This window comes from Manihot esculenta, chromosome 17 (assembly GCF_001659605.2).
Source record: "Manihot esculenta cultivar AM560-2 chromosome 17, M.esculenta_v8, whole genome shotgun sequence".
NCBI classification, from domain to species: domain Eukaryota; kingdom Viridiplantae; phylum Streptophyta; class Magnoliopsida; order Malpighiales; family Euphorbiaceae; genus Manihot; species Manihot esculenta.
The window spans coordinates 22,527,033-22,656,266 of record NC_035177.2 but is presented as its reverse complement, the minus strand read 5'-3'; the positions used below and the strand labels follow the sequence as shown (position 1 = coordinate 22,656,266).

Below are 129,234 nucleotides of genomic sequence, written 5' to 3'. Positions count from 1 at the left end.
TCCTCAGCCAGAACTCACACTTGGAGAACTTGGCATACAAGCCATGTTCCCTCAAGGTCTGCAGAACCAACCTCAGATGATGGGCATGCTCCTCTGCATTCCTGGAATACACTAAGATATCATCTATGAAGACAATAACGAAGTGATCCAGGTATTGACTAAACACTCTGTTCATGAGATCCATGAATGCTGCAGGGGCGTTGGTTAACCCGAACGGCATTACAAGGAACTCAAAATGCCCATATCTGGTCCTGAAAGCTGTCTTTGGCACATCCTCTTCCCTGATCCTCAACTGATAGTACCCCGATCTCAGATCTATTTTGGAGAAACAACCCGCTCCGGCTAGCTGGTCAAATAGATCGTCGATCCTAGGCAACGGGTACTTGTTCTTGGTAGTGACTTTGTTCAACTGCCTGTAGTCGATACAAAGTCTAAGGGATCCATCCTTCTTTCTCACAAACAAGACTGGAGCACCCCAGGGTGAGGTACTCGGTCGGATGAAGCCCTTGTCTACCAGCTCTTGCAACTGTTCTTTCAATTCTTTCAACTCGGCTGGAGCCATCCTGTAGGGAGGGATAGAGATCGGTCGGGTTCCATGCATCAATTCTATCTCGAACTCTATCTCCCTAGCAGGTGGTAAACCTGGCAGCTCGTCTGGGAAGACATCTAGAAACTCTCTAACCACTGGCACCGAGGCGGGCTCTCTAACCTGACTGCTAAGCTCTCTCACATGAGCCAAATACCCCTGACATCCCTTCCTAAGCAACCTACGAGCCTGAAGAGCTGATATCAGACCTCTAGGTGTACCCCTCCTGTCTCCTCTGAAGACAACCTCTGACCCATCCTGACCTCTGAACCTGACTACTTTGTCCCTGCAGTCCAAGGTAGCACCATGGGTATATAACCAATCCATCCCTAGAATGACGTCAAAATCTGTCAAATCTAGAACCACAAGGTCGACGGAAAGGCATCTTCCCTCAACAAAGACTGGACTGCACTGGCAGACTAACTCTGCCACTGATGGATCACACTTGGGTCCACTGACCCAGAGAGGACACTCTAACTCAGAGATCATCAACCCCAACCTCTGAACGGCTCTCGGAGCAATAAAAGAATGAGATGCACCAGGGTCCATCAAGGCATACACATCTGAACAACCAATGACTAAGTTACCTGCCACCACGGTGTTAGATGCATCTGCCTCCTGCTGAGTCATTGTGAAGATCCGTGCTGGAGCTGATGGACCTTCACCTCTGAAACCCGCTGAAGAAGAGGCTGCCCCTCTCCCTCTACCTCTGCCATTGGCCTGAGTCATGGCTGGAGCTGCTGGCTGAGCCACACTACCAGAAACTGTCTGCTGAGACTGTACTCCAAAAGCTGCCCTAGGACACTCCCGAGCCATGTGTCCCTCTTGCCCGCATCTGAAGCAGGCTGCTGTCCCAGCCCGACAAACTCCCCTGTGTAGCCTACCACACTTTGCACAAACTGCATTATCAGCACCAGAGCTTGAGCCGCCCCCTAATCCCAGACTGGACTTAACCTTGTTCCAAAACTTGTTCTTCTTCTGCTTCTTAGTGGTACTGCTCCACCTCTTGCTGCCTGAAGCTGCTGCACTAAAAGAAGAAGAGCCTGGGGTCTTAGAACCAGAAGGCTGTGCCACTGACTGTTTAACTGTTCCCTGAACGATGGCACTGGCCTCCATTTTCCGGGCCATATCCACTATGGCATGGAAGCTCTCCCTATCTGCTGACTGGATCAAGGAGGAATATCTGGAGTGGAGTTTCATGATCTACCTCCTTGACTTCTTCTGATCCGTGTCAAGGTTTTTCCCTGCAAATGGCAACAGCTCCAAGAATTTGTCTGTGAACTCTTCTACACTCATCTCATCGGTCTGCCTCAACTGCTCAAACTCTATCATCTTCAGCTCCCTTGAACTATCTGGGAAGGCCCAACCGGCAAACTCGTTTGCAAACTCTTCCCAAGACATGCTGTCTACTCTGGGGTTCACATAATTCTTAAACCACTCACGGGCCTTCTTGCATTTGAGTGTGAACCCGGCCATCTGAATGGCTCTACTATCATCTGCCCCAATCTCATCAGTGATCACTTTCACCCTCTCAAGGTACACAAACGGGTCATCTCCTTTTTCATACTGAGGAGCACCCAACTTCATGTAGTCAGTCATTTTGACCTTGCTCCCACTGGCTGAGCTAGGTCTAGAAGGTTGAGTAACTGGGGCTGCTGGTTCTGTAGGTGGTGGAGGTGGGGCAACATTTTCTGTGGTAGGGTTTTCTGGATTTGGATAGTAAGGTGGGGGTGAATACATTGGGTACTGTGAGTATGGTGGGTAGTAGGGTGGGTATGGCATCTGTGTGGGATAAGGGCTGAAGCTATGGTAATCCGATGTGCCTCCCATCGAATACCCGGGGTGTTGTGAGAAGTGCGGGTAGTGGGGTGGCTGAACAAATCCCGAGGCCTGAGTGCCTCCTTGGGACTCTCCCATTCCCTCTTCTGACATACTGACTCCCAAACTGCCATCCCTCCTCTGCTCTACATCCATATCATCTCCCATATCCTCTGACACTCCTCCTTGAACTGTTCCTCTGACTGATCTGCTTCTACCTAGATCCAGAGACCTTCTAGGGTCTCTCACTGCCCTATCTCTGTTGGACCTACTAGACATTGCCCTAGGCAATGCTGGAGGACGGGCGCTCGTGCCCTCATCCTCAGGTGGTACTCCAGTCAATCTTGCTGATCGACGAGTTCCTCTCATCCTGTTTTCTGAAAAACAGCACACATCAAGCAAGCATTAGCATCATATGGTTCATGTGGGCACACATGAACCCTCATCACAAACATCACATAGCATAGCATATCATTAATGCACATGCATAAAGTCATGGCATTTCACATCATCATGCAAGACAGGACTCCACATCCTATCCTAGTGGACATGATCTTCCTATTGTGCTTGACCTTCTATAACATCTATGAGCCTGACACTCTAGGTCCGACCATATGAACCTAGGGCTCTGATACCATTCTTTAACGACCCGAAAATCGGACCGCTACCGGCGCTAGGATCCAGATCGGCTTAAGGCCGCCGGGACCCGTAGCAAGCCTGACACAGAACCTGTAAACCTGTTCAATCCCATACATGATCAACAATCATACATAAAAATTAAAACTTTTCTTTCATTCATTCCTCATACACCAAACTTAACCTGTGCATGCACTAACATAATCATAAACTTGACCCCTCAGTGGGATCTCATCAATGCCCCAATGGGCGATACATCATAAGTTGAGTTGGTTAAACATAAACATCAATAGACATTAAGATCATGTATCAACAAGGGATTACAATACTCATAGGGTCAAGCACAACTATAACCTCAATATACCTCATTACATAACATACTGTAATCTCTTACATTACATCATAGTACAATTGTCATGTCCACAATCTAACTATTACATAAACATACTTCAAAACTCTGGCTAACCTCCTGGTCTACCCTGTACCTGCACATCTGGGGTTAGGGGAGAGGGGTGAGCTACAAAGCCCAGTGAGCAGAATAATAAAACAATTTAAAACATATGATAACATGGAATGCATCACAACACAGCTAATCACATCAAGGATGAATTTGTCACCAATAGTCCCCTACATGGACCAACTGTGCCAGGGGCGTAGAATGGGCCTCACTGGTCTTTCTCTTACATAACATAACATAACATGGTCCAACTGTGCCAGGGGCGTAGAATAGGCCTCACTGGTGTTCCGTACCGTATCATCATCATCATAGCATAGGGGGACTAATGGATCATTCAACATCCATCCGCATCATCAAACATAGTATGCAATGCAACATATTCGTGAGTCTAATGCAACACCCTATTATCTCATGGCATTCATGATGCGTGAATCATGCTAAAACTGATTTATTTATTTAAAAGCATAAGAGTTATTCCACTCACCTCTGGCTGAAGCTCTACTGACTCTGAAGTGACTGACTCACTGTTGGGGTCCTCGGTTCCTCGGGTCCGAACCTACACAGGTGGACTCAAATGAGGGACCAAACATTCATGAACATAACTCTAAAACATCCCCCAAAAACTCCCTAAAATACCTCAAAACAATCATGCAAAAACATGCAAAGGAAGGCTGGACAGGGCAGGTTCGGCGGCGCCTTCGGCGGCCGAAAGTCCCTCCAGAGCCGAAAGTCAGGCACTTTCGGCGGCACCTTCGGCGGCCGAAAGTCCCAGACAGAGACGAAAGTCTCTTTTCAGGGGCAAGCTTCGGCAGCCGAATGCTGCCTCCACAAGGGGGTTCAGCGGCCGAAAGTTCCTTCGGCTGCCGAACCTGGTTTCTCCCAAATGGGCAGAAACTTGGTTCAAATGAACCTCTTGCCTCCCAAAACCTCAAATCATGCATAAAGTTGTTCTAAAACATGCATACATATCATACATCACACCTAGGGGTCTCAAACTATCAAATATCCCAACTACAACACTTCAAACATGCCACATTGCTAAAAAACATAACATTTGCTCAAAAACTCATACAACCCTAAACATGCCATTCTACCCCATAAAACAACTTAAAACTTACTTAAAACATACAATGAGCTTAAGATCGGCTCTTACCTCTTGATGATCGAGAGAGAGGCGACCTAAACTCGGAGATCCAAACAAATGAGCTCCTGAGTTCCCAAAGCTCCAAAACTTGTCTTAAATGCTCAAAACTTGCAATGTGAGGTGAAAACTCAAGAAAAATGGAGGAGATTTGGAAAAAGAACACAAGATCTGGGGAGAGGGAGGTCGGAAGCTAGCTGTGGCCGAAAATGGGAGAAAGCTCGCCCATTTCGGCTAAGTGACCCTTTTATAGGTGGCTGGCCAGGCCACGTTCGGGGGCCGAAAGTGCTTCCGCATGCATGCCATGTTCGGCGGCCGAACTTGAGTTTCGGCGGCCGAACCTGGACTTCCCTCACTCATGCTTTCGGGGGCCTAACGTGCCTCCAAAACGCATGCATGTTCGGCGGCCAAACTTGACTTTCGGCTGCCGAACCTGGGTTTTCCTCCAAGGACTTTTCATGCAAAAACTCATTTAATTTTTATACTTAAAACATTAAAATTCATGAAAACATTTTATAAAAACATGTTTTTACCCTTCTAGAGGTTCCCGACATCCGAAATTCCACTGGACGGTAGGAATTTCGATACCGGAGTCTATCCGGGTATTACAGATTTCCTATTCCACGACTGGATGACATGCTGGATCAACTATCCGAGTCTAAAGTCTTCTCTAAGATCGACCTTAAAAGCAGCTATCATCAAGTTCGGATTAAGGAGGAAGATGAATGGAAGACAACTTTCAAGACTAAGGAAGGCTTGTATGAGTGGCTGGTTATGCCCTTTGGCTTGACGAATGCACCTAGCACTTTTATGCGACTTATGAATCAGGTTTTGCGTCCTTTCTTACGCAAATTTGTAGTTGTTTATTTTGATGACATCTTGATTTTTAGTCACAGCGAAGAAGAACATTTGCAGCATCTCCGTCAAGTCATGATAGTTTTGCAAGAAAGTGAGTTGTTATTAATATTAAAAAGTGCATTTATATGATGGAGTGCGTTTTGTTCATGGGATTCATTGTTAGTGCAGAAGGGATATATGTTGATGAGAAAAAAGTAAAAGCAATACGGAATTGGCCCATCTCCAAAACTATTTCTGAAGTTCGCAGCTTTCATAGCCTTGCTACTTTCTATCGACGGTTTATCAAAAATTTCAGCAGCATCATTGCCCTTATCACAGATTGCTTGAAGAAAGAGATAGTGCAAAAATTTACTTGGACTGACACTGCCAACAAGAGCTTTGAAGAGATTAAAGATAAGCTTATTTTTGCCCTTATTCTTGCTCTACTCGATTTTGATAAACTGTTTGAGGTTGAATGTGATGCTTGTGGAGTTGGGATTAGTGGAGTGTTGTCACAGTATAAAAGGCCTATTGCCTTCTTTAGTGAGAAACTGAATGAAGCTAGGAAGAAGTGGTCTACTTATGAGCAGGAGTTATATGCAGTATTTCAGACTTTTAAAACTTGAAAACAGTATCTGATGGGGCGAGAGTTTATTATTCATACAGATCATCAATCTTTGATCCACTTTAAAACTAAAAAACATGTGAATAAAATGCATGCTCAATGGGCAGTTTATTTTCGAGCCTTTCATTATGTCATAAAATATATGGCTGGCCATAGTAATAAGGTGGCAGATGTTTTGAGTAGGAGACTTGCTTTGTTGATTACAGTTAACCAGGAGATTGTAGGTTTTGAATTTCTGAAGGGTTTGTATGCTAGAGATAATGGCTTTGCTGATATATGGGCTAGAGTCCAGGCTCACCAGCCTACCGATGGGTTCTTAATACATGATGACTTTCTTTTTAAGGAGAATAAGTTATGAATTCCTCGATTTTCTTTGCGAGAAAAGCTTATTCCGGAGGTCCATGGAGGAGGTTTGAGTGGTCATTTGGGGCGTGATAAGACTATTGCTGGGTTGGAGGAGCATTTTTACTGGCCACAATTAAAAAGGGATACAGGTCGGATGGCCCAGAAGTGTCAGTTTGTCAAACTCAGAAGGGACATTCGCAGAATACAGGCTTATACACTCCACTGCCTATTCCAGCACATCCTTAGGAGGACTTGTCTATGGATTTTATTCTTGGTCTTCCACGTACTCAACGTGGCTCTGATTCTATTTTTGTTGTTGTTGACAGGTTCTCCAAAATAGCGTATTTCATTCCTTGCAAAAAAACTAATGATGCTTCTCATGTAGCAAAATTGTTTTTCCAGGAGGTTGTTCGCTTACATGGTTTCCCTAAGACCATTACTTCTGATAGAGATGTGAAGTTTCTAACTCATTTCTAGGTAATTTTATGAAAATGTTTTGGAACTAAACTTCGATACTGTAACAACCGGCACTAGGATCCAGATCGGCTTAAGGCCGCCGAGACCCGTAGCAAGCCTGCTGTGAACTCTGTGTACCTGTGAAATCCCATACATGATCATACATTTTCGGTAAACATTAAAACTTTTCTCTGTTTCAAGGCTTAACCTGAGCATACACTATCTCTGTACTGTAAAACCCCTGCTAGAGCTCTCATCTTTGCTCTAGGCAGGTCAACTCATATAACCTTAGGCCTAGTTTTTCATGCATATACCATAAAATCATTTTCATAACAGACCATGTATATACAAAAGGGATTACAACTCATAGGGTCAAGCATCATCTATACATCTATACAACATAAACTATCTTTTCCAATTACATGTCCACACTAGCTATTACATAACTCTTCTCTTCATTTGTACCCTGCTGACACCTCTGGACTCTGAACCTGCAAGACTGGGGTTAAGGGAGAGGGTGAGCTATACTAGCCCAGTGAGTAGAACTTATGAAACATATTATAAAACATGATCTCATGAAATGCATCACAACACAAGGAAATCACATCATCTTAGACAGACTAATTCAAAATTCCCCCACATTGCCCGGCCCGCGAAGGAGCTCCTCAGGTCTTCATTCAGCACCCTATGGTACCGTGTGCCCGGCCCTTTCAGGGCTCCTCAGGTCTTCATTTAGGGGGCTAATGAATCCAAGCTACGCCTGATCTGTACATGCACTGATTAATGCAACATCTTCGTGCTCATTAATGCAAAACTAGACACATGGCAAACATGATGTATGAAACATGCTAAAACTGTTTGAGTGCTCATATTAAAAGATTTAGTTCAGTTCCACTCACCTCTGACTGACTTTGTACTGACTCTGCAGGTTCTGAAGCAGTGCTCACTGCTGAACTCCTTGGTTCCTCTGGTCCGTTCCTACACAGGTGGACTGAAATGAGGGACCAAACTAACTCAAGAACATCTCTAAGAAACTCCCCAAAAACCCTCTAAAGCATCCTCGAACAATCACATAAAACATGCAAAAGAAAGCTGGACAGGGCACTTTCGGCGGCAGGTTCGACGGCCGAAACTCCCCTCCAGAGACGAAACTCATGCATGTTCGGCAGCACCTTCGGCAGCCGAAAGTCTCGTCAAGAGACGAAACTCAACCTTCGGCGGCACTTTCAGCGGCCGAACCTTGCCTCCAGAAACGAAAGTCCAAATGTTCGGGGGCAAGCTTTGGCAGCCGAAACTGCCTCCACAAGGGGTTCGGCGGCCGAACCTGGTTTTGCCCGTTGGGCAGAAACCTGCTCTGTTTCATGCAAACTTTACCCAAAACCTATCCAACATGCATAGCAACTACTCCCAACTAGCATATACCATATAACATGCATAAAGAGGTTTAAGCCTATCCTAACACCTCCAACAAACATATCAAACAACACTTAACCATGCTAATACACCAAAAATCCTCAAAAACCTCCCTTAACCTAAACATGCATAACTACCCATACAACTCCCATAAAACCTTCAAAATCAAGCAAGGAAGTTCAGGATCTTCACTTACCTCTTTCAAACAAGAGATTGAACGATCCCTACGTGGAGATATGGAGAAATCCTCTCTTAAACTCTCCAAGCTTTCAACCTTGCTCTTTGTCTCAAAAACTTCAAAACCACATGAAAATCCATCAAAACCATGAAAGATTTGAGAAAACACATAAATCACCCAAGGAAGATCAAGTCTCACCTCAGCTCGTGCAAATGGAAAGACAATCTTATCCATTTGACCGACCTAGGGCCTTTTATAGTTGGCTGGCCAGACCAATTACGGCGGCCGAATGAGAACCCGAATGCCATGCACGTTAGGCGGCTGAAAGTCACTTTCGGCGGCCGAACCTTGGCTTTTTTGCCTTGGTGCTTTTCTTGCATAACCTTACTTCTTTAATCACTTTAACACATGAAAACGCTTTCAAAACTTAAAAAAACATAATCCGTACCCTTCCAGAGGATTCCGACATCAGAAAGTCCACCGGACTACAGGACTTCCGACGCCGGACTCTAGTCGGGTATTACAGATACAGCAGTGCTGCCCATCCCTAAACTAATGGATAAACTGAAGTGGTGAACTGCACACTTGGCAATCTTTTGCGCTGCATCTGCAGTAATAAGAAAACTGTTTGGGATTTTGTTCTTGCCCAAGCAGAATTTGGTTACAACAGTGCTGTCTACAACTCCACAAAGATGTCACTTTGCAGTTGTGTACAGGAAAGTCCTAGCACATACTGTTGATCTTATTGCCCTTCCTACAGGTTCTCACAATAGTATTGCAGAAGCAACTTGGTAAAGCAGCACGTGGATATTTTCAAACAGGTACAACAATGTCTTACAGAAGTCAATGACAAATATAAAGCTACAGCTGATAAAATAGGCGCTTCAAGTCACAAGGAGTGTGGTGGAGGACAGAAAAAGCTTGACGCCAATAAGATTAGTCCATTTCGAATCATTCAAAATATTAATGACAATGCCTATGTTTTTTACCTCCCCAATGAGATGAAAATTTTCAAGATGTTTAATGTGGCAGATCTATTTCAGTATTATCCTGCTGATAATAACTCGAGGTCGAGTTCTTTACAAGTGGAAGTAAATGACACGGAGCAATTAGGCTTGGATTTTATAGCAGACTTGGATCAGACCTAACTTTTGCTGTCTATGTCTGATAGAGATCCACGATAACTTTTTGAAAATGAAATTTCGAGATACACGACCTTCAAAAGTGTGACGAAAGCTGTAAATCTATTATAAAGTTCGATATGAAAATTTTATCGTTTAAAAGCTTAATTTTATATTTTAATTATTTTTTGAATATTTTTATAATTTTATATATTAGAATTTTTTTTAATTATAAATAATCTTTTTAACTATTAAATATTCACTTTTTAATTTTTTAAAAATTTTAATAATTATTTGTTTTATATGATTTTAATCGAATTATATTAATTAAAATTTCGGATGAGTGTAACCGGCATTTATCAATTAACCATGAACAACGCAATCACAGATGGCAACTTTCTAATCTCTCAAAATAACACTTTCGCTCTGGGTTTTTTCAGCCCCGGTAGAATAATCCCATCAATGGCTCCTCTGGGGTTCTCTCCATCAACCATTATGGAAACCTCCTTCTCTATGCTAATCGTCACAAAAAATCTCCGGTATGGTCTCCCAATATTTCAGTGGAAGCAACAGATGATTGTGAGGCTCAGTTGCTGGATTCAGGAAATTTTGTTTTGGTCCGAGGAGGCACCAGCAAAACAATTGCATGGCAAAGCTTCGATTATCCCACAAGTACAATGCTGCGAGGAATGAAACTTGGGTGGGATAAAAAAACAGGTTTAAACAGGTTCCTAACATCATGGAGATCAGCAGATGATCCAGGAAGTGGGGAATTCTCGATTAGAGTGAACACATATGGCTCCCCGCAGTTCTTTCAATACAGGGGTGCGAATCATTACTGGCGCAGCTGTCCATGGCCATGGAGAACAATAGCAAATGTTTACAACTACAGTTTTTTAAACACAGAAGATGAAATATACTTCAGATATAGTTATAGTGATCCGTCTGTTATAATAAGAATGTTTGTGGATGAAGCAGGATTTGTGAAATGGCTAACATGGCATGAAACGGAAGCTCGATGGAAGGAGTTCTGGTCGTCTCCAAAGTACCGGTGTGACTGGTATGGAGTTTGTGGTGCTAATACTTAGTGTGAACCCAAAAATGTTAATACATTTGAATGTAGTTGTTTACCTGGTTATGAACCCAAGTTTCCCAGGGACTGGAATCTAAAAGATGGGTCAGGTGGGCGTGTAAGGAAGCATCTCCAATCTTCGTCTGTGTGTGGGCATGGACAATGGTTTTGAAAGTGGAAGATGTCAAAATTCCTGATACTACAGCAGCGATTTGGGAGGAAATGAGCATGAGTCAATTAGACTGTGAACATGAATGCAAGATGAATTGTTCATGCTCTGCATAAGCAAGCATACCCATTGCAGGGAAAGGCACTGGTTGTTTGGCTTGGCATGGAGAATTAATGGACATAGTAGATTTCTCTGATAAGAGTGGCTATAAATGCACTTGAATCAGGTACTTTCCTGCTTGCACTAACTTTTGGGAGATTCAATTTTGTATTGTCATGATTTCCCCACTTGACTCTAAACAGTGAGAAATTTTACAACACAAACTATTTATTCTTGTCCCACTCTTGCAGCTGAGGATGGAAAGAAATCCAACGGTTTTCTTCAAATTTAGGGAATGTTGATAGCTGTGATACTATCTTCCAGTTCAGTATGGCTTGTCATCATTATATTCATTTATTTTTGATTCTGCAGCCGAGGAAATACATATATTAAATATTTTATAAAAAAAGTTTTTATAAAAGGCGTCAGAGAGCCTAGTGCCATTATTTTTTTTCTTAAAAGAATTATTATTATTTTTTTAAGAATGGCTTAGCGCAACTGACAGTTGCGTCAAGCATGATTTAATTTTTATTTTTATTTTTTTAATTATTAATATTATAATTATATTAATTAATTAATATATTATTTTTATATTATATTAATTTAATAATTTTATTTATATTATATTTTTTATCATAATAAATTTTTTATAATATATTTTATTAATTTTAATATATTATTATAATAATATTATAATTAAATAATATTAATTATAAATTTCTTTACCAGTTATAGATTTATTGATATGTAATTATTATATTTATATATTTTATTATTTTTAATATATAAAAATATTATAAAAATTGATAAAAAGGAAAATTATAAAAAAAATATTCAAAAATATAATATTATTTTATTATTAAATGTATGTAAAAAATACTGAATTAAATAATTAATAAAAAAATTTATTAATTAATATAAATATTTAAAATTATAAAAATTAAATTTACTTTTTATTAGACTACTATTATACAGTAGTATATAATTATAAAATAATATTAATTTTATATAACAATACATAATTATAGAATAATATTTATGATAGAGTCAATAATATTTTTTAATTTAAATATTAATAATAAAATATATTAAATATTAATAATAAAATATATTAAATATTAATATATAAAATATATTAATATTTAAAATTATGAAATATAATTATGGTGTGATACAATCAGCCGATTTTATATAATTTATCCAAAATAATATATTTAATTAATTTATTATAAAATTAGATTAATTTATTTATTTATCTTTAATAAATTATAAACAATTCAGTATTTTTGTATAATATGAGTAAAATAATATAATAATTTTAAATATTATATGCAACTACTAAATTATTTATTATTTATAAAAAAATAAATAAATTAAAGAATTAATTCAGTGAAGTGATTTTGTATACATTTAATAGGAGAATAATGTTATAATGTTATAATTTTAAATGTTTTTGTGTGCAGTTTCTTGTATCAATTTTTATTAGTACTTTTACATAATAAAAATATTTTTATAAAATATAATAACTACAAATCAATACATTTCAGTATTTTATAAAATTATAAAATAATATTATTATTATGTGATTAAATATATATCAGATTTCTAGTATTATTTAATTATAATATTATTATATTAATTTATTAAAAGTAATAAAAAATTTTATCACTATTAAATTATTTTTATATATCTAAGAGAAATTAAATTATTTTTATACATCTTATCATAATATAATATTAATTTTATGATTATAAAATTATATAATATCGGTAATTTTTTATTTAAATATTAATAATAAAATTTATTAAATATTAATATATTAAAAGTATAAAAAATATTTATTATTATAAAAATATAATATAAATAATATTATTAAATTAATATAATATAAATATATTATTATAATATATTAATAATTAAAAAAATAAAATTGATCTCGCGTCACTTTAAGCGGCGCCACCAATATTTAAAAAGCCGTGGTTATATATCACCGGAGTATACTGTATCCGGAAAATTTTCAATAAAAGCTGATGCTGATGTGTTCAGCTTTGGGGTGATATTATTAGTGATTGTAAGCCGAAGGAAGAGCAATGGCTTTAACCAGCAGGATGCTTCTTTGAGCTTGATAGGATGTGTAGGCTACAGACTTGGTTTCCATGGCTTGAAGCCATACAATTAATACTGAAATTTATTTCTACTGTACTGATGCTCTGAACCACACAGGTTTGGGAGTTATGGAGAGAAGGCAGAGCATCAGAGATAGTTGATTCATCGTTGGAGGAGTCATATAATCCGTATGAAGTATTAAGATGCATTCAAATCGGACTCTTATGCGTGCAAGAAGATGCAGTGGACCGACCTACAACGTCAGGAGTTGTTTTGATGTTAAGTAGTGAAACAACTCTTCCTTCTAAACAATCTGCTTTTGTTTTCAGTGAAGAACCAAATCAGCAGTTGAAGTGGTTCACACTACCACACAGATACTTTGGAACTGAATGCGCTCCAGGCAAGCAGGAGTCATAACAGAGTAGGCATTTTTCAATCTATAGCACCAATAATTGCTGCCACTGAGAAATTTTCTTAAGCTAACAAGATTGGACAAAGTGGTCTTGGTCATGTTTATAAGGTAGTAACTAACTCTGCAATATTCTCAAAATTGAATGTCTTTTCAGTGTGATTAGTTTTTCTCTTTTTTACTGTGAAATTCTGTATGAATAAATTTAGACAAAGTTTACTCTTTTAAACATGATCTTATAGGGTCCGCTATCTAATGGAAAAGAGATTGCTACAAAAAGGCTATCAAAAAATTTCAGGGAAAGGAATAGAAGAATTTAAAAATCAGGCTTTGTTGATTGCCAAGCTATATATATATATATATATATTCTTTTTTGCAGTTATACATGAGCAGAATATGTAGTGCTTGGAAAATTTTCAATAAAGTCCAAGTTCTTTAGCTTTAGAATAATATTATTGGAGATAGTAGTAAGTGGCATGAAAACAATGACTTCATCAAGAAAACTCCTCCCTAAGCTTGAAAGGGCATGTGAGTGACAGAAATTTTAAATTTGTTAAATCCTGAACTATATTGTTTATAATGATATTTCATGTCATATATGCTAACTCTATGAACACAGATGTGGGAGCTACGGAAAGAAGACAAAGCAAAAACATGGGAGATATTGTGTTAGAGTGTAAACATAATCTATACATAATTATAGGAGATCACATAATTACATGCTAATTGATTAATAAAGGATTCTTTGGAGTTATCTTAACAAGACCTTATAATCTGTATATATATACACTTACTTCAATAGAGAAATATACTGAAATTGCTCAATTATTCCTTATCTTATTACATGGTATTAGAGCCATCCCCATAGATATTTTATTTTTTTTTCTCTCCCATTGAGTTTTAAATTTTTGGAGACTTAGGGCTCCTGTTCTTTTGGGTTACCCATCTAGGGTAATATTTGTCTCTCACTGTCCACTTAGGGAGAACGCTGAAGTCGACTTGTAGCCCCCTTGTCAGATTTGTGGTTTGTTTGTCATTTGAGTGTTGGGTGACTGATTACGTCGAGTACTGTTCACGCCGGGTACTGTTCACGACGGTTACTGTTCACTGGGTTAGGTTTTATTATATTCCTTTAATTCGTTTGAAGGTATAGGAGTATAGAATTTTGGTTGAAATGGTTTCTGACAGTAAGACTCATATTATTAAAATTATCCCAACGTCTTCAATAGTGGCTGAGACAGGTAAAACGCGTCTTATTTACTCAATCTTCATATAAATGGGTCATTGATGGTATCACAGATTACATGACAGGTAATCCTCATATTTTTACTAGTTTTCGATCTCATAAAACCCCTTCTTCTATTATTATAACTGATGAATCAACCTATAATGTTGAGGATTCTGGGACTGTTAAACCTACTCCTTCTATTACCTTATCATCTGTGCAAGTTTACCTAATCTTGCATTTAATTTAATCTCTGTGAGTAAACTTACCAAAGACCTAAATTATTGTGTTTTCTTTTTTTCCTGATCATTGTCTCATTCAGTATCTTGTGACGAAGTGGATTATTGGTAAAGAACATGTATCTAGGGGTCTCTACATTTTGGATGCATGGGTGCCTCAGTCTGTTGCCTGCTCCAATATCGTGTCTCCGTTTGAAGCCTTTAATTTAATCTCTGTGAGTCTGCTTTTGAATTAGTTCATTCAGATGTTTAGAGCCCATGTCTGGTTGGATCTAAGGCTGGATTCAGATATTTTATCACTTTTGTAGATGATTACTCTAGAATGACTTGGATTTATTTTATGAAGCAACGTTCGGAAGTGTTTTTCTCATTTTTTCACCTTCTGTGCTAAAATCAGGACTCAATTTAATATTTATGTATAAATTTTGCAAAGCGACAATGCTAAAGAATATATGTCAGAATCATTCCAGGCTTATATGACCCAATATGGTATTCTTCACCAATTATCATGTGTTGATACACCCGCTCAAAATGGGGTAGCTGAAAGGAAGAATCGATATCTCCTTGAGACTGCTCGAGCTCTGTTGTTACAAATGCAAGTTCCTAAGTAATTTTGAGCCGATGCTGTCTCTACTGCATGCTTTCTTATTAATCGCATGCCCTCCACAGTACTAAACGATAATACTCCTTATAGTGTCCTCTTTCCTAAGAAGCTATTATTGCTTCTCGAACCATGACTGTTTGACAGTACTTGCTATGTTCGGGATGTAAGACCTTGTAATATCCGGCTAGAGTCCGGCATCAGAATTCTACTTTCCGGTGGCATCTCGGATGTCGAAACCCTCTAGAAGGGTAGTCGATATGTTTTTCCAAAGAATTTTAGTATGTTTAAGGTTTTAAGGGTAAAAGGAAATGAGTTTTTAAAAGAAAAGCACCAAGGAGGAAATACCAGGTTCGGCCACCGAAGGTGAAAGTTCGACCGCCGAACATGCATGGCTTTTGATCTCACATTAGGCCGCCGAAGGTGGTCTGGCCAGCCACCTATAAAAGGCCCGAGGTTGGTGAATGGATAAGATTTCTTCCATTTTCACAGACAGAGGTGAGACCATGCTCTTTCTTGGGTGATTTTCATGTTTTCTTCAAATCTTTCAAAGTTTTGATGAGTTTTATGTTGTTTTGAAGCTTTTGAGCAAATCAACCAAAACTTTTGAAGTTGGAGACTTTGAGGGAGAGTTTCTCCATATCTCCACGTTGGGATCGTTTATCTTCTTGTTTGTAAGAGGTAAGTGAAGATCCTGAACTTCTTTTCATGTTTTATGCAAGTTTTATGGAGGTTTATGGGTAGAGATGCATGTTTAGGTTAAGTTGATTTTTTGGTGGATTTGTGGTCAAAACATGCTTATGTGTTTATTTGTTGGGGTTTTAAGTTAGTTTTGGACCCCTTTGTGCCTATACTTGAATATATGCAGGTTGTGGAAGTTTGGGTTGCATGTGTGTGTAAAGTTGGGTGAGTTTGGCTTGAAGCAGGGCAGGGTTCTGCCTTATTGGCAAACCCAGTTTCGGCCGCCGAAGGAAGGTTCGGCTGCCGAACGTGCTAAGGAGGTGGTTTCGGCTGCCTAAGCTTGCCCCCGAAAGTTTGAACTTTCGGCTCTGGAGGGAGATTTCGGCCGCCGAAGGTGCCGCCGAAGGTTGGGGACTTTCGTCTCTGGAGAGGACTTTCGGCAGCCGAAGTGCCGCCGAAAGTGCTTGAGTTTCGGCTCTGGAAGGGACTTTCGGCCGCCGAACTTGCCGCCGAAAGTGCCCTGTCCAGCCTTCTTTTGCATGTTTTACTTGATTGTTTTAGGATGTTTTACGGGGGTTTTAGGGAGTGGTTTAGAGATGTTGTAGAGTTAGTTTGGTCCCTCATTTTAAGTCCACCTGTGTAGGAACGGACCAGAAGAACCGAAGAGAGCAGCAGTGAGCACTGCTTCAGAATAGTTAGAGTCAGTTCAGAGTCAGTCAGAGGTGAGTGGAACTAAACTAATGGTTTAACTTGAGACATTAAATGCTTTTAGCATGTTCCATGCATCATGATATGTACTAGGTTGTGTGCACTAGACTACACTAATGTGACGCATTGCATTATTCTATGCTTGTACGGATCGGACATAGTTTGGATTCATTAGCCCTCCGATAAAGACCTGAGGAGCCCTGAGAGGGCCGGGCACAGAGCACCATAGGGTGTATAATCAAGTCCTGAGGAGCTCCTTCGCAGGCCGGGCACAGAACAGAGGGAGTTTTGAATCTGTCCGTCTGAGATGGGTGATTTACTTGTAATGTGATGCATTCCATATGAGCATGTTTATAACATGTTTTTACTGTTCTACTCACTGGGCTAGTATAGCTCATCCCTCTCCTTTAACCCAGTCTTGCAGGATCAGAGTTAAGGGGAAGTTCAGCAGGGTACAGGAAGAGTAAAGAGATGTGGAATAGCTAGTGTGGACATGTAATAGTGTAAAGAAATGTATTAGTCTTTTATGGTGTAGAGTATGTGCTTGACCCATGTTGTAAATCCTTTTTATATACATGGTCTGTTTATTTTATGTAAATGTTTTGATGAGTATGTGAAAAACCAGGCTTAACATAGTATGAGTTGAACCTGTCTAGAGCATTGATGAGAGCTCTAGTAAGGGGGTTCTGTAGTACAGAGATAGTGCATGTACAGGTTGAGCCTTGGTACAGAGTACCATTTTATGTTTTTACAGAAAATGTATGATCATGTATGGGATTTTACAGGTACACAGAGAGTATAGCAGGCTTGCTACGGGTCCCAGCGACCTTAAGTCGACCTGGATCCTAACGCCGGTAGCGGTCTGATTTTCGGGTCGTTACAGATTGGTATCAGAGCCCTAGGTTCATATGGTCGGACCTATAGAGAGAGTGTCGGGCTCATAGAGGTTCTAGTAGGTCAAGCACAATAGGGAATCATGTCCACTAGGATAGGATGTTGAGTCCTGTCTATATGATGATGTGAAATGCCATGATTTATGCATGTGCCTTGTGGTATATGCTCGTGATATGCTGATGTATGTTGTTCTGTGTTGTTTTCCAGATAGTTCAGATGCGAGGAACTCATCGATCTGCACGATTGACTGGAGTCCCACTAGAAAGTGAGGGTACAGCTGCTCGTCCTCCTGCGTTGCCAAGGGCAAGGTCTCAGAGATCAAGTAGGGAGGGTACGTCAAGGGACCCTAGAAGGTCTTTTGACGAGAGCAGAAGAGGAGCAGATAGAGGAGGGAGCTCAGAGGAAGTGAGGGAGGCTATGGATGTGGATCAGCAACGGGAGGAAAGTATGGGTATGGGCAGGTCGGAAGAGGGTATGGGAGAGTCTCAGGGAGGCGCTCAGGCCTCGGGGTTTGGTTATCCACCCCATTATCCGCCCTTTCCACAGGGCCCGAGGTATCCGATGGGAGGTACGTCGGATTACTCGAGTTTTACCCCATATCCTACCTACATGCCTTATATGCCTTATCCTCCTTTTTACCCACCATATGACATGTATCCACCCACACCTTTCCATCCCAGTACAGCATACCCAGAACCAAGTGAGACAGCACCTTCTGCACCACCAGAACCAGTAGCACCAGTTGTCCAAGTACCTCAACCTAGCTCAGCTGAGGGAAGTAAAGTAAAAATGACAGAGTATCTGAAGTTGGATGCTCCCAAATTCAATACGGGAGATGATCCATTTGAGTACCTCAGGACGGTTAAGATGATAACCAATGAGTTAGGAGCTGATGATAGCAGAGCCATTGAGATGGCAGGGTTCACGTTGAAATGCAAGAAAGCTCGAGAGTGGTTCAAGAATTATGTGGACCCTAGGTTGGACAGTATGTCATGGGGAGCGTTCGCCAATGAGTTTGCAGGGTGGGCTTTTCCTGACAGTTCCAGAGAGATGAAAGTGGATAATTTGAGCAGTTGAGGCAGACCGAGGAGATGAGTGTAGATGAATATACAGATAAGTTCCTGGATCTGCTTCAGTATGTGGGTCAGGCTTATAACACTGATCAGAAGAAGGCAAGGAGATATACCATGAGACTGCATCCCAGGTATTCCTCCTTGATTCTTCCAGCAGAGAAAGAGAGTTTCCACTCTATAGTGGATGCCGCTAGGAAGATGGAGGCGAGTGCCATTATTCAAGGAATAGTAAAGCAGCAAGTGGCACAGTCTTCGGGTTCTAAGACCCCCAGTGCAGCAGCTTCTGGCAGCAGGAAGGGAGAAAAGTTTAAGGCTAAGAAAGGCAAGTTCTGGAATAAGATTAAATCTAGTCTGGGAATGGGTAGTGGCTCAAGCTCTGGCACAGGCAGTACAGTATGAATGAGATGTGGAAGACAACACAGAGGAGTTTGTCGGTTGGGATCTTCAGCCTGTTTTAAATGTGGGCAGGAGGGACATTTTGCTCGGGAATGTCCTTAAGTGACCTTTATGGCACCATCCCAGCAGATGAGCTCAGGCAGTGTAGCTCAGCCAGCAGCTCCAGCTATACCTCAGAGCAGTGGCAGAGGCAGAGGGAGAGGGTCAGCCTCTTCTTCAGCAGCAGGTTCCCGAGGTGAAGGTCCGATAGCCCCAGCACGGATCTTCACTGTGACTCAAGAGGAGGCAAACACGTCGAACACAGTGGTGTCAGGTAATCTCTTTATGGGGTGTTCTGATGTGTATGCTTTGATGGACCCCGGTGCTTCTCACTCTTTTATTGCTTCGAGAGCCGTGGAGAGATTGGGTCTGATCATTTCTGAGTTAGAGTATCCTCTCTGGGTCAGTGGACCCAAATGTGACCCATCAGTGACAGAGTCAGTCTGTCGTTTCTGTCCAGTGTTCATAGAGGGTAGATGCCTTCCAGCTGACCTAGTGGTTCTAGATTTGACGGATTTTGATGTCATTCTAGGGATGGATTGGCTATCTACACATGGAGCTACCTTGGACTGTAGAGACAAGGTAGTTAGGCTCAGAGACCAGGATGGGTCAGCGTGTGTCTTCAGAGGAGATAGGAGGGGGACACCTAGAGGTTTGATCTCAGCCCTTCAGGCTCGTCGTTTGCTTAGGAGGGGTTGTCAAGGGTTTCTAGCTCATGTGAGAGAGCTAGATAGACAGGTTCGGGAACCAGCCTCAGTACCAGTAGTCCGAGAATTTCTAGACGTCTTCCCAGATGAGCTTCCAGGACTACCACCTGATAGGGAGATAGAGTTTGAAATAGAATTGCTGCCTGGTACCAGACCTATCTCTATTTCTCCCTACAGGATGGAGCCAGCAGAGTTAAAAGAGTTAAAAGAGCAGTTGCAGGACTTGGTAGAGAAGGGTTTCATCTGCCATAGTACCTCACCTTGGGGTGCTCCAGTGCTCTTTGTCAGAAAGAAGGATGGATCCCTCAGACTTTGTATCGACTATAGGTAGTTGAACAAGGTCACTACCAAGAATAAGTATCCCCTACCTAGGATCGACGATCTATTTGACCAGCTAGCTGGAGCAGGTTGTTTTTCTAAAATAGATCTAAGATCCGGGTATCATCAGTTGAGAGTCAGAGAAGCAGATGTGCCAAAGACAGCTTTCAGGACCAGATATGGGCATTATGAGTTCTTAGTAATACCGTTCGGGTTGACTAACGCCCCTGCAGCATTCATGGATCTCATGAATAGAGTTTTCAGTGAGTATCTGGATCACTTTGTTATTGTCTTTATTGATGATATATTAGTGTATTCCAGAGATGCAGAGGAGCATGCCCAGCATCTGAGGACAGTTCTGCAGACTCTGAGAGAGCATGGGTTGTATGCCAAGTTCTCTAAGAGTGAGTTTTGGTTGAGGAGCATTTCATTCTTGGGGCATGTTGTATCAGCAGAAGGTATTGAGGTAGACCCCAAGAAGATAGAGGCTGTAGCTAACTGGCCTAGACCCACCACAGTAACTGAGATTAAAAGCTTTCTGGGTTTGGCAGGTTACTACAGGAGGTTCGTTCAGGACTTCTCAAAGATTGCTTCTCCTATGACCAAATTGACACAGAAAAACCAAAAGTTCGTGTGGTCAGACCAGTGTGAAGAGAGCTTTGACAAGCTAAAGAGAAGATTAACATCAGCACCGGTGTTATCTCTGCCTGTCAGTAATGAGGACTTCACAGTGTTCTGTAATGCGTCCAGAGTGGGATTGGGTTGTGTTCTGATGCAGAATGACAGGGTGATTGCCTATGCTTCTATACAGCTTAAGAAGCATGAGTTGAATTACCCCACCCATGACCTGGAGATGGCAGCAGTTATCTTTGCACTCAAGATGTGGAGGCATTACCTTTATGGAGTTAAATGCGAGATCTTCACAGATCATAAGAGTTTACAGTACATCTTGAGTCAGAAAGAGCTGAATTTGAGGCAAAGAAGATGGGTGGAACTGCTCAGTGACTATGATTGCAGAATCCAGTACCATCCGGGTAAGGTGAATGTTATGGCAGACGCCCTAAGTCGGAAATCACTTGGCAGTTTGTCCCATATAGCAGCAGAGAGAAGACCAGTGGTGATGGAGTTTTACAAGCTCATCGACGAAGGGCTACAGCTAGAGTTGTCTGGTACGGGTGCGTTGATAGCACAAATGAGAGTGACTCCTGTGTTTCTGGAGCAGGTGGCTCAGAAACAGCATGAGGACCTTGAGTTAGTGAAAATTAGTGGGCTTACCGGCAGCGTCCAATAGGTTAGACTCCATATGGGTGATTGTGGACAGACTGACGAAATCTGCTCATTTCATCCCTGTAAGGAGTACTTACTCTGTAGATAAGTTGGCACAGGTTTATTTGGAGGAGATAGTAAGGTTGCATGGAGTTCCAGTGTCTATAGTGTCAGATAGAGGACCTCAGTTCACCTCCAGATTTTGGCGGAGTCTGCAGAGTGCTATGGGTACAAGGTTGGATTTCAGCACTGCTTTCCATCCACTGACTGACAGACAGTCAGAGAGGACCATCCAGACCATAGAGGATATGCTCAGAATGTGTGTGTTAGACTTTGGCGGTTCTTGGAGGCAGCATCTACCTTTGGTGGAGTTTGCCTACAACAACAGCCATCATGCTAGCATTGGGATGGCCCCTTATGCAGCTTTGTATGGGAGGAAGTGCAGATCACCTGTTTGCTGGGAAGAAGTAGGAGAGGCAGCTCTTGCAGGGCCGGAGCTAGTAGAGATCACCAGCAGAGTGGTGCCCATGATCAGAGAGAGGATCAAGACTGCTCAGAGCATACATAAAAGCTATGCAGATATCCGCAGGAAGCAGATAGAGTTTCAGGAAGGTAATATGGTATTGTTGAAGGTGTCTCCAATGAAGGGAGTGGTTCGCTTTGGGAAGAAGGGTAAGCTAGCTCCACGATACATTGGACCCTTTGAGATCTTGCAGAAGATCGGGAATGTGTCGTATAAGCTGGATTTACCTGCTTCTATGGAAAGAATTCACCCGGTTTTTCATGTTTCTATGCTACGGAAGTTTGTGTCAGATCCAAGTAAGGTTTTTAGTGAGCCTGAAGTGGAGATCCTTGGAGATCTCACCTATGAAGAGCAGCCAATGAGGATCCTAGACACGCAGATCAGAAAGCTAAGGAACAAGGAAATTCCAATGGTGAAAGTCCTGTGGAACCACCACAATTTAGAAGAGTGCACCTGGGAGACACGAGAGTCTATGCTCCAGCAGTATCCATATCTGTTTTAAGGTTAGTTTTCTCTTTTTTTATGTGTTTCATTCTTTGTGGAACATTCGGGGACGAATGTTCTTAAGGGGAGAAGAATGTAATACCCGGCTAGAGTTCGGCATCAGAATTCTACTTTCCGGTGGCATCTCGGATGTCGGAACCCTCTAGAAGGATAGTCGATATGTTTTTCCAAAGAATTTTAGTATGTTTAAGGTTTTAAGGGTAAAAGGAAATGAGTTTTTAAAAGAAAAGCACCAAGGAGGAAATGCCAGGTTCGGCCGCCGAAGGTGAAAGTTCGGCCGCCGAACATGCATGGCTTTTGATCTCACGTTAGGCCGCCGAAGGTGGTCTGGCCAGCCACCTATAAAAGGCCCGAGGTCGGTGAATGGATAAGATTTCTTCCATTTTCATAGACAGAGGTGAGACCATGCTCTTTCTTGGGTGATTTTCATGTTTTCTTCAAATCTTTCAAAGTTTTGATGAGTTTTATATTGTCTTGAAGCTTTTGAGCAAATCAACCAAAACTTTTGAAGTTGGAGACTTTGAGGGAGAGTTTCTCCATATCTCCACGTTGGGATCTGTAACGACACGAAAATCGGACCGCTACCGGCGCTAGGATCCAGGTCGGCTTAAGGCCGCCGGGACCCGTAGCAAGCCTGACATGTAACCTGTAAACCTGTTTAATCCCATACATGATCAACAACATACATAAAAATTAAAACCTTTCTTTCATACATTCTATCATACACCAAACTCAACCTGTGCATGCACTGAACATAGCCATAATCATAAACTTGACCCCTCTGTGGGATCTCATCAATGCCCCCAATGGGTGGCATAACAAGTGTTGAGTTGGCTAAACATAGTCATCAATAAACATTAAGATCATGTATCAAAAAGGGATTACAATATACTATGGTCAAGCACACTTCTAACCTTAATATCGTTATATTACATATCCATACATCATTATACAATCTGTCATGTCCACATTCTAACTATTACATGCATAAGACTTCATTACTCTTCTTGACTTCTCTGTCTAACCTGTACATGCAAACCTGGGGAATTTGGGAGAGGGGTGAGCTACTAGAGCCCAGTGAGCAGAATCATAAAGCATTTAAAACACATGCTATCATGGAATGCATCACATCACAACTAATCATATCAAGGATGAACTTGTCACCATTTAGCCCTCTACATATTCCAATCATGCCAGGGGCGTAGTGCAGGCCACACCTGGTCTTTCCCTTATACATAACATAACATGACATACATAATCCATGGTGCCGGGGGCGTAGTGCTGGCCACGTCTGGTCTTTCTCTTACATAGTGCCAGGGGCGTAGTGCAGGCCACGTCTGGACTTCCATATCATATCATGTCATAACATATGAGGGCTAATGGATCATTCAACATTCATCCACATCAACAACATATTATGCAATGCAACATATTCGTGATTTCTAATGCAAACAACCTAAAATATCACATGGCATCCGTGATGCATGAACATGCTCAAAACTGATTTATTTATTTAAAAGCATAAGATTTATTCCACTCACCTCTAGCTGAAGCTCTACTGACTCAGAAGCAGCTGAACTCACTGCTGGGGTCCTCGGTTCCTCGGGTCCGAACCTACACAGGTGGACTCAAATGAGGGACCAACCAAACATGAACATAACTCTAAACTACTCCCCAAAAACCCCCTAGAATATCTTAAAACAATCATGCAAAACATGCAAAGGAAGGCTGGACATGGCACTTTCGGCGGCAGGTTCGGCGGCCGAAAGTCCCTCCAGAGCCGAAAGTCAGGCAGGTTCGGTGGCACCTTCGGCGGCCGAAACTCCCAGACAGAGGCGAAACTCATGCATGTTCGGCGGCACTTTCGGCGGCCGAAACTCCCAGACAGAGACGAAAGTCTCCTTTCGGGGGCAAGCTTCGGCAGCCGAATGCTGCCTCCACAAGAGGGTTCGGCGGCCGAAAGTTCCTTCGGCTGCCGAACCTGGTTTCTCCCAGAATGGCAGAAACTCAACTCTTCTATGCATATTTGCCTCCAAAACTTCCCACATTCATATAACTCATTCAAATCATGCAAATATACATACATTGGCTCCTAGGGGCTTCAAACTAACTTAAACCCCAACTACAACACACAACAACAACACATTGCTCAAAAACACAACATAAACTCAAAAACCTAACTATGAGCTAAACATGCATTCTACCCCATAGATCTTGCATAAAACTTACTTTAAACATGAAATGAGCTTAAGATCGGCTCTTACCTCTTGAAGATCGAGAGAGAGACGTCCTAAACTCGGAGGTGGGAGAGATTGGGTTCTTGAACCTCAAAGCTCCAAAACTTGCTTTAAACTCGAAAATCTTCAAAACAAAGCAAAAACTTGTGAAAATCTTGAAAGATTTGAAGGAAAAACTCAAGGATTGGTGAGGAACGGCGGAGAGCTCACCTTGGCCGACAATGGGGAGAAAAACTCGCCCGTTTTCGGCTTAGGGACCCTTTTATAGTGGCTGGCTAGGTCACGTTCGGGGGCCGAACGTGCCTCCGCATGCATGCCATGTTCGGCGGCCGAACTTGAGGTTCGGCGGCCGAACCTGGACTTTCCTCAACCTATGCCTTCGGGGGCCTAAGGCACACCCGAAATGCTTGCATGTTCGGCGGCCGAACTTGAGGTTCGGCGGCCGAACCTGGGTTTTCCTCCAAGGTTGTTTTCATTCAAAAACTATTTTCCTCTTTACTTAAAACCATGAAAAACATTAAAACATTTTATGAAAACATGTTTCTACCCTACTAGAGGCTTTCGACATCTGAGATGCCACCGGACGGTGGGAATTCCGATACCGGAGTCTAGCCGGGTATTACATTCTCCCCCCCTTAAGAACATTCATCCCCGAATGTTCCTCAACTAGCACATAGCATGGCATACACATAAAACATGAAACATATAAGAAACTAACCTTAGAAAAGATAAGGGTATTGCTGGAGCATGGACTCCCGTGTCTCCCAAGTGCACTCTTCCATATTGTGGTGGTTCCACAGGACTTTCACCATTGGGATTTCCTTATTTCTTAGCTTTCTGATCTGGGTGTCTATGATCCGTACTGGCTGTTCAACATAGGTGAGATCCTCTTGGACCTCCACATCAGGCTCACTAAGAACCTTGCTCGGATCTGACACAAACTTTCTCAACATTGAAACATGGAAAACCGGATGGATTCTTTCCATAGAAGCAGGCAAATCTAGCTTGTACGACACATTCCCAATCTTCTGCAAGATTTCAAAGGGTCCGATGTATCGTGGGGCTAGTTTACCTTTCTTCCCGAAGCGAACCACTCCTTTCATTGGAGACACCTTGAGCAATACCAGATCCCCCTCCTGAAACTCTACCTGTCTTCTGCGGATGTCTGCATAACCCTTCTGTCTGCTCGCAGCAGTCTTGATTCTCTCTCTGATTACGGGTACCACCCTGCTGGTAATCTCTACTAGTTCAGGCCCCGCCAAGGCCTTCTCTCCAACTTCTTCCCAGCAAACAGGTGACCTGCACTTCCTCCCATATAAGGCTTCATATGGAGCCATCCCAATGCTACCATGATGGCTGTTATTGTAGGCAAACTCCACCAAAGGTAGATGTTGCCTCCAAGAACCGCCAAAGTCCAGCACACACATTCTGAGCATATCCTCGATAGTTTGGATGGTCCTTTCTGACTGTCCATCAGTCTGGGGGTGGAAGGCAGTACTGAAATCCAACCTAGTACCCATGGCATTCTGCAGACTCTGCCAAAATCTAGAGGTGAACTGGGGCCCTCTATCTGACACTATCGAAACAGGAACCCCATGCAGCCTGACGATCTCATCAACATACACCTGCGCCAATTTGTCCACAGAGTAGCCACTCCTGACAGGGATGAAGTGAGCAGATTTGGTGAGTCTGTCCACAATCACCCATATGGAGTCCAATCTGTTGGACGTCGCCGGTAACCCCACTACGAAGTCCATAGCTATATTCTCCCATTTCCACTCTGGAATAGGTAGCGGGTTAAGCATTCCAGCCGGCTTCTGATGTTCCAGCTTCACCCTCTGACACACTTCGCAGGCTGACACAAACTGTGCCACTTCTTTCTTCATCGCTGGCCACCAATAAACTTTCTTCAGATCTTGATGCATCTTGGTGGCTCCGGGGTGAATGTTGTATCTTGCATTATGAGCCTCTCTCATAATGTCTCCCTTTAGCCCTATGTCATCTGGTACACATAGTCGACTCCCATAGTGGAGGATCCCCTTGTTGTCAAATCTGAACTCACTATCTTTGCCTGACTGAACAGTCTTGGCAATCTTCACTAATTCCGGGTCCTCATGCTGTTTCTGAGCCACTTGCTCCAAAAACACAGGTGTCACTTTCATCTGGGCCACTAAAGCACCTGTACCAGACAACTCCAACTGTAGACCTTCCTCAACGAGCTTGTAAAACTCCTTCACCACTGGTCTCGTCTCTGCCGTCATATGGGATAGACTGCCTAGTGACTTCCGGCTTAGGGCGTCTGCTACGACATTCGCCTTACCCGGATGATACTGAATCTTGCAATCATAGTCACTCAGCAGCTCTACCCATCTCCTCTGCCTCAGATTCAGATCCCTCTGACTCAAGATGTACTGCAGGATTTTATGATCTGTGAAGATCTCACATTTTACCCCATAGAGGTAGTGCCTCCACATCTTGAGTACAAAGATTACTGCTGCCATCTCAAGGTCATGTGTGGGGTAATTCAACTCATGCTTCTTTAGCTGCCTAGAAGCATAAGCAATCACCCTCTCACTCTGCATCAGCACACAACCCAGTCCCACACGGGACGCATCACAAAAGACTGTAAAGTCCTCATCACTAGATGGCAGAGCTAACACTGGTGCTGAAGTCAACCTCTTCTTAAGCTCTTCAAAACTCGCTTCGCACTGGTCGGTCCACACAAACTTCTGATTCTTCCTGGTTAACCTAGTCAGAGGAGCTGCAATCTTTGAGAAGTCCTGGACGAACCTCCTATAGTAACCTGCTAAACCCAAGAAACTCCTGATCTCTGTTACTGAAGTGGGTCTAGGCCAGTTAGCCACAGCTTCTACCTTCTTGGGGTCCACCTCTATTCCATTCTCTGACACTACATGCCCCAAAAAGGAAATGCTCCTCAGCCAGAACTCACACTTGGAGAACTTGGCATACAAGCCATGTTCCCTCAAAGTCTGCAAAACCAACCACAGATGATGGGCATGCTCCTCTGTATTCCTGGAATACACCAAGATATCGTCTATGAAGACAATAATGAAGTGATCCAAGTACTGGCTAAACACTCTGTTCATGAGATCCATGAATGCTGCAGGGGCGTTGGTTAACCCGAATGGCATTACAAGGAACTCAAAATGCCCATATCTGGTCCTGAAAGCTGTCTTTGGCACATCTTCTTCTCTGATCCTCAGCTGATGGTACCCTGATCTCAGATCTATTTTGGAGAAACACCCCGCTCCTGATAGCTGGTCGAATAGATCGTCGATCCTTGGCAATGGGTACTTGTTCTTGGTAGTGACTTTGTTCAACTGCCTGTAGTCGATACAAAGTCTAAGGGATCCATCCTTCTTTCTGAGAAACAAAACTGGAGCACCCCAGGGTGAGGTACTCGGTCGGATGAAGCCCTAGTCTACCAGCTCCTGTAACTGTTCTTTCAATTCCTTCAACTCCGCTGGAGCCATCCTGTAGGGAGGGATAGAGATCGGTTGGGTTCCAGGCATCAATTCTATCTCGAACTCTATCTCCCTAGCAGGTGGTAAACCTGGCTGCTCGTCTGGGAGGACGTCTAGAAACTCTCTAACCACTGGCACCGAGGCGGGCTCTCTAACCTGACTGCTAAGCTCTCTCACATGAGCCAAATACCCCTGACATCCCTTCCTAAGCAACCTACGAGCCTGAAGAGCTGATATCAGACCTCTAGGTGTACCCCTCCTGTCTCCTCTGAAGACTACCTCTGACCCATCCTGACCTCTGAACCTGACTACCTTGTCCCTGCAGTCCAAGGTAGCACCATGGGTAGATAACCAGTCCATCCCTAGAATGACGTCAAAATCTGTCAAGTCTAGAACCACAAGGTCGGCGGACAAGCATCTTCCCTCAACAAACACAGGACTACACTGGCAGACTGACTCTGCCACAGATGGATCACACTTGGGTCCACTGACCCAGAGAGGACACTCTAACTCAGAGATCATCAACCCTAACCTCTGGACGGCTCTCGGTGCAATAAAAGAGTGAGATGCGCCCGGGTCCATCAAGGCATACACATCTGAACAACCAATGACTAAGTTACCTGCCACCACGGTGTTAGATGCATCTGCCTCTTGCTGAGTCATTGTGAAGATCCGTGCTGGAGCTGATGGACCTTCACCTCTGAAACCCGCTGAAGAAGAGGCTGTCCCTCTCCCTCTGCCTCTGCCACTGGCCTGAGTCACGGCTGGAGCTGCTGGCTGAGCCACACTACCAGAAGCTGTCTGCTGAGACTGTGCTCCAAAAGCTGCCCTAGGACACTCCCGAGCCATGTGTCCCTCTTGCCCGCATCTGAAGCAGGCTGCTGTCCCAGCCCGGCAAACTCCCCTGTGTGGCCTACCACACTTTGCACAAACTGCATTATCCACACCAGAGCTTGAGCCACTCCCTAGTCCCAGACTGGACTTAACCTTGTTCCAGAACTTGTTCTTCTTAGACTTCCTGGGACCTCTGTCCCACTTCTTGCTACCTGAAGCTGCTGCACTCATTGAAGAAGAGCCTGGGGTCTTAGAACCAGAAGGCTGTGCCACTGACTGCTTAACTGTCCCCTGAACGATGGCATTGGCCACCATTTTTCGGGCCATATCCACTATGGCATGGAAGCTCTCCCTATCTGCTGACTGGATCAAGGAGGAATATCTGGAGTGGAGTTTCATGATATACCTCCTTGACCTTTTCTGGTCCGAGTCAAGGTTTTGCCCTGCAAATGGCAATAGCTCCAAGAATCTGTCTGTGAACTCCTCTACACCCATCTCATCAGTCTGCCTCAATTGCTCGAACTCTATCATCTTCAGCTCCCTTGAACTATCTGGGAAAGCCCATCCTGCAAACTCGTTTGCAAATTCCTCCCAAGACATGCTGTCCACCTTCGGGTTCACATAATTCTTGAACCACTCTCGTGCCTTCTTGCACTTAAGAGTGAATCCAGCCATCTGAATGGCTCTACTATCATCAGCCCCAATCTCATCTGTGATCACCTTGACCCTCTCAAGATACACAAACGGGTCATCCCCTTTTTCATACTGGGGAGCACCCAACTTCATGTAGTCGGTCATCTTGACCTTGCTCCCACTGGCTGAGCTAGGTCTAGAAGGTTGAGTAGCTGGGGCTGCTGGTTCTGCTGGAGGAGGAGGAGGTGCAGCATCCCCTGGGGTAGGGTTTGCTGGATTTGGATAGTAAGGTGGAGGTGGATACATTGGGTACTGTGGGTATGGTGGGTAATAAGGTGGGTATGGCACCTGTGTGGGATAAGGGCTAAAGCTATGGTAATCCGATGTGCCTCCCATCGAATACCCAGGGTTTTGTGAGAAGGGTGGGTAGTAAGGTGGCTGAACGAATCCCGAGGCCTGAGTGCCTCCTTGGGATTCCCCCATTCCTTCTTCTGACATGCTAACTCCCAGACTGCCATCCCTCCTCTGCTCTACATCTATATCATCCCCCATGTCCTCAGACACTCTTCCTTGAACTGTTCCTCCGACTGATCTGCTTCTACCCAGATCCAAAGACCTTCTAGGGTCTCTTACTGCTCTTTCTCGGTTAGACCTACTAGACATTGCCTTAGGCAATGCAGGAGGACGGGCGCTCATGCCCTCATCCTCAGGTGGCACTCCAGTCAATCGTGCAGATCGACGAGTTCCTCTCATCCTGTTTTCTGAAAAACAGTACACATCACAAGCAAACATTAGCATCGTATGGTTCATGTGGGCACACATGAACCCGCATCACATACATCACATATCATAGCATATCATTAATGCACATGCATATTATCATGGCATTTCACATCATCATGCAAGACAGGACTCCACATCCTATCCTAGTGGACATGATCTTCCTATTGTGCTTGACCTTCTATAACATCTATGAGCCCGACACTCTAGGTCCGACCATATGAACCTAGGGCTCTGATACCATTCTGTAACGATCCGAAAATTGGACCGCTACCGGCGCTAGGATCCAGGTCGGCTTAAGGCCGCCGGGACCCGTAGCAAGCCTAACATGTAACCTGTAAACCTGTTTAATCCCATACATGATCAACAACATACATAAAAATTAAAACCTTTCTTTCATACATTCTATCATACACCAAACTCAACCTGTGCATGCACTGAACATAGCCATAATCATAAACTTGACCCCTCTGTGGGATCTCATCAATGCTCCCAATGGGTGGCATAACAAGTGTTGAGTTGACTAAATATAGTCATCAATAAACATTAAGATCATGTATCAAAAAGGGATTACAATATACTATGGTCAAGCACACTTCTAACCTTAATATCGTTATATTACATATCCATACATCATTATACAATCTGTCATGTCCACATTCTAACTATTACATGCATAAGACTTCATTACTCTTCTTGACTTCTCTGTCTAACCCGTACCTGCAAACCTGGGGAATTTGGGAGAGGGGTGAGCTACTAGAGCCCAGTGAGCAGAATCATAAAGCATTTAAAACACATGCTATCATGGAATGCATCACATCACAACTAATCATATCAAGGATGAACTTGTCACCATTTAGCCCTCTACATATTCCAATCATGCCAGGGGTGTAGTGCAGGCCACACCTGGTCTTTCCCTTATACATAACATAACATAACATACATAATCCATGGTGTCGGGGGCGTAGTGCAGGCCACGTCCGGTCTTTCTCTTACATAGTGCCAGGGGCGTAGTGCAGGCCACGTCTGGACTTCCATATCATATCATCATGTCATAACATATGAGGGCTAATGGATCATTCAACATTCATCCACATCAACAACATATTATGCAATGCAACATATTCGTGATTTCTAATGCAAACAACCTAAAATATCACATGGCATCCGTGATGCATGAACATGCTCAAAACTGATTTATTTATTTAAAAGCATAAGATTTATTCCACTCACCTCTAGCTGAAGCTCTACTGACTCAGAAGCAACTGAACTCACTGCTGGGGTCCTCGGTTCCTCGGGTCCGAACCTACACAGGTGGACTCAAATGAGGGACCAATCAAACATGAACATAACTCTAAACTACTCCCCAAAAACCCCCTAGAACATCTTAAAACAATCATGCAAAACATGCAAAGGAAGGCTGGACAGGGCACTTTCGGCGGCAGGTTCGGCGGCAGGTTCAGCGGCCGAAAGTCCCTCCAGAGCCGAAAGTCAGGCAGGTTCGGCGGCACCTTCGGCGGCCGAAACTCCCAGACAGAGGCGAAACTCATGCATGTTCGGCGGTACTTTCGTCGGCCGAAACTCCCAGACAGAGACGAAAGTCTCCTTTCGGGGGCAAGCTTCGGCAGCCGAATGCTGCCTCCACAAGAGGGTTCGGCGGCCGAAAGTTCCTTCGGCTGCCGAACCTGGTTTCTCCCAGAATGGCAGAAACTCAGCTCTTCTATGCGTATTTGCCTCCAAAACTTCCCACATGCATATAACTCATTCAAATCATGCAAATATACATACATTGGCTCCTAGGGGCTTCAAACTAATTTAAACCCCAACTACAACACACAACAACAACACATTGCTCAAAAACACAACATAAACTCAAAAATCTAACTATGAGCTAAACATGCATTCTACCCCATAGATCTTGCATAAAACTTACTTTAAACATGAAATGAGCTTAAGATTGGCTCTTACCTCTTGAAGATCGAGAGAGAGACGTCCTAAACTCGGAGGTGGGAGAGATTGGGTTCTTGAACCTCAAAGCTCCAAAACTTGCTTTAAACTCGAAAATCTTCAAAACAAAGCAAAAACTTGTGAAAATCTTGAAAGATTTGAAGGAAAAACTCAAGGATTGGTGAGGAACGGCAGAGAGCTCACCTTGGCCGACAATGGGGAGAAAAACTCGCCCGTTTTCGGCTAAGGGACCCTTTTATAGTGGCTGGCCAGGCCACATTCGGGGGCCGAACGTGCCTCTGCATGCATGCCATGTTCGGTGGCCGAACTTGAGGTTCAGCGGCCGAACCTGGACTTTCCTCAACCTATGCCTTCGGGGGCCTAAGGCACACCCGAAATGCCTGCATGTTTGGCGGTCGAACTTGAGGTTCGGCGGCCGAACCTGGGTTTTCCACCAAGGTTGTTTTCATTCAAAAACTCTTTTCCTCTTTACTTAAAACCATGAAAAACATTAAAACATTTTATGAAAACATGTTTCTACCCTACTAGAGGCTTCCGACATCCGAGATTCCACCGGACGGTGGGAATTCCGATATCGGAATCTAGCCGGGTATTACAGGATCGTTTATCTTCTTGTTTGTAAGAGGTAAGTGAAGATCCTGAACTTCTTTTCATGTTTTATGCAAGTTTTATGGAGGTTTATGGGTAGAGATGCATGTTTAGGTTAAGTTGATTTTTTGGTGGATTTGTGGTCAAAACATGCTTATGTGTTTATTTGTTGGGGTTTTAAGTTAGTTTTGGACCCCTTTGTGCCTATACTTGAGTATATGCAGGTTGTGGAAGTTTGGGTTGCATGTGTGTGTGAAGTTGGGTGAGTTTGGCTTGAAGCAGAGCAGGGTTCTGCCTTATTGGCAAACCCAGTTTCGACCGCCGAAGGAAGGTTCGGCCGCCGAACGTGCTAAGGAGGTGGTTTCGGCTGCCTAAGCTTGCCCCTGAAAGTTTGAACTTTCGGCTCTGGAGGGGGGTTTCGGCCGCCGAAGGTGTCGCCGAAGGTTGGGGACTTTCGTCTCTGGAAAGGACTTTCGGCAGCCGAAGTGCAGCTGAAAGTGCCCTGTCCAGCCTTCTTTTGCATGTTTTATTTGATTGTTTTAGGATGTTTTACGGGGGTTTTAGGGAGTGGTTTAGAGATGTTGTAGAGTTAGTTTGGTCCCTCATTTTAAGTCCACCTGTGTAGGAACGGACCAGAGGAACCGAAGAGAGCAGTAGTGAGCACTGCTTCAGAATAGTCAGAGTCAGTTCAGAGTCAGCCAGAGGTGAGTGGAACTAAACTAATGGTTTAACTTGAGACATTAAATGCTTTTAGCATGTTCCATGCATCATGATATGTACTAGGTTGTGTGCACTAGACTACACTAATGTGACGCATTGCATTATTCTATGCTTGTACAGATCGGACATAGTTTGGATTCATTAGCCCTCCGATAAAGACCTGAGGAGCCCTGAGAGGGCCGGGCACAGAGCACCATAGGGTGCATAATCAAGTCCTGAGGAGCTCCTTCGCGGGCCGGGCACAGAACAGAGGGAGTTTTGAATCTGTCCGTCTGAGATGGGTGATTTACTTGTGATGTAATGCATTCCATATGAGCATGTTTATAACATGTTTTTACTGTTCTACTCACTGGGCTAGTATAGCTCATCCCTCTCCTTTAACCCAGTCTTGCAGGATCAGAGTTAAGGGGAAGTTCAGCAGGGTACAGGAAGAGTAAAGAGATGTGGAATAGCTAGTGTGGACATGTAATAGTGTAAAGAAATATATTAGTCTTTTATGGTGTAGAGTATGTGCTTGACCCATGTTGTAAATCCTTTTTATATACATGGTCTGTTTATTTTATGTAAATGTTTTGATGAGTATGTGAAAAACCAGGCTTAACATAGTATGAGTTGAACCTGTCTAGAGCATTGATGAGAGCTCTAGTAAGGGGGTTCTGTAGTACAGAGATAGTGCATGCACAGGTTGAGCCTTGGTACAGAGTACCATTTTATGTTTTTACAGAAAATGTATGATCATGTATGGGATTTTACAGGTACACAGAGAGTATAGCAGGCTTGCTACGGGTCCCGGCGACCTTAAGTCGATCTGGATCCTAACGTCGGTAGCGGTCCGATTTTCGGGTCGTTACAGACCTCATGTGACTAAACTTGATCCTAAAACTTTGAAGTGTATTTTTTTGGGATAGTCTCACCTTTAGAAGGGATATCGGTGTTACTCTCCAAATCTCAACAAATATCTGGTCTCAACAGGTATAGCCTTTTATGAGCAAACTCCTTTTTATCCTGTTGCACAAACCTCTCATGATCAAGAGGAGAATAATGAGTGGCTCCTCTATAGAATCATATCTGATGGTAGGACATCTTCGAGTATGCCTTTTACTGTACAATCTAATAGTAACATTCCTCTTAATACTCAGCCTCCTGTTAAATCGCCAATTGTTCAAGTTTACTCTCGGAGATCAGTACCTGATGATACATGCCTTGCACCAGAATCTTCTGCGCCATTAGATCCACCACCGAGTGACCTTGACCTTCCCATTGGTCTTCGTAAAGATTCTATTTCTTTGCCTAAGACAGTTAAAGAGGCCCTGACTCATTCTGGATGGCGTGATGCAATGTTTGAGGAGATCAAACCTCTAGATAAAAATCATACTTAGGAACTAGTTGATTTATCCTCTAGCAAGAAGGTTGTGGGCTGTAAATGGATTTTTGCCATCAAATTGAATCTAGATGGTTCCATAGCGAGACTTAAGGTCCCTCTTGTCGTCAAAGGTTATGCCTAAACCTATGGCATTGAATATTCTGACACTTTTTCTCCTGTGGCAAAATGACCTTAGTTCGCTTGTTTATCTCCCTAGTTGCTTCTCAGCATTAGCCTTTACACCAATTAGATATCAAGAATGCATTTTACATAGTGACCTCCAAAAGGAGGTGTATATGGAGTAACCACCAGGGTTTGTTGCTCAGGGGGAGTATAGGAAAGTCTGGCATTTGAAGAAATCTTTGTATGGTTTGAAGCAGAGTCCCCGTGCATGGTTTGAAAATTTCAATGAAATTGTTCAAAAATTTGAGTTGAAAAAAAGCAAGTGTGACCATTCAGTCTTCTATAGAAATTCAGACACCGATATTATTCTCCTTGTTGTATATGTTGATGATATTATCATTACAGGAAATGATAGTACAAGAATCTCTTTTCCAAAAAACTATTTGCATGCGAGTTTTCATACCAAATATTTGAGTCAGTTTGGGGAATTTTCCTGTAATACCCGGCTAGACTCCGGTATCGGAATTCCTACCGTCCGGTGGAATCTCGGATGTCGGAAGCCTCTAGTAGGGTAGAAACATGTTTTCATAAAATGTTTTAAGGTATTTCATGGTTTTAAGTAAAATGGAAATGAGTTTTTGCATAAAAACAACCTTGGAGGAAAACTCAGGTTCGGCCGCCGAACCTCAAGTTCGGCCGCCGAACATGCATGCCTTCGGGAGCGCTTTTAGGCCCCCGAAAGCATAAGTGAGGGAAGTCCAGGTTCGGCCGCCGAACCTCAAGTTCGGCCGTCGAACATGGCATGCATGCGGAGGCACGTTCGGCCCCCGAACGTGGCCCGGCCAGCCACTATAAAAGGGTCCCTTAGCCAAAAACGGGCGAGCTTTTTCCCTATTTTCAGCCAAGGTGAGCTCTCCGCCGTCCCTCACCGATCTTGAGTTCTTTCCTTCCAATCCTACTCGATTTTCATGAGTTTTTACTTTGTTTTGAAGATTTTCAAGCTTTGAGCAAAGTTTTGGAGCTTTGAGGTTCAAGGGAACTCAACCCCTCCCATCTCCGAGTTTAGGTCATCTCTCTCTCGATTTCCACGAGGTAAGAGCCGATCTTAAGCTCATTGCATGTTTTAAGTAAGTTTTAAGTGGATCTATGGGGTAGAATGCATGTTTAGCTCATGGTTAGGTTTATGGGTTTTATATGTGTTTATGAACAATGTGAGTTGCTTGTTGTGTTGTAGTTGGGGTTTTTGTTGGTTTGACGCCCCTAGGAACTTGTATGCTTGTTTGTGTGTGATTGGGAATGTTGTAGAATAGGTTTATGCTTGATTGGATAGTTTTGGAGGCAAATGTGTATAGAAGAGCTGAGTTTCTGCCACTAAGGGAGAAACCAGGTTCGGCAGCCGAAGGAACTTTCGGCCGCCGAACATGCTTGTGGAGGCAGCCTTCGGCTGCCGAAGCTTGCCCCCGAAAGGAGACTTTCGTCTCTGTCTGGGAGTTTCGGCCGCCGAAAGTGCAGCCGAACATGCATGAGTTTCGCCTCTGTCTGGGAGTTTCGGCTGCAGAAGGTGCCGCCGAACCTGCCTGACTTTCGGCTCTGGAGGGACTTTCGGCCGCCGAACCTGCCACCGAAAGTGCCCTGTCCAGCCCTCTCTTGCATGTTTTTCTATGATTGTTTTATGATGTTTTAGGGGGGTTTTCGGGGAGTACTTTAGAGTTATGTTCTAGTTGTTTGGTCCCTCATTTGAGTCCACATGTGTAGGTTCGAACCCGAGGAACCGAGGACCCCAGCAGTGAGTCAGCTGCTCCAGTGTCTGGTCAGAGCTATCCGGAGGTGAGTGGAATAACTCATTATGTTTTAAAGCAAATAATGGACCTTTTAGCATGTTTCACGCATCATGAATGCCATGAGATGTACTAGGTTGTTTGCATTAGAATTCACGAATATGTTGCATTGCATACTTTATTGTTGATTGATGTGGATGAACGTTGGATGATCCAGAGCCCTCGATCTATGATATGACGATGTGATATGTACAGTACAGAATGTAAGACCAGTGGGACCCATTCTACGTTCGCTGGCACCATGTAAGGGAAAGACCATGACCCATTCTACGTTCTGGCACAGTTGGACTGTTATGTTATGCTATGTTATATAAGAGAAAGACCAGGACCCATTCTACGTTCTGGCACAGTTGGACTATGTAGAGGGCTATTGGTGACAAGTTCATCCTTGATGTGATGCATTCCATGATGCCATATGATTTAAATGTTTTTATTATTCTGCTCACTGGGCTCTTGTAGCTCACCCCTCTCCCTTAAACCCCAGGCTTGCAGGTACAGGGTAGACCAGGAGGTCAGCAAGAGTAATGAAGTCTTATGTATGTAATAGCTAGAATGTGGACATGACGATTTGTAGAATGATGTAATGTAAAAGTACAGTATAGATATGTAATGTAATGATGTTTGAGGAGGTTAGAAGTGTGCTTGACCATAGTATATTGTAATCCCTTTTTAATACATGATCTTAGATGTTTTATACTGCTTATGTAAACCAACTCAACACATGTTATGTCACCCATTGGGGGCATTGATGAGATCCCACAGAGGGGTTAAGTTTATGATTATGGCCATGTTCAGTGCATGCACAGGTTGAGTTTGGTGTATGAGAAAATGAATGAAAGAAAAGTTTTAAATTTTTATGTATTTTCTTGATCATGTATGGGATTAAACAGGTTTTCAGGTTGCATGTTAGGCTTGCTACGGGTCCCGGCGGCCTTAAGCCGACCTGGATCCTAGCGCCGGTAGCGGTTCGATTTTCGGGTCGTTACAGAATGGTATCAGAGCCCTAGGTTCATATGGTCGGACCTAGAGTGTCGGGCTCATAGATGTTATAGAAGGTCAAGCAAAATAGGAAAGATCATGTCCACTAGGATAGGATGTGGAGTCCTGTCTTGTATGATAATGTGAAATGCCATGATTATATACATGTGCATTGATGCTATGATGTGAATGATGTATATGTGATGAGGGTTCATGTGGATGCTAATGTTTGTGTGATGTGTACTGTTTTTTTTTTTCAGAAAACAGGATGAGAGGAACCCGTCGATCTGCAAGATTGACTGGAGTGCCACCTGAGGATGAGGGCACGAGCGCCCGTCCTCCTACATTGCCTAGGGCAATGTCATGTAGAGCAAACAGAGAAAGAGTGTCAAGGGACCCTAGAAGGTCTTTTGATGCTAGCAGAAGGGGGACAAATAGAGGAGGAAGTTCTTCAGATGTGAGGGAGGTTGTAGAAGAGGATCAGAGGAGGGATGGGAATCTGGATGTTAGCATGGAGGAAGAGGGGACAGGGGAGTCACAGGGAGGCGTTCAGGCCTCAGGGTATGGTTTTCCACCCCATTATCCACCCTTCCCATAGGGTTCAGGGTATCCGATGGGAGGTACATCGGATTATTCCAGCTTTAACCCCTACCCTACCTACATGCCTTATCCACCTTTCTATCCACCTTACACACAGTACCCAACTTATCCACCCTCACCCTTCTATCCAAACCCGGCAAACCCCACCTCGGGGAATGCTGCACCCCCACCTCCACCACCTACAGAACCAGCAGCCCCAGTTACTCAACCTCCCAGACCTAGCTCAGCTGGTGGGAGCAAGGTAAAGATGACAGATTACCTTAAGCTGGATGCTCCCAAATACAAGTCAGGGGATGACCCCTTTGAGTATCTGAGAGTAGTGAAGACGATAACTGATGAGCTAGGGGCGGATGATAGCAGGGCCATTCAGATGGCAGGGTTCACCTTAAAGTGCAAGAAGGCACGGGAATGGTTCAAGTGTTATGTGGACCCGAGACTGGACGGCATGACATGGGAGGAATTTGCGAATGAGTTCGCCAGATGGGCTTTTCCAGACAGTTCCAGAGAACTAAAGATGATTGAGTTTGAACAGCTGAGGCAGACAGAACACATGAGTGTGGAGGAGTTCACGGATAAATTCTTAGAGCTATTGCCTTTTTCAGGGCAAGCTCTAGATACCGATTCGAAGAAAGCCAAGAGATATGTTATGAAGCTGCATTCCAGGTACTCCTCTTTGATTCAGTCAGTTGAGAGGGAAAGTTTCCACACTGTGGTAGATATGGCTCGAAGGATGGAGGCGAGTGCTATAGTTGAGGGGTCAGTGAAGCAGTCAGTGACCCAGTCTTCAGGGGTTAAGACCCCAGGCAGAGGAGGGCCAGGTCTCTCTTCTCAGGGCTCAAGTAGCAAGAGGTGGAATAACACCACTAAGAAACCGAAGAAGAATAAGTTTTGGAGTAAGTTGAAATCAGGTCTGGGATTTGGCGGTGGCTCGAGCTCAGGTTCAGACGGTACAGAATGCCAAAGGTGTGGGAGGTCGCACAAAGGAGTGTGTCGAGCTGGGACTAATACATGTTTCAGATGTGGACAGGAGGGACACATGGCTCGGGAGTGTCCTAGAGCACCTTTTATGGGCTAGCCCCAGCAGACAGCTTCTGGTAGTGTGGCACAGCCAGCAGCTCCAGCCACAACTCAGGGCAGTGGCAGAGGTAGAGGGAGAGGGGCAGCCTCTTCTTCTGGTTCCCGAGGTGAAGGTCCATCAGCTCCAGCCAGGATCTTCACCATGACGCAGCAGGAGGCTAACACATCCAACACCGTGGTGTCAGGTAATCTCGTCATTGGGTGTTCTGATGTGTATGCATTAATGGACCCGGGTGCATCTCATTCATTTATTGCTCCGAGAGCCGTTGAGAGGTTGGGTCTGATAGTCTCTGGGTTAGAGTGTCCCCTATGGGTCAGTGGACCCAAGTGTGACCCGTCAGTGGCAGAGTCAGTCTGCCAGTACAGTCCAGTTTTTGTTGAGGGAAGATGCCTCTCCGCCGACCTTGTGGTTCTAGATTTGACAGACTTTGACGTCATTCTAGGGATGGATTGGCTATCTACCCATGGTGCTACCTTGGACTGCAGGGACAAGGTAGTCAGGTTCAGAGATCAGAACGGGTCAGAGGTCATCTTCAAAGGAGACAGGAGGGGTACACCTAGAGGTCTGATATCATCTCTTCAGGCTCGTAGGTTGCTTAGGAAGGGATGTCAGGGGTATTTGGCTCATGTGAGAGAGCTTAGTATCCAGGTCAGGGAGCCAGCCTCGGTGCAAGTTGTCAGAGAGTTTCAGGATGTCTTTCCAGACGAGCTTCCAGGTTTACCACCTGCTAGGGAGATAGAGTTCGAGATAGAGTTGGTGCCTGGAACTAGACCGATCTCTATCCCTCCCTATAGGATGGCCCCAGCTGAGTTGAAGGAGTTGAAAGAGCAGTTGCAAGAGCTTGTAGAAAAGGGCTTCATCCGACAGAGTACCTCACCTTGGGGTGCTCCAGTCTTGTTTGTAAAGAAGAAGGATGGGTCCCTCAGACTTTGTATCGACTACAGGCAGTTGAACAAAGTCACTACCAAAAATAGGTACCCTCTGCCAAGGATCGATGATCTATTCGACCAGCTAGCAGGAGCGGGTTGTTTCTCCAAAATAGATCTAAGATCGGGGTACCATCAGCTAAGGATAAGGGATGAAGATGTGCCAAAGACAGCTTTCAGGACCAGATATGGGCATTTTGAGTTCCTTGTGATGCCGTTCGGGTTAACCAACGCCCCTGCAGCATTCATGGATCTCATGAACAGAGTATTTAGCCAATACCTGGATCACTTTGTTATTGTCTTCATAGATGATATCTTAGTGTATTCCAGGAACGCAGAGGAGCATGCCCATCATCTGAGGTTGGTTCTGCAGACCTTGAGGGAACATGGCTTGTATGCCAAGTTCTCTAAGTGTGAATTCTGACTGAGGAGCATTTCGTTCTTGGGGCATGTAGTGTCAGAGAATGGGATAGAGGTGGACCCCAAGAAGGTAGAAGTTGTGGCTAACTGGCCTAGACCCACTTCAGTGACGGAGGTCAGGAGTTTCTTGGGTTTGGCAGGTTACTACAGGTAGGGGTGAGCATTCGGTCGGTTCGGTTCAAAACCGAACCGAACCGAATAAACCGAAAACCGAAATTTTAGTTTTTATGAAAACCGAACCGAACCGATTTTGGTCAGAAACCGAATCGAACCGAACCGGTCTGATTCGGTTCGGTTTGATCGGTTTCGATTTTTAATATTTTTTTAATTTTTTACACTTTATTTTTAATATTTTAAAATTTAATTAAAATATTTTAATTTTAATATAATTTAATTTCTCTATATTATTGAAAAAACATATTATTATCCCTAATCGATTCGGTTCGGTTTTTTTGGTTTTTTTCTGATCAAAACTGAACCGAACCGAAATAACCAAAATTTTTGAAATTTAAAACCGAACCGAACCGAAATGTATAAAAAACCGAACCAAATTTTCAAATCGGTTCGGTTCGGTCGGTTTTTTCGGTTTAAACCGGATTCTGCTCACCCCTAACTACAGGAGGTTCGTTCAGGACTTCTCGAAAATAGCAGCTCCTTTGACCAGATTAACCAGGAAGAATCAGAAGTTTGTGTGGACCGACCAGTGCGAAGAGAGTTTTGAAGAGCTTAAGAAGAGGTTGACTTCAGCACCAGTGTTAGCTCTGCCATCTAGTGATGAAGACTTTACAGTCTTTTGTGATGCGTCCCGTGTGGGACTGGGTTGTGTATTAATGCAGAATGAGAGGGTGATCGCTTATGCTTCTAGGCAGCTAAAGAAGCATGAGTTGAATTACCCCACACATGACCTTGAGATGGCAGCAGTAATCTTTGCACTCAAGATGTGGAGGCACTACCTCTATGGGGTAAAATGCGAGATCTTTACAGATCATAAAAGCCTGCAGTACATCCTGAGTCAAAGAGATTTGAATTTGAGACAGAGGAGATGGGTAGAGCTGCTGAGTGACTATGATTGCAAGATTCAGTATCATCCGGGTAAGGCGAATGTTGTGGCAGACGCCTTAAGCCGGAAATCACTCGGCAGTTTATCCCACATATCGGCAGAGAGGAGGCCAGTGGTGAAGGAGTTTTACAAGCTCGTTGAGAAAGGTCTTCAGTTGGAGTTGTCTGGTACAGGTGCTTTGGTAGCCCAGATGAGAGTGGCACCCGTGTTTCTGGAGCAGGTGGCTCAGAAACAGCATGAGGACCCAGAGTTAGTGAAGATTGCCAGGACTATTCAGTCAGGCAAAGATAGTGAGTTCAAATTCGACAGCAAAGGGATCCTCCGCTATGGGAGCAGACTATGTGTACCAGATGACATAGGGCTAAAAGGAGACATTATGAGAGAGGCTCATAATGCAAGATACAGCGTTCACCCCGGAGCCACCAAGATGTATCAAGATCTGAAGAAGGTTTATTGGTGGACAGCGATGAAGAAAGAAGTGGCACAGTTTGTGTCAGCCTGCGAAGTGTGTCAGAGGGTGAAGCTGGAACATCAGAAGCCGGCTGGAATGCTTAACCCGCTACCTATTCCAGAGTGGAAATGGGAGAATATAGCTATGGACTTCGTAGTGGGGTTACCGGCGACGTCCAACAGATTGGACTCTATATGGGTGATTGTGGACAGACTCACCAAATCTGCTCACTTCATCCCTGTCAGGAGTGGCTACTCTGTGGACAAATTGGCGCAGGTGTATGTTGATGAGATCGTCAGGCTGCATGGGGTTCCTGTTTCGATAGTGTCAGATAGAGGGCCCCAGTTCACCTCTAGATTTTGGCAGAGTCTGCAGAATGCCATGGGTACTAGGTTGGATTTCAGTACTGCCTTCCACCCCCAGACTGATGGACAGTCAGAAAGGACCATCCAGACTATCGAGGATATGCTCAGAATGTGTGTGCTGGACTTTGGCGGTTCTTAGAGGCAGCATCTACCTTTGGTGGAGTTTGCCTACAATAACAGCCATCATGCCAGCATCGGGATGGCTCCATATGAAGCTTTATATGGAAGGAAGTGCAGGTCACCTGTTTTGTAACAGCCCGGCCCCTTTCGACCGGCCCTGTTACCGCTCACAGCCCGTGACCTTCCTTTGGGCCCAGCCACTGTGAGCAGCTCTTAACATCCCTTCACCCTCACGGGTTCCAGGCAGGATTTGTCCCCTTGGGTTCTCGTCAAACGCATCCTTCCCTAAGTGGATTTGGCCCAAATTTCCCTTGGGAAATTAGGTCGCCTCCCCCACTGCTCGAACCCTTGACCTCCCACTTTAAGGGAATAGTCTGGTGAGAGTGAGTACCAATTGTTCCATGTATGTGACAACCAGGCTTAACAGGTATGAGTTAACCCATCTAGAGCAAGCTCTAGTCAGGGATACAGAGTACAGAGTACATGAGTACAGAGTACAGAGATAGTGCATGCACAGGTTAAGCCTTGGTTCAGAAAAGAGTTTTATTTTCACAGAAAATGTATGATCATGTATGAGGCGTACAGGTACACAGAGAGTATAGCAGGCTTGCTACGGGTTCTGGCGGCCTTAAGCCGACCTGAATCCTAGCGCCGGTGACGGTCCTTTTTGGGGTCGTTACATGTTTGCTGGGAAGAAGTTGGAGAAAAGGCCTTGGCAGGGCCTGAGCTAGTAGAGATTACCAGCAGGGTGGTACCCATATTCAGAGAAAGAATCAAGACTGCTGCAAGCAGACAGAAGAGTTATGCAGACATCCGCAGACGGCAAATAGAGTTTCAGGAGGGGGATCTGGTATTGCTCAAGGTGTCTCCTATGAAAGGAGTGGTTCGCTTCGGGAAGAAAGGTAAACTAGCCCCACGATACATCGGACCCTTTGAAATCTTGCAAAAGATTGGGAATGTGTCGTACAAGCTGGAGTTACCTGCTTCAATGGAAAGAATCCATCCGGTTTTCCATGTTTCAATGTTGAGGAAGTTTGTGTCAGATCCGAGCAAGGTTCTTAGTGAGCCTGATGTGGAGGTCCAAGAGGATCTCACCTATGTTGAACAGCCAGTACGGATCATAGACACCCAGATCAGAAAGCTAAGAAACAAGGAAATCCCGATGGTGAAAGTCCTGTGGAATCACCACAATTTGGAAGAATGCACTTGGGAGACACGGGAGTCTATGCTCCAGCAGTACCCTCATCTCTTTTAAGGTTAGATCTCTATGTGTTTATGTGCTAGGTATGTATGTTATGTTTTATGCCATGCTATGTGCTAGTTGAGGAACATTCGGGGACGAATGTTCTTAAGGGGGGAGAATGTAATACCCAGCTAGACTCCGGTATCGGAATTCCTACCGTCCGGTGGAATCTCGGATGTCGGAAGCCTCTAGTAGGGTAGAAACATATTTTCATAAAATGTTTTAAGGTATTTCATGGTTTTAAGTAAAATGGAAATGAGTTTTTGCATAAAAACAACCTTGGAGGAAAACTCAGGTTCGGCCGCCGAACATGCATGCCTTCGGGAGCGCTTTTAGGCCCCCGAAAGCATAAGTGAGGGAAGTCCAGGTTCGGCCGCCGAACCTCAAGTTCGGCCGCCGAACATGACATGCATGCGGAGGCACATTCGGCCCCCGAACGTGGCCCGGCCAGCCACTATAAAAGGGTCCCTTAGCCGAAAACGGGCGAGCTTTTTCCCCATTTTCGGCCAAGGTGAGCTCTCCGCCGTCCCTCACCGATCTTGAGTTCTTTCCTTCCAATCCTACTCGATTTTCATGAGTTTTTACTTTGTTTTGAAGATTTTCAAGCTTTGAGCAAAGTTTTGGAGCTTTGAGGTTCAAGGGAACTCAACCCCTCCCATCTCCGAGTTTAGGTCGTCTCTCTCTCGATCTCCACGAGGTAAGAGCCGATCTTAAGCTCATTGCATGTTTTAAGTAAGTTTTAAGTGGATCTATGGGGTAGAATGCATGTTTAGCTCATGGTTAGGTTTATGGGTTTTATATGTGTTTATGAACAATGTGAGTTGCTTGTTGTGTTGTAGTTGGGTTTTTTGTTGGTTTGACGCCCCTAGGAACTTGTATGCTTGTTTGTGTGTGATTGGGAATGTTGTAGAATAGGTTTATGCTTGATTGGATAGTTTTGGAGGCAAATGTGTATAGAAGAGCTGAGTTTCTGCCACTAAGGGAGAAACCAGGTTCGGCAGCCGAAGGAACTTTCGGCCGCCGAACATGCTTGTGGAGGCAGCCTTCGGCTGCCGAAGCTTGCCCCCGAAAGGAGACTTTCGTCTCTGTCTGGGAGTTTCGGCCGCCGAAAGTGCCGCCGAACATGCATGAGTTTCGCCTCTGTCTGGGAGTTTCGGCCGCCTAAGGTGCCGCCGAACCTGCCTGACTTTCGGCTCTGGAGGGACTTTCGGCCGCCGAACCTGCTGCCGAAAGTGCCCTGTCCAGCCCTCTCTTGCATGTTTTTCTATGATTGTTTTATGATGTTTTAGGGGGGTTTTCGGGGAGTAGTTTAGAGTTATGTTCTAGTTGTTTGGTCCCTCATTTGAGTCCACCTGTGTAGGTTCGGACCCGAGGAACCGAGGACCCCAGCAGTGAGTCAGCTGCTCCAGTGTCTGGTCAGAGCTATCCGGAGGTGAGTGGAATAACTCATTATGTTTTAAAGCAAATAATGGACTTTTTAGCATGTTTCACGCATCATGAATGCCATGAGATGTACTAGGTTGTTTGCATTAGAATTCACGAATATGTTGCATTGCATACTTTATTGTTGATTGATGTGGATGAACGTTGGATGATCCAGAGCCCTCGATCTATGATATGACGATGTGATATGTACAGTACAGAATGTAAGACCAGTGGGACCCATTCTACGTTCGCTGGCACCATGTAAGGGAAAGACCAGGACCCATTCTACGTTCTGGCACAGTTGGACTGTTATGTTATGCTATGTTATATAAGAGAAAGACCAGGACCCATTCTACGTTCTGGCACAGTTGGACTATGTAGAGGGCTATTGGTGACAAGTTCATCCTTGATGTGATTAGCTATGATGTGATGCATTCCATGATGCCATATGATTTAAATGTTTTTATTATTCTGCTCACTGGGCTCTTGTAGCTCACCCCTCTCCCTTAAACCCCAGGCTTGCAGGTACAGGGTAGACCAGGAGGTCAGCAAGAGTAATGAAGTCTTATGTATGTAATAGCTAGAATGTGGACATGACGATTTGTAGAATGATGTAATGTAAAAGTACAGTATAGATATGTAATGTAATGATGTTTGAGGAGGTTAGAAGTGTGCTTGACCATAGTATATTGTAATCCCTTTTTAATACATGATCTTAGATGTTTTATACTGCTTATGTAAACCAACTCAACACATGTTATGTCACCCATTGGGGGCATTGATGAGATCCCACAGAGGGGTTAAGTTTATGATTATGGCCATGTTCAGTGCATGCACAGGTTGAGTTTGGTGTATGAGAAAATGAATGAAAGAAAAGTTTTAAATTTTTATGTATTTTCTTGATCATGTATGGGATTAAACAGGTTTTCAGGTTGCATGTTAGGCTTGCTACGGGTCCCGGCGGCCTTAAGCCGACCTGGATCCTAGCGCCGGTAGCGGTCCGATTTTCGGGTCGTTACATTTCCTGTCTCAAAGAAAGTATATCCTTGACTTTCTTGCAGAAACTGGAAAGATGGGAGATAAACCATGTAGCACACCAACGATTCTTAATATATGTCTTACAAAGGATGACGGAGACCCTTATAATGATCGAGAGAGGTACAGGAGGTTGGTTGGAAAACTGAACTACCTTATGGTGATGACCCGGCCAGATATCGTTTTTGTAGTAAGTTTTGTAAGCCAGTTCATATCTGCACCTACGGTGAAACATTGGACCGCTCTAGAACAAATTCTCTATTATCTAAAAGGGATTCCTGGACTTGGTAGACTCTACAGTGATCATGGTTATACTGTACTTGAGTGTTTTTGTGATACTGACTAGATGGGATCCAAAAGTGATAAAAGTTCGACTACAGGCTACTGTGTATTTGTTGGAGGAAATATGGTATCCTGGAAAAGTAAGAAGCAAAATGTGATATCCAAATCCAGTGCTGAGTAAGAATACAGGGCCATGACTCAATCCACTTATGAGATTCTGTGGATAAATCATATGCTGAAGGAAGTTGGTATGGATATTGCATCACCCGCGAAACTTTGGTGTGATAATAAGGCTGCTCTTCGCATTGTTTTCAATCCAGTATACTACGAACGGACTAAGCATATTAAAGTTGATTGTCATTTCATTCATGAGAAAATTCAAGCAAATTTAATCTCCACCAGTTATGCAAAAAAACTGGTGAAAACAGGAGAACAATTGGGTGATCTCCTCAACAAATCTTTAAATGGCCTCGAATAGAATATTTTTCTAACAAGTTGGGCATGATAAACATCTACGATCAACTTGAGAGGGAGTGTTAGAGTGTGAACATAATATAATTATAGAAGATTACATAATTATAGGCTAATTGATTGATAGAGGATTCTTAGGAATTGCCTCAGTAAGGCATTGTAATATGTATAGATGTATACTTACTTCAATGAAAAAATATACTGAATTTGCCCAATTATTCCTTATCTTATTACATATTGATTGAACGCTTAAAAGGAATCATGCAGTTCCTGTGAGGTCTTGAAGTCTATTCACATAATCACATTGCAGTCTTATGCGTGATAGAAGATGCAGTGGACAGACCAACTATCTTTGCAATTGTTCTCATGTCGTATAGTGAAATTGCTCTTCCTTGTCCAAAACAACATGCTTCTGTTTTCAGAACTTCTTGCAACAGTTCTCCAATGTTGGAAGGACCAAGTTCTGTCCATGTAGTGACAATAACTTCAAATGTAGTAGAACTTCATTGAAATTGTAATTACAGGGATTTGTAAGATACCTCATGTGACTTAATGTTAGACTAGCATAGCATCCTGCTAATCAACTCTGTGTAAATTCAACTCTGTGTAAATATCAGTTTCTGGGTTCTATATCATAGCTATAAAATGGAATCTCTAACCATTGTAATGGGGCATTAATCAATAATAAATAAAATTATATTCTCCTATGGATCTCTACCTTTCCTCTTCTCTTCTTCTCATTCTCACCTCTGCTATGCCCAGGTCTCTCTCTAATTATCTCAGATCATAACATGGTTGTATTTTCTTGTATTTCTTGCTTCCTTTTCTAATATGAATTTGAAATTTTCCCTGGCATACTTGTCATTAGACTACTGTTCTGTTTCAACAAAGAAAGTCATTGTATTTGTAACATGTCATATGCATCTTATGACAGACAAACTTGACTGCTGTTGTTGAAGACAAAGCTAACGGTTTAGGTGAGAAAAAAAAATTATTTATATAAGTTGACTGTAATGATATTTAATCCGCTAAACTTCTCCCAAATCAAAATGAACCTTCAAGTTAGTCCCAATAAACTTCTCTCAGGATCAAAATAAGCCTTCAATTTAGCCTCTCTAAACTTCCCCAACAAAACAGAAGAAAAAAAAAAAAAATACTTCTCACCATGCCTGCCAAGAGGAAGTTTCTGCATTATTTGCTTCTACTACTCCAATTCATATTTTGTACTTCCCTAGATAACTTTACAGAAACGCAGACCTTCAAAGAAGGCAATCTTCTAGTCTCCAAGGGTAATAAATTTGCATTTGGTTTTTTTAGCCCTGGCAGTTCCAACAATAGATATCTTGGAATTTGGTTCCATGAAGTTTCAGAACCATCTGTGGTATGGGTGGCAAATAGAAACAATCCTCTTAGTGGATCCACAGGGTTTCTCTCAATCAACCAATATGGAAATCTCGTTCTTTATAGTAATCCTGATCAAAAGGTTCTAGTATGGTCTACAAATATATCAGTGGAAGTATCAGATGCCTGCGTGGCTCAGCTTTTGGATACAGGAAATTTGGTGTTGCTCCAAAGCAGAAGTAAAAGAATTTTGTGGCAGAGTTTTGATTATCCCACTGATACCCTGATACCAGGAATGAAAATTGGGCAAAATTGGAAGGCAGGAATGAATTGGATTTTAACCTCGTGGATATCAGCAAATGACCCAGGAAGTGGAGATTACTCACTTGAGTTAAACCCAAGAGGCTCCCCACAGTTCCTTTTGTACAAGGATTCAAGAATTTACTGGAGAAGCATCCCATGGCCATGGAGAAAAATCTCTGATGTATACAATTACAGTTATGTTAACAATGAAGAAGAGGCATACTATTTCTACCATATGTTTGATGCTTCTGTTATCATGAGAGGAGTAGTGGACAATTCTGGATTCATCAAGTGGCTTAGGTGGCAAAAGAGCGAAGGCCGATGGAAAGAGTTCTGGTCTGTACCCAAGTACCAGTGTGATTTGTATGCACAGTGTGGTGTGTCTAGTAAGTGTACTCCTGGTAGTCCTGATATATTTGAATGTTCTTGTTTACCTGGATACGAACCCAAGTCGCCAAATGACTGGAATCTAAGAGATGCATCAAAAGGATGTATCAAGAAGCAGCAAGATCCTTCCTCATTGTGTGATCATAGAGAAAGGTTTGTGAAGGTGGGAAATGTCAAAGTACCTGATACTTCAGCTGCAGTTTGGGTCAACAAGAATTTGAGTCTTTTGGGTTGTGAACAGGAATGCAAGAAGAATTGCTCCTGCTCTGCATATGCAACCATAGATATTGTTGGGAGAGCAAGTGGATGTTTGACATGGTATGGGCAATTATGGGACACAGTAGATCATATAGATGAGAGATATGATTTATATATTCGTGTTGATGGAGTTGAACCAGGTATATGAATTCCTCTTTGGTCTTAATTTTGAAATATGAAACACTACTTTATCAAAAAACACATCAAAGATGACATTAGCTGATATTTTGCTGTCTAAGATATAGCTAGTCCTGCATCTGGTTCTGTTTCTCGTTGATTTGAAGCCTAAGTGAAGCTACCATTTTTCTTCCCTTTCTTGTAAAGTAACATTGTTTTCTTTTTCCACTGGCACAGCCAATAATGAAAGCAAATCAAATGCTTTTCTTGGGAAGGAGCAGAGGATTCTAACAATCTCTGTTGGTTTAGCATGGTTTACAGTTTTCTTCTTTGCCTACTTGTGGCTTAGGAGGAGGAGAAAAGGTAAGAAACAAGCTTAAACATGGCATTGCAGCCCATGTATGTTTGTTCTGCTGAATAGATTCAGATATCTAACTTGTAAAAGCCACTTTACATCTTCTCCAATGATGAAAGAAAGATAATAAAAATAAGAATCCTTAAGGAATTTGTGTGACTGAATTGCTCTTTACATATCTGCAAAATCTATCACAAATAAATTTAAGTGGTTCTTTTCATTTTGTGAGGACAGGTATGAGGAATAAATGGGAAAACAAAGTGTTTGATCCTATCAATGGTTCTATTTACTACAAAAACACTATGGTGGCATGTGAGCTTGGGGGTAATAGTCATCCTCCAGACATAACATTTTTTGATCTCAGTACCATTGTGGTTGCAACAAATAGCTTCTCTCCCACAAACAAACTTGGACAGGGTGGTTTTGGCTCAGTGTACAGGGTGAAATCTCTATGCAATTTCTGGATCCTAGTTGTTTTGTCAGTTGCATTCACTTGACTTTTATCTGTCATTTTGAGATTTTGCATGAATAAGTTTGCATTGGCTTGATTGTTCAAAGAAAAATGACACTTGCAAACATAACTTTAGGGTCAACTATCTAATGGGCAGGAGATTGCTGTGAAACAACTATCCAAAAATTCAGTGCAAGGGATAGAAGAATTTAAAAATGAAGCCATGTTGATTGCAAAGCTTCAACATAGGAATTTAGTGAAACTTCTAGGATGTTGCATTCAAGGAGGAGAGAAAATATTAATTTATGAATATTTGCCAAACAAAAGTTTGGATTCATTTCTTTTTGGTGAGTTGTGAAACCATTCTTCCATGTCAAATTGATCCTCTAGTTATAGATGTTAAAACCATATATGATTCAAAAGCATATCTTATATCTTGTTGCAGATGAAACAAAAAGGTCATCCCTAGACTGGAGTAAACGCTTTGATATTATAATTGGGATCGCTCGGGGGATATTGTATCTTCACCAGGACTCAAGGTTGAGAATTATCCACAGAGATTTGAAATGTAGCAACATTCTATTGGATTCAGAGATGAATCCAAAAATTTCAGATTTTGGTACTGCTAGAATATTCAGAGCAGACCAAATTCAAGAGAAGACAAACAGAGTGGTTGGAACCTAGTAAGTAAAAGATGATACAATACTATTAAGACAACTCTTCTTTTTCACTAAAGTACTAAACTTTCATATGCAGTGGGTATATGTCACCAGAGTATGCAGTGTTCGGACAATTTTCAGTAAAATCAGATGTGTTTAGTTTTGGAGTGGTTCTGTTGGAGATTGTAAGTGGCAAGAAGAGCAATGGATGTAATCAAGAGAATCCTTCCATCTGTTTAATAGGACAAGTAAGTGATGGAAACTTTTGGGGTGCCATAGCTGAAACTGTCAGCTAGAAATATCCATGAACACACACACACACATAGATATTAGGAAATTTAATGTTCATAAGGCCCCACCACCAAAACTTGATCTCTTTTACAGGTTTGGGAGCTGTGGAGAGAAGATAATGTACTGGAGATAGTTGATTCAATACTAGAGGAGTCATATCCTCCTGATGAAGTCTTGAGATGCATTCAGATAGCGTTGTTGTGTGTTCAAGAAAATGCAGTGGACAGACCAACTATGTTAGAAGTTGTTCTAATGTTGAGCAGTGAAACAGCTATTCCTAGTCCTAAAAAACCTGCTTTTATTTTTAGAGCTTCTAGCAGCAGCAACACTAACACATTGAAAGTAGTGGGAGAAGGGTCAAGTTCTGTAAATGAGGTTACAATCACTACTTTTGTAGCACGTTAAAGATGTTGGCTTTCACTAATTGCATGTAATTAAAAGAGCTGTGCAAGAAATTTCTTTGCTCATTTCATAGATGGTTCGGAAAATTCAGAAATTCTCTGTCAAAGGGTCAACTGAAAAAGCTTGGAAATTTCGCAAATCATCGCCTGGACAAGTTAAAAAGCTTACTCAACTGTCTGCTACGGAATTTTCAGAAATCCTCCATCCTTGTTTCCCTGCAGCTGTTCTTGGCGCTTCTGTTGTACTTCCACCCTTTAGAATTCAGTCCAATCTCATTTTCTCATCTGGGTATCGTGTATAGAACAGAGCCAAATTCCCAAAATAATATTTTCAAAAATAATTTGAGTAAAATATAATCACTCACAATTCATCATAGTTATGTATTTTGTCAATAACAAATATAAACTTATTATGCTTATGGATTTCTAATATTTCACTCTAGTTATCAAGTGGCAAACGAAATTGAATAGAATATAAAAAATTCTATTTAATTTTCATATACAAAAATACTATAACGTGTAGTATGGAACTACAGATCCTGCTTTCTTTAACTAACCTTTTGAATACAGAAATTCATGATTCTCTATGAAAATCAAGTGAAAATAATATATATTATTGATATTAAAATCAGTGCTTGGTTGAGCCTATTCTGAGAGGTGCCTTCAACGCCTTCCATAGCATCATTGACGAATTTTCCAAGCACATGGTGGGCAAGTAATTAACTTCTGAATTTTCAAACCAAAAAGTTCATTAATTTGTCAAAGTAGCTTGTCAATGAATGGACATCTAGCCACCCACCAACCGAATATGGTACAAGTCCCATGTAAAATACCAAGGAAAAACTCTGTTCAGAATCATCATTGTTTCATGGCTTCCAAGAAACAGTGTCTGAAGCGTTTGCTTTTATTCTTTCATATTACAATAGCTACCTCCCTTGACATCATCTCCATAAATCAAAACTTCACAGAAGGCCATCTTCTAGTTTCCAAGGGAAATAATTTTGCATTTGGGTTTTTTAGCCCTGGCAATTCTACCAATAAATATCTTGGAATTTGGTTCCATGAAGTTTCAAAACCATCAATTGTGTGGGTCGCAAACAGGAACAACCCGGTCACTGGATCCTCAGGAATTCTCTCAATCAACCCATATGGGAATCTAGTTCTGTACAATGATCCTACCCAAAAAGTTCCACTGTGGTCTACAAATGTTTCAGGGGAAGTAACTGAATCTTGTGTAGTTCAACTCTTGGATTCTGGTAATTTGGTTTTGCTCCAAGGCAGAAACAAAAGATGGGCATGGCAAAGCTTTGATTATCCTACTGATACACTTCTACCTGGAATGAGACTTTCGCTGAATCGAAAAACTGGTAGGGAGCATATCTTAACTTCATGGAGATCAGAAGATGACCCAGGAAATGGAGACTACTCGATTAAGTTCAATCCAAGGGGCATACCGCAAATCTTTGTATACAAAGGCTCAAGACCTCACTGGAGAGCCTCCCCGTGGCCATGGAGGACGTTCTCTGATGTATACAATTACAGTTATGAATTTAATCAAGAGGAGATGTACTTTTTCTACAATATCAAAGATGCTTCTATCATCATAAAAGTAATGGTGGATGATTCAGGATTCAACAAGTGGCTAAGGTGGCATAACAGTGACAGCCAATGGAAAGAGTTCTGGACTACACCTAAATACAGGTGTGATTTCTATGCACAGTGTGGTCCTTATAGCAAGTGTGATCCTAGCAATCCAGATAGATATGAGTGTTCTTGTTTACCTGGCTATGAACCCAGATACCCAAAAGACTGGTATCTAAGAGATGCATCAGGAGGATGTGTCAGGAAGAGATTAGAATCTTCCTCAGTTTGTGGACATGGAGAAGGATTTGTGAGAGTTGATTATGTCAAGTTTCCAGACACTTCAACTGCAGCTTTTGTGGGCGTGAATATGAGCCGTATGGAGTGTGAAGAGGAATGCTTGAGAAACTGTTCTTGCTCTGCATATGCAAATGTAGAAATTGCTGGGAAAGAAAGTAGATGTACGGCATGGTATGGGGAACTAATGGACACAGCAGATCATATGGATAACAAATATAATCTGTATGTTCGGGTTGACGCAATTGAATTAGGTATTGCAACTGATTCTGAAATGAAAGATACTGTTATTTTTATTATAATTTTAATTCTTGATTCAAACCCAAAGGAAGGAAACATTTCTCTCGTGTGAGTAATTTTATATTCTATTTCCATTCATGCAGCAGCAAATGCCAGAGAGTCAAATTTTTTTCTCAGAAAGGGGCTGGACGTTTTAGTACTGTCTATTGTTTTAGCATGGCTCACCATTTTATTGTTTGGCTATATGTGGCACAGGCGAAAGAAGAAAAGAGGTAAGAAACAAAGTTACCTTTTTATCTTCTAGATTTGTCTAAAAATTCACTGCTATTTACATGTCCCCATGATCCATCAACAAGTATATTACCCATTAGTTGTTTGTTTAAGGACAGTGGCGAAGATCAAATGGGAAAGAGAACTCTTTGATCCCATCAAAGGTTCAGTCTACTACAAAAATACTTTGGTGGCACGTGAGCTTGGTCGGAATAGTCATCCTCCAGACATAGAATTCTTCAATCTCAGCACCATAGTTGCTGCCACAAACAACTTCTCTCCGGCTAACAAGCTCGGGCAGGGTGGCTTTGGTTCAGTTTATAAGGTCGAATCTCTATGCTTTGGTTATGTATTTGCATGTGCTTGCTTTACTCTGTCATTTTGAGATTCTGCAACTGCATGAACAACCTAGTTTTCAAATTTCAATTGATTGTTCAGAGAAAATTGACTCATGTAGCCATAATTTCAGGGTGAGCTATCAAATGGACAGGAGATTGCTGTGAAACGGTTATCAAAATGTTCAGGGCAAGGAATAGAAGAATTTAAAAATGAAGTTATGCTGATTGCAAAGCTTCAACATAGAAATCTAGTAAAACTTCTTGGATGCTGCATTCAGGGAGGAGAACAAATGTTAATTTATGAATATTTGCTAAACAAAAGTTTGGATACCTTTCTTTTTGGTAAGCATTCTTGCTCATCTATGTGTTTAAAAACAATCTGCATGATTTTAATACATTAACTCAAATGATGAATATCCTAAATCTTCTTGTAGATCAAACAAGAAAATCAGTACTTGATTGGAGAGAACGCTTCAGTATTATAATGGGGATTGCTCGTGGCATCTTATATCTCCACCAGGACTCGAGATTGAGAATTATTCATAGGGATCTAAAATGTAGCAATATTCTATTAGACGAAGATATGAATCCAAAAATTTCGGATTTTGGCATGGCTAGAATATTTACAACAGAACAAATTCAAGAAAAAACGAACAGAGTAGTTGGAACATAGTAAGTATGGGATGATACAATAGTTTATCACTATGAACAACCATGAAAACTCACTCAATTTAATTCAAGAACTTTCTTTATGCAGTGGGTATATGTCACCAGAATATGCAGTGTTCGGAAAATTTTCAATAAAATCTGATGTCTTTAGCTTTGGGGTCATATTATTGGAGATAGTGAGTGGGAAGAAGAGCAATGGATTTTACCAAGAGGATTCTTCCTTGAGCTTGATAGGACATGTAAGTGATGGAAACTCTTTAGGTACATAATTTTACACAGTTTTGTTCATCCTGAGCGTGCTAATGCTTTGAAGCATGATAGGTGTGGAAGTTATGGAAAGAAGAAAGAGTGCTGGAGATTGTTGATTCATCAGTAGGAGGATCATATCCTCTCCAAGAAGCCTGGAGATGCATTCAAATTGGGCTCTTATGTGTTCAGGAAAATGCTGTTGACAGACCAACAATGTCAGATGTTGTGATGATGTTGAGCAGTGAAACAGCTCTTCCCTCTCCAGAACAGCCTGCTTTCATTTTCAGAACTTCTTGCAGCAGTTCACTGTCTCTGGAAATTGGAGAAGTGGAAGCCTCATCTTCCATGAATGAGGTTACAATTGTTAGCTTTGTAACCCGCTGATGACCATTTTTGCAGATTGCCCAGAATTTAGAATTCACTAATCTGTGGCCCAAAACCCAATTAATCCACTAAAAGGTATTTTAATTTTAATTAAATAATTCAATTAAAGGTTATTTCTTTTTACAAATTTTACTTAAAATTAAAATAAAATCATAATAATTAAAGATAAATAAAGTAGAGTCGAAATTATGAGAATCAAACTCAAATGATTTGATCCGATCTCTGTTTTCACCAAATAAAAACAATTGTCTATTTCAATTCCTGTCCAACTTTTGGGTTACGTGTTCAATTGGGAAAGGGTTATCATAGGCCCGGTTTCTCAATAATGCAAATAATAATAATAATAAAAGACTTAAAATAATAATTCTCTGACTTTGGAACCAAAAAAGAAAATAAAGTAAAATAAAATCTGGTATAGCTCTTTTCCAATTTTCTACTAATAACTAAACCAAAAGCCAGGCTAAGAATACATTCTGACAAACAAACAATAAGAGTGAAAAAAAAAAAAAAAAAAAGTTAGAATCTTGAGTTGGCCAAAAAATATCATAAGGTAAAAAAAAAATTAATTAGATCGATATATAATATTATTTATAAATTAAATTGATTAAATCTCTTTATATTTATTTATAATTGTATTAAATATAATATTTTTTTTTTTTCAATGGAGAGCAATCGTATTGAAAATCTAAAAGAGCAACCGAAGTTCAATCCAATCCAAAAATACATGAAGCAAGCCCAAAAGCCCAATACAGAATTTAGCCCATTCCGAAGCTATCTAGAATCACAGCTTCATTTTCCTCATTGACGCCGACAGGCAGCAAAAACAGAAATCGATCTTCGGCAGCCATTTCAAATACTCGATTAGAGATGACAGCATCCTAAATAAGAGGGGAGAAAATAAAGCAAATAATAAAACACACCCAACTAGACTCAACAAAATCATATATGTCAATCAAAAATTAAGATAGAAAAACAATGTTATGGCATTCGCAGTCTCAAAATAACTATGAAACAGTTAAAAAGAGGCAACATGTATTTCCACGCTGAAGAAAAACAATCGGCTGAAAAGAAATTTAAAGGCATAGATCGCTATCAAAAACTATATAAAATTTCAGCAGAAATCGCGAGGTAAAACGAATTCTGCCATGGAGAATGACAGAATTATTCCACTAAAGAAAAAAAAATCCTGACTTTGAAAATTTTCAATAATAGTACCTCTCACCCTTTCTTTCTTCCACAAAATTTTATTTAGTTAAATATTTGTATAAGGTTCCCTAATTTGTAAGATGATAATTTAAATTTAATTTTTGGAGATAATAACATTGTTTATATAATTAGTCATAATGAAAATTATTAATTTAACAAAAATTTTTAACGGAAGACTTGAATTTTGATTTAATAAAAATATTTATTTTTAAAATTTTGATGAAATTAAATTTAAAAATAAATGTATTAAATTTTAAAAATAAAAATAAATTCGATAATTAGGTTATATTTTAAGAATTAAAAAATAATTTTTTTTCTCTATAATAATAGTAATAATAAAAGGTTACCCGCATAAACGGCCAACTGCCATACTGATGACAAAACCTCATGGATCACGTTGGCACTTTTTAATCTTGATTTTCGTCCATTTTGGACTTTTTTTATTTAATATATATTGAAAGTGAAAAGAGAGCAATCCACTTGTTAGTTTGTTATGGTTTTGATTGAACACGTCAGCTCTTCCATTCCTTGTCCTTTCACCTTTAACAAGAGGCTCTTATTACTTCACCCATCGCTCTCCACTTCAATTTAGTAAATTCATGCCTCCGATAACTGTAGAGACAATAGTTTGAAAACATGTTTGACAAGATCTAAAAGAAAATCGAACAAAAGTTTATTATGTGGATGTTCTTTACTAGGTGGTACAGTAAATAATTTCTGGATTCTGTTGTTTTCTTTTGTTTTTAGTAAATGAGCTCGAAGAGTCTAGATTTATCTTGCTCTGTTTTTTTATTTTTATTTAAATTTAGATTATACAAAATTAAAAATTAATAGAAGAAAAGAGGAAAGACATTTGTTAATCATTCGCTATTAACTATCAGTGAAAATTATTAATTATATCAAACAGAGAACTTGAAATTTTACATGCTTTCATATATTTGTTAGATTCAATGGATAATGATGATAGTGCAAAAATATGGGTTTTGATGAGCCATACATAATAAATGCTGACATTAGCAGAAGGTGAATAAGTGATTGTACATTGGGAGTACAGAAGAGGGATTGGTGGCAAAGCAGTTGCCAAATATATAATCAGGCAGAATAGAAAACAAGGCTGCACACTTATTATTGCTTCATAATAATGCCATTCTCACTTATCCTCTCTTTCTTTTGGAAACGTCATTTTCACTTTCTCTTCTACATACACTCTCACCTCTTTACAACCTTACCTTCATTTCTAATTCTTTTCTTTTTTTTTTTTTTTTTTGAGCATTAATTATTGGAAAATTAACTTATTTTTCAGTTTATTTAGGTTTAATTAGACTGTTAAAGTAAAAAATTTCAATAATCAATTAAGATTTGACCAAATTCATATCCGATATTTAACATTAATTAGGGGAAGTTCTTTATATTTTATAAAGATTATAACTTAGGAAATAATATTTTTATTATAAATATTATTCTAAATGTGTTTTTGAAGACATTAAAATATTATTTAATTAATTTAAAATGTGCGAGTTTGGTTTCACACATTTGGAAACCACACCTTATAAATTCCAATTTCCATGCCTCATTTTCAACCAAAAATAACCGACAAATAATTACATCATACGATCACACATGGCCGTTTGTCAAACTAACAACGTTAACCTCTTTCTATTTCCCAATTTGCCCCTTTCTCACGTCTTCAATTATTATTTTATCTCGTCTATTTTAAAAAAAAAAAATAGTTTGATTAAACTTTGAATAATTTCAAAAACTTTTAATGGAAGTAGAATCTAATTTAGTTACAAGTGCCCATAATAAATAAATAAATAAATAAGGAAATAGGGATTAAGCATGAGGGTGAAAAAGTAAATGTGTTAACTATGGTTACAGAAGTTGTAGTTTTTGTAAGGAGGCTTCTCTTCTCCCTCCTCTTTCCTTCCGAGCAGTTTCAAAAACCTCATAAAACCCTTCGCTGCTCTAATTTCAGAGTGAGACAGAATCTTCGATTTCGTTTATAGAGAGAAAACTACAGCAACCCACTTCAGGAAATGGCCACTCAGTTCCCCGATGATTTCAAGTGCCCGATTTCTCTCGAGATAATGTCCGACCCGGTCATCCTCTCCTCGGGTCACACCTTTGATCGTTCTTCTATTCAACGGTGGCTTGACTCCGGCCACCGTACTTGTCCAATATCTAAGCTACCCCTTCCAGACCACCCTCCTCTCATCCCCAACCATGCTCTTAGAAGTCTAATTTCCAATTATACCCTCATCTCCCTTCCTAAATCACAGCCTAACCCTTCACCGCAACTGCAGCCTCAAACCCTAATCTCCAGTCTCGTCTCTCCGTCTTCTGATTTCAACTCCAAGCTCGACTCCCTCTCTCAGCTCACCAGACTCACCAAGCTCGATCATGCCCTTCGCCGCCAGCTAACCGACTCTGGAGCCGTGTCAGCTGTTCTCAATTGTGTCAACTCGCCGGAGTCTGTTCTCCAGGAGAAAGCCCTATCTCTATTACTTAATCTCTCTCTAGACGACGATAACAAGGTGGGTTTAGTTGCAGAAGGCGCAATTGGTCGGGTTGTCACAGTTCTACGGGTTGGGTCACCGGACAGCCGTGCCCTGGCTTGCACTATCTTGACCAGTCTGGCAGTCGTAGAAGTGAACAAAGCGACTATCGGGGCGTACCCAAATGCAATTCAAGCGTTAGTCGCACTACTAAATTATGGGAAAGGTAGAGAGGTAAAAGAAGCAGCAACAGCGTTGTATGCTATATGTTCATTTCCGGATAACAGAAGGCGAGCCGTGAAATGTGGGGCTGTCCCCATTTTGATAAGGATAGGCGGGATGGGTCTGGAGAGAGCAGTGGAAGTCTTGAGTGTTCTGGTGAAATGTAAGGAAGGGAGAGAGGAGATAGGGAGGATTGGTGGGTGTTTAAGGATTTTGGTTAAGGTGATTAAGAATGGGAGCGAGAGAGGGATTCAGTGTGGGCTTTTCACTTTGAATTCTTTGTGTTGTTACAGTGAGGAAATGTGTGAGGGGGCCAAGAGGGAAGGGGTTTTGGAGATTTGTTTAGCGTTGGTGGAGGATGACAATGAGAAGGTAAGGAGAAATGCTTCGAGCTTGGTGCGAACGCTAAGTGGATGTCGCTTGGTGGCGTGATGGGGGGTCGCTGTCGGTCATGGACGGAGGTGAGTTGAGGATTTCTGGGTTTTGTTTTTTGGGGTATGGATTCTCTACTTTGCTGGATAGTTCTGTGTACAAATGAAAGAAAAAGGATTAGAGTTTGATGGAGGAAATATTCCTTCTTTTTGTCAAAAAAAAAAAAAATTGTACATTTCAATAATCAATCTCTGAATTCAGAATGTTGTAGTCTAAAGATTTTAATTTTTTTTCTTCAAACTGTAATATGTCAAATTTTAGAAAGTTTTGTCTCTAAACCGTATTAGATTATTTTGTTTTTCATTAAAGTCCTTTGAGGATTTTCAATTGGGAGGTTGGAGAAATAGCATCTGAACCATAATATTTATACAATATTACAGCTGAACTGTGATGAAATTAGGAATTAGCAGAATGGAAACCTGTTTATAGGTATTAAGTTTGAATCCCCTTGAGCTTGCATGAGAATGAGAGTGTTTTACGTCCATTGAATGTGCGTCATATCTGTTTTTGGTCAACTAGTTACCTCTTCATGTTGCTGCTCTCATTCCTTCCTGTTGACAAGTATCATTGCTTGCTTTTCGTTCCTGAGTAAATGTGGAGGGATTCATGGAGTTCTCGGCTAAGAGCACAAGATTATTGGATCAGGATGGACTCTCCTTTTATGTTAACTTTACACGATGTTCCTGAAGACTGCTTTGGATGGTCAGAATTTTCTTGATACTATATTTTTAATATCCATTGTAAATATGTATCTATTTATAGAGCTGAACAAGTTGTGTTAGAGTTTTCAATATGATCTCTTGAGATGAGTTGATTCCACTAATGGTTAGCATGTAAAGGAAGCTCTTGTTCTGTTTAAATATATGATGAATAATAAATTTTTTAAGGTTTCAACACTGGTACTGTTTAGAATAGTCTTTCCTAAAAACTGTTCTGTTGAATCAAATGAAGGACTTGATTTACGGTAGTTCTGCAAGAGTACTTTTTAGTCTGCTCGAGAAGTTTTAATGGGAAAAAACAACATAACATCTTTGTTCTTAAGAATCTAATTTCTGAAGATTTAGCCAATTTGTGATAAGGAATGGAACAAACAAGCTGATTTTTGTGGGTAGATGAATCTGTCTGTCGGATGGATAAGTTCTTCTGGTTGAGTTGGTGTGACCTTTATGTTGAAACACTTCAACCCTAATATGAAGCATCTGTATGCATGCTCATTTGCAGCTCTACGACCCCAGCACTCCCTCAGTTGCATACTTTGGTGGTTGCCACTGCTCCTGTGTGCTGCATGGAACATTACAAAATGGGTCTTTTTTAACAGGCTACATATATTAGCACCTATATTTATAAAAGCTTTTTTGGCTCTCTATTTTAACAAAGGTGTAGCTGTGTTGCTCATTTTGATAAAGCTTACGTTCCGTCTGGCTCTGGATAATGATCATGAACAAAGTTTTCAAATGTGAACCCAGTTGCTGTTTGTACTTCGTTCCGTGAATCATGGAAGACGCTTTAAGCCATTGAATTATTTTGTTATTTCGTTAATGTTGGTCTTATAGATATGTATGCATCTGTCTAACCGGAAAAAAGGAAAAAATGAAAAAAAAAATTCTTGGCTTTGTTGGTAATTGGGTATTGGTAGGTTGATTCTGCTAGTCGCCACCCACCAGAAAGCAGAAAAGAGATTAAATTATTATATCTCACTTAAAAGAAGGAGCCGCATCTGTTAGCCAATTTTGACTTTAGCCAATTATTATATCTCATTAATTATTGTTAAACATAAATTCTCTCATTTAAGATTATAGTGATTATTTTGGCCAAAAAAAAAAAAAGAAGATTATAGTGATTATAGATATTTAGTGGTAAAACTCATACATCTGGATTTTAAACAGGCTTGAAAGTTTACTCTTCTCTTCCATGTAGATTGTTGGTGTGAAACAAAGTTAAAGAAGATGTGTATGAATGATTTGACATATTTCTAATCCCATCTTGACACTAATTTTGTATTCTTACTTTGATATTGATAAAGATTAACAAGTGATTGGATATTAATTTACCAAATGCCTTTTCTGTTGTTCAGTGGCAAATTGAAAGCTCTCTTCTCTGGTCCTGATTTGGTTGGCTAATAGGCCCAATAATCCATGCTCTGGGCTGAGGAAAATTTTGATCCTTGAATTCTACGCACCACACTCTCACACGCTGTGGCATTGATTGAAGAGCTACTGTTCCTCGGTTGGCCGAACAGTGTCAAATTCTTGATTTTGTTGAAAGAAAAAAGAAGAATGTGGCAAAGCAACTAGAGCTTATTTGTTTAGTGGTGAAGCCAACAAGGAAGAAGAAATGTTCCATAATGGTATCCTCTCAAAAGCCAACACCAACCACCAACAAAAGCCAAATTTGAAGCCATAATTGCAGAGAAGAAGAAGAAGGGGAAGGTTCATGTTTTCAAAATATTAAAAAGAAAGATTCTGGAAGACACTTAGCCTCTCCCTCTAAGCATTGATTTGTTGGACATAATATGATGGGAAGGAGGGGCATGCTCTCCAAGCATTCGTGGATCACAAGTATCTCTTCTTTGTGGGTCCAACCTAACATATTTATTTTATATGTACAGAGTATTTATTAACTCCTTATATCTTTTTTTAACTTCTTTTAAAATCTTATCAACACTGTTTAATCTAGTTTATTTATAAATTCTATTAATACTGCTTAGTTTAACTTCCTTAATAGATTTATGTTCCAATTTTTAAATTAATATTTAAATTTGAAATTTCATATATCATAAATGGTAATAGAAAGTATTCACTTTTTAAAAGTGGTAAAATTAAAGTTTAAGAGATAATTATTTTTGTTCTCTTATATTATATTTTAATTAATTAAAATATTTTTATAGTTTTAAAATTATATTAAAATATTCATATATTTTGATTTTATCAATTAAAAAGAACCTTTCTTAAATTATACTCAATTTTTTCATTCATTCAAAAAAAAAAATAAATTAAAATAACTTCATTTATATCTACTTTAGAGTGAAACCCTCGAATCTAACCTAAACACATCAAAAATTAGGTATTAATTCTCATGTTTGTGTGCAAAACAATATGATAAATGCGTATGTTGTCTATGAGTTTATTCAATATGACTTTGTCTTAACATTTTATTAAGGAATATATTTTCCTCCACGCAAACTCAAATAATAAATTATAGGTTTTATGACTTTGTCTTAACAGTTGAACAGGAATCTTCCAAGTTGTGTGCTTGTTAATTTACTTAAATAATGTTATATATTTGTTTAATTATGCACAGTCAACATGTTTTAATTAAAAAATTTTCCATGTGGCAGCGACGTTATAATAATTTACAAAGAAAAATAAATATATATTTAATTATTTGAAATTTAATAGAGAGCAGTGAGGAGTTTAATTTGAATGACTCATTCCCTTTTATTTTAATTTTTTTATTGTTTTATAACGTGTAATTATCAATACTCCATGCGCATTATTATATAAAATTGTATCGTCTTTTTCTCTGTTATTGGTAGTCTGAACTAATCCGATTTAAACTGATCCAAATAATTTTTAAATTCACTTTTCTCTTAATTCATACTAGTTATTATATACAATTTTAATTTATCATATACTGATGATGTGAAAGTTTTCGTCACAACTGAATTAGATACGGTTGCTAATTGAATCAAATATAATTACTAAGTCAGAACCGAATTTTTCGATATTGTGGTTCCCTAGTGTTTCGGGCGGCTGCACCTCATTTTATATGGATAGTCATTTTCTCACAGGTCCACTAACTCTGCACAATTTGTCTGATCCAATGTGATACCCTGATACCAATGAAAATAGTCTAGCTTAAACTGATTCAAATAACTTTTAGACTCATTTTTCACGTGATTCAAATTGATTAATTTAAATTATTTAATAATTTCGTACTAATTATTATATACAATTTCGATTTACTATATACGGTCGATGTGAAAAGTCTTTCTATACTAAACAAACAGTTAATTTTCACATAGCCATTTAATTTCTTCCCATGCCTATATTATTAGGATTTTGGATGTGTGTGATTTGCGACATGTTGAATTGAATCCCTTCGTACTGAGCTGCAGCCCTATTGATATTCAGGTCATATTCATTAAAGTGAATTGATATATTGAACTGTCGTAACATTTAAATTTAGCCTTTTTTTCATAGAGCGATTAGTAGTAAACTCCATCAGTATATTTATTTATATTCATATTTTGTTAAAATATATTATAATAAATAAATTAACTTTAATGCAATATTCTTTTTATTAATTACTGCACTTTTTTTATATAAATATCTTCCTTATTTTATCTTTTGATACTGATGCATCTAACTATTTATTATTAATTAATGATAAATGGACATTAAATTTTTGAACTTATTTTTTAAAAAAGGTGACGTAAGTTTTTTAATGGGGCTTATTTAATTATGGGAATAAATCTTATATTACAAGTAATTTTACTTATGAGATTGAATTGAGCTGTGACAATCATTTCTTTTCCCTATTGAAAGAAATGAGTAATATTTTTATTGTGGAAGCAATGTCACTTTCTTAATGAATATTTCATTTCATTCAATTTAATTTTTAATAAGTTTCATTTTACATAAATAATAAATAAAGAGAATTAAATTAAAAAATCTCTCATTTTTTACATTAAAATAGAAAGAAAGGGAATAATAAGATTAAAATAAAATTATCCCATTTTTTATTTTTTTTAAATTCATAATTAATATCAAATTAAGTCAATGATCAGGACCCTCTAACTAGTGATGAGATGCATCAACTCTCATGCATATTGCGTCTAGATACATTAATTTTTTTATTTTAATTAATTATTTATTTATTTTAGATACATATCATAGAGAAAATTAATAAAATATAAAAGTTGACTTGATTGAACATGGGAAGTAATGATTTAATCACAAAAAAAAAAACTATATATATAGTGAAAATAGTTTTAATTCAGAAATATTATGATATATATTTTTTTATTGAAAATATATTAAAATTAAACCAATCATAAAATAAAGTTAATTTCTAACTTAATTTACAAGTTTTGGTTATATTTATTAGTTATTAAGCAAAACTAATAATTTTTAATAGAAAAATGATGATGAGAATGACTTCAACATCCTCAAAATCACAAGTTAAAGAAGAATCAAAGACACAGCTAAGGAAGCAATTAGCGAGTAATTTGACGTTTTTAACGGATTAAATTCTACCCATGTCGACCAAAATAAATAAAGGGCCAATCTTTCTCCTTCCCTCTTGCGCATTTGCATTTCCCAACTCTTCTTCCTTCTCTCTCTCAAACGCCTTCTTTTCTCAAGACATCTGAAGCATTAACGCGGACTTATTTACAGGAATACAGCCTCTGTCAATGGCTACAAAAGTCTATGTTGTGTAAGCTTTACCATCTCTTTCTCTTCTTTCTTAGCTTCTTGGTTTACTCACCCCCCTCATCCCCTCGTTTTATGCCCTGTTCTTCGTTTGTTTCCTGCTGTGCATTAAAGTTTAGCTGCTCATTTTTTGATTTATTTTGGCCTATTTTATCCCGATGATTAATGGGTTTGGCTCTTTTCATTATTTTGAAGGTTTTTTTTTTCGGTTTTTTAATATGTATTGTTGCATAATTGTGTGCTGTTTTCTTGGATGGAAATTAGCTCATGGAAAATTTTGTTATGAGGCTTCATTTGATCTTGATTATAGGATTCTCACTATATGTTTTGATGGGAATTTAATAGATAATATTATATCCACTCTTAGCTAATGGGAATCAATATCATGGATTTTAATGCCCATTTGTTGCTGAACAATAATTTATTCTGGATAGGAATATATGAAGTGAAAACTAAAAGACTTCTAATAATTTCATCATCCATGTTGCCATTCTTGATTGATTTCTAATTCATTAAAATGAGGGGATAAGGTTGTATAAACTTGATGTTAGGCGAAAGAGATTATGGAGGAGCTGATAAATTTTGTCTTCTATGTGCTTGAACTAGGGGATCTAGGTTTTCCATATTGTTCTTCCCTTTTGTTTCTTGTGCAATCTGAGGAATGCTTCAATGGATAGAAAGCTGAAAAGGAAAATAAAATAGATTGAGGTTGGATAACAACCAATATATGCCTCTTACCAGTTAATTAGGGTCGAGTGTCATGATCAATATAGCAATATCTAAACAACTTGTGGCCCTAAAACAATATATTTTTTTCCTGCTGAAGACAGTCCGTGGTTGTTGTTCTCTTCCACGCTTGTGATTAATCTTAAGAGCGAAAATCATGTTTTTCAATGTTTGCCACTCATAGTGATACCTGGCAATTATTCAAGCATGTATAACTCCTGAAGGTCTTAGGTAAAATAGCTGGAGCTAGAGTTATAAACAATAAGATCACAAAACTTGTGAACATTATGCGCATAATTAGGAGAAAAAGTGATTGTGAAACTGGACCTACCCTTTGAAATTATAATTGAGAGAGGAACTAATGTGAGCCCCATGCTTTTAGATCATGTGGTCCCAGTAAACATCATTATTGAAACTAGTTCTTGGCATGTAATTTACCATTCATAAAACATCACAAATGGCTTGGAATGCACAAGGAACAGCATCTAAATTTTCTTCTATTTCAATCATGGAAACAAACTACTGGTTTGGTATAGATGGTAGATTTATTGAAATGATGCAATGATGGCTTGTGAAACCAAATGTTTGTACAAGCAACTATATCTTTACCCCTGCAACCTACGTCCATGTATATATGGTGAATATACTGTCTGTTTATGGCATCTACACTAAAAGTTATTTCCCTTGATATAGGCCTACTTAGCCATTACACTGATATTATATGCGTTACTATTCTCCCACCAATTTTCATTTCACTATCATCCATGATGTAACTTATAGATGAATTTTATTACTTTTGTGCTAAAATCCTTTTCCCTATCACTATCATGCATTGAAAGATTATACCAATGGTAACAGCCTGGAAATAAAGTCAATTTGAAAAACTGTATGATGGGATATACAGTTTCCCTTGGACTGTCTATATTTATATTTCATGTTTATTACACTAGAATCTAAGTGATCATTGATGCCTTCTGCAGTTACTATTCCATGTACGGACATGTTGAAAAACTAGCTGAAGAGATAAAGAAAGGAGCTGCTTCAGTGGAAGGAGTGGAAGTGAAACTGTGGCAGGTTTGTAATTTTGTTTGCAATATAACTTTTTGAACTCTTTGGTTATAAGCTTATTTTCCTTGTCATTTAAATGTCTACCAGGCTGTATGATGTTGACTAGTTCTTTCTTTAGATCATTGGAGTTCAATGAAGAAAATTTTCAGTTTGAACAAGCATAGTGATTAGAACATGGGAAAATATAATGTCAACTAGAGCATAATTTCTGTCAATGATGCCCAGGATTTTCTTTCAATTTGGTGTCATTAAAGTTTAAAGAATTTGATTTCTATTGTAGCTTGCTGGCCGGAGTTGGGTTTAAAATCCTGTAGGAAGGAAAACTAAATCGACTTTGGCCAGTCTGTTTAGAGATTTGCCTTGAATAACATAGGTTCTATGGCCACAATAGAAATCTAGGCAAGTATGAGGTCACTGACAAGTCTGGAGAGCATCCACTTCATAGAAAATAGAGGATGTATCCTTTCCAGATTTTTTTTCCCTCTCAAGACCTGGTTGTGTGAAAAGGTAAATTGCTTGCTGTTTTATGCTGGATAGATTGCCTTGTCTGGAACCTTCCAAAGGAGGTATCTTTTATTTTTATTCTTTTTAATTTTTTCTTTGGGAAGTGAAAATTTTATTGTTCTTCAAGAAATAAATGCCAGTTGAGTTGGTTTTCTGGTTAACAAGATATAATTCTAATTTTAGTTGACTCCATCTAAATATGTGTTCCTTGAGAATCTCCAACATGATTCTGGTAAAAAATATTTGAATTTTCACCGTAACATAAGTGCATTTCCCTTTTCTAATTCTTTGGTTTTCTCTATTCCATAGTAAGATTTAGAGTTGGCTGATTGAATATATTTGGCACATCAATAGGTACCTGAAACACTGTCAGAAGAGGTACTTGGAAAAATGGGTGCACCATCAAAGAGTGATGTACCTATTATCACTCCAAGCGAGCTAGCTGAGGCAGATGGGATTCTTTTGGGTTTCCCCACTAGATTTGGAATGATGGCTGCTCAGTTCAAGGCATTTATGGATGCAACTGGAGGGCTATGGAGATCACAAGCACTTGCAGGCAAACCTGCAGGAATTTTCTACAGCACTGGTTCTCAGGGAGGTGGACAGGAGACCACTCCGTAAGTTTCATTTCACACTTGTTATGCCCCATTTTATTTTCCAATTGATCTAAAGGCATGCTTTCTCGAGTGTCTTTCTACAATGGAGACACAATGTTTTTGGCCTTTCCTTACTTCTAATGGAAACACGATACAGGTTGACTGCCATCACTCAGCTTGTTCACCATGGAATGATCTTTGTACCCATTGGGTATACATTTGGAGCCGGCATGTTTGAGATGGAGGTGGTGAAGGGTGGGAGCCCTTATGGTTCAGGAACCTATGCCGGGGATGGGTCCAGACAGCCTTCTCAGCTAGAGCTTGAGCAAGCTTTCCACCAGGGAAAATACTTTGCTGGCATTACGAAGAAATTCAAGGCAGCTGCTTGATTTTCTTTCTCACCCAATTTGTCTTGATCTTGCTACATGTACCCTTAAAATTTTTATTCTGTTCCTAATAAAGACTGCAGTTCATGTTCTTGTGAAGAATAATGTGCCTTTTGGATTATGTTGTCCATGAGCTTACTGTTCTTCCATCATAACAAGGCACCTACAATTGCAAAATTATTTTGGGCATTGATCTGAAATGTCAGTTTTCCTAGTTTCCATGAGTTCAAAACTGCTTACAGATCAGAAAACGGCAAGAACATGATAGAGTGAGAAAATTCACGCTTTAATCTTATTTCCCATTGATGTCCTTCTGTGCACGCTAAAGAAATGCTGCATTAAAAGAAACTAAAGGAGAGATGCATCAGTTTCTGCCAAATACATAACAGGAGGAGGAAGTTCCTCCAGCCATGGCTAAAGCATCAGCTGCTTGGTTAGCTAACTGAGGAATGAAGCAAAAAGTCTCTGAAACAATGGCATCTTGAAGTTGGCGCATGTCATAGACATGCTATACCTGATATGGGGTTACGACAATCTGATCATTTTTTTTTCATTTATGGTATTAATTAAATCATGGAAGATTTAATTAATCTGATGGTAAATACATTCAGTTAATTAAAAAAAGTGCATTTTTCCTAATTCACCCCATCTCATAAGCCATTGCATTTTGGAGAGTTGAGGATATCTTTCAGTTTAGGAGGTCCATTAGCTTTTCTGCCATGGAGCAAAAATTTATGGATCCCTAAATCTAAAATAAATTGGATGGGCTTGCTATTGAATTAAGCCTCACTCAAAATTTTAACTTCAAATCCACTTGAAATACAAGAGAAAATACCTCAAATAACAAATATTGGGAAAAAAAAAACATGTAATGGAATCAAAATTGAATTAAAGTGAGATCCTTGAGAAATCAAATCATCAGCTGTACTTTTATTGGTGCTAACTTTATAAAAGTGATAAGCAAAAATATCCTATCCTTCTTTATCATTAAAAACACTGAGTTTTGGATTAAATGGAACTCTTGCAGAGTATTAATAAGAGAATATATGGTTTTGAAATGGTAATAACAATGAGAGTCAAAAGAGATTGACAACACAAGCACACAAAAGTTGGAGACTTTCAATCATCATCTTTTGAAGGCTTAAGCTGTTATATTGGTATTTTTTTTTTTTAAAAAAAAAAGAAAATTGCAACAAGATTAGATTCAAAGGTGCAGAAAGAAATAATCCTTTTTAAGCATGAAAAAACTTGTAGCATAATACAACTGTTTGGTTTGTCCTTGATTAGCCAAAACAAGAAAAGAAAAGAAAAAAAGGTATGCCATTATTGCAAAGCTTGTAAAAACATAAAAAATGATGCCCAGATGCTTTTCCTTTTTAGTATTCCTTCTTCTTTTTTTTATCAAGTAAAAGAGAAAATATATATATAATTATTAAGAATTGAATTCTGTGTGTGTCCATGGAAGGCAATGGTACTGATCCTGATGCTTGAAGTTATGGTATAATACCCATCAACCCATCAATTTCAAAGAGATAATAAAGAAAATGCTGAGAGTGAGGGATTCCAATCAACAATATATATTAGCTATTAAAGTGCTTTTTCATGATTAGTCACTTGTCAATGGTATTCTTCAATATTAAGCTTTCTTTTTAATTTAATTTTTCCTTACTTACTCTTACATATTTCAATTATTTTATTTTTGCTTTACAGGCTTTCGTATCTTTTTCCATTCAACTGGATTAAAAAAAAAAAAAATCCTAAGATTTAAGGTATGAATTATTGCAAATTAATTAATTAATGATTCCTAATCAATTACACTTTGTTTAAGGATTGCCTATACATTAAGATTAGAAATTAAGTGATTCCTTGTTGTGAAATTATTACAAAATCAAACATAATTCTATTTTTTTTTAAATAATAAATAGAATGGACCTCAAAGCTACCTAAATTTCCTATGGCTTAATTATGGAGATGCAGTTCATAGCAACAAACAGTGTGTAGTTTAGTATAAGACTCAGAAAATTTATTTCCTTGGCAGTATATGTTGTCATGGAAAGAAAATCATAGCACAACTGCACCTTCAAATTGAAAATAATGGCAATATTACTGAATTATAAAACTTTTTAATTTATTTGCCAGTATATATCGGCACAGTATGATGATCATGAATTTCTAAATATGTTAATTCTTTGTTTGTATTAAGCAATCAAGAAATGCTTAATTAGTCTTTTTGCAGAATATGAACACAAGAAAACAATAATGGGTTAAGACAACAGTAATTATATATTGCAAAAAAATTTCCTTTGTTTATGCCAAAGTTGTTTTATACATTAACAAAAAAAAAAAAAATAAAGTAATGATTAAGTTGAGATAATGATTTAATTGATTAAGTGGGTATTTAGCAGCAATTAAGGATCTTACAGAAACCTTTTAAGGAAATCTTCTCATAGAGAAGAGAGAAGGAGACGCACATGACATGCACGCGCGAGCATGGAGGTTCTTCTTCTCTCTCATTGTGATTACTGAGTACAGAGAAAGAAAAAAGAGACAAAAATAAAAAACCAGAAACCCTAATTAAAGCAGGAAGTGTGGGCTCGGCCTCTGACTTCCACTACCACATTCAAAACGTATAAACAAATGAAAAAGTTATAACAGCAATCAAATGAGCTCCACTGAGTTATATTTTTGAATTAAAATTATTTTCTTTTTCTTTTCCTTCTTCTTCAATAACAATAAAAATTAAGAGATGGGTGTGCCTTTCACCAGGAACAAAAGGCTTTTAGTTATTGTTATTATTAATTATTGCCCGTCTGCTAAATTCAGCTCTTAATTAACTTACAAATTTCAAACTTTATGGCTAAATTTAGCATTTGTTCCTGTGCTTAACCTAGCTTTTTAATTTCCTATATAATATAAAATACATTATATTTATCTTGAAGAGTTCCTCATCATTTGCTAGCTCCTAAATCATTCTGCCTGCAGCTGGCCCAGCATTGCCTGCTTCCATTTTGAAGGGTCACTTCCTCTTCTTTTTCTTTGTTTTCTTTAGCTTTTCTCGCAACACTGGTACAGCTACCAGCCTATGCCACAACAATGTTCAGCTCCTAATAATCTTCTCTCCTTTTGTATTGAAGTTATGAATCCCATCTTGCTTGGATCATATATTCAATAGAGTTTCACATTCTTCTCTCTACCTGAAAGTACCTCCAAATGTTGGCGTCCAGAAATCTGCTGTGGTCTCATTACTTACAGGAAATGTGCTTGAGATTGGTACAAGACATAGCCCTCGGCTTTTCAGATCTTGTTTTAATGACCCTTCTTCGTCCTTCAATTTTTCACCAACCTACAACATGTATATATATATGTATAAACAATGTATCATTATTTTTCCTTGTTTGTAATCATCAGTTTAATTTGCTGTATATGTAAAAACCAAAGGAGAAGGAAAGGGGAAGAAGATCTGTGAAGCACCTTGTGATGTTGACGATTACCATTTTTCAGATATGGAGTACTCAAAACCTGCAGGCATTGGCGAAATCAAGGCATATGTTTCAGGCCTAGTTAATTAATCCACAAAAGACCTATATAGCTTCTAATATTATCTTGTTTAAATCAAGTAGCTAGGATCATCTCCTAGAATTTCGGTGAATCCCTATAAGGCGATTAACATACATTGACTTGATCGTGGAGAAACTTGATATACTCGATGGCTTCATGAAGAACAGATGCAGTATCAGTCTGAAAGTAACAGACACTATCAGAAATTTATATTTAACCAAAGGTTAACTTTCAATTGAAAGGAAAAAAAAAATCCAGAGACTTACCTTTCCAAAAGGTGAAACCAATTGCTGAAGGGCAGTTATTCGGTCCCCTAGCTTCTCTTTTCGGACCTGAACATAACAAGTGTATCATTCATTTGATTAACAAAACAAATTTTGATAGAAAAAGTTCTAAGTTCCCACCAGGCAAGAGCTTGATTGCTTGTGTTTGTACCTTAAATGTTGGTAATGGTGTTGGCGTTTCAATTCGAGGCCTTTTGAACGCTGGTTCACTTCCTTTCTTAACAAATGATCCCGAGTCTCGAACTTCTTCATTGTTAGTCTGAAATATAAAGATCCCACAAAATGATTCAAAACAAAAACCCTAGATATAAATCTAAAACATTATCGATGAACAATCATCGTAGGTTTACCTTTGTGGTGAGGTTGAAACAGTTGGGTTTCTCGTCAAAAGTTGGAACAAGAAATTGAGGTTGAGGAGAGGGTAGAAAACTGGGTCTAATATCATTTAGCGCAGTTGCTGAAGCATTCCAAAAGGGTGTATTGTTAGAGAAGTGCAAGCCACCACATGCAGGCTGCTGCTGCTGCTTCGGCAATGAGGGTTTTAGAAAGGGAGCAAGTTTAGGCCAACAAGGGGAGAGTTCATTCAAGATGGTCCCGTAATTTGGAGGTGAAGAATAGTTGATGGTTCGGTTGTTGAAAAGAGATTGTTGTGGTTGAGGATCTGGGTCAAATAAACTTTGTATCAGTGTTGAAGGATAGCCATAAGATGGTGACCCCATTGAAAATCCTGTGGATAAGCCTTGGCAAGTTGTTGCCGTAGCATTCTCGGAGGTGTTCATCGGACTATTTAGCCTTTGTTGCTCTAAAGAGAAATCTTGGTTTATTTCTTTAAAAGCGTTAATGGATGAATCTTCCCCCGTACCAGTAAAGTTCTTTGGACTGCTCCAATCTTTTTGGACTTGAGAAGAATTCATTTCTTCTTGCAGTATGGAATTGTAACTCTCAGCTCTTCCATTTCTTCTACTGCAAAAAAGAAAAGAAAAGGGAATCTAATTGATATAAAAATTTTCCCACTTGACAACTAAACTTGAAAAAAGGAAAAAGCTAAATTGATGATCATATTGACTTCTTTTTTCCGAGCAAAGCTATCTTCTTCTAACTTGTAGTTGAAGATTTAGACTTTAAAGGTCTTCAAGTGCTTGAATTCAAACTTTATATCTAAATTATGGAGCTTAATCTTGGATCTTGATTCATTAAAAGAAAAAAAAAAAAAAAAAAACTTACAGTAAAGTTTGAGTCCAGTCTGAAGAAGATGATGAAGAAGAAGATGAAATCCCAAAACCCATCATTTGCAGGGTAGAATCCATGAAAATACTAGTAGCAGCGCTATCAGAATCAGTGTGGTGAGGCTTTTGCGAGTCTGGCAAAAGAAGTGAGGCATCAGGTGAGAGTGAATTAGCGGTGTTAATATTATGGAGCTTGCATGACCTTGACTTCATGTCCACCACATCCGTCACCATCCAAGACCCATAATTCCCCATGTCAGTTGCGTTAATTCCCGTAGAGCAGGGTGATGAGCCACCACCACCCATGAACACGCTTTTCGACAAGCTCCACCAGTTCCCGCCGCAAATCCCGGTCTGAAATTCCTCTGCCATGGCCAACAATGAATTGTAGGCTTGTGTGTTTCTCTTTTATATATATATATATATATCTTCCTTCTTCTTTACTTTGTTGTTACCTTGAGCTACCTCTCTCTGTCTCTTTCTCTATATAATAAAAATAAAAATATTATATATATATATGAAATGGTTGAAGGGTACGGAAGGAAATTACAAGAAGAAACTTGGTTGACAAATCAAAGGGGATGATTAGACATATGAGAGAAAGCATTTTGAATCGAATTTTTCTTCTTTTTCTTTAAGTCTTTCTATATTAATTTTGTTCATTCCCTCTTCCTTTTTTTTTTTTTTTTTAAATTTCTTATATATTCTTGAAAAGAATTCTTGTTCCTTGCAAGTAAAGTATGTGGTGTGATGATAATATACATGGGTTTTGATCAAGATGCCATGTCAAAATTTTGGACTCAATTATAATCTATATATATTATTAAAAAATATATATATAATATGCTTGATTAAATCTAATGGCTAATATTGTTTGTTGATTATTATATGAAAAAGAATTTTTCCTTATTCATGGTCCCAAATTCAATACACAAGGAATTGAGTTTGCTGAAATTTTCTGTAAAAGACAAGCTCTTTAATTTCTTGGTTTATGCTTTTGGTTTTATGTGGGTTGCTTTGCATTAGGTAATTCCAAATTTGTTTATTGTATTGGCTTTTATAAAAGCTTTGGTAGTTTTTAGTTTTTACAATTCACTTGAAACTTAATTTCTATACTTAATTTAAAAATTATTATTCTTCAAGTCATTTGGTAGATTCATAGTTCAACCATAAGAAGTTGATATGTGCATTGGCATATACGTACTTAGTACCTAGGATACATAATTGGAATCCATGCCAATTATTATTAATTATTCTTGTTATTCCACTGTTTGCTACGTAGAGGTAGAGCTTCTCATAATTAATAATAATAATTAAATAATTTTAAAAAAATGGTCCCATAATTTCTTAATAATTATGATATGTAGAGACATTAATTATTTGCTTAGCAATATTTATTAATTATAGCACGATTTCAAGCAAATCTTTAGTTTTAAAGGTTTTAAAGATTTAAAGATTTAGTATGGTTGTAAGTGTATACAAGTAAATCTAATAGATTTCAAGTTTTACTCTCCCAACTTTTAATCTCCACTTAAAAAAATTTATAATTTAATGTTTTTATTTTTAAAAAATGTCTGATTCTTTTTCATATTAAAAGATAAATATATATATTTAAATTTGAAAATATTTAATAAAAAAAAGGAGTTGCGTGAGAAAATGTGTAATGTATGCTATCATGTGAATTTGAAATTTAATTAATAGTTGCAGGGAGGTGAGGTGATGTCAATTTCTCAATTCGGCCATGCACTAAAACTTGTCACTCTAAATATGATAAGTTTATTTTTCTGAAAAATGGAAATATTCCTTTCTTTTTTCATGAATCACTCTCATTAATCCTTTGGCTTTTTGTTAATTTCTTGATCAAATATTCAAAGTTTTATAATTTAATTATAATGTAAGAAATTTTACCTTTGATGTTATTTTATTAGAAAAATGAAAATAATATCAGTTAAATTTAATCTTAATTAGAGTCAAATAATTAAAAATATATATATATAAAAAAATCAGCTAATTCAGTGGCACAGTTGACCAAAAACCAGTAAACTCACCTAATTTTGTTATGCAATGAAATCAGCAAACTGAAAACTTTTGGCAAAATTTGATTTATCAATGGAATCTCATTAATTTGTTTATCCATTAGAAGAATATTATTTTTGGATGAATATTTTTTAATTAATTTAATTTTAATTGGGATTAAATTAATTGTGAGTCCAAAACCAAAGTAACTGTACTGAGAAGAAAATTAGGTTTAACAACTAATGCTAACGGTAGTTGGACTTGAAGAAAAAACCAAGAATGAAACAGGTAAGTTAGGCCACATCCATGAGCTTTATTACAAATAATTTAATTTAAAATAATATTTTTATGCACATTTTGTCATCTCAAGTAATTAAGTACATTTAAAAAATAAAATCCAAATTTCCTCATTTTTCATAATATAACCTCAAAAATTACAAAAAAAAAAAAAAAAAAATGTGATTCAGTAGTTGAAGTAGGAGTCAACGTAGGACCCAAAGGTCACCTGGGCCCTGGGTCCTCTTAAGCACCGCCAACGCCAAAGAGTCAAAGGAACGATGGTGACAAATTCTTCCTCTTATTATACTTGTGTTTTTAGCCCCACCGCCTCTGCCTTGCCATTATCTTTTAGCCCCTCTCCCTAGTCCCCAGTTTTTCAATCTCTCCCTTCTCCCCTGCGGAGCGCTACTATTTAGGTCATTCCCCATCCATCCTTTGGATTTTCTTCATGTGTTGTTTCTCTTGATGAATGTTCCTCTCTCTTTTGAAAATAACCATTTTGTACCCTTACTATATTTTCTTTCTCGCTCATGCCCTTAATTATGACTCCTACAACTTGTTCTTATTATATTCATTTACCACGCTATTTGACATTTGCTAATACATATACCATTCCCCATCAAAGCACAATTACCTTCATAGAATAATTTTGAAAAAAAAAAAACATAAAGTTTTAAGGCGTATGTACTACATAAAATGACGTCATATTGATGTATTATTGAGGTGTAAAAGATGACAAAAATAAATACACGCGCACGTACTTGGACTGAACATGTTCATGTTTGGTCCAGCACTGGGATCACGTGGCAGTAATGAGAGCAAAAGAACACGTGGCAGCAACAGATGAAAGGACACTTGCCCAAGGACCCACAAAAACAGTATATGATATACATTCCTCTGAAGAGGAAAAATAATAAAAATAACATAAAATTAGAATTTAGAAAAAAAAAAAAAAAAGATAGTGTTTTGTGGCCAAGAGTTGACCATGTGTTTTGACATGGAACGTGCAATGTAAGGGCTGCAACAGTAAACCCAAACCTAAGATCGACCTTTTGGTTTTAAATTAAAATGGATCAATTTAATTCAGTATAATTTGAAATGAAAAAAATAAAATCATAATTACCACATAGTTAATCAACATTATACTTTTGTTTTCTTTTTATTAATTCTTAAATTAAACCCAAAAAAAAATATGAAAAATATGGTTAATTGATAAAAGAGAGTTGGGGGATATTTGGTTGGTGACAGCCACAGGCAATATTAAAATAAATGTGGGCATGATTAAAGAGATGTAAACATGCTTTTGTAAGTGCCGTCCTACACCTGATTCTATGATTTAGGAGTTATAATTATTGTTATGTCATGACTCGTGGGTTCCAAATTCTTATGTCCTCAACTAACCTTCTTTTATATATATATTCCTTAATGAAATTAAATCACGTAACACACGCATACCCACTCACAAGTTATAAATAATAAGTGGAGGTCCATGGCTATCTCTATCTGGATTGACTTGTGGGAAGGTTTTGTGTAATTTAAATTCAAAATTTTCCACACACACAGAGAGAGAGAGAGAGAGAGAGTTTGTGAATTGCGAAGAACAATTACAACTCCTTAATCATTTCCTTTTTGGACCAAATTCAATTTAATTTTGTTTGTGTGGGGTTGACATGGATAATTGACCCATGTTGAGAAATCTTTCCTTTAGCCATTCATTTGGGTCCATGCTTCACACACCATGCATTAATCCACTACTCTTACTCTTAATTAATAATAATTAAGATTGTTTTCCTTCCTTAGGACATTGATTGACATGTGTGTCATCTCGTGCTCGACAAGTCTCCTTCATTATTTCTCACGCTTGTCTGATTTCTGGAAGATTAATTATACATTTTCTTGCGTCTTTATTTCTCCTAAACATGACAACTCATCCTTTGGGATTTTTCCTTTTTACCCCATGGTTATGAAAGTTCCCTCTCCATTGAGTGTGAATCATCATCATTGCAGAAAAGAGAAACAGAAAAATCAAACAAGGGTCAATTTTGTTGTTATTGATCAAAGGACTAGTTTGAAAAGCCATGGACTAGAAGGAGTTCAAATAAGATTTTGGTTGGTTTGTACATAATATTATTGTGTTAGGGTTTCATCTTTTTCATGATGAAAGAATGGAGAGTTGGAAAGATATATGGGTGGGATGGACCTACACTTCTCACCCCTTTCTGTATTCCCATTATTACCATAGAACACTAAATTATTTATTACATTGGTGACCCATCTTAAAAAACTAAATTATTTTCTTTGTGAGAATTTTGGAGGACAAAGACATTAGCACAGAGCTTGTAGAGTTGGTAGTAAACATGGGTATTGACAAGTGTCCTTTCCATGGATTTGGAGATGATGAAGTTTAGATATCTATATGGAGTTTTTGGTCTCCAATCAGAAGCTAATTAATAACTAAATATAAATCTAATTAATTTAATAATCCGTCCAAACCAACAAAGTCAAATAGATGTTAAAATTAAACATTGTTTTAATTCTTTGATTTTAATAATTCAAGCATCTGCATGTGTGATGAGGATAGTATAGTATATAATTTAATCTTTGGTATATATACAAGGTTTGGTTAGGTTTTGTTCATGTTTGCTAGTGTTTCTTCTTCCTTATTCTGTGCATATATTGTAAAATACACTAGTATTTGTTGAGAAACTGATGTAATAGAAGATTTGGTCAAATGGTTTATCATAAAATAATAGACAAATTATTTAGTTTAAAAATTAATTAAGGATTAATAATATAATTAACTAATGGTGAACGCATGTAGCTAGTAAGGCATTTCGTCGAACAGGTTTTGATAGTATTGCTGATGTTATATGCACCTAATCTTGTAAGTACCTATTCAGAAAATCAAATAACTCAATTTTCTATTCATGGATCCCATTTAATTTTAATTTATTTTTTAGTGAATAATATACCAACCTTGATTAGCTCTTTTGGACCTGTCCTCCATTGTCATCGTTCCCTTCTCACGAAAACCCTAACTTGGGCCTCCATGATCCACAAGTCCAATTTCATAACAGGGTTTCAACTCTCATATCTGAACTGAATGATTTTATTTTATTTTTAACAAAATCCTCCCTTATCTTCCAAAATGCCACTCACCATCGCCGGTGTCTCAAGTGCGTTGAATCCAATGGCAGCATTTACCCTCTCTTGTTTCACTCCCAAAACCCTAGCCCCTTCTCTTTCTCCCCTTAAACCCTCCTTTACTCCCCTCATTTCCACCTCGCGATCATGGGCTCTAGCACCGTGGCATTCTGTCAAGGGCAGGAAGCTACAGCAGCCGTTGATGACCCGAGCCGCGATGAATTCGGATTATTCCGCGAAGAGGAGCAGCAGTAGCGAGACTAGAGACACAATAATGTTACCCGGCTGTGATTATAATCATTGGTTGATTGTGATGGAATTCCCCAAGGACCCTGCACCTACTAGGGAGCAGATGATTGATACTTACCTCAACACCCTCGCCACTGTCTTGGGCAGGTTCGTTCTTTAAATTTATCTACTTCAAATTTGGTGGATTTTGTGTTGGTTTTAGATGCTATGGTTTGATGGATTTCCTTGTACTTCGTAAAAATCTTGGTTTTTTCACTTGAATGAAGCAGAATTGGGCATTTCTTGAGGTTTGGTTCATTTTTTGGCAAGATGATTGCCTTGATCAATAGAAATTGAATAGGAATTGTGTTTAATTTGTATGCTGTAGTTGGCTTAAGAATGCATTGGAAGCAAGTGATTGGATTTTTGGAGCTTCATTGTTTTCTGAAGAATGATTTTCTCTTAGTAATTGTTACATAAATTAGTTGGTACTTCCCTTCAATTTGTACTGCACCTGTGTATCAGCATGGAAGAGGCAAAGAAGAATATGTATGCATTCAGTACCACCACATACACTGGATTCCAGTGCACTGTTGATGAGGCCACCTCTGAGAAATTCAAGGGTAAGTAACCCATAGATTTCACTGTCCTTATTCAATCATCGTAGTCTTTTTTTTTTTGCTTGTTGTTTCTGAGGAAATTTATTGGTGTATTCGTTTTATGTAGGTTTGCCTGGGGTCCTCTGGGTACTTCCAGACTCATATATAGATGTGAAAAACAAGGATTATGGAGGTATGTTTATTCTTCTCTCTATTTCTGAGTCATTATTCATTGCTTTACATACTTACATGTGTCTTTGAGTTTAAATGGAGTCCTTCATGCACTGTTGGTTCTTTTTTCAGGAGACAAGTATATCAATGGAGAGATAATTCCTTGCACTTACCCTACTTATCAACCAAAGCAAAGAAATAGTTCAAAGTACGAGAGTAGAAGATATGAAAGACGGAGAGATGGCCCACCTCCTGAACGGAGAAGACCAAGACAAGGGGCAAGTACATCAGAGCCAGCATCCGGATGAGTTAGTGGAGTTTATGGATCTGTTATCTAATTTTTCTCTGTTTCAAAGTTTCGGTGTTTAATTTGAACTTTCTTAATATAGTTATAGGCACTTTAATTCATTTGCATGTGGGCTTTTCCTTTTGTAAGGACTTCAGTTAGTACGATTGTATATCTTTTAGTTTAAAGCATTACCTTAGATATCATATCAGTGTTGTTTTCTTATGTCTTTTGGTTGAAGTGGATAATCTAAATTTGTGGGATTCTATTGATCATTATTAATTGTTGGATCACTGTTTTTGTGGATTCACCTTAGATACTAAATATCTCGTTTTATAGAGCGAGTCTAGTGAGTGCATACTTGATATATGATATATCCATACAAGGTCAGATGAGATCTTTCATCTTTGAGGAACATGAATTTATAGATTTTCAATGTGAATGGACCTGTTCCAATTAGATGCTATTTGATCCTAGTTGGCATTTACTTTTCTATTCTCTTCATGGCAGCTCTGGTTTTGCCTTCAATTCTGTTCTTCACTCTTCAGTGAGATGTTATAGTTTGTTCGTCTGGTTATGACCTAGTTCAAGTTATGGTTGAGCTACTCTGTAGACCTCTTTTGGCTATCTACTTCAATGTCCTTTTAAGCTGGGCCTTTTAAATGGAAGTGGGACAGCAGCGGCCCCTGTGTATGTATTGTAAGGTCACAATCCCGCAGCTGGAATTCCATTGGTATGAGAAAGAAACATGACTTGAAAAATGTTAAAAAGAGGCCAAGTAATTTTTTCTTTTGCCAGAGATAAGACAAATTTATTGCAAATCTGGATAAATCAGGAAAGAATATAAAGGAATAGCTCAACTCATTAGGCCTAAAACAAAGAAAGTTTCAAATTAATTCAGTAAAAACAAAAAAGACCTATAGCCCTACACAGATATCCTAGCTAACGGAAAGAGGAAAATCTAGATGAACATAGTTATACGCCGCCATCCCTGCCTTCGCCACCGTTTCTCCAGCTCTTTTAGAAGGAAAACGTCGCCCACCCAAAAGAATCTAACACAATATAAATACCAGCAAAACAAAAAATAGGAAGAGTTTGATTAGTCAAAAGCTTCAAAACAATAGAGATGCAGATACCATCACCATGAGTCAGAACTGGAGTTAAGGGGAATAGAGCGGGTGTTGCGACAAAGCTCCTTGCACACTCGACCCTTCAAAGATTGGATGCTTCAAAGTAGAGCAACCGTAACATCTTCAAAGTTACCACACCAAAAAAAAGTTGGAAGAGATTTGGCTTCCTCTCGGCAAAAACAGCAAACACTAGTGTTTTAAATGTGCATGCACAGTCGATAAAAGGAGCTCCCAGCCCGACATGGGCAAAGGAGACCGAATATAGTCGATAAAAACAAAGCTTGTTTTAGAGAAGACGGAGAGACGAAGAAAAAGGAGAACGTAAATTCAGCCAGCTACTTAAAGGCCAAGTAATCAACCTCAAAGAAAAACTAGCATGCATTTTTTCCCATTGAATTGGAGTAATTCAAGTAATTTAAAATACAAGACCAGCGAGTATAAAAATTAAAATCCGGTTAAACTAGAACTGAGTCAGTTGTATTTCCTTATTACAACCTCAGGCGAATATTAACAGGGATGCTTATGCCTTTTGGGTTGCTTTCATGACTGACTCTCAAGCCAAGTTGAGTGAAGCTGGTGTTTTCCATCATATTGCCTAGAAAGTTTTGTCCTTTTAATGGACTCGGCAAAAGGCACATGCTTGTTATCTTTAACAGGGAGCAATTATCCAATTTTGGTGGGTTTTTCTTGTGACAGTTACATCACAACAGTCTTCTTTTTATGAGGTATGGGTTGTTACATATGGATGATTAAGGCATATGAATTGGGACAAGTTAATAGGTGCAAGAAACAGCTTTCTTCATCCTTTTTTTTTATTTCTCAGGATATAACTGATGCAGGAGAAATTTTGAGGGTTTATCTAATTATGCATTGTTGTTAAGGCATCAGCAACATCAAGTATATGATCTATTAATGGAGCACCAGCATTGTGATAATGGAAATACTCCATCATTACTAAGTAATTATATGAGACTTCATCATCTTCTCCTCTGTTTGTTTGTAGACCATCTCAATATTAATTTATTATAATTTTAATTAATTTATCATATATTTATTAGTGGGATATTTGTGAATTTGAAATGGTGCAAGCAAGCAAGCATTTTGGGATGAGCTTAGGTCAAAAAGAGCAACAGACAGCCACAAGATTATGATTATAAAATGCACGACAGCTCAGCACTGCAACGCAAAAGTGGCTGCACGGCTTATGATTATGCACAGCGTTTTGCTCATTTGCTTTCCTCTGCCAACTAATCAAATTCATTGGCCCGTTTTAAAACTCCTTTTTAAGGGCATAACAGCCATTTGAGGAATAAATTTTGAAACCCTAGGGAATCAAGAAGGGCAATTTGGGGAATAATTATTTGGCAGCGTATAATTTGTTGTATAGTGGGACTGGGAGGCCCATTGTTTTCATCATCGCAACTCATTCCCCCCAACAAAATGACAAATTTTATAGCTCCGCCTAAATTAACTTGCTTTTATTTTAATTTTAAATTAATCATTAAATATTTAAAGTCGCTGTCAATTAAATTAAAAATAAAAAATAACCATAAAAAATATTTATTTAAATTAAATTTATTATAAAATAAAATTTTTTTACATATAAATAAATGAATCTTTTTTAAAAACTAAATACAATGAGTTTATGTTTGGTTTAAATTATTTATTATAAATGATTTTTTATAATTTTTATATTAAAAATATGTTAAATTCACTTTTTAAATATAAAAAAATTAATGTTTTAAATATTAAATTTCTTTTTATCTTTTAATTGATTTATTTTAAGGGATTCACTTTATAATAAATAAATTAAAAAATAGTGTTTAAATATATAAATAAATATACCAATAAAACATTAGAAAAAACAAAATATACAAACAAAATGTCAAAAATAACCTTATGTAATTAAAAAATAAAAAAATACCAACCTTGGAGCCACACATAAAACCCTTTGTATTTTTTTTTTCCCTATTCAATGTTTCTGTCGTCAACAATGTCTCTGACACCCAAATCTTTCCCGTTTCCCTTCCTCTCTCTTCTTCTTCTGCTTCTGCTTACTCTCTCCGCCTCTGCCTCCTCCTCCTCCATACAGAACCTCCTTCATAGTCAAGGCCTGCCAGGTGGTCTTTTCCCGGAAAATGTGAAATCCTTCGAGCTTGACCGGAATGGCCGCCTGGAAGTGCACTTGGATGGTCCTTGCTTGGCCAAGTATGAGACTAGGGTTTATTTTGATAGTGTGGTAAGAGCTAATCTCAGTTATGGTGGCCTTGTCGGTCTTGAAGGTCTTTCTCAAGAAGAGCTTTTCCTTTGGTTTCCAGTTAAAGGGATTATAGTCAGTGACCCATCTTCTGGTTTGATCTTGTTTGATATTGGTCTTGCTCATAAGCAGCTCTCTCGATCTCTTTTTGAAGATCCCCCTGTTTGCAAGCCTCAAGGTATTCTCTTTCTCTTATGGCTACTTGATTAAAATTTTGTTCTCTTTGGATTGATTTAATTTTCGATCCGTGAGGTGGCCATGAAACATTAGGAATGAAATACAATCTCTATTTCTTAACTTGAAACAGTAAAAATGTTCAATTTAGTCCCATTCGTTTCTCTTTTTTGTGTTATATGAGGGTTTATATAATTAATTGAAAATTTATGGGAAAATGCAGGAGCTCTATTGGATAATTTTGGAAGGAAGATGGGTGTTGCTGTTCAGAGATGAAAGACAAGAAGGCGCATTTCATTGAGAATTTGCCCTTTTTCTTTTTTGCTTTCTTTAATTTGAACTTGAAAAGGAATATATGGAGTATAGTGCATAGGTTTTAGATAGGTTTGTGTAAAAATGGAAACAGTGGGGATAAGTTTGTGGAATCAAATGTTAAACTTTTTTGGAATTCTTAGATTCTTAACTGATAGTAGTATTAATGAATATATCTTAATTATTGTGTTTGTTTAATCACATTTCTTATACTCTGCTCAATTTTCATGGAAAAAAAAAAGAAAAAAAAAAGAAAAACCTTTTTTTCAACTGAAAAAGAGGAAGCTAGTTGGACAGTTGCCATTACTGCCATTGAATTTGTATCGAGTATTGTCTGAGTGAGTTACTGTTGTAGATTCCATTAATGCTTTTACAATATAAAGAGAGTGCGTTATTTGCTCTGTTATTTAGCAGATAGTAGTCTGCTGGTCTTCCTTTTTCTGTTTCTTTCTGCGTTTTCCTTGGAAAATGGGATGGGGAAGAAGCAACCTGCCACTTTCATAATTAGTGTAGTTAATTTTGGGAAAAGAATAGTTGTGGAGAATGAGAGGTGTCTTGAATTTTAGGTAGTTAAATGTGGATCAACATAGCAGAGAAACACATAGATGGAGCAAGCAACAGGCTGAACAGCTTGTTCACTGGTCTTGGCCGAGAGATTTTAATTTGTGTAAGACAAAAACCAAGAAATCCACAACCCAATTCATGACAAGTTCTGTGTTGCGCCTAGCTGCTCTCGACCTCTCCTTAAAACTAGCCATTAGTTTACTGGTTAAAAAATTTTGAAACATACTGTAATTGAAGAATGTATCTATGAGTTCTCTAAACAAAGAACAACATCCTCTGAACTCATAAAAGCTTCTGGAAAAATTTATCCCAATCCAAGAAAATTGAAAGATATCATTATCTGAGCATCTAAAATATACCTACTATGATTTTTATCCCTGTCAACTTCACGCTTCGCATGGCAATAGGAAAGAGGAGATCAGGAATGATCTCTTTGGTTCTGTCTTGTGGCCCGAATGTAGAAGAAAACTACAGCAACTAAGGTCACCAAGAATCCACCAAGGATTACATCTCCGCCAGCTGCAAACTTAGCTGGATGATGTGAAGCCATCCGTCTGATTCCTGGATTTCCAGCTATAATCCCACCTTCTGATGGAGCTGGACTTGGAACAGGGAGATGCATGAATCCCAACATCCACGAATTGGCCAGCGCAACGCAAAAGAGAAGAAAACGAGCCATAAATTTGATTGTGCTGGTGCTACATGAATATATAATTTGAAGCAAGTCTCAAATTCTTGATGTTGTTTACTTGTTTTATATCTAGTATAAAGATGACTTGGCAATATAATATTAGGGTTAGGTGAGAAACTTGACAAAGTTTGAAAGCTTGGAACACGGTTCCAATTGTTGGACTATAGACTTCATTTCCTGTGGGAAGGTGATCCTTGGGGAGGTTTATTTAGGGGAAGAAAGAGGGAGGAATTAGTCTCTTTTACCTATTTTAGTTCAATTCTATTGAAGTCGTTCTAAAACTGTAAAATCTTGAGTTTGAGCATCAATGTGAGCTAGATGAACAGGGAAACAAAGCATGCTATTTGGATCTATACCCCAAGGAGCTGATCATGAATACTTCCCTGCAGCACTTCTAGAGGCAAGGCTTAGTTTTTACTCCTTAGATCTTTGTTTCTCTACTTAAGCAGCTGTTTTAGTGTTTTTCTTGATGCTTTGTCAATCAAAGCAGTGGGATTTGAGTTTTTCTTTTTTCTTTTTTTAAAAAAAAGATAGGTCAAGAAAAAAAGAAAGTAGGTCAAGAACCCAAATTTGATATTGAATTACTAAATTGGAGTCTGGACTTCTATCTAATATCTAATAAGGGGAGGTGGTGTTTGGGAAAGGTTGGATCTTTGGAAGACAGAAATGCAAGGAAGTCGTTTTCATTTACTTTCTCTATTCATTCTTTGACTTGTTTCTTGTTGTTGCTCAAACAATTACAGAAGAAACTCTAGTTTTTAGCTTGTAGAGATGCTGTGATTGGGATTTCTCCATCTCTCTCTTTTTTTCTTTTTTAAAGGGGAAAAGAAACTGATGAAATCTCAGAAAATGAATTTAGACTTTTTTTTTTTTGCCGACCATAGAGAAGTCAAGTAAACCAAATCATTCTATTAAAATTTGAAGAATTTCAATTACATTGGTGTCGATCAAGAAGATGGCGGCCGGCAACATAAGTGCATCCATTTGTTTTCTTTCTTTTCACAAAGATTTCTAATCATCCAAACATAAGTATTTGGTCAATAGTTCAAAGATTAATTTGGTTTTATTCCTTGTGATTTGCATCTCAGAATTGAATCACAACATAACTATTTAATTAATATCGTTTAAGTCCAATTAGTATGAATTCATCAACAGATAATCAATCTGATCTTCCTTTCCTTCATATGCTTCCGATGATCTCTAGCAGAAGCTCCTTGGTCTGCTCAACTGTTCGTGTGCCGCCATAACTATCCTGAAACCACAGAACATTCATTTGATTTAAAAAAAAAAAAAAGAAAAAAAAAGATAAGAGAATTAAGGCAGAGTACTATCAGAGTGGCATTGGAGTTATTGGCCGTGAGATTTTGAGTTCGAACTATCGTTACCTCGACACAGGATGAAACGAGCATTGCTCCTTTAGAGGTGGAAACATTGATGTCAATGAGTTCAAGGCCAAGAGAAGTCACAGTCTCAATTAATTTAGTGATTTTCCTTCTTTTCTTCTCCAAGATAATCTTGATCCATAGCTTATTCCCATAGATTTTAATCACCTGAACATCTTCCTGCGAAATAATGACATAAATAAAAGAGCGTCAATGAAATTTTCAAGTGAAAATAAAAGGGGTTATGAGATTATTATAATCAAACCACAATTCCAAATTGCTTCATTTCATCTGCTGCAGCATTCATCTCATTACTCCTTGTCTTGAGGACTGCCTCCTCCGACGATGCTTCTCTTTCAAGAAGTTGGTCACTTAGAAGCTTCACATTCTGCTGCAGCTCCTTGATGTAAGTAATTGCGTCCACAATTATGGCTGCCTTGTTCATCTAAAACCAGCCAAGAAAAAAAAAACAAAAATCCACAGTTAGCAAGACAAGTTAACGAAAGTGGAAAATGAAGAATTTCGTAGAATTTTACATTGGTGATTATAGGCACCAAAGAACGTAAAGCCAGGAGACTATCACCAAGCTTTTGTCTTCTCCTCCTCTCAGCATGAAGGTTCTTGGATTTATACTCTCCACAATCATCCTTGTCGACCGTTCTCAGGCCTAGTCTTACCATCCTGCTACTTTCTCGAGTATTATTCAACTCACTAATGGCAGAGCCTGCGAGTTCCGATATCGGAGATGACTGGTCAAGATTGGTTATGAAAAGATGTTTCCAGTAATGAATGGTTATAAAGAAGCTAGTCATGAAGAGAGAGAGAGAAAGAGAATCTTGGTGGTTTTTGTATTACATAGTTCTGTTATTGTGTTCCTTGGTTCACCTGAAAAAGTACATAATGCATGAGTTACCAGAGGGAGATGATATTCTGTTGCAGTCAAGTACTGCACTTATTAATATTTGCGAAATGCATGCTCCCATATTTGTAATTTAATATTTTTATTTATTAAACAACTCAATTTTAATCATAATTTAATAAATATTTAAATTTTTTTAAAATTTATTTTTAAACACTTAAATTTTTTTTTTAAAAAAAGTTACTTGAAATATAATTATAAAATTATGAATTCAATTAAAATAATATATATTTGGCTAGTTTTAATACTGCTTTATTGGGAAAACAAGGTTGGCGTTTGTTGGTTGACACCAATTCTCTTCTATATAGAGTGCTCAAAGCTAAATATTTTCCGAATGGGGATTTTTTGTCGGCTCGGTTAGGTTCTAACTATAGCTTTGTTTGGAAGAGTATTTTGTCTTCTCAACAAATGTTGCAACGTGGGGTAAGGTGGCGAATTGGTGATGGTAAGCAGGTTTTTGTTGTTAATTGCCCTTGGATTCCTCGGGATATTGGTTTTATGCCTTTAGATGAGGCGATGTTTGTTCCTGAAGCCATGAGAGTATGTGATTTGTTTGTTGAAGGTGAGCTGCATTGGGATGTAGAGAAGCTAATGAATATTTTTAGTGTTGCTGATATGAGAGCTATTCTTACTATTCCATTGCCTCTATTCCCAAAACCGGATAAATTAATTTGGCACTTGCATAAGAAGGGTGTGTACTCAGTTAAATCTACCTATTTTTGTGCCTTAGAATTGTCGGGTAGGACTGGTGTGCTGGGTTATAATGATGGGTGGAATCGTCTTTGGTATCTTGATGTTCCTCCCAAAGTTCGGGATTTTCTTTGGCGTACTTGTCGTGGAGTGCTTCCTACTCGGGATATTCTTTTGAGGCGTGGGATACATGTACCTGCTGCATGTCTTTTTTGTGATCATGATGAATCTATTTCACATGTTTTTTTGCATTGTCCAATGGCTGTTGAGTTATGGAGACTTGCTGGTTTTTCTACTACTGTTGATTTTTCTATATTCATGGATTTCTTTATTCATATTTATAATACTTTTGGCAGAGAAAGGACTGCACGTATGGCTATACATGCATGGAAGTTATGGCATGCCAGGAATGAAAGATTGTGGGTCAATAAAGTTTTGTCACCCAGTGAGGTTCATCATGCTGCTAGTTCCTATTTTAATGATTATGTGGCTTCACTTGTGTCTCGACCAAGGACGTTATCCCACCCATCTGTTCCTCGTGTGCTCCCATTGGTTGAGGCTACCACTCTTGAAGTTGATTGGATTGCATTCATTGATTGTGCAGTCTTTGCTAGTGCTGATTTGTTCGGTTTTGCAGCAGTATTTGAGGACTTGGAAGGCTTCTTTTCCATTGCAATTTCGGGTTTCTATGAGGGGGGTGGGCAACCTGTTATTGCTGAAACTTTGGCCTTGCGTCAATGTTTATCTTATGCTAGAGATTGTTTTCTTCAGGCGGGTTGTATTTTTACGGATAACCAATCCTTAGCCTTGGCTATTCGCTCTCCTCTGGATGACTTTTCAGAGTTTGGATTAGTTGTTTCTGATTGCAAAGATATTATGCGGTCTCAGGGTAACATTCATGTTTGTTGGGTACGGCGTTCAGAAAATAGAGCCGCCCATTTATTAGCTAGAGAGTCTATTCATCATGGTAGATTCAAGATTTGGATTGACATTCCTGATTGTCTCTTGGATTATTATTCTACAAGATAAATAAAGTTTTTCTTGATTCAAAAAAAAAAAAATATTTATTAAATTATTATTAAAATTGAGATATTTAATAAATAAAAATGAGCATGGATGCATTTAGCCTATTAATATTCCTTCAGACATTTATGGCTATGCTGCCAAGTAGTTTTAGCAATTAAAGTACAGTTAATTGGATAAGTTGAATTTCTTCTGATATATATATAGCTTTTATTCTGATTTTTAACCTAATTTAACTTCCCATGCCCAAGACTTGTGTGGTTAAAGTTTGGTAACAGTCTTGGGAAGATTTATGAAATATCTAAACTAAAATGAAAACATCTAAACCCTTTTATTTATAAAATTCAAAAAACTTAAATATAGATTAATAATGTCATGAATAATTTAGCTGATGCAGATTTATAATTTAGTTTTCAGATATTGTCATTATTAATAAGTCAGTTCCTCTATTTTTTAAAATTTATTAAATTTTTTTTCATCAATAAAATAATTTTTTATCTATTTTTACTGTTAAAAATATAACAAAAAATTAAATTACTCATTCTTTTCCTCTTCTTCTTCATTGATTATTCTTCCTCTTCTTCTTTGATTTTTCTTTCTCTTTTTTTCGATTTTTTTTTTATTCTTCTCCTTTCAAGAGGAGTGATTTTTAGGTATTACCATTATTAACAAGTCAGTCCTTATATTTTCAGAAACCTATTAAAACGTTATTATTTTTTCACTTCGTTAACAAAATAACCCTTTCTTCCGTCTATTTCTGCCATTAAAAATATAGCAAAAGACCAAATTACCCCTTTTTTTTCTCTTCTTCTTCTTTGATTCTTTTTTTTTTTTATTTTTCTTTTTATTCTTCTTTAAGGAGGAGGATCATTTTCTTTTTTTTTTTTTTCTTTCTTCTTTTTTAAGAAGGGAGAGGAGAAGGAGGGGTTATTCATTGACGAAAAGAAATGATAAGAACGCTTTAATAGATATGAGAAAAGATAAAAATATTTTAATAGATTACTGAAAATGTAGGAATCGTCTTGTTAATAATAATAATATTCAAAAACTAAATAAAAAAGTTTTATTTAAGGCCAAAATTGAATTTTAAAAATTTTCTCTTTCATTCTTTATCTATTTTTAATGGAAAAGGGGACGAAAGATCTATTTCGTTGATGGAAAGAAAAAATAAAAATGTTTTAATAAATTTTTAAAATTATAAAAACTGATTCGTTAAGAATGATAATATCTATGGACTAAATAATAAATCTTCCTTATCAAAATTCAGATATATTCTTATTATATCTAAATTTCATTGACATAAAGAAATAAATGTTTATTTAATTTTTTTTTGGCATAATCAAATATGTTTGTAGAGACATAACATACTCAATGTTATTTTATATTTCATTTATCTTATTTTAATTTTATGAATTACATATTTGCATTGCTTATATTTTAATATTAAAACTTCACAAAGATTGAATCTCCTATTTTAGGTAAGCTACATTGTAATGCATAAAATCAATCTTTCTTCCACTTAATTTAATAAAAAGTAATATATATATATATATATATATATATATATATATATATATATATATATATATATATAATATCCCATTAATTAATAAATGAGAAAAAAAATGCAATTATAGTGAAAAGAAAAAAACACACAATAAATGTCATTATGGTCTCTTGATTTATTCTAACATGGTTCCTGACTTATCTTTCTAAAATTAGAAAAAGTCTTCATATTATTGCTTAATTAAATTGTAGGAAATCTTGAAATCTTCCTTCAAAAAAATCTGGAGCAAAAGTAATATGATCTTTTTTCTGAGAATGCATTAAAAAAATCTATGTGCATTATTTATCACAAATGACTGAATTCTATGAATCGGATCACTCGACTCTGCTTCTAGCTCTTCACACTGAAAATGTTAGTTCCACCTTGTCTTCTATCTAAAACTTCTATTACTTCCTCTCCGACTTGTTCTACCATATGCTCCATTAGCTGATCAAGTTGTTAAGTTAATGATGGACTTGAAGAATATTGCTTGTAAAATTTCCAAAGATCACACGTCCAATGAAACAAACACTCTTATTGGTTGCTGCTGCATTAGGGTATGTATCCCACATGCATCTAATATATATATGTACAAGTGCATGAATAGTTTAGAAAATTCAAGGGTTCTGAACCTTTTTTAGTTCCCACCTGGAATTGCAGGATGATTTTGAGAGTAAGCATGAGAAAAAATTGAAGGAATTCAAGAATATGCTGAAAGAAGATGGAGAAAATGCTGCAGTTCAAGGTCTGGCAATGGTTGATGCTATCCAACGTCTTGGTATTGAATATTATTTTCAGGAGGAGATCAATGCTATTTTGCAAAACCATTACACGATAATTAACACTCATGATTATGACATTAATCTCCCCGAAACTGCCCTTTGCTTTCGACTCTTAAGACAAGAGGGTTACTATGTGCCTGCAGGTTAATTCTTGTGTTATATATATACATTACATACACATGCACGTAGTAATCTTGTTGATGAGTTATTATTTGATTTTGGCTAGCTCATTTAATAGTAATTTGTTTGGTAATGAGTACTTACAGAAGTGTTCGACAGCTTTAAGGACGACGAAGGGAATTTTAAGCAAGAACTAAGTAGTGACATCAAGGGATTAATGGAGTTATATGAAGCTTCACAGCTTAGTATAGAAGGAGTAGATATACTTGATGAAGCTGGAGAGTACAGTCACCAGCTTCTGAATTCGTACGTTACATGTCTTGGTTATACTCAGGAGAGGGCGTTAGTAGAGCATACATTGAAGCATCCTCACCACAAAAGTCTCCCAAAGTTATTGGCCAAAGACTTCATTAGTAGAAATTTTCGAGGGGCAAATGGGTGGATGAATGAATTGCAAGAACTTGCAAAGTTTGATTTTGAGATGACCCAGTCTCAACACCAGCAAGAAATTCTTCAAATTTCAGAGTGAGTTCAGTCTTGATACTCATTTATCCAATATCCAATCTCATTTATACGGGTGAATTAAATATCTTTAGGTGGTGGAAAGGGCTTGGTCTGAACAAAGAGTTGAAGTTTGCAAGAGATCAACCTGTTAAATGGCACATATGGTCAATGACAGCCCTCACAGATCCAAAATTTTCAGAGCAAAGAGTAGACCTTGTAAAACCCATCTCTTTTGTTTACATGATCGACGATATTTTTGATGTTTATGGGACTCTTGACGATCTCACTCTCTTCACAGAAGTTGTTCACAGGTAACCTTTTATTGGAACCATTTTTAACTTAAGAGTCGGTTTAGATTTTGAATTTGAGTCTCATATTTGTTTGGCTTGGTTGCAATTAATTCCACTTGGTAAATATTTTGAATTTTCCTTTACAGATGGGACATTGCTGCCGCTGCACAGCTACCTGACTACATGAGAATATGTTTAAATGCTCTTAATAACGTTATTAATGAAATTAGCTTCAAGGTCTATAAATGTCATGGCTGGAACCCTCTGCTCTCTCTACGAAAAGCGGTAGATTTGACAATAACATTTTGGAGCAAAGTTGTGCTGATTTGTTAAGAGTTGATCATAATTACAGTATTCTTGATTGTGACAGTGGACAAGCTTGTGCAATGCATTCCTAGTAGAAGCGAAATGGTTTGCTTCTGGAGATGTGCCCAATGCTGACGAGTACTTAAAGAATGGGATTTTGAGTTCAGGGGTACATGCTGTTCTAGTTCACCTTTCCTTTCTGTTGGGTCAAGATATAACCAAAGAAAATGTGGAATTGCTTGATTCCAATCCAGGCATAATATATTCTACTGCAAAAATTCTTAGGCTTTGGGATGACTTGGGAAGTGCCAAGGTACAAAAAAACATCCAAGTTTACGTCACTAAACCCTTGATGCCAAGTGCTTGATTTATATGCGCTACAAAAATTAAACTAAAATGCAGGATGAGAATCAGGATGGCCATGATGGATCATACCTGGAATGTTACTCGAAGGAACACCAAGAATGTTCAGTGGAAAGTGCAAGAAAGCATGTCATCCAGATGATTTTAGACACATGGAAACAACTCAACAAGGAATGTCTCTTTCAAAATCCATTTTCACAGACATTCACCAAGGCTTGTCTCAATGTAGCAAGAATGGTTCCTTGGATGTATAGTTATGATGAAAACCGTTTCCCGATTCTTGAGGAGCATATCGGCTACCTTCTTCACGATAGTGTCTCCATGTAAGGGTGCATGAAGACATTATATATTACATTTCTGCTTACAAGCATTTAAAAGTGAACAGATATACAGATGGTTGCATAACGTCAAGTATAGCGAGAAACAGAGTTGAACAAAGACAATATCATGTTATTTTCTTGAAATAAACATCGGTCTTATTTTCATAAGCTCAAATGTTCTATAAACTCAGCAATGTATCACAGAATCAGCAGTGGAGGCTTCTAATTATAAATCCATAAACAACGCGGAACAAGCAGATTGAACTACTTATCTAAAGGCAAACGCAGTTTATAATGGCAATGCTTGTTTGACTTCCCCAGTTCAACAAGGTTCTTTGCTTCTTCAATCTTTGACTGCTTAACCAACCCATCTATTACAGGCTTAAACAGGCCCGCTCCAACAATTAAACCCGTATTGATAACCTCAGTACACAACTCAAGAGCCATTTCAAAATCACCCTTCTGGCAAAGAAATGGAACAATTGTAACATACGTCACCCTATCAGGCAAACAGTTCTTGTCTCTCAATTCCTTGTACCACCTTTTCACTTCCTCTGCGTTCCCATCATCGCAGAATCCTTTAATCACAGCATTATAACTCATAACATCTGGTTTACATCCCTTGCCCTCCATTTCGCCTAACAATTTAACTGCTTCCTTTACTCTGCTGTTTAACACCAATCCTCGTAACCTCGAATTGTAACTCCGTGTATTGGGGACAACATTCTTGCTTTCCATCAAACCCCATATCCTCTCTCCATCAGCAAACTTCCCATTCCCATAAAACACATTTAAAAGCGTGTTAAATGTAATTAAATCCGGCTCCACACCCTTACTTTGCATCTCATCAAGCACAAGAACAGCAGAATCCAAATTACCCATCTTACAGTAAGCTTTTATGACAGTATTAAACGAAACAACATCAAGGGTTACGCCTAACTTAGGCGGCAAATCCTGTAGAATCGATTGAACCTTGTCAAACTTGCCTGCGCCAATACACGCTGATAATAGGGCATTAAAGGAGCGGACAGTGCGAACGCAGTTCAAGTCAGGCATTTGATCGAACAACTCGTGAGCGTGATCAAACATGCCAGCCTTACCATAAAGAGTAATGAGGCGGATAGTGAATTGTTCATTTCTAATATCTTCAAACTTCTTTTGATACTCGAGGACATCTTCTACCAAGGAAAACTTGTGCGCAGCGGCCAGACGACGAACAATATTTGAGTATCTTTCATGGCAGAAACGAAACTTAGGGGACTCGGAAGATTTCTTGAACTTGTCTGCCATTTTCTGAAGTTTGAGTTCACGGGTGCTCAGGACGGAACTCGTGGCAGTAGTGTGAGTACTAAATATGTTTTGAAGACGGCGACAAACCGAGGACATTGCACTCTCCGGCTTAGTCTTTACTCTTCAGCGCTTCGGTAATGTGTAGTCGACTCAAGGCTACTAGTGCACTGGCAGTGGTTACTTGCAGCTGTTTCGGTGAAGGCAGCAGAGCTAAGGCCTGCTTCAGCGGCCTGCTAATGCTTGGTGGACTCGGCCTATAGACTGTATATTGGCCCGGCCGCTGGTCCGGTTTAGGAAGTTTTGGTTTTGGGTTGGTTCTGGCAGGAGGAATGGAAATTTTTTTACATTATACTATATCTGTCTCATACTTTTTTATTTTAAATTATTTGTTATTTTGAAAATTTTTATATATTTTATTATTATTTTTTAAAATCATTTAATATTAATATATGACAAAAATATGACTATTTAAAGGGTATTTTAGATATATTATTATACATACAACTTAAACATCAAATGGATCTAAGGAAGAATTAAAAAATGGATGTGAACTTCTATGACAGAGACAAAGTCCAATGAGCTCAGAAACCCAAGATGAAAGAGGCTTTCTTGACTTTGTCACTCATAAAAGCTCCCAGCTTTCAACAAATTGAAAACCTGAAAAACAAACCCTCTCCCTCTCATTAAAGATGTTTGTGTTAGGAAGATGTAATGGTGATATCAAGAATGTTGGTCTAACCATGTCTTTATGTTGTAAAATTCACTCTTTCTACCCTAACCAGCATCTAAGCCTCTCATGAAACTCCATGCCAATTAATGCTCACATTCTTCAATGGAAGACAGCACTCACACTTGTTTTTTTTTTTCCCTAAACTTTGACTTCTTAGCTCTGCAAATTTCCCTTATCATCGCATCATCATTTTTAAAAGAGTGCTACCCACTCACTCATCTGTATCCTTTGATTAAAAAAAAAATACTTGCTCATCTGTATCTCATCATTTATCTACACGCCTAAGCCATGTAGAAAATTGCCTCCGCTTGCTTTCATCGTCCATCTGCTCATTTAGTACCAAGGTTATGGTGTTAATATCACTGATAATGCAGAGGAGAAGTAATCTGAGCAAGTGATATCATTGTTATGGTGATTTACTTTACCAGAGTAATATTGGGGCATTTTCGTTTCTTCTTTTGTCGTGTTATTACAAGAACACTTGTCTAATTAAACAACTGAAAATATACGGAAGCTTTGGTTTCTGGATCTCCATTAATTAGATTTTCTACTCGAGGTTCTCAATTTCTTATTGAGATAATGAGCCCCGCAATACGCGTTCTCTTCGCCGCAAAGGTCGGCCGGCTCAGTCGCCGGTGAGTGGGCTCAGCGATCGGTACGAATATTCTTTAGAAACATCTATTTATTTTCTTAATGTCTGTCGTATTCTTTCTCTTCGGTATGCAGTGAGATACATTGGAAAAATAACTCCAGAGTCGTCTTTCGTGTCAGTGAGAGTCTCATGAAAGAGAAATACTGGACAGTTCTACATCATCTTCACCCAAAAGAAAAAAAAAAAAAAGAAAAAACTCCCATTTGCATTCAATTTGTAATTTAATATTCACATTGATCCATTTGTATCATGAACAGAGTTTTGGCAAGGATCTAAATTTGCCTGAATTACAAAATCTTTGTTCAGTTACATTTGGCACCTGGGATTGCAACACTGTGCAAGCATTCTCCAGTTCTGCTACTCTACACTGCATTTGCTGCAAATGTACTCCAGTTTCTCTTGAATGTTCATGCTTTCTTGCTAAAGGACGGACTGGCTCATGAGGGTCTTCTTTATGTTCCCTACAAATTCGAAATTCATCTACCCTTTTGATATAGTACAAGCAATTGCTAATTGAGCTGCTGTGTTTGGATTCTTGAGTTATGAAAACTTGTAATGATGTAATTGATGGGAACTTGGAGTTTTGACCCAGGTGCTGTAAACTTTCGGCTGAAAGTTTCTCATGATTCAGTGCATAACATAACCTCATCTTTTCCTCTTCACATAATTGTGTGTGAACCTGAGAAAAACAAGCTAGAATCAATGACATGCTCTCAAACTAACAAGAACACAGATGCTACTGCAACGAGAGAAACTTCATATGAAATGAATCAGCATACCTCAAGATATAGGTCCATGGCTTGGTAAAGTCTGTCACTAGATTCTCTTGCAGAATCTGGAAGCACTGATACTAATGCTGCAAATGTGGAAGGTTTCAGAAGAAAATCTGGTGCTACTTCCATTAGATACGAATCCATCAAGCGGCCAACCTTTTTTAGTCGACTTGGGGTCATCCAACCTCGTCGGATATATGCTTCAGCAAGCCTCAACACCAAATTGACATCATACATATACTTCTTCCTAGGTGGAGATGGAACTAGCAGATGATCCAAAGTTGCTTGATCTAACTGTGAACCTATCAGCAACTCCAACTTGAGTTTGTAGCATTTGCTTAGTATTTTCAAACTTGAGACGACTCGAAGAACATCAAATAATCCCTTGCAAGAAAGGCAGCTCCTATCAAGTAATAAAAGGAGACTGATCACCTTCTCCATGATTTGGCGCTGCTCAGCCAGTCCAGTGCTGGGAAGTCTTGATCTCAGGTAAAATATGAGGAACTTAGAAATTATAGCGTGGTCTACTTTCTGGCTTACCATCATCCTTATCACTTTGTCAAATAAAATGACATTCAAAAACAAAAGATCTTCAAACCACCAAGTTGTTGGAGAGCAGTTGTTTCTCGTGCTACAAGTGCTGCTTATATCAGAGGAAAACTGAGAACTGAAATTCTCCGAGGAACATCTGAATGGGCTTGCAACAGTAGGCAAAGAGAGCCTTCCTATAAGAGACTCCAATACTTTCTCAAGGACAAATGAAGAATTTGATGCAGGAGATAAATCTTGGCATTGCTTTAGAGCTACAAGGAGTTCAGACCAAGTCCAATAATTAATCCCTTCAAGAGATTTTTCTGTTTGGTCAACCAAGTTGGGTGTTGCAGAGCTATTACTGTCCATTTCCATGTAACAAGCAGCACAGCTCAGTAGGACAATATTTGAGGGAGTTATCTCAATTGCGCCATTGTTGTAGCAAAACCTGGCAACAAGCTCGAAACCTCTGGCACCTCCAGGGAAGCATTGAAATACTACTTTTAGTTGTCTTGCACTACCCGTCAATTTACCAAATAATTTCCTGAATCTTCCTGAGTAACATGCGAGAAATTTCTGCAACAAGTTACAAGAAAATTACCAACCGAATTGATTCAAAAAATAAAAACGAAAGGAACACATCATGAATCAAAGTGAAGAAAAGAACAAATAGCATTTAATAGCAACATACACAGTTCAAGTAATAAACGCTTTAAATGCATCAAACAGATTATAAAATTCCATAGAAGAAAATTGGAGAATCTTGCATTCGAATAGAAATATTGGCAAAAAGTTGCTGTCAACAGTAAATTTGTGGAGGTACTATCGGCAGTTGTGGAAGGAGAAAAAGAAAGGTGAGAAGGAAAGTTTGTGGAAACAAGAAACATCAAGATAAGGACCACTCTATAGTCTATAGGATAATGAGTGCAAATTAAAAGGGAGGAAGAGTATGCATTTATTGAGCTTTAACAGAAGCTGCTCAATTAAAGTAGAGGCAGAGTCCAAATTTATTGAGCCTGATAATATAATGAGTACAAAAGTGGAGTAAGAATTGATAGCAAGCGAATTCGAAGTTTCATAGCACGAAGCAGACAAAACAGAAGTAAAGAGAAGTGGATGGGAAAGCAATGTGAGAGTAGTACTACCTTGTCCACTACGAAAATCTCATCGCCATTGACATCTACTTCAAGCTCACAGCCAAATTCCATTTGTTCAAACCAGAAGTTCATGCAACTGAAAGAGAAGAACTTTTTCAGTTTTGACCCAAGAGGGGTAATTGAACGTATGAAGAGTAATGTCTATGAGGAGAATAAGAGAAAAGGCAGAAGGTGCTAACTTTGAATTTGCTGTTGCTTTTTCTATGTGCACGGAGAGAAGAGGTTGCGTCTTTGAGCACTTTATCAACAAGAGATAGCACACAATTTTAAGGAACTAAAGCAGCCTAAATCTTCATTAAATATATGGAGAGAGAGAGAGAGAGAGGGATAACTGAGACTTACTAATAAAAGATTGAAACAAAAAATTGTGTTTAGGCTTTCTCGTTAATGCAAACTGAAAAATGAGGGGCTCAGATTTCGATTATTTCTCTGATTCTGACTTTTCTTTCTTTTTTTTTTTTAAATTTATTTATTAAAAAAAAAAACGTGTGATGGTTTTTCCTTGATGGGTTTTCTTTGCCTTTTCCGTTACTTATGCCGCCAGTTTTTGAAGTGACTTGACCCCATGTTGTAATAGGCCTCACTGGATTGGGGGTGTTGTTTCCCACTGAAATTAACCGGAAAATCTAACTCAAACTGAATTATTTCATACCGAAACCAACCCAAAAGGCCCATTATGAATTTTTACCATAGATATTGATAATATGAGATCCGGTAAACTTATAAGATGAATACACTCAAATAAGAGTTTGATATCACTAGAAAATTAATGAGTCAGGATTAGTAATTGGGAAGTTAGTAGGGCTGATTGAAGGTAATTTCAATGTAAGATTTTCAGGAGAAGTTAATTGATGTGGAACTAGGGTTGGTTTAGGGTTATATATAACTTGTTCGTCCTGATACTCCTTATTCTACATTCCGTCAGATTGGATGAAAACATTTTTTAATAAGTGAGTCAGGCGGCTCAGTAATGGTGAGCAGTCAACTAATAAATACCGAGCCAATTAGTCCATGCCTTGTCCTTTTACCTACGTCCTGTCAGCCTATTCTATAGTATGCGCATTTATAGTCTCGACGACATATTGAGGAGACGATCAATGCATAGAAGGTCAACATTCTACTCTGATCTCATCAAGTAGTGCTTGACTTAATTGATCTGTATTGAGATGGATCTCCTCTAGTCATTTATGATTGGTCGGGTTAACATTCAAGACTTAGTCTTGAAGAGGTCTACTCGTCCGTTCTGGGCTTTGTTGGGATCAGAGATATTGTTATGATCTTTATATCTCATAGGTCGAGCTTCCTGTTGCCCGGTCGGACCAAATGGTGAGGTTCATAGAACCCTTCTAAATCCCGTATACACGTGTCGCAAACTTAATGGGCCATGTCCTTTATATATTATTAGATGGTCTTTCGCTTCTCTAAGGGTTATTTATGATGATTGGATGAGCGAATTTAATTTTATGGAGCCATTATGGATGGTTTTCGACGCATTTCTCTTTGAGAAACACGCCCTCATCATTATTGATTCTTAAACAGGCGTCATCAAATTAAGGCAATTATTTCGGGAGGATTCGAAGAACTGCCATTAAATGAGGTCTTTTAGGGAGTTTGAATTTTGAATTTTTCGGCCTATAAAAGCATTTCTTTGGACGCTTTAAACAACCTTGGCATTTTTAAACTCTTTTCTTCATGCTTTGAACTCCTTCCTTCTTTAGCTCTTCCTTTGAGAATTTTTCCTGCTTCAGGTGTGTCTCCCATTCTTATGGCTCTCTTAGAGTTTCACCCTGTAGAGAGGTTGCAATCCAACGTTACTCCAAACAACCTTCGGAGAGCCATTCCTGAAGAGTTGCTTCTAATGAAGTCCTATCAAATTAGGGCTCCACACTCCTTCGAGAGAATTGCTTTGTTCTCCTCTTCTCCTTTCTCCTAGGCTAGTCGATGCTTAATACGGCAAAAAGTTAGTCTTTTACTTGAAATAGTTTAACTATGGTCTGTCTTTTTTTCTTTCTCGTTTCTTTGTCAAAATCTTTCGGTTCTACCGGGTGTCTCCTAGAATGCTGACTCTCAATTCTATTTTGTTCATGCATGCCTTCGAAGTTGTGTGTTAGGGATAGAGATTCATGCCACATGTGAACCTCTTTAGGTCTCTTTTCAGGATCTTTAGGTCAAATAGCATGTTTTGAAACTTCAGTGGCCGTATGACATTTTCAAATGTCTGCAACTTCCTCTAGGGAATGATTGTTATACCGCTAGTATATATTTATTGATTTCATTCATCTCTTACTTATTCTTTCCTTGACTAAAATTTTCATCTTTATAATTTGTAGCTTCTATCAATTCCAATGGGTGAGACCACAATGCCCTAGAATTTCACATTGTCCAGAGATTTCATCAAGCAAGTTGTTAAACAATTCACTGCTTGAAAGACTATAGAGGTTTTCCATGATGTCTTTGGCCGTGATCCTCAACAAAAGGGGAGTGTGCAACTCTTGGTAATCATGGGGCCTCCCTCAAATATAGTCGCAGAGGAGCGAGGTTGGAGATCACGAAGGAAATAGGCATTGAGAAAACAGTCGGAGAAGGGGGTGTTCAACAACCAACTCAAAAAGGAGATAACCCTCGCAGTTCTCTTGATACCTCTGTTATCCAAATTCTCCCATCTGACCACTCCTAGGAAGAGGAGGATGAGGCTTTGGATGGCCTAGCGAGGAAGAATTCTCAAGCCGCTCCTCAAAGGTCTGACCTTCCTTAGCCTCAAAAGAAGAAAAGGAGGTTGGTCAAAGAATCTTAGCTGCATAAGTCTCCAGGCATGGGGGTCTCCACAGGTGGTCATGCGAGAAGTGCCCCTCACACGGTAAGGGGAGGTAAGGGGATCCTGTCTACCGACATCAGTATAGATCTACGTGAGCTCTGATTCCCTATGAGTTAGGGATTGCTTATATTTGGTTAGCAAGAGGAGGCTGCTCGTGTTACTGCCTTATTAAAAGGGGAACACGAGGCTGAGGTGAGAAGATTGAATGAGTTACTTGAGCAGAGCTGTCTTCAGAATGACTGGGCTACTCAACTGGAGAGTGAATTGATTAAAGAGAGGTCTGAAGTGTCATCTCAATTGTCCCAAGTCCAAGTTGATGCAGAGTTAAAAATTGAGAGCTTGCTCTCGCAGACTACCCATCTCAAAGGTGAGATTTTGAAGATGTTCGAAAATTTGAAGCAGGCTCATCATCACTTGGAAAGTCTTGGGAGGATGCTCGCATCAACGAGGCTATGAGGAATCAGTATAAGTTGGAGGTTACTGAGCTCTCTGCTCGTTGTAAAGAGTATGAGGTAACTGTAGTGGATATGTGCAAGAAAACCGAAGGCGTCGTCAAAACCATGTATCGAAAATACTTGCAGTCTGATGAACACAAGTCTAAGATTCTCAACTATGTTATGCGTTTTTATGCTAGCAGCTATAATTTGGGGCTAAAGGTCGGTCGTGATGAGTCAAGCAAGCCTCTTAGTGTTCTTTGACTAGCTTAGTGTGATTCTGATAGTAAGGACATGCAGTATAGTCCTAACGACTTGCCAATTGAGAAGTTTGCTAAGACCTCTGTCTCGAAGACCTCAGTTTCTAAAGTTCATGCCTCCTCTTCCCATGGTACCTTAGGGAATGATAGCGATCTAACTGGTCAGATGATTGACAGTCCTTATCCCAGAGGCCGTAAATCCCAAGTTTCTCCCGCAAGTGATGTTATAACTGCAGACTAGACTATCGAGGATGCTCGTGCTACTCTTGCCGTCTCTGGGATTGAGCCTGACCTGACTGGTGAACTTACTTTCTCTGAAGAAATTCAAAAGTAATTTTTTATTTGTAAATATATAGCAAGCTCATTTTTGCCTTGCCCTTGTTAGTATATAGCTTTAAATTCTCTTATAACACACACATATTCTTTTTATTAATTAAGAATTTGTGTTTTACTTTTCGACTGTTATTCGATGTTAGTATTTATTTTTTGCTCTTCTTTTGGATTTTATTTTCTTATTGGGCACACTCAGCCTTGTCATTTATATGAAATCTTAATATCTCGTTAGGTCGACAATTCATTTATAATTTGTTTTAGTCCTGATGGAGTGTTGGGATAATGATATTTAAAATTCATTTAAATGAAAAGAGTAACAGGCAAACTATTTGATAAAGATCATAATGAAAACTATCACAAATTGCTATATGGAATTTTTTATTCGTGTTTAAAAAATTTCGAAGGGTCATAATATTCTTCACTTTTTCTTTTTGTATTATCAACTCGTATTCTTTCTAGAAAGAATCTTATAGACTTTTCAAGACCTGAATTGTTTTTCCGAACTTTTTAGCTCTTTTGTCATCTTCGAGTTCTTTGGCCCGAGTGTTTTTTATGAGCATTTTAGCTCTTTACCGAACTCTTTAGCCTTGATTATTTTTATGAGTATTTAGCTCTTTACTAGGCTCTTTAGCCATAATTATTTTTGTGAGCGTTTTAGCTCTTTGTTGTTTTTCGAGCTCTTCAACCCTAATTCTTTGTCTAAGCTCTTAGGCTCCTTATTGTCTTATGTGCTCTTTAACCCTAATTTTTTTGTTCAAGATCTTAGGATTCTTGTAGCCTTTCGAGCTTTTTAGCCTCGATCTTCTTCAGAGCACTTCTGGCTCTTTGATGTCTACCGGGTTCTTAGCCCTAGGTCTTCCAAGCTTTTAGCTCTAAGTCTTCATCCAAGTATTTTTACTCTCAGGCTCTTAGCCCTAGATTTTTGTCTGAGCACTTCTGCTCCTTGACATTTTCCGGACTCTTAGCCATGGGTCTTCTGGACTTTTAGTCCTGGGTCTTAGTCCGAGCATTTTTGCTCCTTGACAATTTTCGGACTCTTAGCCCTGGGTCTTCGTCCGAGCTCTTCAGCTCTTAAGTGTCTTATGGACTCTTTGCCTTGGGTTTTTGGGGCTTTTAGCCCTAGGTTTTCATCCGAGCATTTTTGCTCTTAGGCGTCTTCTAGGGTCTTAACTGTGATTCTTATTCTGAGTATTTTCGCTCTTAAGCGTCTTCTGGGATCTTAGCCCTGATTCTTCTTCCGAGCATTTTCGCTCTTAAGCGTCTTCTAAGCTCTTAGCCTTCATTCTTCATCCAAGCATTTTCGCTCTTCAACGTCTTCTAGGCTCTTAGCCCTGATTTTTCTTCTAAGGATTCAGGCTCATGGCCTTACTGGCATTTTTGGGATTCAGGCTCATAACCTTACTGGCAATTTCTGGAGATTCAGGCTTATGGACTTACTGGCAATTCTGGAATTCCAGCTCGTGGCCTTACTGGCAATTTCGGAGATTCAGGCTCGTGGCCTTACTGGGGATTCTGGGATTTAGGCTCGTAGCTTTACTGTCGATTCTGGAGATTCAAACTCTTAACCTTACTAGCGATTTCGATATTCACGCTCGTAGCCTTACTAGCAATTCGAGAATTCAAACTCGTGACCTTATTGGAGATTTCGGTCTTGTTAGCCTTCCTCTTACTTTTAAAATTTTATCTGCAAAATAAAAACTTGCACAACACATATGCAATGAGAATGTTTGTTGTGACTTTAATAATATTTACCAACAAATAATGTGTTGCACAAGGCAATTAGTTTCATATTTCAAATGAATATTAATTTCGACTAATAACATTGACTCATACAATTTAAAGAGTCTAATAAATAATATTTTGCAGGTAAGAATTTCTTAAAAAATTTTCAATTTATAGTGTAGTTTGTTTAAATACATAAATCCCTTTTATTAGAACTATTCATGCTAGTTTCCACTAATAATAAAATTTTTACACTAGGCTGAAATACCATAATGTTCGTGTTTGTGTAGATATGAAAAGATTTCATCTAAAATTTAACTTAGTGACTAGACATGATTGTAATATCCGGCTAGACTCTGGTATCGGAATTCCTACCGTCCGGTGGAATCTCGGATGTCGGAAACCTCTGGAAGGGTAAAATCATGTTTTTATAAAATATTTTTATGTATTTTATGATTTTAAGTAAGAAAGAAATTGAGTTTTGAATGAAAATAACCATAGAGGGAAATCCAGGTTCGGCCGCCGAACCTCAGGTTCGGCCGCCGAACATGTATGAGTTTCGGAGTCACCTTTGGCTTCCGAAGGTGGCCTGGCCAGCCACCTATAAGAAGCTCCATGGCCGAAAATGGGCGAGTTTTCTTCCCCATTTCCGACCAGAGGTGAGTCCATGCCCTACCATAGTTGGTTTTGATGATTTTCCTCAAATCTTTCAAGTTTTAACAAGTGTTTACTTGCTTTTTTGAAGTTTTGAAACTAAGATCAAGTTGTGGAGCTTGGAGACCCAAGGAGTGATAAAGCCAAATTTAGACCCATTTTCCATATTAATATTTATGTTAATTTACACATTTTCTACCTAATTTTGTGGTTTTAACCTTATTTTGCAGAAAATGGAGTAAAATGGTAATTTGGCAAAAATGGCCTTAAATCTGCCCAAAAGAGAGCAAAACTGCACAAGCATGGTTTGCCCAAATTGTTTGCCCAAACCAAAGTTGAAGCTGAAATGGAAGAGGAACAATCTGCTGTTTGACCAGACTGTTTGCCCAAACAGACTGGGCAAAAAAACCAGCAGGGCAGAAGCAGAGCACAGACAACTGGAAAACCAGACTGTTTGCCCGAGCTGTTTGCCCAAACAACCCGGGCAAACAGCACCAGCAACCAGCAGACAGTAAATTGCGGGAAAATCAAAATTCAAATGCTCAAGAAGTGTTTTTCCTCCCAAACACGTGTGGACAGCTCAGCAAACCCTAGAGACACCTCAGCACTCAATCCCACATATTTAGGAAGACAAATCTCATCAAAATACAATTATCTTCCAAGAATTCAACTCCAATTGGGAAAAGGAGTCCCAACTCAACAAGGAAACCCTAGGGCAGCCTCTTCAGCTATAAAAGGGCATGCAAACCAGCAGATCAATCATCTTTGGATCATCCTGGGATCAAGAATACCTGCGACAGAAGCACCACAGCAGCTGCGCCCTTGTGCCAACCCTTCTTCTTCCTTTTTTCTTGTTTTCTTTCTTTTATTTTTGTGTTAGTTTCAGCCATGAGTGGCTGAAACCCTTTTTCTAGTTGAAGAATAAGGTGAAACTTAGGTTGTTTATGGATTGGGAGATCTGAACCTTTATGTTATTCTTTTATTAATCAGTATTTATGCAATTTTGTGCTTAATTCATTCTTGCTTTGTTGTTTGATCAAATTGGCCACTTGATTCTTGATTGCAAAGTAATTCTTTGTTAGTTTGGATAATTTTTAGTCCGTAATTGCTGGAATTATTCAAACACAAGTAACCCTTGGTATAAAAACCTAGGAAATCGCATAATCTAGCAATATCACCATACGTTTGGGTAGCTAGAATTAGGTCTCTCTATTTCTTAATGCAATTAACAGTTGTTAGATGCCAAAGGCCTAAGGACGTTCCTTGACAACTTGTTGATTAGTGATTAATTAGAGGACGTTCCCTAATTAATCTATGTTTAAGGAGGGATATGGTTGGTGAGAAGCGTCTTCTACCTCCATAACTAATTTATTGAGTTAAATAAGAGAATATAAGTTTCAATGATCAATCCCAACAACTAAAGTGGATCCAACTCTTCAACTAGGCCTTTCTCATTATTGAATTTCTCTACTTTAATTATTTGCTTTTCTCTATTGCTTTCAATATTAGTTTAGTTTATCAAACCTCAAAACCCCCATTTTACTTTTATTGTTTGTTTCTTTACTTGGTCTTGACAAGGAAAATAAGTAAGTATCAATTCCCTGTGGATTCGACCATATTGCCACTATCTGCAAGTTAATTGTTGATTGTTTAATAGGTTTATTTTTTACGGCTTCGACAACCGCTTATCAAAAATTGGAGCCGTTGCCGGGGAATTGATTTAACTTATTTATTTTTCTTTCATGACAAGATCTGGACTCAAGAAACTGATTCATGGATGAGGTAAGTACATCTATTCTCACTGCCCGACTTCTGAACTAACCTCTGTTGTGAGAAGTTATGTCATAGGTCAAGCTCAATAACTTCAGCAGTCTCGGCCATGTGGGATTTGCGCATATGTAGGACACCCAACTGATCAATGTCCTACACTTTATGAGGATTACCAGCAAGTACATGCCTTTGGAGGATTTAATAGCCAGCCAAGACATGATCCCTACCTTGATACCTACAATCCATGTTGGAGGGACTACCCGAATTATGACTATGCAAGGGCTAACTACTATCAAAACTATCAAGCCCAAGCAACACCTCAAAACTCCTATATGGAACTTGAAGAGATGGTGAGGAAGTTGGAAATTTTTGGGCAAATTCTCCAACAGCAAGTGGATCAAGCGGTCAACTCAATGAACGCGCACATATTAAGAAGAGAGGAAGATCTTCAAGATGTATGGGACGATGATGAAAGTTCCCAAGAAACAGAAATTGAATCTGCTGCACAAATCACCACTGCTCTTGAAACTGAACTAGCTGCTGAATTTGCTTCATCTGCTACTTTATTTGATGCACAAAACACTGCAGTGCTTGCTGCTATACCTGCTGAATCTAGCTGCAAAATTGTTGAACCAGCCGCTGTCCAAACAATACTTGTTGAAGCTCCTGCCATCCAAGAAACAGCAATACATACTGCTACTGCTGAGAATATTGCAGCACCTGCTGTAAAAAATTTAGACTTTATTGCTGACCAAGCTGCTGAAGATAGAGACAGCAACTGCTGTCCACCTGCTGAAACTTCCACAATTACATTAGCAATTGCTGAACCTGCTATCCAAAAATCAGCAAGTGTTGAATCTGCCACCATTGCATCCCTTGTTGCTGTCCAAACACCAGCAACCTCAGCAATTAACACAATTGAACCATAAGTGGTTGCACTTGCTGAACCAGCAACTTCTGAAAGTGCCCCAACTGAATCAAAACCTGTTGATAGTTTAGACATCATTGATTATTTGAGCCAAGAAATTTTTGATATAAATCAAAATGATATGCTAACCGATGATTTTTGTAGGGAGGACAACCAAGAAGATGCAAGAAGCCAAGTAGAGCTGAAACGGACAGCAATGGACTGCTGCATGCAGAGGACAGATTGCTATTTGCCCAAACAGCCTGAGCAAACAAGCAGACAGAAGGCAGAGCAGGCAGACTACTGTCTGCCCAAACAGCCAGCAAAGGCAAAACAGGCAAGCCCCTATTTGCCCAAACAGGTTCAGCAACCAGATAAGACTAATGGCAGACTGCCCAAATCACTCCAGCAAGAAGAACTCAGTTTGCCCAGATCAGTTGGGCAAACAACAAAGGCAGAACACTATTCACCCAAAAAACCAGCAAAGGAAAAGAAGGTAGAAGCTTGTTTGCTCGAACAGCAAGTCAAAGCAGATTGGTTTGCCCAAACAGCAAGTCAAGGTAGAATCTTGTTTGCCCGAACAGGTCCAGCACCAAGCACAAAAATATTGCAGCCTCCCCAAACCACTTCAGCAAGCTGGAAACAGTTTGCCCAGATCAGTCGGGCAAGTAACCTTGACAAAATGCTGTTCACTCAAGCAGCCAGCAAAGGACCATGAGGAAGATTGTTGTTTGCCCAAACAGTAAGAGAGGGCAGAATCTAGCACAACCAGATTGCTAGCACAAGTGAGCTGCTGTTTGACCAAACCCCCAGCTGAGGAAAAGAAGGCAAAAGCTTGTTTGCCCAAACAAGCTATGCAGATTGCACAAGCAGATTGCTGTTTGCCCAAACAGCAAGATAAGGTAGAATTTGTTTTGCCCGAATTCAATACCAAATCGCAGCCACTTATGGAGAAATATGAATTGGAGTTCGAAGTGATGCCCAATCATCTCAAAAATGCACACATAAGGGCTAGAGGCACGCTTCATCTGAAAGAGGAGAAGCTAATCATGTTACTTTATGAGTACATGAAAGAAATAGGATGGGTTGTGACCAAATCAAAAGGCGCGCTACACTTTTTACTTAATGCAGTTGGAACCCTTTTTCCTCCTTCAATTACTTGAGCCTTGATCAAGTCAAGAAAGTCTAGCCTACGACTTTAAACTAAGGCGCTACTGGGAGGCAACCCAGCGGAGACATGCCCAGTCAAGGAAGATTTTCCAGAAAAAAAAAAAGAAAAAAGAAAAAAAAACACAGAGATATGTGACTGTTTGCCCAAATAGCATGGGCAAACAACTAGAGATGCAGGAACCAGATAATGTAACCTAAGTCCAGGTTTTAACTGTTTTGCAGGTAGGGAGCTGTTTGACCAAAACTGTTTGCCCACACAAGCTGGGCAAACAGCAGAGATGACTCAGAAAAAGTTGACATACTGTCTGCCCACACAGCAAGCTACTTGTTCGACCAGCTTGTTTGCCCACGCAGTTGGGCAAACAACAAGCCTTCACACAGAATGCTGCAGAAATTCCACCTGTTTGCCCACACAACTGGGCAAACAGCAGGCCCGTGCGCAAGAAACTGCCAGACCACACTTCAGATCATTGTGAGACCACACTATTTGCCCACGCAAGCTGGGCAAACACCCAAGGCAGCAGAAGCGACAAGGAAGAAATCTTAAACAGGCATGACTGGGCATCACACAAACAGCACCAACAGGCCAATCAGCAGCATACCAATCTGTTTGCCCACACAAGCTGGGCAAACACCTACAGCAGATCAGCAGTAGCCCAGCGTGCTTACCAGCCAGCAAACCCTCCACCAGCACAAGCAAACACACAGCAGGCTCCATCACCAGCACAACAACCTCCAGCAACTCAGCAAGCAGAAGCAGATCGCTTGGACAGAATTGAGGCTAGGCTGACACACATAGAAAGCATGTTGGAGTTGCTGGTGCAGCACATCCTGCCACCTGCACACAGAAATACCTGATGCATCCAGCTGTTTGCCCAAACAGAACTGGGCAAACAACCACACCAGGGAAGTATTAGTTTTTCACTTGAACTTTAATTTTTCCATACATTGAGGACAATGCATGAGTTAGGTGTGGGGGTGCATATCTCTGAATTTTGATGCTTCATGCATACTTTTTTATTCCTCTTAATTTCTTTTAAGCTTTAATTTTCAATTAGTACACATTAGGTTAAATTTTTTCATTTTTAGTTATTTTTGCCTTCAACTCACACACATTCACATAGCCACAGTCTTTTCTTTTTACTGTTTTGATATGCTTTACTCAAACACATAGGCTATAGTGAATGAGTTTTCTTCTCATGACCCCATTGATGTGATGACCCTTTAAACCTAAGTTGAATCAATTGTAGTGAGTTGTATTCATTTTTGGAAATTTCCTTTTGAATTGAATCTTTGAGCTTGCCATGGTGAAAAATATATTGATGACCCTCATTAGAGAGAATAAATCAAAAGTTGTGTGCATGAACTAAATATGACTTATTTTGGCAATTGGTGTTGATTTGCCCCAATCATTGAGAAAAAGAAAAAGAAAATTCAGCAAAGGCAAAGACCTCAAAAGCACAAAGTAAAAACTGTTTCAATGGTCAAAGACTATGAACAAAGCTAGTAGCTACTTGGACAAGTGACCAACTGAGTAACTGGGGGTGGGTATCACAAATATGTACCTTCACGTCAAAAGGTTGTGACTTTTTCAAGCAAGAATAAAAGTGCAAAAGCTGAATAAAAGAGTAAAGTGCTTCAAGAAAAGGGCAAATCACTCTGAAAGCTAGAAATAGTCTAAAAATAAACAAATATGTGCATGATATATCTCTTGAGGAAAATAAATACTAACCATGGTAGGTAAAGGGAGACAAGGAAAAGAGGAAAGTAACCTTGGTGCATACACTCTTCACTACAATACTTCAAAGTAGGAGTCTAGGGTATGAGCTTAAGTGGAAATAAGGATCAAGTAGTAAAGAAAGCTTGTTTCACTAGGTATATTTGCTTGAGGACAAGCAAAGGGTTAGGTGTGGGGGTATTTGATAGAGCCAAATTTAGACCCATTTTCCATATTAATATTTATGTCAATTTACACATTTTCTACCTAATTTTGTGGTTTTAACCTTATTTTGCAGAAAATGGAGTAAAATGGTAATTTGGCAAAAATGGCCTTAAATCTGCCCAAAAGAGAGCAAAACTGCACAAGCATGGTTTGCCCAAATTGTTTGCCCAAACCAAAGTTGAAGCTGAAATGGAAGAGGAACAATCTACTGTTTGACCAGACTGTTTGCCCAAACAGACTGGGCAAACAGACCAGCAAGGCAGAAGCAGAGCATAGACAATTGGAAAACCAGACTGTTTGCCCGAGCTGTTTGCCCAAATAACCTGGGCAAACAGCACCAGCAACCAGCAGACAGTAAATTGCGGGAAAATCAAAATTCAAATGCTCAAGAAGTGTTTTTCCTCCCAAAAACGTGTGGACAGCTCAGCAAACCCTAGAGACAACTCAGCACTCAATCCCACATATTTAGGAAGACAAATCTCATCAAAATACAATTATCTTCCAAGAATTCAACTCCAATTGGGAAAAGGAGCCCCAACTCAACAAGGAAACCCTAGGGTAGCCTCTTCAGCTATAAAAGGGCATGCAAACCAGCAGATCAATCATCTTTGGATCATCCTGGGATCAAGAATACCTGCGACAGAAGCACCACAGCAGCTGCGCCCTTGTGCCAACCCTTCTTCTTCCTTTTTTCTTGTTTTCTTTCTTTTATTTTTGTGTTAGTTTCAGCCATGAGTGGCTGAAACCCTTTTTCTAGTTGAAGAATAATGTAATATCCGGCTAGACTCCGGTATCGGAATTCCTACCGTCCGGTGGAATCTCGGGTGTCGGAGAGCTCTAGAAGGGTAAAACTATGTTTTCATAAAATGTTTTAATGTGTTTTATGTTTTAAGCATGAAAGAAAATGAGTTTTTGCATGAAAACAACCTTGGAGGAAAACTCAGGTTCGACCGCCGAACCTCAAGTTCGGCCGCCGAACATGCATGCACTTCGGGAGTGCTTTAGGCCCCCGAAAGCATAAGTGAGGGAAGTCCAGGTTCGGTAGCCGAACCTCAAGTTTGGCCACCGAACATGGCATGCATGCGGAGGCACTTTCGACTCCCGAACGTGGCCTGGCCAGCAACCTATAAAGGGGTCCCTTAGCAGAAAACGGGCGAGCTTTTCTCCCCATTTTCAGCCAAGGTGAGCTCTCCGCCATCCCTCGCCGGTTTTGAGATCCCTCGCCGGTTTTGAGTTCCTTCCTTCAAATCTTTCTCGATTTTCATTAGTTTTACCCTTGTTTTGAAGGTTTTGAACATTTGAGCAAGTTTTGGAGCTTGGAGGTTCAAGGAACTCTCTCTCTCCCATTTTTCGAGCTAGGGTCATTCTCCTCTCGATCTTCAAGAGGTAAGGGCCGATCTTGAGCTTATGGCATGTTTTAAGTAAGTTTTAAGTAGATCTATGGGGTATAATGCATGTTTAGCTTATGGTTAGGTTTATGGGTTCATGTTATGTTTTTGGACAATGTGGAAGTTTGATGTGTTGTAGATGGGGTTTAAGATAGTTTGAAGCCCCTAGGAACTTGTATGCTTGAGTATGTATGTTGTAGATTAGGAAAAATGCATGTTTGGATGGTTTTGGGAGGCAAATGTGCGTGAGGAACCAAGTTTCTGCCCTTTGACAGAAACCAGGTTCGGCAGCCGAAGGACTTTCGGCCGCCGAACCTGCCTGGGAGGCCAGCCTTTCGGCTGCCGAAGCCTGCCCCCGAAAGAGGACTTTCGTCTTTGGAGGGCAGTTTCGGCCGCCGAAAGTGCCGCCGAACATGCATGAGTTTCGTCTCTGTCTGGGAGTTTCGGCCGCCAAAGGTGTCGCCGAACCTGCCTGACTTTCGGCTCTGGAGGGACTTTCTGCCGCCGAACCTGCCGCCGAAAGTGCCCTGTTCAGCCTTCCTTTGCATGTTTTTGCATGGATGTTTTGAGGTGTTTTAGAGGGTTTTTGGGGGATATTTTTAGAGTTATGTTCTAGTTGTTTGGTCCCTCATTTGAGTCCACCTGTGTAGGTTTGGACCCGAGGAACCGAGGACCCCAGCAGTGAGTCAGTTGCTTCAGTCATTGTCAGAGCTAGTTGAGGTGAGTAGAATAAACACTTATGTTTTAAAGCAAATCAATATAAATTTGAGCATGTTCATGCATCACGAATGTTATGTGATATTCTAGGTTGTTTGCATTAGAATTCACGAATATGTTGCATTGCATAATTTGATGATGATGTGGATGGTTATTGGATGATCCTTAGTCCTCGATATGATGCGATGTGATATGATACGGTATGGTACGGAAGTCCAAGTTGTACCCATTCTACGTCCCTGGCACTATGTAAGAGAAAGTCCAGGTTGTACCCATTCTACGTCCCTGGCATATTGGAATGTTATGTTATGTTATGTTAAGAGAAAGACCGGTTGACCCATTCTACGTCCCGACACTTTGGAATGTAGAGGACTCTTGGTGACAATACCATCCGTGATGTGATTTGTCTGTGATGTGTTGCATTCCATTATAGCATATGATTTAAATGTTTTATTATTCTGCTCACTGGGCTCTAGTAGCTCACCCCTTTTCCCTAATCCCCCAGGGTTGCAGGTACAGGCTAGACAGAGAAGTCAAGGTGAATGAAGTCTTGAGTTGTAATAGTTAGAATGTGGACATGATAAATTGTAGAATGATGTAAAAGTTATGAATAGTTATGTCATGTATATGTTGATTTTGAGATTGAGGTATAGAAATTGTGCTTGACCGAGTTTGTATAGTAATCCCTTTTGTAAACATGATCTATGTTTTATGATGCTTTTGTAACCAAACTCTATATATTTGATGTCACCCCATTGGGGCACTGTTGGGACTCCAAAGAGGAGTCCATGTTTATAACCATGTTATGTATAGTGCATGCACAGGTTGAGTTTGGTGAATGAATGAAAGAATGAATGAATGTAAAGAAAAGTTCAAATTTTTATGTACTTCCTTGATCATGTATGGGATTATACAGGTTTACAGGTTGTATGTCAGGCTTGCTACGGGTCCCGGCGGCCTTAAGCTGACCTGGATCCTAGCGCCGGTAATGGTCCGATTTTCGGGTCGTTATAGAATGGTATCAGAGCCCTAGGTTCATATGGTCGGACCTAGAGTGTCGGGCTCATAGAGGTTATAGAAGGTCAAGCACAATAGGAAAGGTCATGTCCACTAGGATAGGATGTGGAGTCCTGTCTTGCATGATGATGTGAAATGCCATGATTATATGCATGTGCATTAATGATATGTGATGTATGTGATGCGGGTTCATGTGTGCTCACATGAACCATATAATGCTAACGTTTTTGTGTGATGTGCGCTGTTTTTCAGAAAACAGGACGAGAGGAACTCGTCGATCAGCAAGATTGACTGGAGTACCACTTGAAGATGAGGGCACGAGCGCCCGTCTTCCTGCATTGCCTAGGGCAATGTCAAGCAGGTCTAGCAGAGAAAGAGCAGTAAGAGACCCTAGAAGGTCTTTGGATCTGGGTAGAAGCAGATCAGTGAGGGGAACAGTTCAGGGGGGAATGTCAGAGGATATGAGGGATGAGATGGATATGGACCAGAGGAGGGATGGCAGTCTGGAAGTTAGCATGTCAGAAGAAGGTATGGGAGAGTCCCAAGGAGGCACCCAGGCCTCGAGATTTGTTCAGCCACCTTACTACCCACCTTTCTCACAAAACCCCGGGTATTCGATGGGAGGCACATCGGACTACCAGAGCTTTAACCCCTATCCCACACAGATGCCATACCCATCTTACTACCCACCATACCCACAGTACCCCATGTACCCACCTCCACCTTACTATCCAGGTACAGCAAACCCTGCCCCAGGGGATGCTGCACCTCCTCCTCCACCAGCAGAACCCACAGTTCCAGAAATCCCAGTACCTAAGCCTAGCTCATCTGGTGGGAGCAAGGTCAAGATGACCGACTACATGAAGTTGGGTGCTCCTCAGTATGAAAAAGGGGATGACCCGTTTGTGTATCTTGAAAGGGTCAAGGTGATCACAGATGAGATTGGGGCTGATGACAGCAGAGCCATTCAGATGGTTGGGTTCACGCTTAAGTGCAAGAAGGCACGAGAGTGGTTTAAGAATTATGTGAACCCGAGGGTGGACAGCATGTCTTGGGAAGAGTTTGCAAACGAGTTTGCAGGATGGGCTTTCCCTGATAGCTCAAGCGAATTGAAGATGATAGAGTTTGAACAGTTGAGGCAGACTGATGATATGAGTGTGGATGAGTTCACAGACCGATTCTTGGAGCTGTTGCCATTTGCAGGGCAAAATCTTGACTCAGACCAGAAAAAGTCAAGGAGGTATATCATGAAACTCCACTCCAGATATTCCTCCTTGATTTAGTCAGCAGATAGGGAGAGCTTCCATGCCATAGTGGATATAGCCCGGAAGATGGAGGCCAGTGCCATCATTCAGGGGACAGTTAAACAGTCAGTGGCACAGCCCTCTGGTTCTAAGACCCCAGGCTCTTCTTCTCTGAGTGCAGCAGCTTTAGGTAGCAAAAGGTGGAGTAACACCACTAGGAAGCCAAAGAAGAATAAGTTCTAGAACAAGATCAAGTCTAGTCTGGGACTAGGGAGTGGCTCAAGCTCTGGTGCGGATAATGCAGTTTGTGCAAGGTGTGGTAAGCCACACAAGGGAGTTTACCGGGCTGGGACAGCAGCCTGCTTCAGATGCGGGCAAGAGGGACACATGGCTCGGGAGTGTCCTAGGACAGTACCTATGGCTCAGTCCCAGCAGACAGCTTCAGGTAGTGTAGCGCAGCCAGCAGCTCCAGCCACGACTCAGGCCAGTGGCAGAGGCAGAGGGAGAGGGTCAGCCTCTTATTCAGCGGGTTTCAGAGGTGAAGGTCCATCAGCTCCAGCACGGATCTTCACAATGACTCAGTAGGAGGCAGATGCATCTAACACCGTGGTGGCAGGTAACTTAGTCATTGGTTGTTCAGATGTGTATGCCTTGATGGACCCTGGTGCATCTCATTCTTTTATTGCACCAAGAGCCATTCAGAGGTTAGGATTAATGGTCTCTAGGTTAGAGTGCCCTCTCTGGGTCAGTGGACCCAAGTGTGATCCATCAGTGGCAGAGTCAGTCTGCCAGTGCAGCCCAGTGTTTGTTTAGGGAAGATGCTTGTCCGCCGACCTGGTGGTTCTAGATTTGACTGATTTTGACGTCATTCTAGGGATGGACTGGTTATCTACCCATGGTGCTACCTTGGACTGCAGGGACAAGGTAGTCAGGTTCAGAGGTCAGGATGGGTCAAAGGTTGTCTTCAGGAGAGACAGGAGGGGTACACCTAGAGGTCTGATATCAGCTCTTCAGGCTCGTAGGTTGCTTAGGAAGGGATGTCAGGGGTATTTGGCTCATGTGAGAGAGCTTAGCAGTCAGGTTAGAGAGTCCGCTTCGGTGCCAGTGGTCAGAGAGTTCTTAGATGTGTTCCCAGACGAGCTGCCAGGTTTACCACCTGCTAGGGAGATAGAGTTCGAGATAGAATTGATGCCTGGAACCCGACCGATCTCTATCCCTCCCTACAGGATGGCACCAGCAGAATTGAAGGAATTGAAAGAACAATTGCAAGAGCTGGTAGAAAGGGGCTTCATCCGACCGAGTACCTCACCTTGGGGTGCTCCAGTGCTATTTGTGAGAAAGAAGGATGGATCCCTTAGACTTTGTATCGACTACAGGCAGTTGAACAAAGTCACTACCAAGAATAAGTACCCATTGCCAAGGATCGATGATCTATTCGACCAGCTAGCAGGACCGGGTTGTTTCTCCAAAATAGATCTGAGATCTGGGTACCATTAGCTGAGGATAAGAGAGGAAGATGTGCCAAAGACAGCTTTCAGGACCAGATATGGGCATTTTGAGTTTCTTGTAATGCCGTTCGGGTTAACCAACGCTCCTGCAGCATTCATGGATCTCATGAATAGAATGTTTAGCCAGTACCTGGATCACTTTGTGATTGTCTTCATAGATGATATCTTAGTGTATTCCAGGAATGCAGAGGAGCATGCCCATCATCTGAGGTTGGTTTTGCAGACCTTGAGGGAACATGGCTTGTATGCCAAGTTCTCTAAGTGTGAGTTCTGGCTGAGGAGCATTTCATTCTTGGGGCATGTAGTGTCGGAAAATGGAATAGAGGTAGACCCCAAGAAGGTAGAAGCTGTGGCTAACTGGCCTAGACCCACTTTAGTGACAGAAATCAGGAGTTTCTTGGGTTTGGCGGGTTACTACAGGAGGTTCGTTCAGGACTTCTCAAAGATTGCAGCTCCTCTGACCAGGTTAACCAGGAAGAATCAGAAGTTTTTGTGGACCGACCAGTGCGAAGAGAGTTTTGAAGAGCTTAAGAAGAGATTAACGTCAGCGCCAGTGTTAGCTTTGCCAGCTAGCAGTGAGGACTTCACAGTGTTCTGTGATGCATCCCGAGTGGGGTTGGGTTGTGTGCTAATGCAAAATGAAAGGGTGATTGCTTATGCTTCTAGGCAGCTGAAGAAGCATGAGTTGAATTACCCCACACATGACCTTGAGATGGCAGCAGTAATCTTTGCACTCAAGATGTGGAGGCACTACCTCTATGGGGTTAAATGTGAGATCTTCACAGATCATAAGAGCCTGCAGTACATCCTGAGTCAAAGAGATTTGAACTTGAGACAGAGAAGATGGGTAGAGCTGCAGAGTGACTATGATTGCAAGATTCAATACCATCTGGGTAAGGCGAATGTTGTGGCAGACGCCTTAAGCCAGAAATCACTCGGCAGTTTATCCCACATATCGGCAGAGAGGAGGCCAGTAGTGAAGGAGTTTTACAAGCTCGTTGATGAAGGTCTTCAGTTGGAGTTGTCTGGTATAGGTGCTTTGATTGCTCAGATGAGAGTGGCACCAGTGTTTCTGGAGCAGGTGGCTCAGAAACAGCATGAGGACCCAAAGTTAGTGAAAATTGCCAGGACTGTTCAGTCGGGCAAGGGTAGTGAGTTCAGATTCGACAACAAGGGGATCCTCCGCTATGGGAGTCATTTGTGTGTACCAGATGACATAGGGCTAAAGGGAGACATTATGAGAAAGGCTCATAATGCAAGATACAGCGTTCACCCTAGAGCCACCAAAATGTACCAAGATTTGAAGAAAGTTTATTGGTGGCCAGCTATGAAGAGAGAAGTGGCACAGTTTGTGTCAGCCTGCGAAGTGTGTCAGAGGGTGAAGCTGGAACATCAGAAGCCGGCTGGAATGCTTAACCCGCTACCTATTCCAGAGTGGAAATGGGAAAATATAGCTATGGACTTCGTAGTGGGGTTACCAGCGACGTCCAACAGATTGGACTCCATATGGGTGATTGTAGACAGACTCACCAAATCTGCTCACTTCATCCCTGTCAGGAGTGGCTATTCTGTGGACAAGTTGGCGCAGGTGTATGTTGATGAGATCGTCAGGCTGCATGGGGTTCTTGTTTCAATAGTGTCCGATAGAGGGCCCCAGTTCACCTCCAGATTTTGACGGAGTCTGCAGAACGCCATGGGTACCAGGTTGGATTTTAGCACTGCTTTCCATCGACAGACGGACGGACAATCAGAAAGGACCATCCAGACAATAGAGGATATGCTCAGAATGTGTGTGCTGGACTTTGGCGGTTCTTGGAGGCAGCATCTACCTTTGGTGGAGTTTGCCTACAATAACAGCCATCATGCTAGCATCGGGATGGCTCCATATGAAGCTTTGTTTGGGAGGAAGTGCATATCACCTGTTTGCTGGGAAGAAGTTGGAGAAAAGGCCTTGGTAGGGCCTGAGCTAGTAGAGATTACCAGCAGGGTAGTACCCATAATCAGAGAAAGGATCAAGACTGTTGCAAGCAGACAAAAGAGTTATGCAGACATCCGCAGAAGACAGGTAGAGTTTCAGGAGGGGGATCTGGTATTGCTCAAGGTGTCTCCTATGAAAGGAGTGGTTCGCTTTGGGAAGAAAGGTAAACTAGCCCCACGATACATCGGACCCTTTGAAATCTTGCAAAAGATTGGGAATGTGTCGTACAAGCTGGATTTACCTGCTTTAATGGAGAGAATCCATCCGGTTTTCCATGTTTCCATGTTGAGGAAGTTCGTGTCAGATCCGGGCAAGGTTCTTAGTGAACCTGATGTGGAGATCCAAGAGGATCTCACCTATGTTGAGCAGTCAGTACGGATCATAGACACCTAGATCAAGAAGCTAAGAAACAAGGAAATTCTGATGGTGAAAGTCCTGTGGAACCACCACAATATGGAAGAGTGCACTTGGGAGACACGGGAGTCCATGCTCCAGCAATACCCTTATGTTTTCTAAGGTTAGTCTCTTATGTGTTTTATGTGTATGTTTTGTTTATGCCATGCTATGTGTTAGTTGGTGAACATTCGGGGACGAATGTTCTTAAGGGGGGGGAGAATGTAATACCCGGCTAGACTCCGGTATCGAAATTCCTACCGTCCGGTGGAATCTCGGGTGTCGGAGACCTCTAGAAGGGTAAAACTATGTTTTCATAAACTGTTTTAATGTGTTTTATGTTTTAAGCATGAAAGAAAATGAGTTTTTGCATGAAAACAACCTTGGAGGAAAACTCAGGTTCGGTCGCAGAACATGCATGCACTTCGGGAGTGCTTTAGGCCCCCGAAAGCATAAGTGAGGGAAGTCCAGGTTCGACCGCCGAACCTCAAGTTCGGCCGCCGAACATAGCATGCATGCGGAGGCACTTTCGGCTCCCGAACGTGGCCTGGCCAGCCACCTATAAAGGGGTCCCTTAGCCGAAAACGGGCAAGCTTTTCTTCCCATTTTCGGCCAAGGTGAGCTCTCCGCCATCCCTCGCCGGTTTTGAGTTCCTTCCTTCAAATCTTTCTCGATTTTCATTAGTTTTACCCTTTTTTTGAAGGTTTTGAACATTTGAGCAAGTTTTGGAGCTTGGAGGTTCAAGGAACTCTCTCTCTCCCATTTTCCGAGCTAGGGTCGTTCTCCTCTCGATCTTCAAGAGGTAAGGGCCGATCTTGAGCTTATGGCATGTTTTAAGTAAGTTTTAAGTAGATCTATGGGGTAGAATGCATGTTTAGCTTATGGTTAGGTTTATGGGTTCAAGTTATGTTTTTGGACAATGTGGATGTTTGATGTGTTGTAGATGGGGTTTAAGATAGTTTAAAGCCCCTAGGAACTTGTATGCTTGAGTATGTATGTTGTAGATTAGGAAAAATGCATGTTTAGATGGTTTTGGGAGGCAAATGTGCGTGAGGAACCAAGTTTCTGCCCTTTGGCAGAAACCAGGTTTGGCAGCCAAAGGACTTTCGGCCGCCGAACCTGCCTGGGAGGCCAGCCTTTCGGCTGCCGAAGCCTGTCCCCAAAAGAGGACTTTCGTCTCTGGAGGGCAGTTTCGGCCGCCGAAAGTGCCGCCGAACATGCATGAGTTTCTTCTCTGTCTGGGAGTTTCGGCCGCCGAACCTGCCTGACTTTTGGCTCTGGAGGGACTTTCGGCCGCCGAACCGGCCGCCGAAAGTGCCCTGTTCAGCCTTCCTTTGCATGTTTTTGCATGGATGTTTTGAGGTGTTTTAGAGGGTTTTTAGGGGATGTTTTTAGAGTTATGTTCTAGTTGTTTGGTCCCTCATTTGAGTCCACCTGTGTAGGTTCGAACCCGAGGAACCGAGGACCCCAGCAGTGAGTCAGCTGCTTCAGTCATTGTCAGAGCTAGTTGAGGTGAGTAGAATAAACACTTATGTTTTAACGCAAATCAATATAAATTTGAGCATGTTCATGCATCACGAATGATATGTGATATTCTAGGTTGTTTGCATTAGAATTCACGAATATGTTGCATTGCATAATTTGATGATGATGTGGATGGTTATTGGATGATCCTTAGTCCTCGATATGATGCGATGTGATATGATACGGTATGGTACGGAAGTCCAGGTTGTACCCATTCTACGTCCCTGGCACTATGTAAGAGAAAGTCCAGGTTGTACCCATTCTACGTCCCTGGCATATTGGAATGTTATGTTATGTTATGTTAAGAGAAAGACCGGTTGACCCATTCTACATCCCGACACTTTGGAATGTAGAGGACTCTTGGTGACAATATCATCCGTGATGTGATTTGTCTGTGATGTGTTGCATTCCATTATAGCATATGATTTAAATGTTTTATTATTCTGCTCACTGGGCTCTAGTAGCTCACCCCTTTTCCCTAATCCCCCAGGGTTGCAGGTACAGGCTAGACAGAGAAGTCAAGGTGAATGAAGTCTTGAGTTGTAATAGTTAGAATGTGGACATGATAAATTGTAGAATGATGTAAAAGTTATGAATAGTTATGTCATGTATATGTTGATTTTGAGATTGAGGTATAGAAATTGTGCTTGACCGAGTTTGTATAGTAATCCCTTTTGTAAACATGATCTATGTTTTATGATGCTTTTGTAACCAAACTCTATATATATGATGTCACCCCATTGGGGCACTGTTGGGACTCCAAAGAGGAGTCCATGTTTATAACCATGTTATGTATAGTGCATGCACATATTGAGTTTGGTGAATGAATGAAAGAATGAATGAATGTAAAGAAAAGTTCAAATTTTTATGTACTTCCTTGATCATGTATGGGATTATACAGGTTTACAGGTTGTATGTCAGGCTTGCTACGGGTCCCGGAGGCCTTAAGCTGACCTGGATCCTAGCGCCGGTAACGGTCCGATTTTCGGGTCGTTACAAATAAGGTGAAACTTAGGTTGTTTATGGATTGGGAGATCTGAACCTTTATGTTATTCTTTTATTAATCAGTATTTATGCAATTTGGTGCTTAATTCATTGTTGCTTTGTTGTTTTGATCAAATTGGCCACTTGATTCTTGATTGCAAAGTAATTCTTTGTTAGTTTGGATAATTTTTAGTCCGTAATTGCTGGAATTATTCAAACACAAGTAACCCTTGGTATAAAAACCTAGGAAATCGCATAATCTAGCAATATCACCATACGTTTGGGTAGCTAGAATTAGGTCTCTCTATTTCTTAATGCAATTAACAGTTGTTAGATGCCAAAGGCCCAAGGACGTTCCATGGCAACTTGTTGATTAGTGATTAATTAGAGGACGTTCCCTAATTAATCTATGCTTAAGGAGGGATATGGTTGGTGAGAAGCGTCTTCCACCTCCATAACTAATTTATTGAGTTAAATAAGAGAATATAAGTTTCAATGATCAATCCCAACAACTAAAGTGGATCCAACTCTTAAACTAGGCCTTTCTCATTATTGAATTTCTCTACTTTAATTATTTGCTTTTCTCTATTGCTTTCAATATTAGTTTAGTTTATCAAACCTCAAAACCCCCATTTTACTTTTATTGTTTGTTTCCTTACTTGGTCTTGACAAGGAAAATAAGTAAGTATCAATTCCCTGTGGATTCGACCCTATTGCCACTATCTGCAAGTTAATTGTTGATTGTTTAATAGGTTTATTTTTGACGGCTTCCACAACCGCTTATCAAGGAGCTAGATTTCTCCTACCTCCAAGTTAAGGATCATTTCTCCTCTCGATCTTCAAGAAGTAAGCTTAGATCCTACCCTTCTTGTATGTTTTAAGCAAGTTTTATGCTGGTTTAAGGGGTAGAAATGCATGTTAGGGTTGGTTGGTTGTTGATAGGATTTATGTTGAGTTTGTGGTTAATGTATGTTATATGTGTTGTTGTTGGGGTTTAGAATAGTTTGAGACCCCTATGTGCTTGTTGGCATGTGTAGGCATGTTGTAGAATAGCTAAATGCATGATTGGAAAAGTTTGGGAGGCAATGTGCATAGAATGGCTGAGTTCTGCCATTTCTAGAAGAACTCAGGTTCGGCAGCCGAAGGCACTTTCGGCCGCCGAACCTGCCTGTGGAGGCAGCTTTCGGCTGCCGAACCCTGCCCCCAAAAGTTGGACTTTTGGCTCTAGAGGGCAGTTTCGACCGCCGAATCTGCCGCCGAACATGCATGACTTTCGGATCTGGAGGGAACTTTCGGCCGCCGAAGGTGCCACTGAAGGTGCATGACTTTCGGATCTGGAGGAGGGTTCAGCCGCCGAAGGTGCCGCCGAAAGTGCCCTGTCCAGCCTTCCTTTGCCTGTTTTGCATGAATGTTTTGAGGTGTTTTGGGGGGTTTTTGGGGAGTTGTTTAGAGTTATGCTAGTGTTTGTTTGGCACCTCATTCGAGTCCACCTGTGTAGGATCGGACCCGAGGAACCGAGGAGCCCAACAGTGAGTCAGCTGCTACAGATTAGATTAGAGTCAGCCAGAGGTGAGTAGAACTGAACTATGTTTTAAATAATGAAAGTTTTTAGCATGTTTCATGCATCATGAATGCCATGTATATATATTAGGTTGTGTTGCATTAGAATTCACGAATATGATACATTGCATAAATTGCTGTTGATGTGGATGGATTTTGGATGAACCCTTAGCCCTCAATATGTCTGATGTTTAGTAAAAGTCCAAGGCTGCCCATGTCCACGCGTCCTGGCATTTATTTATGTATGATGATTAATGAAAGTCCAGGGCTGCCCATGTCCATACGTCTTGGCATTATGTGATGATTATAGAAGTCCTGCGGAGCTCCATCGAGGGCCGGGCACATTGGATTGAGAGGGTTATTGGTGACAAGTCCATCCTTGATGTGAATTGTATGTGTTATGACGCATTGCATGAAAGCATGATTTATGATAATGTTTTATGGTTCTGTTCACTGGGCTTTTTAGCTCACCCCATTCCCTTAAACCCCAGGTTTACAGGTACGAGACAGTCCAGGAAGTCAGCTAGAGTAGGAAGGTTTTATATATGTAATAGTTAGTAAATGGACATGAGAAAGAATATGATGTAATGTATAGTGTTGATCAGTCATGTAATGTAATAATGTTATTGAGGTTTAGAATTGTGCTTGACCCTAGTATGTATGGTTAATCCCTTTGTAGGTACATGATCTATGTAATGTGTTAATGATGTTTTATGTAAACCAAGCTTAATGTATGTTCTGTTACCCCATTGGAGCATTTGATGAGGGCTCCAGTGTGAGGTTTATGTGTATGATTACGAGTATGCACAGGTTAAGCTTGGTAAATGAAAGAAAAGTTTAAAGTTTGTATGTTTATGTTTGATCATATATGGGATTTAACAGGTGTACAGGATGTATGTTAGGCTTGCTACGGGTCCCGGCGACCTTAAGTCGATCTGGACCCTAGCGCCGATAGCGGTCCGAATTCCGGGTCGTTACAGAATGGTATCAGAGCCCTAGGTTCATATGGTCGGACCTATAGTGTGTTGGGCTCATAGAGGTTATAGAAGGGCAAGCACAATAGGAAAGATCATGTCCACTAGGATAGGATGTGGAGTCCTGTCTTGTATGATGATGTGAAATGCCATGATAGTATGCATGTGCATTAATGTTATGCTATGTATGTGATGCGGGTTCATGTGTTTCACATGAACCAGATGATGCTAATGTTTATGAGATGTGTGCTGTTTTTTTTTCAGAAGACGGATGAGAGGAACTCGTCGATCTGCACGATTGACTAGAGTACCACCCCAGGATGAGGGCATGGATGTCCATCCTCCCGCATTGCCTAGGGCAATGTCATGTAGGTCTAGTAGGGAAAGAGTGTCGAGGGACCCTAGAAGGTCTTTTGATCCAAGCAAAAGAGGAACAGTGCAGGGTGGAGTTTCGGCTGAGGGGGATGATATGGATGTGGATCAGAGGAGGGATGGCAGTCTTGGTGTAAGCATGTCTGAAGAGGGCATGGGAGAGTCTTAGGGAGGCACTCAAGCCTCGAGGTTTGTTCAGCCACCCCAATACCCACCCTTTTCACATAATCCCGGGTATTCGATGGGAGGTAGATCGGATTACCCCAGTTTTAACATTTACCCATCTTACATGCCATACCCACCTTTCTACCCACCATATCCACAATACCCTATGTACCCACCCCATCCTTTTATCCGGGTGCAGCAAACCCTAACCCAGGGGATGTTGCACCTCCTCCACCACCAGCAGAACTCATGGTCCCAGAAGCCCAAGTACCTAAACCTAGCTCATCTGGGGGGAGCAAGGTCAAGATGACTGATTACTTAAAGTTGGGTGCTCCCTAGTATGAAACAGGCGATGATCCATTTGAGTACCTCAGGATGGTCAAGATGATTTCAGATGAGTTGGGGCAGATGACAGCAGAGCCATTCAGATGGCTGGGTTCACATTAAAATGTAAGAAAGCCAAAGATTGGTTCAAGAATTATGTGAACCCGAGGTTAGATAGTCTTTCATGGGAGGAGTTTGCAAATGAGTTTGCAGGATGGGCTTTCCCTGACAGCTCAAGGGAATTGAAGATGATAGAATTTGAACAATTGAGGCAGACCGATGAGATGAGTGTGGAGGAGTTTACAGACAAGTTCTTGGAGCTGTTGCCGTTCGCAGGGCAAACCTTTAACACAAATCAGAAGAAGGCAATGAGGTATAGTATGAAGCTTCATTCCAGGTATTCCTCCTTAATTCAATCCGCAGAAAGGGAGAGCTTCCATGCCATAGTGGATATGGCCCAGAAGATGGAGGCCAGTGCAATAATCGAAGGGAGAGTTAAACAGTCAGTGGCACAGCCTTCAGGTTCCAAGACACCAAGCAATGTAAGGATGGACAGATCCAAGTCCAAGAAGAGCAAGTTCTGGAATAAGATAAAGTCCAGTCTGGGAATGGGAGGTGGCTCAAGTTCTGGTTTGGGCAGTCATGGTTGTATGAAGTGTGGTAAGCCACACAAAGGAATTTGCCGGGCTGGGACGACTGCATGTTTCAGATGTGGACAAGAGGGGCACATGGCTCGGGAGTGCCCTAGAGCAAATTCAGGGGCACAGTCCCAGCAGACGGGTTCTGGTAGTGTAGCCCAACCAGTAGCTCCAGCCACGACTCAGGGCAGTGGCAGAGGCAGGGGGAGAGGGGCAGTCTCTTCTTCAGCAGGTTCCTATGGTGCAGGTCCATCAGCTCCAGCACGGATCTTCACAATGACCCAGCAAGAGGCGAACACATCCAACACCGTGGTGTCAGGTAATCTCATCATTGGTTGTTCTGATGTGTATGCATTAATGGACCCCAGTGCATCTCATTCTTTTGTTGCTCCGAGAGCAGTTGAGAGGTTGGGATTCATGATCTCTGGATTAGAGTGTCCCCTATGGGTCAGTGGACCCAAGTGTGACCCATCAGTGGCAGAGACAGTCTGCCGATTTAGTCCTGTGTTCGTTGAGGATAGGTGCCTTCCAGCCGACCTAGTGGTTCTAGATTTGACAGATTTTGACATCATTCTAGGGATGGATTGGCTATCTACCCATGGTGCTACCTTGGACTGCAGGGACAAGGTAGTCAGGTTCAGAGATCAGGGTGGGTCAGAGGTCATCTTCAGATGAGACAAGAGGGATACACCTAGAGGTCTGATATCAGCTCTTTAGGCTCGTAGGTTGCTTAGGAGGGGATGTCAGGGGTATTTGGCTCATGTGAGAGAGCTTAATAGTTAGGTTAGGGAGCCCACCTCCGTGCCCGTGGTCAGAGAGTTTTCAGATGTCTTCCCAGATGAACTTTCAGGACTACCACCTACTAGGGAGATAGAGTTCGAAATAGAATTGATGCCTGGAACCAGACCAATCACTATTCCTCCCTACAGGATGGCACCAGCAGAGTTGAAGGAGCTTAAGGAGCAGTTGCAAGAGCTGGTAGATAAGGGTTTCATCCGACCGAGTACCTCACCTTGGGGAGCTCCAATGTTGTTTGTGAGGAAGAAGGATGGATCCCTCAGGCTTTGTATCGACTACAGGCAGTTGAACAAAGTCACTACCAAGAACAAGTATCCGTTGCCTAGGATTGATGATCTATTTGACTAGCTAGTAGGAGCGGGTTGTTTCTCCAAGATAGATATGAGATCTGGGTACCACCAGTTGAGAATAAGAGAAGAGGATGTGCCGAAGACGGCATTCAGGACCAAGTATGGGCACTATGAGTTCCTAGTGATGTGATAGAGCATAATTTAGTCCAATTTATATTAATATTATTGATAAATATTTACATGATTTCTGCTTAATTTAGTGCTTTTAATATTATTTTGCAGAAAATGGTGTAAAAGGACAATTTGGAGAAAATCCCCCTAAAACTGCCTTATTTGGAGCAAAAGATAGCAAGCCTGCCAAGTTGGATTCAAGTTAAGCTAAATGAGGAAAATATTTTAAAATTTAAATATTCAAGCGACTTTGCAATCACGGATAGCCCATTCCCACACATGGATCAAGCACCTCACGTGGACCAGGTCAAGCACATGGTGTAATACCCGGCTAGACTCCGGTATCGGAATCCCTACCATCCGGTGGGATCTCGGATGTCGGAAACCTCTAGAAGGCAAAAACCATGTTTTTATAAAATGTTTTAATGTATTTTATGATTTTAAATAAAAAGGAAGTTGAATTTTAATGGAAATAGCCTTGGAGGAAGATGCAGGTTCGGCCGCCGAACATGCATGTGTTTCGGGTGTGCCTTAGGCCCCCGAAGGCATAAGTGAGGGAAACCAGGTTCGGCCGCCGAACATGGCATGCATGCGGAGGCACGTTCGGCTCCCAAATGTGGTCTGGCCAGCCACCTATAAAGGGGTCTCTTAGCCGAAAACGGGCGAGCTTTTCTCCCCATTTTCGGCCAAGGTGAGCTCTCCGCCGTCCCTCACCGATCTTGAGTTTCTTCCTTCAAATCTTTCACGATTTTCACAAGTTTTCACTTTGTTTTGAAGATTTTCGAACTTAAAGCAATTTTTGGAGTTTTGAGGTTCAAGAAACTCAATCTCTTCCATCTCTGAGCTAGGGTCATTTTCCTCTCGATCTTCAAGAGGTAAGGGCCGATCTTGAGCTCACGATATGTTTTGAACAAGTTTTAAGTTGATCTATGGGGTAGAAATGCATGTTTAGGTTTTGGTTGGTTTTATGGGTTATGTTAAGTTTTTGAGCAATATATGATGTTTGAGGTTACTTGATGTGTTGTAGTTGGGGTTTAAGATAGTTTGAAGCCCCTAGGAGCTTGTATGCTTGAGTATGCATGTTGTAGATAAGGTTTATGCATGTTTGAAAGGTTTGGGAGGCGTTTGTGCATGTTGGAGTTGCGTTTCTGCCACTTTGGAGAAACTCAGGTTCGGCTGCCGAATGGACTTTCGGCCGCCGAACCCGCTTGTGGAGGTAGCCTTCGGCTGCCGAAGCCTGCCCCGAAAGAGGACTTTCGTCTCTGGAGGGCAGTTTCGGCCGCCGAAAGTGCCGCCGAACATGCATGAGTTTCGTCTCTGTCTGGGAGTTTCGGTCGCCGAAGGTGCCGCCGAACCTGTCTGACTTTCGGCTCTGGAGGGACTTTCGGCCGCCGAACCTGCCGCCGAAAGTGCCCTGTTCAGCCTTCCTTTGCATGTTTCCTATGATTGTTTTAAGGGGTTTTTGGGGAGTATTTCAGAGTCTTGATCATAGATGTTTGGTCCCTCATTTGAGTCCACCTGTGTAGGTTCGGACCCGAGGAACCGAGGACCCCAGCAGT

General features: G+C 39.8%; 12 protein-coding genes across 20 annotated transcripts; 8 read left to right on the top strand and 4 right to left on the bottom strand.

Moving 5' to 3' along the window:
* Window positions 1-48,722: 48,722 nt before the first annotated feature.
* LOC110604565 (G-type lectin S-receptor-like serine/threonine-protein kinase RKS1) lies at window positions 48,723-52,678 on the top strand. Of its 3 annotated transcripts, none has more exons than XM_043952197.1 (7): window positions 48,724-50,094; window positions 50,309-50,434; window positions 50,661-50,866; window positions 51,035-51,224; window positions 51,323-51,560; window positions 51,634-51,784; window positions 51,921-52,678. In XM_043952197.1, the coding sequence occupies exons 1-7, from the start codon at window positions 48,831-48,833 to the stop codon at window positions 52,230-52,232; spliced, it is 2,487 nt and encodes an 828-aa protein (XP_043808132.1). In that variant the 5' UTR covers window positions 48,724-48,830; the 3' UTR covers window positions 52,233-52,678. The 3 variants fall into 3 exon arrangements, with proteins under 3 accessions (XP_043808133.1, XP_043808132.1, XP_043808131.1); XM_043952196.1 differs by having other exon boundaries at window positions 51,014-51,224; XM_043952198.1 differs by lacking the exons at window positions 51,634-51,784; window positions 51,921-52,678 and having other exon boundaries at window positions 48,723-50,094; window positions 51,014-51,224; window positions 51,323-51,561.
* A 121-nt stretch (window positions 52,679-52,799) lies between these two features.
* Window positions 52,800-56,771, top strand: LOC110604564 (G-type lectin S-receptor-like serine/threonine-protein kinase At4g03230). Of its 4 annotated transcripts, none has more exons than XM_043952193.1 (7): window positions 52,800-54,360; window positions 54,493-54,618; window positions 54,736-54,941; window positions 55,086-55,296; window positions 55,389-55,626; window positions 55,712-55,862; window positions 55,945-56,767. In XM_043952193.1, exons 1-7 carry the CDS (start codon window positions 53,004-53,006, stop codon window positions 56,254-56,256), a joined length of 2,601 nt encoding a protein of 866 aa, XP_043808128.1. In that variant the 5' UTR covers window positions 52,800-53,003; the 3' UTR covers window positions 56,257-56,767. The 4 variants fall into 4 exon arrangements, with proteins under 4 accessions (XP_043808128.1, XP_021598490.1, XP_043808130.1 ...); XM_021742798.2 differs by having other exon boundaries at window positions 52,811-54,360; window positions 54,490-54,618; window positions 55,945-56,766; XM_043952195.1 differs by having other exon boundaries at window positions 54,218-54,360; window positions 54,731-54,941; window positions 55,945-56,771.
* A 2,566-nt stretch (window positions 56,772-59,337) lies between these two features.
* On the top strand, window positions 59,338-61,505 carry LOC110605539 (U-box domain-containing protein 8). Its single transcript, XM_021744162.2, has one exon. The coding sequence runs from the start codon at window positions 59,499-59,501 to the stop codon at window positions 60,609-60,611; it is 1,113 nt and encodes a 370-aa protein (XP_021599854.1). The 5' UTR covers window positions 59,338-59,498; the 3' UTR covers window positions 60,612-61,505.
* A 4,366-nt stretch (window positions 61,506-65,871) lies between these two features.
* On the top strand, window positions 65,872-69,540 carry LOC110604506 (NAD(P)H dehydrogenase (quinone) FQR1). 2 transcript variants are annotated; one of them, XM_021742694.2, is made up of 4 exons: window positions 65,872-66,050; window positions 67,753-67,846; window positions 68,699-68,961; window positions 69,098-69,540. In XM_021742694.2, exons 1-4 carry the CDS (start codon window positions 66,028-66,030, stop codon window positions 69,327-69,329), a joined length of 612 nt encoding a protein of 203 aa, XP_021598386.1. In that variant the 5' UTR covers window positions 65,872-66,027; the 3' UTR covers window positions 69,330-69,540. The 2 variants fall into 2 exon arrangements, with proteins under 2 accessions (XP_021598386.1, XP_021598388.1); XM_021742696.2 differs by lacking the exon at window positions 65,872-66,050 and adding an exon at window positions 66,106-66,215.
* Window positions 69,541-71,748: 2,208 nt separating this feature from the next.
* Window positions 71,749-74,884, bottom strand: LOC110604636 (transcription factor bHLH112). Its single transcript, XM_021742894.2, has 7 exons — window positions 74,393-74,884; window positions 73,519-74,131; window positions 73,320-73,427; window positions 73,151-73,216; window positions 72,999-73,064; window positions 72,798-72,845; window positions 71,749-72,669 (listed from the first exon to the last, which is right to left on the bottom strand). Exons 1-7 carry the CDS (start codon window positions 74,764-74,766, stop codon window positions 72,517-72,519), a joined length of 1,428 nt encoding a protein of 475 aa, XP_021598586.1. The 5' UTR covers window positions 74,767-74,884; the 3' UTR covers window positions 71,749-72,516.
* A 4,866-nt stretch (window positions 74,885-79,750) lies between these two features.
* LOC110604520 (multiple organellar RNA editing factor 9, chloroplastic) lies at window positions 79,751-81,323 on the top strand. Its single transcript, XM_021742711.2, has 4 exons — window positions 79,751-80,229; window positions 80,587-80,684; window positions 80,788-80,853; window positions 80,964-81,323. Exons 1-4 carry the CDS (start codon window positions 79,838-79,840, stop codon window positions 81,137-81,139), a joined length of 732 nt encoding a protein of 243 aa, XP_021598403.1. The 5' UTR covers window positions 79,751-79,837; the 3' UTR covers window positions 81,140-81,323.
* Window positions 81,324-84,210: 2,887 nt separating this feature from the next.
* Window positions 84,211-85,188, top strand: LOC110605595. Its single transcript, XM_021744224.2, has 2 exons — window positions 84,211-84,682; window positions 84,902-85,188. The coding sequence occupies exons 1-2, from the start codon at window positions 84,223-84,225 to the stop codon at window positions 84,952-84,954; spliced, it is 513 nt and encodes a 170-aa protein (XP_021599916.1). The 5' UTR covers window positions 84,211-84,222; the 3' UTR covers window positions 84,955-85,188.
* Window positions 85,189-86,874: 1,686 nt separating this feature from the next.
* On the bottom strand, window positions 86,875-88,491 carry LOC110605594 (transcription factor DYT1). The gene is made up of 4 exons (XM_021744223.2): window positions 88,164-88,491; window positions 87,893-88,072; window positions 87,631-87,807; window positions 86,875-87,497 (listed from the first exon to the last, which is right to left on the bottom strand). Exons 1-4 carry the CDS (start codon window positions 88,437-88,439, stop codon window positions 87,426-87,428), a joined length of 705 nt encoding a protein of 234 aa, XP_021599915.1. The 5' UTR covers window positions 88,440-88,491; the 3' UTR covers window positions 86,875-87,425.
* Window positions 88,492-88,908: 417 nt separating this feature from the next.
* On the top strand, window positions 88,909-90,283 carry LOC122722292. 2 transcript variants are annotated; one of them, XM_043952756.1, is made up of 2 exons: window positions 88,909-88,991; window positions 89,593-90,283. In XM_043952756.1, the coding sequence occupies exon 2, from the start codon at window positions 89,609-89,611 to the stop codon at window positions 90,263-90,265; it is 657 nt and encodes a 218-aa protein (XP_043808691.1). In that variant the 5' UTR covers window positions 88,909-88,991; window positions 89,593-89,608; the 3' UTR covers window positions 90,266-90,283. The 2 variants fall into 2 exon arrangements, with proteins under 2 accessions (XP_043808691.1, XP_043808690.1); XM_043952755.1 differs by having other exon boundaries at window positions 88,927-89,108.
* A 1,992-nt stretch (window positions 90,284-92,275) lies between these two features.
* On the top strand, window positions 92,276-94,562 carry LOC110605593 ((3S,6E)-nerolidol synthase 1). Its single transcript, XM_021744222.2, has 7 exons — window positions 92,276-92,362; window positions 92,466-92,730; window positions 92,854-93,232; window positions 93,304-93,522; window positions 93,648-93,786; window positions 93,872-94,120; window positions 94,210-94,562. Exons 1-7 carry the CDS (start codon window positions 92,276-92,278, stop codon window positions 94,495-94,497), a joined length of 1,626 nt encoding a protein of 541 aa, XP_021599914.2. The 3' UTR covers window positions 94,498-94,562.
* Window positions 94,563-94,599: 37 nt separating this feature from the next.
* On the bottom strand, window positions 94,600-96,071 carry LOC110605592 (pentatricopeptide repeat-containing protein At3g13150). The gene has a single exon (XM_021744221.2). The coding sequence runs from the start codon at window positions 95,874-95,876 to the stop codon at window positions 94,755-94,757; it is 1,122 nt and encodes a 373-aa protein (XP_021599913.1). The 5' UTR covers window positions 95,877-96,071; the 3' UTR covers window positions 94,600-94,754.
* A 1,269-nt stretch (window positions 96,072-97,340) lies between these two features.
* LOC110604851 (BTB/POZ domain-containing protein At3g22104) lies at window positions 97,341-99,836 on the bottom strand. 2 transcript variants are annotated; one of them, XM_043952752.1, is made up of 3 exons: window positions 99,158-99,836; window positions 97,942-99,042; window positions 97,341-97,841 (listed from the first exon to the last, which is right to left on the bottom strand). In XM_043952752.1, exons 2-3 carry the CDS (start codon window positions 98,839-98,841, stop codon window positions 97,410-97,412), a joined length of 1,332 nt encoding a protein of 443 aa, XP_043808687.1. In that variant the 5' UTR covers window positions 98,842-99,042; window positions 99,158-99,836; the 3' UTR covers window positions 97,341-97,409. The 2 variants fall into 2 exon arrangements, with proteins under 2 accessions (XP_043808687.1, XP_043808688.1); XM_043952753.1 differs by having other exon boundaries at window positions 99,612-99,819.
* Between the last annotated feature and the right edge of the window lie 29,398 nt (window positions 99,837-129,234).

What these genes read in the sequence shown, in the direction of transcription:
- LOC110604565 (XM_043952196.1), top strand. Translation starts at nt 48,831, where the DNA reads ATGCCTGCCAAGAGGAAGTTTCTGCATTATTTGCTTCTACTACTCCAA. An exon ending in TTTGGATTCATTTCTTTTTG is followed by an intron (nt 51,225 to 51,322) that starts GTGAGTTGTGAA and finishes ATCTTGTTGCAG; the next exon opens with ATGAAACAAAAAGGTCATCC. An exon ending in AACAGAGTGGTTGGAACCTA is followed by an intron (nt 51,561 to 51,633) that starts GTAAGTAAAAGA and finishes TTTCATATGCAG; the next exon opens with TGGGTATATGTCACCAGAGT.
- LOC110604564 (XM_021742798.2), top strand. Translation starts at nt 53,004, where the DNA reads ATGAATGGACATCTAGCCACCCACCAACCGAATATGGTACAAGTCCCA. An exon ending in GGTTGACGCAATTGAATTAG is followed by an intron (nt 54,361 to 54,489) that starts GTATTGCAACTG and finishes CCATTCATGCAG; the next exon opens with CAGCAAATGCCAGAGAGTCA. An exon ending in GCTTTGGTTCAGTTTATAAG is followed by an intron (nt 54,942 to 55,085) that starts GTCGAATCTCTA and finishes CCATAATTTCAG; the next exon opens with GGTGAGCTATCAAATGGACA.
- LOC110605539 (XM_021744162.2), top strand. Translation starts at nt 59,499, where the DNA reads ATGGCCACTCAGTTCCCCGATGATTTCAAGTGCCCGATTTCTCTCGAG.
- LOC110604506 (XM_021742694.2), top strand. Translation starts at nt 66,028, where the DNA reads ATGGCTACAAAAGTCTATGTTGT. An exon ending in GCTACAAAAGTCTATGTTGT is followed by an intron (nt 66,051 to 67,752) that starts GTAAGCTTTACC and finishes TGCCTTCTGCAG; the next exon opens with TTACTATTCCATGTACGGAC. An exon ending in GGTGGACAGGAGACCACTCC is followed by an intron (nt 68,962 to 69,097) that starts GTAAGTTTCATT and finishes AACACGATACAG; the next exon opens with GTTGACTGCCATCACTCAGC.
- LOC110604636 (XM_021742894.2), bottom strand. Translation starts at nt 74,766, where the DNA reads ATGGCAGAGGAATTTCAGACCGGGATTTGCGGCGGGAACTGGTGGAGC. An exon ending in CACCATTACCAACATTTAAG is followed by an intron (nt 73,217 to 73,319) that starts GTACAAACACAA and finishes TGTTATGTTCAG; the next exon opens with GTCCGAAAAGAGAAGCTAGG. An exon ending in GTAATCGTCAACATCACAAG is followed by an intron (nt 72,670 to 72,797) that starts GTGCTTCACAGA and finishes TACATGTTGTAG; the next exon opens with GTTGGTGAAAAATTGAAGGA.
- LOC110604520 (XM_021742711.2), top strand. Translation starts at nt 79,838, where the DNA reads ATGCCACTCACCATCGCCGGTGTCTCAAGTGCGTTGAATCCAATGGCA. An exon ending in CTCGCCACTGTCTTGGGCAG is followed by an intron (nt 80,230 to 80,586) that starts GTTCGTTCTTTA and finishes CCTGTGTATCAG; the next exon opens with CATGGAAGAGGCAAAGAAGA. An exon ending in GAAAAACAAGGATTATGGAG is followed by an intron (nt 80,854 to 80,963) that starts GTATGTTTATTC and finishes TTCTTTTTTCAG; the next exon opens with GAGACAAGTATATCAATGGA.
- LOC110605595 (XM_021744224.2), top strand. Translation starts at nt 84,223, where the DNA reads ATGTTTCTGTCGTCAACAATGTCTCTGACACCCAAATCTTTCCCGTTT. An exon ending in CCCTGTTTGCAAGCCTCAAG is followed by an intron (nt 84,683 to 84,901) that starts GTATTCTCTTTC and finishes GGGAAAATGCAG; the next exon opens with GAGCTCTATTGGATAATTTT.
- LOC110605594 (XM_021744223.2), bottom strand. Translation starts at nt 88,439, where the DNA reads ATGACTAGCTTCTTTATAACCATTCATTACTGGAAACATCTTTTCATA. An exon ending in TGGTGCCTATAATCACCAAT is followed by an intron (nt 88,073 to 88,163) that starts GTAAAATTCTAC and finishes GGCTGGTTTTAG; the next exon opens with ATGAACAAGGCAGCCATAAT. An exon ending in TGAAGCAATTTGGAATTGTG is followed by an intron (nt 87,808 to 87,892) that starts GTTTGATTATAA and finishes ATTATTTCGCAG; the next exon opens with GAAGATGTTCAGGTGATTAA.
- LOC122722292 (XM_043952756.1), top strand. Translation starts at nt 89,609, where the DNA reads ATGGCTATACATGCATGGAAGTTATGGCATGCCAGGAATGAAAGATTG.
- LOC110605593 (XM_021744222.2), top strand. Translation starts at nt 92,276, where the DNA reads ATGGACTTGAAGAATATTGCTTGTAAAATTTCCAAAGATCACACGTCC. An exon ending in GGGTTACTATGTGCCTGCAG is followed by an intron (nt 92,731 to 92,853) that starts GTTAATTCTTGT and finishes GAGTACTTACAG; the next exon opens with AAGTGTTCGACAGCTTTAAG. An exon ending in GAAATTCTTCAAATTTCAGA is followed by an intron (nt 93,233 to 93,303) that starts GTGAGTTCAGTC and finishes AAATATCTTTAG; the next exon opens with GTGGTGGAAAGGGCTTGGTC.
- LOC110605592 (XM_021744221.2), bottom strand. Translation starts at nt 95,876, where the DNA reads ATGTCCTCGGTTTGTCGCCGTCTTCAAAACATATTTAGTACTCACACT.
- LOC110604851 (XM_043952753.1), bottom strand. Translation starts at nt 99,695, where the DNA reads ATGAACTTCTGGTTTGAACAAATGGAATTTGGCTGTGAGCTTGAAGTA. An exon ending in AGATTTTCGTAGTGGACAAG is followed by an intron (nt 99,043 to 99,611) that starts GTAGTACTACTC and finishes AACTTGTTGCAG; the next exon opens with AAATTTCTCGCATGTTACTC. An exon ending in CCATGGACCTATATCTTGAG is followed by an intron (nt 97,842 to 97,941) that starts GTATGCTGATTC and finishes TGTTTTTCTCAG; the next exon opens with GTTCACACACAATTATGTGA.